Source organism: Mobula hypostoma, chromosome 11 (assembly GCF_963921235.1).
Source record: "Mobula hypostoma chromosome 11, sMobHyp1.1, whole genome shotgun sequence".
NCBI classification, from domain to species: domain Eukaryota; kingdom Metazoa; phylum Chordata; class Chondrichthyes; order Myliobatiformes; family Myliobatidae; genus Mobula; species Mobula hypostoma.
Window position 1 is genome coordinate 99,445,809 of NC_086107.1, and position 144,179 is coordinate 99,589,987.

At 43.7% G+C, this 144,179-nt stretch overlaps 3 protein-coding genes across 13 annotated transcripts in view; 2 read left to right on the forward strand and 1 right to left on the reverse strand.

The window, feature by feature from the left end:
- Positions 1 to 883: 883 nt before the first annotated feature.
- fam234b (family with sequence similarity 234 member B) lies at positions 884 to 51,010 on the reverse strand. Of its 2 annotated transcripts, XM_063062630.1 has the most exons (13): positions 50,802 to 51,010; positions 49,773 to 50,183; positions 43,232 to 43,348; positions 39,260 to 39,445; positions 38,783 to 38,913; positions 34,648 to 34,807; positions 26,832 to 26,973; positions 17,257 to 17,406; positions 16,329 to 16,410; positions 12,485 to 12,634; positions 11,247 to 11,364; positions 4,954 to 5,186; positions 884 to 1,715 (listed from the first exon to the last, which is right to left on the reverse strand). In XM_063062630.1, exons 1-13 carry the CDS (start codon positions 50,896 to 50,898, stop codon positions 1,686 to 1,688), a joined length of 2,007 nt encoding a protein of 668 aa, XP_062918700.1. In that variant the 5' UTR covers positions 50,899 to 51,010; the 3' UTR covers positions 884 to 1,685. The 2 variants fall into 2 exon arrangements, with proteins under 2 accessions (XP_062918700.1, XP_062918701.1); XM_063062631.1 differs by lacking the exon at positions 39,260 to 39,445.
- Positions 51,011 to 51,101: 91 nt separating this feature from the next.
- On the forward strand, positions 51,102 to 80,901 carry ddx59 (DEAD (Asp-Glu-Ala-Asp) box polypeptide 59). The gene is made up of 8 exons (XM_063062632.1): positions 51,102 to 51,246; positions 53,645 to 54,389; positions 57,650 to 57,829; positions 66,964 to 67,053; positions 69,828 to 70,079; positions 71,615 to 71,767; positions 74,970 to 75,098; positions 78,398 to 80,901. Exons 2-8 carry the CDS (start codon positions 53,694 to 53,696, stop codon positions 78,665 to 78,667), a joined length of 1,770 nt encoding a protein of 589 aa, XP_062918702.1. The 5' UTR covers positions 51,102 to 51,246; positions 53,645 to 53,693; the 3' UTR covers positions 78,668 to 80,901.
- A 17,452-nt stretch (positions 80,902 to 98,353) lies between these two features.
- The window catches only part of LOC134353999 (putative RNA-binding protein Luc7-like 2), a 61,938-nt gene continuing 16,112 nt past the window's right edge, over positions 98,354 to 144,179 (forward strand). Inside the window, exons 1-10 of one of the 10 annotated variants that reach the window (XM_063062636.1) lie at positions 98,354 to 98,599; positions 100,218 to 100,306; positions 110,774 to 110,844; positions 114,655 to 114,717; positions 117,083 to 117,177; positions 122,650 to 122,748; positions 129,512 to 129,622; positions 132,702 to 132,845; positions 136,438 to 136,476; positions 139,260 to 139,436. In XM_063062636.1, coding sequence (XP_062918706.1) covers positions 122,653 to 122,748; positions 129,512 to 129,622; positions 132,702 to 132,845; positions 136,438 to 136,476; positions 139,260 to 139,436 — 567 coding nt within the window. In that variant the 5' untranslated portion in view covers positions 98,354 to 98,599; positions 100,218 to 100,306; positions 110,774 to 110,844; ... (1 more) ...; positions 117,083 to 117,177; positions 122,650 to 122,652. The other 9 variants (XM_063062635.1, XM_063062637.1, XM_063062638.1 and 6 more) reach the window with 9 other exon arrangements.

Consider the following 144,179-nt stretch of genomic DNA (forward strand, 5'->3'; position numbering starts at 1 on the left):
CCTCCTAAGCCAACCCGTCACACCTCACACTCACACCTCCCTCTCCCCTTGTCCCCTACCTTGTACTTAGGTATGGAACGATCTGTCTGGATAGCACACAACATGGAGCTTTTCACTTTGTGACAATAATGAATCAAGTCCACCTCCCACACCTCGCCTCCCCAGCCCCACCACCTTCTGGCCCAGCAAACGACCCCCTCTCCCCCTCCCCCTGGCACCCATACCTCACCTCCCCAACACCCACTCTCCCCAGCACTCACACCCCAGTCCCCCTGGTACCCACGCCTCACTCCCCCAGCATCCACACCACTCCCCCGGCACCCTAACCCCCCAAGAACCCACCCCAACACCCCACTCCTCCAACACCCACTCTCCCTGGCACCCAACCCCCCCCCCAGCACTCACACCCCACTCTCCCAGCACCCACTCGCACCAGCACTCAAATACCCCTAAGCCCTCACACTCCCGACACCCACAACACTCCCCCAGCACCCAAACCCCCCTAGAACCCACCCCAGCACCCCTGGTACCCACACCCCCCTCTCCCCTACCCCAGCACTCACACTCCACTCTCCCAGCACCCAACCCCACTCCCCAGCACTCACACCACTCCCACTGGCACCCAAACCCCCCAGAACCCTCCCCAACACCCATATCCCCTCCCTCAGCACCACCCAACCACCCCGTACCCATACCCCCTTCCCCTGGCACCCACTCACCTCCAGCACTCAGACAACTCCCCCCCCCCCCGGCAGCCAAACCCCCAGCACCCAAACCCCAGTCCCCTCCTCTCCCACAGCACCCACACCACTCCCTCCCCCCCCCCAGCACCCATACCCCACAGGCACACAAACCCCACTGCCCCCTCCCACCCAGACCCAATCCCTCGTGCACCAGTAACTTCAGTTGAGGCCCATCCTGAATCCCATCCTCACATGCCACCCCCTCCCCCAGTCCAGTCCATTCATACCCGACCGATCCTGCTCCAGCAATTCAGTGAGAGCTCGAACGTTGGTGACGTTTGGAAGTGCTGAACTGAAGGCAGCGGTGTGGGGAAAGTGTTTGGACTGGGACTGGTTTGTTAAGGTAATGGTAGAAAGGGGAGTCATTCCAGAGGACAGGAAATCTTCAAGGTTACGAGTAATTACCCTGAGCCCAGCAGCTTCATTGGGACACTGATACACGAGTTCTGCTCATCACTGGGACCTGGCCATCTTGCTGTAACAGCAATAACAAACTCCCTCCTACATAGGAGCCCTAACAAGGCATTATGGATCACTGTAACAGTTATGTTGTTGTAAAGGCAGCTCTCTGCAGCAGTACTGGGTGAAAACTAGACTAACACATTCGTCCCAAGCTGGTCCTTTGCGGCAACGGTGCCCTCTTAGACAAAGCTGACGTGAAGCAGGCAAGGGGTGGTGTGGCAGTCAGTCAGATGAAGAGCGGAGGGTATGTATCCCCTTTCACACACCAGGCCACTGTCAGCAGAGAGACCTGGGGTCCCGGGTTCCCAGTGCGACCTCGCGCAGCAGCGGGAAGCTACCTTCAACTTGGATGAGATGCTCCTGTGAGGTTGGCAGACAGGTCGGGCGGGAATGGATGCTGCCCACAGGGACAACACGGGACAAACGGTGGTCGAGAGGGGACTTTCCGTACACAGCGATGGATTCAAGTGGTGGTTCTGTTCAGACTCGGTAAAAGGATGAGGTGAGAACCTGATAAAAGATCAGAGAAAATTGCAAAGTTAGCAGAGCTGAAACTGAACCTCCTGCTTAGAGCAGGGGTTCCCGACCTTTTTTATGCCCTGGACCCCTGCTGTCAACTGAGAGGTCCATAGACCCCAGATCAGGAACTCCCGGCTTAGAGTCACAGACAGAGGCCCATCTAGTCCATGCTGACCAAGAATGGCCCACCTGTACAAATCCTAATTTGAACCCTTTATTTTTAATTTTACTCATGTTCATATTAACTCCCTCCAATTCTACCCCTTACCTGCAGACTAGGGGCACTTCCGGTTTAAGACGGTGAAGCCCAGCAAATACTTATCAGCAGCAAACCAAACAGAAGAATATAAGTAAACACCTTATCACTAACACTTTTTCTGGTAAAACTTATGGTAAACGATCGCCGCAAACAACAGAGAGGCGAGCGGTGGGGATCCAGAGTCGGGGCGAGGTCCGTCCTTCAAAACTGAGAGCGAGGAAAGACCTGAGGTTTCATCGATCTTAACGGCGGGCCGATTTGGAAAGGTCAGGTCCAGGCCCGCAGCATACTGAAGTGACAGGGCCTGGGGCCTGGAGCTAGGAATGAGCCAGTGTTTGGACGATTTGAACACCAGGCCAGATTGTAAAGGCAGGGTGTCGGGACCAGAGGTGAGGGTGGGCCGGTTCTGCTCGCTGCCCTGCGACGTTTACTCGGCTCTGCACTGAACTGAGGCTGAGACCTGCTCCAGGCCTCAGGTCTGTAGACTCACTTCCATTCAGAACGCTGTTTGCTTACTCACATTGTCTGCACGATTTCTTTTTTTCCTCTCTGCACACTTGGTGTCTGAAAGTCATTTTTTACGGGTTCTTTTGGGATTCTTTGTGGCTGTCTGTAAGACGATGAACCTCAAGGCTGTATCGTGTATACATACTTTGAACTTTGAACAATTTTCAGTCGCCAATTAACGACAAGTATTTGGGACAAGAGAGGAAACTCATGTGCAAACTCCACATAGACAGCATCTGAGGTCAGGATTGAAGCCAGGTGTCTGGTGCTGTGAGGCAGCGACTCTGCTAGCTGTGAAAATGTGCTACCCCCTCATGGTGTCTAATCATCAGCCTTAACTCAAACCTCTGCTCTGTAGGAAGTCACTGCTCACTGCCCTCAGTTAGGGGAGGAGAAGTTCCTACTTTATGGCCCACCATGTCTTCTGCCCCCTCACTGACCATCCAACAGTACAGAGCCCACAGCTCCAAATGAAACTTCAGCTTCTCCATCTCAGCTTCTGTCTGGTGGGCTGCTGGGGGCTGGGGGGAGGTGAGAGTTTAAAGGGTGGCAATTGGAAGTGACCCAGGCTGGCATGTGTACTCCTGGAGTAAGAAGGAAGCGAAGAGGAACAAGTCCAAACCCCTGTCTGCAAGTGTTGGAAGACTGAGGCTGCCAAAGACTCCCCTCGGGGAAGTGGGCACAAGGTGGTGCTTTGCCAGTCCTGTGGGAAGGAGCCAAGGAGATCCCGGTGAAATGCTGATGTGAGATGAGGCCCGACAAAAAAAGACTGTCAGCACAGTCTGAGGCTGAGTGAAATCTCCAGCATAGCCCTTTCTGTTCAGCCAAGACCAGAAGCTGTACCACTGTGGAAAGCCCCCACAGTTGGCACTGGACACTGCATCCTGGCACAGCTCCACCTCACGCTCAGTAACAAGCAGTGCATACAGCCAAGAGACAGACCCCCCCCCCCACCCCACAGCCCCAGTAGACTTGTTTATTTATCACCCTGCTGGGACCCACTCGAGGCAATGGAACACGCCCCCCGATCAGGACATGGGACACTGGATCCCAAAGAGCAAGAAATTAAGTAAAATCACCCAACTTCAGTTGATAGAACCAAACCTGTGGCTGGGACCGGGGGTGAGGGGTCAAGATTGGGACGGGGGACAGTGTGATCGGATCTGGAAGTTAATCCCTGATAAGAAACTCGGGTCACACTTGCGAAGCCCTTGGAGAATTGGGGCTGGAGACCTGGCACTGGAGGGCAGGATTAACCGGGTGGTTCTCATTCAGCCAGCCAGCATATGAACAAACGAACGGTCTCCCTTTCTGACCTTAATTTCACAAAGCGCTGGAGTTGCTAGACTGGGAGGGAGCCACACACAGTCTGCGGTTCCATCGGTACTGTGAGTGTGGAAGGAGGTGGGACTGCCCTCCGTCAAACACTGGCCGGATTCACCCCCACCTTTCTCTGGCTAATACTTACCCAGTAACCCATCCAATTAAAAACAGATCAACTATCCACTGAACACAATGTTCCACACCCTCCTGTGTTTCTATGGGTTCAATCTCTTCCTTTTATAACCTTTTCTTTTCCATTCCTCCTGCCTCCCACTCCGTTCAATCTGTCCACCATTTACACACAGTACCTTTCCACCATCTTCCTATTCCCTGTCCCCCACCTGCCTTCATCTGCTTAATTGTATTATCCTTACCTGCCCATTATTGCCCTTCACCTGTCACCGACCAGCCCACCTGGCTTCTCCCTCTCCCTCCCTTATACCAGCTACAGTACTGTGCAAAAGTCTTCGACACATACACACTGTATAGCCAGGGAGCCCAAGACTTTTGCACAGTACTGTAGTAATTTTATGCACTGCACTGTACTGCTGCTGTAAAAAAAACCACACAATTTTGTGAGTGATGATAAACCTGATTCTGATATGGGTCTCTATTGTGGACTGAGAGTGGGAAGGGGGCAGGGAGAGGGGAATCATGGCTGGGAAAAGGAGAAGGGAGAGGGAAGTACCAGAGAGACATTCTGTAATGATCAATAAAGCAATCGTTTGGGATCAAATGATCCTGCCTGGTGTGTCAGGGCTGGCTGTGCCATCCCTCACCCGGGCAGCCTCTTTCGGCCACCTGTTCCACACCCCTCCTGCGGCGCTCCACCCTCGCCATTCCCAACCTCCTTTGCTCCCACCAGATTTACAAACTCACGTTCCACTCCACGTGGACAAATACAAAGGTCACGGCTACACTCTCAATCCTGATGCAGTGTTCCAGCTCTCCCTCTGACTTCACAGACGCTGCCTGACCCACTGAACTCCTCCGACAGTCTGTCTGTTGCTCCAGATCTCGGTCTCAGCTACTCATTCACTGCCCTGGCTGTTATCAGTTTACGCTCGGGCTGACTTCGATGATGTGAAGTATTGGGCGGTGAGGATGGGACACAACGGATGGAAGTTGCTGCTTTCTTACCGTACACCGCTGGACCTCAGTGCAGAACCGGAGCTCCGAGAAGAACTTCATGATGGACTCGGTGCTGACGGCCACCCCTTCCTCCAGCGTCCGAATCTTACTGTGCACAATCGCCTCCTTCAGGCCCACGTTGGTCACTAATAGGGGTCCCATCTGACTCTTGTGGGTCGCCTGGTTGGAATCAGTTGTCACAGCAACATGGAATGCATCCTTCCTCTCCTTCCATATTCCAGCTGTATGAAGATATCCCATTAAATTTCACAGTACAGTATCATGGATTAAGAAGGGCAAGAGTTGATCACCTTAAAATCAATTTAAAATAGGTTTGCATTGACATAACCCTGTTGATGTAAACAAACTTCTATAAAGAGCATCGTAAGTGGTTGCATTACAGCCTGGTATGGAAACACCGATACCCAGGCTCAGAAAAGACTCCTCTTAGGAAAGACAGGAGTTGCTCAGTATTCATTCACCCCATTTACAAGCAGTGGGCCTCTGTCGGTCGGAGTCTACTGTGGATTTTGCATCCTGGCTGTCTACGCGATACGCAAGCCAGGACAGTACGACACGGAGAGCAAGCTGTTTCCCATTCAGCAGGCTGCCCCTCTCCACGCAGCCGATGCATCCAAAGGAACAGCAGAGACCGATACAGTCTGGCACCAGCAGCCCGTCAGCATTCAGCCTCTCGCCTCTGGTCTGCTCTTCAGTGAAACGGGGACCTTGGTGCCCCCTTCCTGTACTGAATCCCTTGAAGCTCTGGTACTCAACGTAGAACTGCCTTAGGGATGCCAGTTCCGGATTTTCCCCCTCGGGGTTTACTCCTGAAGCCTTCCCCATGAGTGGATACAGCCGCAGGGCAGCGCAAATTTGAGCTAAGAGTTTTCCTTCTCCTAGATGAGCTGCCAACCATGGCTGATGAGTGCCATCTGCCCGAATTTACAACCAGAGCCTCAAGGGATTCGATGGATATAGAGACAGTGCGGGAAGCTGGCACCAAGGCAAAAGGTCAGTCACAATTTCACTGGAACAGATCAGAGCGGAGGGACTGAATGGCCTCGTCTCCTCCTCCCTCTTATGCAAGCTGCAGCTTCATAGAGAACGTTCAGCACAGTAAAATGTTCCAGGACACCTTACAGGATTGCTATCAAAGAACAAATTACCACCGTCTAAAAGCTCATCCCCTCCCACCCCCTCACCCTCTCCAGAAACCTGGGTTCAATCCTGATCAATCAAGCGGAGTTTCCATGTTCTCCCTGTCACTACTAGGCTTCCCCCCGGGTCTGTGACTCACCCTGAAGGTGTACAGACATTTCATTATCATTATGTGTCGTGTTGGATGACGTGGGCGATCATGCTCTTTCAATGACCATGATTGTTCTTGGCAAATTCTTCTACAGAAGTGTTTTGCCATTTGCCTTCTTCTGGACAGTGTCTTCACAAGACGGGTGACCCCAGCCATTATCAATACCCTCCAGAGATTGTCCGCCTGGCATCAACCAGGACTTGTGATGTGCAGCAGCTGCACACACGACCATCCACCACCTGCTCCCAGGGCTTCACGTGACCCCGATTGGGGTAGGGGGGGGCTAAGCGGGTGATACACCTTACCCAAGGCCAGTGGAGGGAAGCAGCACCTTACACCTCCTTGGGTAGAGACGTATCTCGACCCCGCCAGCCAAAGACAGTTCATTCAACACACACAAAATTCTGGAGGAACTCAGCAGGCCAGGCAGCATCTACAAAAAAGAAACAGTTGACATTTCGGGCCAAGACCCTTTGGCAGGACCTCCGAAGGGTTTCGGCCCGAAACGTCGACTGTTTATTCCTTTCCATTGATGCTGCCTGGCCTGCTGAGTTCCTCCAGCATTTTGCGTGTTTTGCTCAGACTTCCAGCATCTGCAGATCTTCTCGTTTGTGAAAGACGGTTCATTAACTGCTGTAAATTACCCCCTTTTGTGTATATAGTTATTGAGAAGAAGGATCAGAGGAGACCTGATGGACGTGTGTGAAAGAGAATATGTTACAGGGGTAAAAGGAATAAAGGGAAGAGGAACAGGGAATGTTGAATTGCTGCCCCAGGGAGCAGCATGGACTAGATGGGCTGAATAGACCCTCTGTGCAGGTCAGGTGGGTGGGTTTAACGACATAGAAGCAGAATTAGGGAATTTGGTACGAACATTTATTGAAGTAGATGGAAGGAGCAGCCACGTGAATGTGTGCCCATTGATAACAGGTGAGAGGGTAATACCAGGTACGTGAGAGACCGAGCCCACAGGAAGAGGGAGATTACGTGGGCACGGTGAGAAGCTGGATGAGGGGCAGGCAGAGATCAAGGGGGCGACGTGAAGAGAGAAATAAATGAGCAAGATTCCGGACTGGAGCCATTTGAGATCAGAAAATCCTGGAGAGGCTGCTACTGTGGGAATGGGGGTAGTGTCTGCAGGGCACAAGCAGTATTGGAGAGGACACTGATAATACCCAGATGCCTCGATGCCATTGAGAGACGGGCACAGCTCCATAAAGTGTGGGGTGGGGGCATTGAGAGACGGGTACAGCTCCATAAAGTGGGCGGTGGGGGCATTGAGAGACGGGCACAGGTCCATAAAGTGGGGGGGCATTGAGAGACGGGCACAGGTCCATAAAGTGGGGAGGCATTGAGAGACAGGCACAGGTCCATAAAGTGGGGGGGGCATTGAGAAATGGGCACAGGTCCATAAGGTGGGGGGGGGCATTGAGAGATGGGTACAGCTCCATAAAGTGGGCGGTGGGGGCATTGAGAGACGGGCACAGGTCCATAAGGTGGGGGGGCATTGAGAGATGGGCACAGCTCCATAAAGTGGGCGGTGGGGGCATTGAGAGACAGGCACAGGTCCATAAAGTGGGGGGGGGCATTGAGAGACGGGTACAGCTCCATAAAGTGGGCGGTGGGGGCATTGGGAGATGGGCACAGTTCCATAAAGTGGGGGGGGCATTGAGAGACAGGCACAGGTCCATAAAGTGGGGGGGCATTGAGAGATGGGCACAGGTCCATAAAATGGGGGGGCATTGAGAGACGGGCACAGGTCCATAAAGTGGGGGGGCATTGAGAGACGGGCACAGCTCCATAAAGTAGGGGGGCATTGAGAGACAGGCACAGGTCCATAATGTGGGGGGGCATTGAGAGATGGGCACAGGTCCATAAAGTGGGGGGGCATTGAGAGATGGGCATAGGTCCATAAGGTGGGGGGGGCATTGAGAGACGGGTACAGCTCCATAAAGTGGGCGGTGGGGGCATTGAGAGATGGGCACAGGTCCATAAAATGGGGGGGCATTGAGAGACGGGCACAGGTCCATAAAGTGGGGGGGCATTGAGAGACGGGCACAGCTCCATAAAGTAGGGGGGCATTGAGAGACAGGCACAGGTCCATAATGTGGGGGGGCATTGAGAGATGGGCACAGGTCCATAAAGTGGGGGGGCATTGAGAGATGGGCATAGGTCCATAAAGTGGGGGGGCATTGAGAGACAGGCACAGGTCCATAAAGTGGGGGGGCATTGAGAGACGGGCACAGGTCCATAAAGTGGGGGGGCATTGAGAGACGGGCACAGGTCCATAAAGTGGGGGGGCATTGAGAGACAGGCACAGGTCCATAAAGTGGGGGGGATTGAGAGACAGGCACAGGTCCATAAAGTGGGGGGGCATTGAGAGACGGGCACAGGTCCATAAAGTGGGGGGGGCATTGAGAGATGGGTACAGCTCCATAAAGTGGGCGGTGGGGGCATTGAGAAATGGGCACAGTTCCATAAAGTGGGGGGGGGCATTGAGAGACAGGCACAGGTCCATAAAGTGGGGGGGCATTGAGAGATGGGCACAGGTCCATAAAGTGGGGGGGCATTGAGAGACGGGCACAGCTCCATAAAGTGGGGGGGCATTGAGAGATGGGTACAGCTCCATAAAGTGGGCGGTGGGGGCATTGAGAGACAGGCACAGGTCCATAAAGTGGGGGGGCATTGAGAAATGGGCACAGTTCCATAAAGTGGGGGGGCATTGAGAGACAGGCACAGGTCCATAAAGTGGGGGGGCATTGAGAGACGGGCACAGCTCCATAAAGTGGGGGGGCATTGAGAGATGGGTACAGCTCCATAAAGTGGGCGGTGGGGGCATTGAGAAATGGGCACAGTTCCATAAAGTGGGGGGGCATTGAGAGACAGGCACAGGTCCATAATGTGGGGGGGGCATTGAGAGATGGGCACAGGTCCATAAAGTGGGGGGGCATTGAGAGACGGGCACAGCTCCATGAAATGGGGGGGGGTGTCAACGTACCTCAGGGATTCTTTAGAAGAATGAGGGGTGATTTTATTGAAAGATACGTGATCCTGAAGGGGCAGATGTTGACATGCTTCTACTCGTGGAGGAGGTTACAACAAGTCATCATTTAAACCTGAGGTTTATGGGACTTTCTCCTCAAACAGGCTGATGAATCTCTGTCCAGAAAGGTTGTGGAGGATAGATCATTGGGGGGTTTTGAAGCTCAGTGATGAGGAACTGGCACTGAAGAAGGTGGAGCGGCCTGGGACAGATCAGCCATGGTCATACTGAAGGGTGGGGGGGCAGGCTTGATGGCTGGTGTGGGCTGCAGCAGCTCCTCTTTTCCCATGTTGCTGTGAAGCACAGAGCCATTCCTGGCTGGCGGTATCTCTCGGGGAGGGGGAATTGACAACTATTTAGCTCTTTCACCATTAATATTTAGTAGTGCAACAATCTTACAACCTGGGCTTTATCCCCCGTGCCTGGACACAATGCGGAGCAGGTAGTTATCTGCTCTGTACCCAAATGCACAGGGATGGGATTAGGACCAGGATCAGGCCTTTAACACACGGCACAGTAATTATCCCGAGATTCCCAGATGGAGAAGACACAGATATCAACTTCCATTCCGACGAGGTCGGAAGCTTCTCAGCTACCGCCCGGCCAGGTAAAGACCATCCTTTTATCAGTGCCGGCTGCTCCCTACAGAATGAGAGATTAGCAGAACAAAAAGTGAGCCACTGACTGAAGTCCACACGAGACACAATGCCTGCTGTGTTGGGAGACCTCGCGGGAGTGATGGAAGAGTGTACTTGGCTCAGCTGAACCCCGAGAACAGTGACACTGATAACCTGAACCCCGAGAATGGCGACACTGATAACCTGAACCCCGAGAACGGCGACACTGATAACCTGAGTGCTTCGGCATTTATTCAGAGCCGTGTGGGATCGTGGATAAAATTCACAGACATCTTTATCTCCCCACTTGACTACCCCAATGGCTTCCTGGCTGGCCTCCCAGACTCCATGAATATGAGCTCATTGGAAACTCTGCTGCCTGTCTCCCTTACCCTTCTGTTCACCTCCCCCGCGGCCTCAACTCTCCCTGCCCCTGCATCATCCAGCGCCCGAGACTGGGGACGCGCTGCAGACTGGGCGCAGGGCACGGGGGACGCATTGCAGGCCGTGCGTAGGGAACGCACACCACTGCAGACTGCGGGCGGGGAACAGTAACGCACTGCAGACGGTGCGCAGGGAATGGCGACGCACCGCAGGCCGCGTACCGGGCATGGGGGCGCACCGCAGACTGAATACTGAGTATGGGGACGCACTGCAGACCAGGTACCAGGCATGGGCCCGCACTGCAGAGCGCGTACCGGGCATGGGCACGCACCGCAGACTGAACACTGAGTGTGGGGACGCACTGCAGAGCGCGTACTGGGCATGGGCGCGCACCGCAGACTGCGTACTGGGCACGGGGATGCGCTGCAGACCAGGTACCAAGCACGGGGGTGCACTGCAGACCAGGTACCAAGCACAGGGGCGCACTGCAGACTGAATACTGAGTATGGGGATGCACTGCAGACCGGGTACCGGGCATGGGCACGCACTGCAGAGTGGGTACCAGGCATGGGCCCGCACTGCAGACCGGGTACCGGGCACAGAGTCGCACCGCAGACCGTATATAGATTAATAGAGTTGACAGAAGAGTGTGCACAGTTATTAGATCATATACCACATGGTTAATCTGCTTGCTATTTTGAAATTCTGCACACTGCTTTACAGTGCCAGCCATCCAGGTTCAATTCCCGTCGCTGCCTGCCGGGGGTTTGTGTGTTCTCCCCGTGACCGCGTAGGTTTCCTCCCGCAGTCCAAAGACGTACCGGTTGGTAGGTTAATTGGTCATTGTCAATTGTCCCGTGATTGGGCTAGGATTAAATCGGGGGATTGCTGGGGGGCACGGCACACTGTATCTCATTACCCCTTGGAGTTCTGAGCCGGTACTCACTGGCTGATGCAGTTACTGGGCCCGAGCTGGTGGCCAGCTCCAAGAGCACGCCAGGGTACGACGGGTGCAGGAGGAAGAGGCGGTATCGGTTGCCGCGGTCGGGGTCGGTCCTCCAGATCTGCGAGTGGACAGAACAATGGCCAATCAGCAACACTGCCTTGAGCTCACTGTCACACAGAGAGTACGGACACAGGCTGGGTGGCTGGCCACACCTCACACAGAGGCTCAGGTCCCGACTGGTACCTCAGCCGCCTCTCGAGTCTGACTGAAGCGACACCACCTAGTCCTTACCCACCACACGGATGACAGACATACCCACACGAGGTAGCCTCATTCATAATGAATTCCTCCTCCTCCCCCTCCCATAACCTCCTCCAGGTCAAGTGCTCCCACCCCACTTCCCTCCCTTCTCACTACAGAGCTGCCGGCCACAGCAGAGTCACTCTCACTGCCTGTATTGGAGACACCGCATCTATGCTCCCCACCCCAGAGCCGTCCTCCACAGTGGAACCACTCTCCATGGGGGAGCCACTCTACACTCTCCAGCATGGAGCTACCTTGCCCACGGACCCCACCACGGAGTTGCCCTACTCTCCCGCAGTCCCCACTGCGGAGCTACTGGGCGCAGGGTTCCTACTGTGAAGCTGCCCTCCATGCTGGAGCCACTCCCAATCCCCACTGCGGAGCTACTTGGCACAAGATTCCTACTGTGAAGCTACTCTCCACGGCGGAGCCACTCCCAGTCCCCACTGCAGAGCCCCTCTCCTGCAGTCCCCACTGCGGAGCTACTGGGCGCAGGGTTCCTACTGTGAAGCTACTCTCCACGGCGGGGCCACTCCCAGTCCCTTCTCCACCCACTTTCCCTACTACGGAGGTCCAGCAGTTAAACTAGAGTTAGCCCGAGGCTTGAGCTAACAGCTTGCGACTTGAGTTCACCATGACAACTCTGGAATTTACTTTTAGTCAGTCATCTGGAATTAGTAACGATAATCACAAAACTACTAAGTTGTTGTAAATGTCCTTTTAGTTCACTAATGACCTTCAGGAGAAGAATACTGCCATCCTTCCCCAGTGTGGCCTACACCCACAGCTCCAGGCCCAACAATACGATCACTCTCAACTATCTTCTGAAAGAGTCCCCCAAGCCCAGAGGTAATTAGAGGTGGGCCAAGAACAGTGAGGAAGAACTCACCAACTGATGAGATCCCTCCACTTTCAGACAGTTTCTCTCCACTCACCGAACGCTCCGCTCCACATTCTCCGGCCCAGAACAGGAACGCTGACCGCCCATCGGACAGAGGGAGGGAGGCTGCCTCTGAGCCCTGGCTCCGGCACCCCAGCTCTGCCTGCCACAGCTCCTTGCCCGAGCTCCCATCGATAATTAAACTCTGTTGGACATAAACTTCGTGAGATTCGTTCACAGGCATTAAAATGGAGGCTACAGCAACACGACTACAGGGCAACTAGCAACCGAAGGACAAGTTTTTCTTACACAGGTAGTAACTGGAATGCACTTGCAGAGCAGGTGGTGGGATAGGATACACTGACTATGTTTAGGAGACAGGTTACAGGCACTTAGATACACAAGGCACAGAATGGTATGTCCCTAATGCCGCCAATTCGGATTAGCGTAGGTGGGCAAAAAGATCAGCATGAACACGGAGGGCTGAATGGCCTATTTCTGTGTTGTACCCACTCTGTGACAAGCCATCGCTGCAAGTTAGTGGGGTTTTCCCCACTAACGGAGGGCAACTTTAGATCAGCAAGTCCAAAGCAAGGAACTGCAGCGTTGAGGGAAGGTGTTTGAGATGATGAGGGGTCGAGGGGAGAAGGACTGTGAATCTGTACCAGAAGTGAAACGGTCCCTTTCTATGCAGCAAACACTGAAAGCTCCAGCAAACCCTGCAAACACAAGAGAGGTCGGAGAGTCACTTGGCCCACCAGAGACTGCAGATGTTGGAATGTGCAGCAACAGGCAATACTCTGGAGGAACGCAGCAGTCAAGCAATACCTGTGGGAGGAAAGGAATTGTTGCCATTCCGGATCATAACCCTTCTTCAGGATCCAAAACGTCAACAATTCCCTTCCTTCCAGACATGCTGACTGACCCCCAGGGTTCCTCCAGCAGATTGTTTGTAGTCCCTTACATCTGCTCTGCTATTTCATGAGATCATGACCGATCTTTTATCTTCCTTCACTCACCCAGTAGCCCTTAGGTTCCAAAAATCTACTGATCTCATCTGGGATACACTCAGCAACTGAGGCTCCCCTGCCTTCTTGAAAAGAGAATCCCAAAGGTTCGCCATCTCCCACCTTATCTCTTGCCTTAATGAGACTGTGTGCCCTGGATCTAGACCAGGGGCGCCCAACCTGGGGTTTCACGGACCCCTCGGTTAACAGGAGAAGTCCAAGGCATAAATAAGGTTGGGAACCCCTGATCTAGACCCTCCGGTCGGGGAAGCATCACCTTGCATCCACCCCGTTAAGTTCGGTAAGAATTCTGTGCAAGAAACTTGCCACGGGGAAAAACTTGAGTAGGAGAATGGGACATGTTCAGGGGAGGTAAAACCTTGTGCAATAGGCCTGTGTATAAGGGGACATGGCACGTGTGGTGTTTGCATGAAAAAGACAGATTACTTAAAGTATGACTGCTATGACAGCAATCATTGCCTGTAACCACTGTGTATTCTGTTTTCCATAAGAAATAAAGAACCGTGGAGAGCATTCTGACTGGCTGCATCACCGTCTAGTACGGGGGTGGGGGGTGTTATTGCACAGGATCGAAGTCAGGTGCAAAGAGTTGTAAACTTAGTTATCTCCATCATGGGCACTGGCCTCCATAGTATCCCAGACACCTTCAAGGAACTGTGCCTCAGAAAGGCAGCGTCCCTCATTAAGGATCCCCACTATCCAGGTCGCGCCTTGTTTTCATTACTACCATCAGGAAGGAGATACAGGAGCCTGAAGGCACACACTCAAATGATTCAGGAACAGCTTCTTCCCCTCTGCCATCAGATTTCTGAATGGACATTGAATCGATGAACACTACCTCACTACTTTTTTTAATTTCTATTTCTGCACTACTTAATTTAACTAATTCATTATTTTTCTTTTTATTCATTGTATTGCTGCCATAAAGACAATAAATTTCATGACATATGCCAGTGATATTAAACCTGATTCTGATTCAGATATAATCTTATTGTCAACACTTTGAATAAGGCTGTGGAATATTGAGAGCAGTTTAATTTTATTTACTTCCTTATTATTTAATTCAGTGATACCGCATGGAGTGGGCCTTTCTGGCCCTTCGAGCCAGAAAACCCCACTAAACCCAACTAATCCTGACCTAATCACAGGATAATTTACAATGAGCAACTAACCCACCCGGTACGTCCTTGGATTCTGGGAGGAAACTGGAGCCCCCAAGGAAAACCCAAGCATTCCACAGGGAGGACGTACAGCCTCCTTACAGAATGGTGCCAGAACTGATCTCCAAACTCTGGAACGCCCTGGCCGCTATGTTAACACAGAGTCCCTCAGTAAGAAAGGATGTGCTGGCTTTGGAACGTGTCCAGAGGACGCTTATGAGAATGATCCCGGGAAAGAAGAGGTTAACGTATGAAGAGCGTTGGAAGATCTTGGCCATGTACACCCTAGAGTTTAGAAGAATATAAGAGAGGATTTCATTGAAACCCATCAGATATGGTAAGGCCCAGATAGTGTAGACGTCAAGAGGGTGTCTCCTGTAGTGAGGGAGTCTCAGACCGAACGGCACACTCTAAGAATAGAAGACTTTACTTTAGAACAGAGATAAGGAGGAATTTCTTTAGCCAGAAGGTGGTGAATATGTAGAATTCATTGCCACCGGTGGTTGTGGAGGCCAAGTCACTGGGTATATTTAACGCTGAGCTTGGGAGGTTCTTGATTAGAATGGATGTCGTAGGCTATGGGGAGAAGGCTAGCAAGTAGGGTTGGGAGGGAAAGTAAAGCAGCAATGATCAAATGACGGAGAAGTCTTGATGGGCTGAATGACCTAATTCTGCTCCTATGTCTGATGGTCTTGGGTTTAGTTATTCCACAGAGCACGCCCTGCCTGGACCTGCTTCCTCTACTGTTAGGTCTCTGCCTTGTCTGTATCACAGTTCATCAGGTGGGACAGAAGCAGCACTGTACAGTGCTAAACAGTGCTGCGGAGAGCACTGGAGTGAGTGGTGTCTCAGACCCTCCACTGGACCCTTATGCACCTGATTTCCTGTTGTTCAGTCAGAATCACAACACCATAAGACACAGGAGCAGAGTTAGGCCATTCAGCCCATCCAGTCTCTCTGCCAGTCCATCATGGCTGATCCCAGATCCTACTCAACCCCACACACCCACCTCCGATCAGGAAACGATCAACTTCTGCCTTAGATATACCCACGAACTTGGCCTCCACCGCAGTCTGTGGCAGAGCATCCCACAGATTTACTACTCTCTGGCTAAATAAATTCTTCCTTACCTCTATTCTAAAGGGTCGCCCCCTCAGTTTTGAGGCTGTGCCCTCTAATCTGGATACCCCCTCCATGGGAAACATCCTCTCCACATCCACCCTATCCAGTCCTTTCAACATTCAGTAGGTTTCAATGAGATCCCCCCACATTCTTCTAAATTCCAGTGAGTACAGACCCAAAGCTGCCAAACGCTCCTCATATGTTAACCCCTTCAATCCCGGAATCATCCTCGTGAACCTCCTCTGGACTCTCTCCAATGACAACACATCCTTTCTGAGATACGGGGCCCAAAACTATTGACGATACTCCAAGTGTGGCCTGACTAGAGTCTTACAAAGGCTCAGCGTTATTAACATGAGTGGATGCAATGTAAAAAAAACCACAGGCAGGATGTTTCCAGCGGAATGGCAGATCTCAAAGCGGCCGAACCAGGGGGGCAGAGACTAGCTCGGTCCGTCCCAGGGCGCCTACTTGTGCTTGCACCATCCTGAAGGTGGGAGAGAGCCAAGAGGGCCTATTCACTCCCCGGGGAACGGTGTGGGGTGTCAGGACACAAACGCCAGAGCAACCCGAAAGGACAAAGTCATACCGTTTTCACATTGTTTCCATTGGTGACCTGGATCAGGAAATCGGGAACCCTGTCTTCATTGAAGAAGCCGGCCACAGGAGCACTGGAAGGAAAATGATTCCAAGTTACCCAATGGGAGTGAAGAGCACGACCCCAGGCTCTGTGTCACAGAAGCGGCAAGCAAACACCATTAGAAAGACTCTAATCAATGGTCATAGCCGTTCAATGGCATTACAATCGCAGTATGCCCCACCATTACAAATCTGCAGGTCACCACTGGCCACAAAGACAACTGGGCCAGTCAAATAAATACCGTGAGCTCAGGAACCTTTGGAGTCTGGTGCAGCACGAAGGGTGCTGGAAGCGAGGGACGCCAGAGGGTAGGTTGCTGGGTGTGACTGGTGGGACAGAGTGAAGGGGGAATGAGAGGGTAGACGGGGAAGGGGATAAGGGGGACCAAGGAAACGGGGGAAATAGGCAAGAGGGTGAAAGGGAGTGACTGGCATGATAGAGGAGTAAGGGGAAAAGACCAGGGGCTGGGAGAAACGAGCAGGGTGGCAGATGGGTAAGTGAGTGGAGAGGTGGGGACCAGAGAGCCGGGGAGGGAGGGGGAGAACGGGGAATGATTTTTGCAGTCAGGAGTGAGAGTGGTTTGTCTGTGGACGCACTGAGGAGAAGGGGGAGAGAACAGATGGCCGTGAGGGGTGGGTGGATGGAGTAAATGTGGAGTGGGGTGTGTGGGAAGGAGGGAATGGCGGGCATTGCCCAGAGGCAGAGAAGTAGGTGGTTGGAGGGAATGTCAGGGATAGAAGGGCAAAGTTTGAATGGGACTGTATTAGCTGAGAGGGGGGCAGGGAGGAAAAGGTTTGCCAACGCAAGGATAGGAGGTTGTGTGGCCGGCTGAGGGGCCAGTCTCCGCTCACCGACGGACTTCTGGCCAGTTACTCACTCCTTGATACTGCTGCTGACTGTCTGCCACAGGTGCTGAAGGTGCCTCCCCCTCAGGATTTGCAGCCTGTTCCTCGTGGTAATCAGCAAGGCACTGAAGTTCTTTTCCGGCCCGTCCAGCGTCTGCAGGTCTTGAACGGAGCTGTTGCCACTGAGAGGGGAAGCAACGTTATCATGTCACAAACAACTGGTTCTCTCTCTCTCTCTCTCTCTCACATACACACACAGAGTCACACACACACACACACAGTCACACAGGATAGAAACAGGATAATCCTTCAGTCTGCCATGTTCTTGCTGACCATTAAATACCTTTCTGTACTGACCCCATTTATCACCACTGGGTCTAAAGCCTGTAATGCCTTGACAATTCCATTGCACATCCTGCTGCTTCTTAAATTTGTGAGAGTCGCTGCCTCCACCATCCCACTCTATTTTTACAACACTACAAAAGCCTATTCACACAAAAATACAGAAAATACAATTAAGTATTTACAAGACAGTGAACAAATTCACATTAAAATATGATTATTACTGTCTACAAAACAGCCAATTCCCTGGGAGGCCCACCATTCCACGGTGACCGGACACTCCCTCTTCAAGGACACATGGGCACAAACATATCCCTGGAAGAGGGGCAGGCAGTCGGCACGGGCCGCGCCCTCGACTACCTGCCGCCTTGGCCCGTGAATGGCCACCGTGGCCTGGTCCAGGAGCAGGACCCACCAGCAGATTCCCCCAAGTGACCCTTCAGGCTGTGTGGTCCGGATCGCCACCATCCTCTGGGTGAAATAATTCTTCCTTTCATCTCTATGAAATCTCTTACTCCTTACTTGAAACCGATGTTCACAAATACTTCTGACACATGATGCAGCATCCTGCCATCTACCACGTCTACACTCCTCATAATTCAGTATAACTAGCAGGTCCACCCTCAGCCTCTCCTGCTCCAACCCATTCTCCTAAGAAATTAACCGTTCCATCCCTGAAACATTCTAGTGAACCTCCTTCGACCAACATATTCAATGGCCCGGCTAAACTCATCCTCTCATTGAATCCTCTTTCAATTCCACTCGTTTTCTTTGGATCAGAGACATGTCTACAGGAACTCACCGGGTCCACCCTAAGCCTGTCCCTTCATGGGATACATGGAATAACCATTGTTTCTCGCCGTCTCAGATCCCCACCCTCACCTTTCTTTCCCATACCTAAAGGGTGCTGTTTCCTGCATCCTTGCAGAATTTAAAAAGGTCACGACTTTTGCTGCCAACTTCTATCCTACTCTCACTTTCACGTGGTCCATATCGAACTCTTCCTTCTGTTATTTCAGGAGGCAGCCTGGTGTCCAATTTAATTACAAGCCTATAGACTCCCACTGCTAACTGGATTACGCCTCCTTCTACCCTGCAACAGAGCAGACTTCACTGTATTGGTTTTGGTCCTCCAGCCCCATCGCTTGTTACATTTTCTGTGCCGGTGGTCACAAAGTTACACAGAACAGAAACAGGCCCTTTGGCCCAGCTTGGCAGAGGCAGCATGCGGGAACCTCATGCCGAGAAGGCTGAGAGCTGATGTTCGACTCCATTTCACTGACTAAAGCAGCAAGGGAGATTGAAACACGGCTTCCTGCCTTTCTATTGCTGGGGGTTCACTCTGCTGCCAGAGAGGGGAGACTGCCTCTTTAAATTGCTGGTGAGATCGCTCTGCTACAGAGAGGGGAGACCGCCTTTTGTCGCTGGTGCAATCACTCTGCTACAAACAGGAAGAATGTTGCCCAGTTTTCCGCGTTTTGGATGTGGAGATTTTTAAAGTCATATGGTTTTATTTTGTATTCTGTGTTTTTCGCCATATCTTTCTTGGGTTTTTTTGTGTGCAGGGAAGAGGGATTTAGAGGTTAAATGCCTGTTCCATTTTTGTTCTTTTTTTTGTGCAGGGAGGAGATATTTAGGGGTTGTTCTTTTCTTTCTTGGTTTTGTGGCTATCTGGAGAAGAATTTCAGAGTTGCATACTTTGATAATAAATGAACCTTTTGTGCCTTTGAGTTCACCATGCTGATCAAGATGTCAACCTGAGTTATACTTCATTGTCGCCAAACAATTGATACTAGGACGTACAATCATCACAGTGATATCTGATTCTGCGCTTTCCTCTCCTTGATCACAAGAAATTTTTACAATCTCTCCTCTCAAGTTAGTCCCACTTGCCTGTGTTTGGTTTACATCCCTCCATCTGTACACTGTTAAAACTCCTTTTACGTGTCGACATGTCTTCCTTTTACCCAAACCGTGGCTTTCCCTCAGCCGCAGGTGCAGGGTTTTCAGCGACATCCATTCCATTTCTCACACCCACTTCTTCCCACTCAGAGCCATGATAAGTTTCCCCCTTGCCCTCACTCACTGTCAGTCTTCACAATGAACAGACAATTGGCATCGTTCACCACCCTCTCTCTGCCGATGCCTTCAACTGTGTCCAATTTCTCTCCGTCTCCGGTAATACCAACATTCCCTTCTCTGCAACTTAAAACATGTCCATTTTTGTTAAATTCTCTCAGTTCTGTTGAAAGATCATCAGATTTAAAAGTTCGCTCTGCCTTCACCAATGTTGCTTCATGTCCCGAACTTTTCCTTCATTTCAGACTTCCAGCTATCGCTTTACCAGACACTGCATCGCCTATAACCAGAGAGTGAGAGAATAAAACTCCCTCTGAATTGACTGTGGACTGAAGAGGAAAGCAGAACTGGCTGCTGAGGTACAAATTTGGCTGCAGGATCTGCAACACAGGTAGCGGGGGTAGGTGCGGAAGATCAGGCAAAGGGAACAAATTGTAATTTATTGCCACCGACAAACACACCCATGAAAATTAGCTTTTTCCAGCAGTACTATATATGTACTGTGGTTCAACCCAGTTACAACTGATGCGAAGGCAGAAGCATTTCCGGTCTTACTGATAAGTGTTTGGGCAATATATATTAATTAAACTTAATTTTTTTGTAGTAAATTATATTTGTAGCGGTTAGCGTAAAGCTATTGCAGCACCAGCTGTAAGGTTGGGGCTCACTTCCCACTGCAGTCCGTCAGGAGTTTGCACATTCTCCCCGGGTTCTCCGATTTCCTCCCACATTCCAAAAAGATGTCCGGGTTAGGGTTAGTGAGTTGTGGGCATGCTAAGTTGGCACCAGAAGCATGGCGACTCCTGCAGGCTGCTCAGCACAATCCTCGCTGATTTAATTTGATGCAAAACGATGCATTTCACTGTATGCTTCAATGCTCATGTGACAAATAAAGCTGATCTTTCTTTCCCTTTAATTCCTTTGTGGAGCTTTGAACTAGCTATCAGTGACCAGCAGGGGGCAGTGTTGTCCAGGGCTCCAGCTCACACCTGCCAAAATATATATGGGGCAGAACGCACGCTCAGAACATTTGGAGGGTTGTGACGGCCACAGGTTTAGCCAGGGGAATTGGTGAAATTACCCCAGGGTCCACTACTCAAGTGAGAATACAGGCTGGCGGACGGGCAGTAACAAATTCAGCAGCCAATTCCTGGATTACCTCAGGAATTAGTTAGGTTACTCCAGGGTTGAATTACACTTGAACGGAGATGAAGAGGAATTTCTTTAGCCAGAATGTGGTGAACCTGTGGAATTTGTGGCCACAGGCAGCTGTGGAGGCCAGAACATTAGGTCTATTTACGGTGAATGTCGACAGGTTCTTGATTAGTCAGGGCATGAAAGGATACGGGGAGAAGACAGAATGGAGTTGAGAGGATCACTCACGATGAAAGGGTAGAGCAGACTCGATGGGCTGAATGGCCCAATTCTCCTCCTGTATCTTATGGTACTTATTGCCTGTTATGCCACTGGCATTTAGGGCAACAATGAATGCCCTCCATCTCTCTCTGTTTGGAAGGATTCTTCAATGCTGTTTCTGTAACAAGTGTTTTTTAACCAGTTGTTGGCCCTGAGCTGAACCCCTGAACCTGGAGGTCCAGTAGACCACTCTTAATCTGGCCTCTACCCTTTCACCTGTTTGGCATGGGTGACTTGACCAAGAGCCAAAGCACAAGACCCTGACTCCAGCCAACATAGCTCTCCATGTCACTGAGGCACACAAGCCTCCAAACCCTACGACAAGCTTGTAGTCCTCTTGGAGGCTTCCTTATGGTTTTATGGTCTAATTCCTGGTGTAATCCGGTGATCAAATGGGATTAGTTGTGCTAACCCAGAGTCAAGTGAGATTAACCCTGGGTCTATGTTAGATTAATTGTTGACAGTTATGGTGTGGGGATTCACTGCTCTTCCGGCTTAGTGAGACAGTCTCTCAATGAAACCTTCTCCCTCCTGCCAGACTAAATGTACAGTACAAAACTACATAGTCTCCTGCATCAAAGGTGGGGGCGAGGTTGTGGAAAGCAGCAGAACCCCCTCTGTGCATTCAGTGTTTCACACGAAGCAACTAAACTGCCAAAGCTGATAAACTAACAGAAAAAGTAACCATTTTGCATGGAGGGCAGCATATGTGGCAAGAAAGAGCATTTCTGGTTATTGGCCTTTGACTACTTAACGAAGATGAGTGACCTGAAAAGGTCACGGTTAAACGATACTCTTCTCCTTTGCCCGACGAGGACTGTAGGTCCTTGTGACTGACAGGCAGGAAGTAGGAGAGAGACAGCGTGCTCCAAAGGTCCTGCTGTGAACCTGCAGGCAGGCACCATACCTGCCAGCTACCCTATCTCTACATTACATTGTTCGCTGGCAGGCAGGGTGATGGAAAATCACAGCTCCTTGTGTCCTTGGTTCTATTCTTATTGCCTGCTTTCCTTCTCTCTCACTGTGTCTATTGTTAGGATGAACAAACCAGGCCTCTTTCCCCTGAAGAGCTGGAGTTGGGAGAACAGTTTAAGTTAGAAGTTATTATTGACAGAGACATTGGGACAGCCCTGCAAAAACTGGAAGCCAGTGGCAGAAACCATAAACCTTGAAATTACGCAGAGTGTTTAGAAGAAAGTGCCTTTGCCCTGAGACTGATGTACAGGAACCCGGGTTCAATGCCTGCCGCTGTCTATAAGGAGCTTGCACGCTCTACCCGTGACCGCGTGGGTTTCCTCCGGATGCTCTGGTTTCCTCCCACAGTCCAAAGATGTACTGGTAGATAGGCTAATTGGTTAGTGTAAATTGCCCCACGAATGGGCTCAGATTAAATCGAGGGATTGCTGCGTGATTTGGCCCAAAGGGCCAGGATGGTCCATTCCACACTGTATCTCAATATGGTGCACCCGACTTCAGGGAGCAGTTACGTTAAAACACGGACATCAGGATGGTCCATTCCACACTGTATCTCAATATGGTGCACCCGACTTCAGGGAGCAGTTACGTTAAAACACGGACATCAGGATGGTCCATTCCACACCGTATCTCAATATGGTGCACCTGACTTCAGGCAGCAGTTACGTTAAAACACGGACATCAGGATGGTCCATTCCACACCGTATCTCAATATGGTGCACCCGACTTCAGGGAGCAGTTACGTTAAAACACGGAGAACGGGAGCAGGTGGAGGCTCCTTCCTTTGATTCGATCATTTATATTCAGTATCCTGTTTTACTTTACTCCCCAATCCTTTGAAGTCTTCAAGCATTGATATTATATTTAACTCCTGGAACATATTAAACAATGTGTCCTTGTTACATGTTTCAGGTTAAGATAGGGGGAGAGGGGATTACAATGTCAGGAACCAGACTGACTGTCATTGAGCATCTGTTGGGTGCAATGCGGGAAGGAAGATGGTACTGAAGAGAGGAGCTGCCTCTGTACTGACAGAGAACGGCTGGTCGATCGTGAACGCAGCCATGATTCAGCCTGGCCTACTGGCCTGAGTGTGCTGTATATTCCATGCCAGGTATACCTCGCCTCCCACAGGCCGGCCACACACACACACACACACACACACACACACACACACACACACACACACACACACACACACACACACACACACACACCCCTAGCCAGCTGAGGAAGACAGACAGGCACTACAGTGTACCGTCCCCTACCCTGGATTTCAATGCCAGGTTTTGGCGACGATGGTCCTGCTGCAGGGTCTCGGCCCGAAACGCCGACTGTTCACCATTGATGCTGCCTGGCCTGCCGAGCTCCCCCAGCGTTCTGTGCGTCTCGCCGACAGGGATGAGGCTCGTTGCAGTCCCGCCACGTTCCACGGCTCCTGGTTGTGCTGCAGTCTAGCGACCAGGGTGACGCTGAGAACCCTGGCCTGCCTACTTGACGCATTCCTGATTGACAGAGGGGGCGGCGCAGGACAGTAAGCTGCCTCCAGCGACAAGAGCTTTGATCCTGACCTCGGGCACCATCCGTGCGGAGCTTACACGTTCTCCCTGTGATTGTGTGGGGTTCCTCTGGGTGCTCTGATTTCCTCCCAAAACCCACAGCCTGATGAGTTAACTAGCCAGAGTGAATTGCCCCTGGTGTGTGGGTAACCGTATAAATATGGGGAGAATAACATGGGATGAGAGTAACCTTAATGCAAATTGGATTTGATGGTCAGAACAGAAGGACCTATTTCTCTGTGGTATGACCAGGGCCCTGTGACAACGGGAATCCAGGTTCGTACGGTACAGTGCTGGAAATGTTGCTTCAAACTGACAAAGAAGCACACCTGCCCACTACTCCTGGTGGGAAGCAGGCCGAGCCAGCCCCTGCTCCTGTGTAATCACTGTCACTGAGTTTCCCCGAGCACACCTCGTGGGTGTGCAGTGAGGGAAGGAGAGCGGAGTCGGTGGTCAGGAACGGTTCGTCTGCAGAGAGAGAAGGTCAAAGGCAGCCTGCCCCGACCGTGTGCACACGAGCTGATGCGTGGGTCCACAACCTGAACATGCAGTGAACCTAGAGCAGACAGCAGTACTCCAATATCGACAGGTAGGTATATTACGTCCTCACAGAGCGCAGGAAGGCTAGACCAGGGATTCCCACCCTGCGGTCCACGGACTGCTTGATTAATGGCATTGGTCTATGGCATATAACAAAAAAAACTGGGAACCCCTGGCCTTGACTATACAGGAGTAATCTAATATTGAAGGGGATGCACAGTATATCGCACCCTCACAGAGCCCTGCAGTCTGTACAGCTGAGACTACAGGATCCGTACACAGGCAACTCCCACGGTCTGTACACAGGAGAGCTGTTTGTGCCACTTACAGTCAGTACACGGGCTAGTCCTGCAGTTAAAACACCCAAAACCACAATACCTAATCCCTTCACCCAATAGTTAATAGAAAAAAAAGATTCAGAGGATATCACTCGGTCACGTATATACTGACCTGTACTCCCAGCTGCCAAAGTCATCTTTTAGGATGTTTTCCACTACTGATATTTCATTGCAATCTCTTGAAAGATAAGCCAAAATGGCTTTCTAAATACGTGACTGACTGCAGCCACAGGTCACATTACTGCTATTTTAAGCAGTAGGATAATGAACTTATTTTGGCATTATTCTCACTACGTGACTTACTGCAGTTGCCTAGAATAGGACAACATCACATGCAAACCCCTAGAGACAGCCACAAAGGCCCGTATTAACATGCCCTTCTTTAACCTACCAACAACATGAGTTACTCATTCAAGATTAGTTTGCACTGACTGATAGACTCTGAAACCTTTCCCTCTTTGGCAAGATGCCTTGACCTACCTGGCCTCTGCTCTCAGACGTACTTTAACACTTCTACTGTATCAGAGGGGTGGGAGGGGGGGGAGGACTCATTTCACTGTACAGGTCAATACTATATACACCCCAAGGTCGCTAGACCCCACATTAATGCCATTAATCACAAGATATCTGAATATCATCACATTGCTGTTTGATGGAACTAGCTGAGCAATAATACCTGCCCTTTCCTCTTGGGCACACCTACTGCTAATGAATGTTGCTTACAAAGCTATAAAGTCAGGTCACTGTGCTCAAATATGGCAAGGGCACAATCTGCTTGAACGCTATTTTCAAACTGCGGTCAAAGAAGTGAATAGCAGGTGCAAGGTATGTAGAACTGTGGCCACATTCGCTGAACAAAGACCATAGTGTCTGACCACGATTCCAAAATAAGAAGGATTGCACATGAAGTCCACTCACTTACAAGGAGTGATTGATTGAGTTCGTGACCTAAGGTAGAGGGAGTCAATTTTAGAAAACCTAGCACATTTATTTTTCAACATAGTCCCCTCCTACATGTACACACTTAGTCCAGCGGTCGTGGAGCATACGGATCCCTTCTTTGTAGAAGTGGTCCACAGCAGGCAACACACATCAAAGTTGCTGGTGAACACAGCAGGCCAGGCAGCATCTCCAGGAAGAGGTACAGTCGACGTTTTGGGCCGAGGCCCTTCGTCAGGACTAACTGAAAGGAGAGCCACAGCAGGGGTGATTAATAAGTTCGTGGCCTAAGATGAGTTACTAACTTCAAACTTTCCGCATTATCACTCAAAGAGTTGAGCTGCACGTGCATGTAACAAGAGCGTCTTGGACCTCCAGGTGGTCCACAGCAGGGGTGATTGATAAGTTCGTGGCCTAAGGTAGAAGGCGATGAGTTACACAGCTCTCGTTACATGCACGTGCAGTTCAACTCTTTGAGTGATAATGCAGAAAGTTTGAAGTTTCTCCTCATCTCCTTCAGGCTACTCACTTATCAATCACCCCCGCTGTGGACCACTTTCTGGAGGTCCAAGGCGCCGACTTCTACAAAGAAGGGATCTGTATGCTCCATGACTGCTAGACTAAGTGTGTAAATGTAGGAAAAATAAATGTGCTAGGTTTTCTAAAATTGACACCTGCTAACTTAGACCACGAACTTATCCCCAGTTCACCCCCTCCCCTCCTGGTACATCAAAGGGACATGGAACCTTCTCAACTACGTTGGCTAGGAGAGCTATTCTATTGTCCTGGAAGGATCCCAATCCACCTACTGTATTTTTTTGGCTCTCCTCCATTATGTCTTGTTTAAGTTCGGAGAAAATAAGGAGCCAGACGTTTGATACATCTTTTAAATTTGAGCAAACTTGGCGACCTTTTATTCAATATTTTTAGATGATCTAATTCTTTTTACTTTTCCAGTTAATTTTTTTTTTCTCTGCCAAGTTTTAGATTTGATCAGAAGGATTTTCCCTTTTTTTTAAAACACTGTCCTCAAAATGGACTGCCCAGTCCCCCCTTTTTTTTATTGTTTTAGGTTAGTTTAGTGGGTTTTTTCCCCTCAATAACAGGAAATCTCGAGTCTTCTTTTTCCCTATGAACTGAAAGAGAAGAAGTGGTTCTCTTGTCTCTTTATATTAGCTTAATACTATATATGATTTTGACACTGTATATTCCTTTCTTTGTTTGTACTATTATTGAAATATGTATTTGAGATAACCTGTCCTCTGGTTTGTATTTATCCTTATTCTTTTAAATCAATAAAAAAAAAGATTGAAAGGAAAGAGATGGAACCAAATTTCCCAGCACCAATGTCAGAACACAATGGCATCAGAAAGCCCCCAGCCCCTTTCTTTCATTCCACCTGCCACAAGTAATAGTCACCTGTACACCTGCAGGACTCCAGACAAGTTTCCCTCATGCTTCCATTCCACGGCGGAGTCCTCTTTCCACAGAGACGGGGGCAAGCTGCCCTTGCCATTCGCTTGTTTGTATATGTCCCTCACAGACACAGCTTGGATGCTCCCTTTCAAAGAAAGGACTGTTAGTGAGAGCGGAAGGATCTTTTCATTATTCTAACAGCAGGTGACCACCCCCTACCCCCTCCACTTGACTGACTAATAGTGGCTTTTGAGTCACCGAGCTTCCCTTTCTATCAGTTAAGGCACCGTTTATAAAATCATGAGAAGCAGAGACAGGATTGGGTGGTGGGGTGGAGATACGTCTCTACCAAAGGAGGTGTGAGGTGCTCCTTCCCTGTGTTTGCCTGCAGGTCACCCTTGGGCAAGGTGTAGCACCTGCTTAGCCCCCATTCAGGGTCACGTGAAGCCCTGGGAGCAGGTGGTGGATGGTCGTATGAGCAGCTGGTGCACATCACAAGTCCTGGTTATGCGACCACTGACGCCAGGCAGACAATCTCTGACGAGTATTGATAATGGCTGGGGTCACCAGTCTTGTAAAGACACAGCCCAGAAGAAGGCAGTGGCAAACCACTTCTGTGGAAAAATTTGCCGGGAATAATCACGGTCATGGGACCTGACCAGCTTTGTCACATAACACGGCTCGTGACGATGATGGCAATGATAGACAGGAGAGACAGCATCTTTTCTCCCCCCAGGGTAGGAATGACAAATGCTAGACAGCACAGCTTTAAGGTGAAATGGGGAAAGTTTAAAGATGATACGTGGGCCAAGTTATTTTTACATACGTGCCTCGAATGAGCGGCTGAAGTGGTGGTTGGAGCAGATATGATTCAGGGACTTTTAGACAGGCCCTGGGGTTTGCAGGGAATGGAGAGATATGGATCACGTGTGGGCAGAAGGAATTAGTTTAATGTGGCATTGTGGACTGAGGGTGCGGCTCCTTTCTGTGTTCTACGTTTGGTGACTACCTCGACAAGTCTAAGTCCATCTGGAAATTAAATGACCATCGAGCCCAGAGTTCTGGGAAAAATAAAACAGCTGACAAGCTAAGCAGGTACATTTGTCCTAGTCATAGTCATAGTCATACTTTATTGATCCCAGGGGGAAATTGGTTTTCGTTACAGTTGCACCATAAATAATAAATAGTAATAAAACCATAAATAGTTAAATAGTAATATGTAAATTATGCCAGTAAATTATGAAATAAGTCCAGGACCAGCCTATTGGCTCAGGGTGTCTGACCCTCCAAGGGAGGAGTTGTAAAGTTTGATGGCCACAGGCAGGAATGACTTCCTATGACGCTCTGTGTTGCATCTCAGAGGAATGAGTCTCTGGCTGAATGTACTCCTGTGCCCACCCAGTACATTATGTAGTGGATGGGAGACATTGTCCAAGATGGCATGCAACTTGGACAGCATCCTCTTTTCAGACACCACCGTCAGAGAGTCCAGTTCCATCCCCACAACATCACTGGCCCTATGAATGAGTTTGTTGATTCTATTGGTGTCTGCTACCCTCAGCCTGCTGCCCCAGCTGAGGAAAATGAGATCAGTTTCTGATAAATTCATTGCTAGATTGCCGGGATTCACATAGCGCACCGCTACATAACTGAGCAACTCCTCCCTTCGCTTCCATTGTCACCAACTCTCCCTCCCACCACCGCTTCTTTGATCATCTCCTCTACTTCCTGACTTTTTATTTTGGGAACGCTCCGTGCGGCCTTCACAGGGCAATATGTCATTCCGTACCCCATGGGAGCTTTATCAAAACAAACAGTACTATAGCAGCAAGGGGCACGTGACCAAAACAATTAGTCAGTGATATTGCCAGCCAGTCTTAAAGTAAGGGAATGTATAGGATGTGGAGAATTAGAGAGTGAATTCCAGAGTCTAGGATCAGGACAAGAGAGGGCACAATGGCATTAACGAAGCTACTAATTGACTTTGTGATAGCGCAGATATCAGACAGGAACTTCTGTATCCAGAGCTAAATAGGCGTGTAGATCCAAGATAAATGTCTTTCAAAAAGATTCAGTCAGTAGCTGGTGAAAATTTACCGAGGGAGTGTGTTTCAAAGAAACTTGACTCCTACCCTTCTTTGGCACCAGATGCCGGATGATCAGCCCTGTAATTAGTGGAGTCGGGGGAGAGTGCAGTCCAGATGAGGCTCATCACGGCACACAGATTAATCACAGCGTAGGAGGAGGCATTCAATCTAGTGACCTGAATCAGCCATCTTGTTCAGTCCTATTAACTGGCTTTCTCTTACTCTGGATTTTGCCTACATAGACTTTCGCAAAGGCCTTTGACAGGTTCCGCACAGAGGCTGGTCAAGAGGGTTCAGTCGCTCGGCATTCAAGACGAGGCATTAAATTTGATTCAACATTGGCTTTGCAGGAGAAGTCAGAGTGGTAGTGGCTGGTTGCCTCACCGACCGGAAGCTTGTGACGAGCGGTGTGTCGCAGGGATCGGTACTGAGTCTATTGTTTATCATACACATCAGTGATCTGGTGATATGGTAAACTGGATCAGCAAATTTGCAGATGACACCAAGATAGGGGGCATAAAGAACAGTGAAGACGACTAACAAGACTTGTAGCAGGATCTGGACCAGATGAGAAAAGGGGCTGAGAATTGGCAGATGAAATTTAATAGAGACAAGTGTGAAATGTTGCACTTTGGGAGGACCAACCAGGGTAGGACTTATGCAGTGAGCCTGTAGGGCGCTGAGGAGAGCGATAGAACAGAGGGATCTGGGAATACAGATCCATAATTCCTTGGAAGTGGTAGATAGAGTCACAAAGAGAGCTTTTGGGATATTGGCCTTCATAAATCAAAGTACTGAGAACTTTGTTATGTTGAAGTCGCATAAGATCTTGGTGAGGCCTAATTTGGGGTATTGCGTGCAATTCTGGTCATTAACACACAGGAAAGATATCAGTGAGATTGCAAAAGCACAGAGAAAATTTACAAGGATGTTGCTGGGTCTTGAGGGCCTGAGTTGTAGGGAAGGGTTGAATAGATTCGGACTTTATTCCCTGGAGCGTTGAAGATTGACAGAATTGTTAGAGGTATACAAAATTATGAGGGGTATAGATAGGGTAAATGCAAGCAGACTTTTCCACTGAGGTTGGGTGAAACTGGAACTGGAGACTATACATTAAGAGTGAAGGTGAAAAGTTTGAGGAACATGAGGGGGCACTTCTTCACTCAGAGGATGGTGAGAGTGTGGGACAAGCTGCCAGTGGAAGTAGGTTTGGTTTCAACATTTGAGAAAAAATTGGATAAGTACATGGATGGGACAGATATGGAGAGCTATGGTCTGAGGTCGTTGGGACTAGGCGGAACAACAGTTTGGCAGGAACTAGATGGGCTGATTGGCCTGTTTCTGTGCTATAGTCCTCTATGGCTCTATGATTGCAAGTACATCTCTGATTTCTTTCTGATAGCCAAATGAATCTGCTTGCGCCATTACACCTATCAATGCTGTGCAACAGCGTAAGCATGTGGTGCGAAGGAGGATCTCTCCATGTTTCCTTCACCCTAAACCTGTGGTCCTCAGTTTCTCAATCCCTTCTCCATTGGGGGAAGGGGGAAGGGGCAAGGGGCAGATACTGCGTCTGTACCCTTCATGTTTAGGAATGCCTCATTCACCTCTGTTTAGCTTCAAGGAGACCACAGCCAGCTTTCCTCACCTGTTACTGGAAATGAAGCTCCTTGTTCTTGGAACGGCATGAAAAGAATCGCTGGAAGTTTGGATAATGTTACCAATGGACAGGTGTGAGTCAGAGATCGTAAGTGTTCAAGGACAGGTCACCTGTTCTCAGAGCTATTCTGCATGAACACCTCTCACTGTTCAGCAATTTAAAACATATTCATTGTACTACCCCATGCTTTCCAGAAGGGGGGGCAATTGTCCGCATTTTACCCTGTGTGCTGTGAGCCCAAGTTACATTCAATTTTTAGTTCATGAACCTTTCCAATTTTGAATATTCACACTGTGTGAATGCAAATTTCAACTGTTTTTACTTAAAGGCGAAATAACATGAAAAGTTAAAGTAGATGAGAGTTACAAAACCTCCAAGCCTGCTCCAGCACTCATCGATGATCTATTGCCTCAATCACTAGGTCCCCCAATTTCCACAGTGAACAAAAATCTATCATTCGCAATCCTGATTATATTCAGCAATGACAGCCCTCGTGGATGGGAAATTACAAACATTCTTTAAGCTTTTTACCTCAAGGACTTTCTCCTTTTAGTCTCAGTTTTCCAAATCTTTATTCAAAGACGAGACCATCTACTAGATTCTGACCAGCTACTCAGCTTGCATCCTGTCAATCCCACTCAGAGGTCGATGATGCCATTTTTCTAAAGGGCAATCTTGCTCAATGACTTGCACAATCCTTACTGCAGAGACAGCAGAAAAAATTCCCCAGGGTGTTGTGTGGGATGGGATATTTCAGTTATGACCTCCACTACATAATGGACTGGGTGGGCACAGGAGTACATTCAGCCAGAGACTCATTCCACCGAGATGCAACACAGAGCGTCATAGGAAGTCATTCCTACCTGTGGCCATCAAACTTTACAACTCCTCCCTTGGAGGGTCAGACACCCTGAGCCAATAGGCTGGTCCTGGACTTATTTCCTGACATAATTTACATATTACTATTTAATTATTTATGGATTTATTACTATTTAATTATTTATGGTGCAACTGTAACAAAAACCAATTTCCCTCGGGATCAATAAAGTATGACTATGATTAGATCGTAGGTTATAGGAAGAATTAGGCTAGTTGGCCCACTGAGTCTGCTTCACCATTTCATCATGGCTGATCCATTTCCCTCTCAGCCTCAATTTCCTGCCTCCTCCCCATATCCCTTCATGACTAAACAAGAATCTATCACCCCGTGCCTTAAATATACCCAATGACTTGACCTCCATAACCGCCCGTGACAACGAATTCCCACATTCACCACCTTCTGGCTAAAGAAATTCCTCCTCATCTCTGTTCTAAAAGGAAGAACCTCTATTCTGAGGTTGTGCCCTCTAGCCTTAGACTCCCCCACCGTAGGAAACATCCTCTCCACATCCGCTCTATCAAGGCCTTTCAACATTCAACAGGTTTCAATGCGGTCACCCAATTCTTCTGAATTTCAGTGACTAGAGGCCCAGAGTCATCAAATGACAAGTCTTTCAATCCCAGAATCATTTTCGTGAACCACCTCTGAACCCTCTCCAATGACAGCACATCCTTTCTTAGATAAGGGGCCCAAAGCTGCTCACAATACTCCAAGTGAGGCCTCACCAGGTTACGAGGAGAACCTGGACTTGTTTCCCTTGCAACAGAAGAGATATGGAAAATTACAAGGGCATACAAAGGGCAGATTTAAAGGATGCTGCAGTAGCCTAGCAGTTGGCACGACACTATTACAGCTCAGGGAGTTTTGGAGTTCAATTCCAGTGGCTGTTCCGTAAGGAGTCTCTGTACGTCCTTCCCGTGGAATGCCAGGGTTTTCTCCTGGTTCTCTGATTCCCTCCCACAGTCCAAAGACATACTGGGTAGGTTAACTGGTCAGTGTAAATTGTCCTGTGATTAGGTTAGGGTTAATCGGGTTTGGCGGGGGATGCTTCATTTACCAGTTTAAGATGGCGTTGGTGGGGCACAGTGATATCTTACTGATAGCAAACAAATCTACTAACTACTGTATTAATCACTCTTTTTCTGGATAACGATCACTGCAATCAATAGCCTGCAGCTTCTCTTTCGGAGCTGAGCTTTGGAACTGCCTGTACAACTTGGCATTTTTGAGGTATGAACTGAAGTCTCGAAGGTGCAGGATGGCGGTGGTGTGGCGTGTACCCACCAAATTGAGGCAGTGGGGCCCAGGACGGAGAGCGCCAAATGAGCCAATGTCTGGCCACTGCCGGAGCGGGTGTGGTGAGCTGAGGCGGGGCAGTGTCCAGCCGGCAGGGCCTGAGTCCAAAAGCCGATATTTGGCCAACTTAAGCACCGGGCCAGATTGAAAAGGTCAGGGTGTCGGGCTGGAGGCAAGGGACAGGCTGGTGTTCAGCTCACTGCCCAGTGGACTCATCCTTGCGTTAAACTGAGGCTGTGGCCTGTGACTAATAGGTTCCTGCACCAGCTGCAAGTATGACTGGCTTCATGGCTGCAAACTCAATTCGTGAACTTCGGTTCCGAATATTATTTGCTTACTTTTTCCATGTTTGCACGATTTATTTTTTTGCATATTAGGTGTTTGACAGTCTTCTTTTTTCAAATGGGTTCTATTGGGTTTCTTTGTTTAGTGGCTGCCTGTTAAGAGATGAATCTCAAGTTTGTATATAATATACACACTTTGATAATAAATATTCTTTGGACTTTATCTGAGGAGTCACAAGTGGTGCTGAACATTGTGTAATCATCCGAATGATGAAGGGTCTCGGCCCAAAACTTCGACTGTACTCTTTTCCATCAATGCTGCGTGGCCTGCTGAGTTCCTCCAGCACTGTGTGTGTGTGTTGATCTGCTATGATCTTGTTGAATGCTGGGAGTTAGCTGGAGGGACTGATTGGCCATCTGCTCCTGCTTTTTTTTTTTAAAAAACACTCTTTCCTATGTTTTCAGGATCTGTAGTACAGTTGGTAGGCCCGCACATTGGTGTCATTAAACCAACAGAACCCACAGAACTGGACTGGCTACCTCAGACCCAAGACACCACCTGGGAGAAGACCGAGAGTAACCTGCACTGCATCCTCTTCAACGACATGATCCGGAGCCCAGACCCAAACACAGAGCGAAGGAAGGCCAAGAGTAAAATAAGAAGTGGAATGAAAGCAGTGGAAAGAAAACTCCCACTACCTACAAAATGCTTCCAATCGCGTGCGTCTCAAATGGCCTCTGTCAACCAAGTCCAGCTCCTGGCCTTCATGTGTGGCTTAGCTGCTAAGCCCAGCTGAACCGTTTCTACTGACAGAAGCGGGGGCAAAGGCGGGTTTACTGGCACCTTACAGTTGCTTCAGATGGATAGGATTCATCAACCGTGGCTGGAAGCTCATCCAGACCACTTGACTTCACTCTGGGCGAACACTTTGCCCTCTGTGCTGTAAAGAAATGAGTGGGGAGTGCTACCCATCTTGAGTGGGAAATGCTGCTGAGTCACCACAAATATACGTGCCTAAGACTTCTGTACAGTGCTGCAGCTTTGTTGGGAAGGCACTGCCAGGTATCTGGAGAACTGTGGCTAAGAGTGAACAGAAGGCAACAGGCACCTCCATCACTAACGCCCGGAGCTACATAGAGCGTTCAACACAGCAGTATGATAGTGCACAGCCACCTGTAAGGTGGTGTAGCAAGTACAAGTTGAAAATGCTGGGGCTGGGCCTGGCCAGGGCATCAGGGCAACCGAGAAGCCTCCTGCTGGGGCAAGGGAGGGATAGACTACCTGGAAGCCTACAACCACCTCCATACCCAAGCCAACCAGTCAAAGACTGAAAAGGCAAAGTGCTGTATTTCTACACGGTCTGAGCAACTGCAAAAACATGAACTTTGGTCTGCCCTGAACGGAGCAGGATTATACCAGGACCAGCTGACAAACACTGAAGCCTGCTTGTCACTGGACAAAGAAAATATGACTAATAAATGGCCACAACCCACCACCAATGTGAGCACTAAGGTGGCCATAGCCTAGGATGGGAAAGGGAGGAATCATGTGAGGAAGTGGCAACGAAACATTGAGAGCGATCAGGAAGACAAATGTGTGCCTTTTGCTTACCGTAACCGAAGAGAATGTAGAGCGCCCCTTCAGTAGACACACAGGCCTTTGGGCCAATCAACTTGCCCTCACCAGTGAGATTGTAAGTTACCGGCTGACCAATCAGGGCCCCAGTTGCTCCCGACACAAACACAAAGGACATATCATGAATCCGATTGGTCTGGAATAGAAAGAATTCATTAGAGTAGCATCCAGTTTTGGCTCTGCTTCCTCTATCTAACTTGGGTGAACTCATTGCCAGCACCTCCTGATCCTCCACACAAGGCCACACGGTTGCCCTCATTGGAGCGGCCTTGAGAAGCCGCCTGTTGGGGCCAAGGGGTTACTGATTGTTTATTTGGACTTGATTAATAAATGCAGATCCAAATGCCAAATAGAGGCATGAATTTTGTTTCCCTCTCTGTTCTAGCTCCAGTTTCCTTGGCCTCTCCACATAACAAAAGCAGTCTCAGCTCCCAGCTGTTCTGCTAAATCTCCTCTGCACCTTCTCTGGGGCATTGACATCATAGTGAATATGTAGTGCCTAAAATGGTCTTAACACTCCAGTAAGGGTCTCACCTGCGAGTTACAAAGGCTTGGCACAACATCTCTACTTTTGAAACCCACACTTTTATAGACTGTAGCTTCTCTTTCGGAGTTGAGCTTCTGAACTGCCTGTATAACTTGGCATTTTTGTCGAATGAACTGACGTCTCGAGGGTGCAGGGTGGCGGTGGTGTGGCGTGTACGGACCAAGTTGAGGCAATAGATGGGGAATGCTTAGGTTCCAGATGCTTTATAACTTATGTATCAACTTCTGTTAAACATTTTTCAATTTAAAAAAATACAATAACCAGTTAAAGTGATTGAAGACAGTGCTGGATTGTCATAAAAATCAAATGGGTTCATTAATACTCTCCAATGAAACCGTCGGACTAGTGACTCCTTCTCAACATAAACTGCTTTTTCGATATGGCGTTGTAAAAAAATGCCTACTCTACTCACAATGTTGAGTTTCTACACCAAGGACGATGATTTCCTGAAGCTCCAGCATTCCCTCTGGCATCTCTCTATTGGGGCAGCAAACACTGAATAACTACAGATCGAGATCCATAACGTTATCGATTTAGCAAAGCCGCAGTTCAGTCAGTGCCACAGAGCAATGTAGCTCTCAAAGTCCTACTGGTGAAGACGATTGACCCACTTTATAAAGGCACAAATCTTGCTCCTCTATGCCACACAGAGGAAATGGTACTCGTAGTGTTGTTGTACATTGTGCCAGCTTGTTACGATACTTATTTGATGAGTACAGCTGGCCACTACCAGCACCACCCACACGTCCACCCAATATCAAAAAGGATCTGATATGATAGTGTTTAAATCAGCAACAGGCAGGGGGTACTACATCTCCGAGACTGGCACAATACCCACAGTTGGAGCTTTGGACTGGCACAGTCAGCACTGAACTCAGACATAGCATATGGACTCTTTAGACTGGCATAGGGTGTAGGTGGCATCGTGTTTTTGCAGGACGCCCTGGCGCAGGGTTATGGATGGGGAGGGTACAGTGCATAGCAGTTAGCCTCATGCTGTTACATCTCGGCGTCAGAGATTGGAGTTCGATACTGTAAGAAGTTTGTACGTCCTGTCCGCGGAACACTTGTGTTTCCTCCGGGTGCTCCGATTTCCTCTCACAGTCCAAAGACGTGCCGGCTAGTAGGTTAACTGGTCATTGTAAATTGTCCCTTCATTGGGCTAGAGTTCAACAGGCGAGTTGCGGGGCAGTGCAGCTCGTTGGGCTGGAAGGGCCTGTTTCATGCTGGACAGATAGATGGATGATGGACGGACAGGTAGATAGACAAATAAAAACCCGTACCAGTTTAGTCCTATATGTCTAAATGCAGTGTGACTCCTTGGGGGCTGATGAAGCACATATGGCACTGGAGAGGTCCCGGTATCCGTCCCGGTTAGGACAGCAGAGTACATGCAGAGCCACTGAGCTGGTACGGTGTGAGGCGCCCTGTAGGTTAGTGCAATGGATAGAGTGAGAGAGTGAGAGGATGCAGAGTGCTCGAGAGAAACAGGTATGTCAGCCCCTCAGAGCAGTGCAATGAAAGCACTGGGTGGGAGCGTTAGGTCACACACTTGAGTTTAGAAAGATGCGGGGGGGTGGGGAGCTCATTGAAAGCTAACAAATATTGAAAGGCATAGACAGAGGGCCGGCTGGTGACGCAATGCCATCGGCGCCGGACCCGGGAGCGGAGGTTCCCGGGTTCGAAACCAGTCAGGTCCGTTCCCAGGTACGCCTTCCATCTGTGCCAGACTGAGTGTTGAGATCGCAACTCGACCTCGTAAAAATAAAGGGAAAAATACTGCGAAAAGTGAGGAGTTGCGCACCACACAGTCTCTCTCTCTCGCTCCGCACCTTGTAAAAAGCCATGAAAGAGACATCATCACAGACGGACGCACGTACGCACACGCATACGCACAGACTCGCACGCACGCAGGCACACGCAATGAAAGAACGAAAGGCATAGACAGAATGGACATGGAGAGGATGTTTCCTATGGTGGGGAAACCTAGGAGCAGAGGACACAGCCTCAGAATATAAGGATGTCCATTCAGAACAGAGATAAGGAGATATTTCTTTAGCCGGAGGGTGGTGAATTTGTGGAATTCACGGCTAAAGACGGCTGTGGAGGCCAAGTCATTGGGTATACTTAAAGCGGAGGTTGATAGGTTCCTGATTAGTAAGGGCATCAAAGTACACAACCCTGAGATTCGTTTTCTTGTGGGCATACCCAGTAAATCCAAGAACCATGATGGAAACCATGAAAGACCGCACCCAGGTTACAGGGAGAAGGCAGGAGAATGGCGTTGAGAGAGGATGATGAATATGACATGATGGAATAGTGGAGCAGACTCGATGGGCCAAATCGCCGAATTCTGCTCCTACGTCTAACAGTCTTATCACAGGGTAGCTCTTTAGTCTGGCAGTGTTAGTAGAGTGCTGATGGGTCGTGGCCCTCAGGCAACAGTTGCTGGCAAGATCTGTGCCCCTGGGGTAAAGAGCACTTATTCATACACATGTGAAATAGCTGGAGGGTACAGAGAGCCCCATTCTCACTGACCGTTAACAATATACTGAAAAGTGTTAACTGACCATGGATGAAGATGGACGTGGTGTAGGTAGTGACTGGGTGTTTCGGATTTGCTTTGTAGCTGGTTCAGTACAACACTGTGGGCCGAATGGCCTGTTCCTGCGCTGTACTGTTCTGTGTTCCGTGACCCGGCTGATCTCAGTTAGAGAATGACCTTTGTGTTACTGCAAAGGGCAGCTCTGAGAGCCAGGAGTCTATATTTACACTGTACCATCTCAGCCCTCAGAATGATCCTCCGCACTGAAGCTACGTCACTGTTAATGGGAATTGCAGTGTCAACATACCAAAAGTAGCTGACCGTGCAACTAATCTCTGTCCTTTCAACAACATTAAGGGTGGCTCAGTCAGCAGGACAATTCTCTGCTCTGTTATGCAGTTCAAATTCACTACAGCTTAATACAATCTCCCATTAAAAAGCCGTCAGCTGATAACCTAGTGCTCCCCATATCCCGAGGCCATGAAACCGAGAACAGTGCAGTGAATTTCCATGAAGAATCTTCTCCTAGTCAAATGCCTTACCCGAGTGAACAACAAATGGACATTCCCATGTAGACTTACTCTCTCAGCAAAACTGCAGCACAGATGGGAAAAGAATGTACCAGTTTAACAGCGGCTTATTTAAAGGGGAGTGTGGGCACGTGGCCAAGTGGTTAAGCTATTGGACTAGTGACCTGAAGGTCATGAGTTCGAGCCCCAGCCAAGGCAACATGTTGCATCCTTGAGCAAAGCACTTAATCACACATTGCTCTGCGACGACACCGGTGCCAAGCTGTATGGGTCCTAATGCCCTTCCCTTGGACAACATTGGTGTCGTGGAGAGGGGAGACTTGCAGCATGGGCAACTGTTGGTCTTCCATACAGCCTTGCCCGGGCCTGCACCCTGGAGAGTGAAGACTTTCCAGGCGCAGATCCATGGTCTCGCAAGACTAACGGATGCCTTTACTATTTAAAGCGGTTCTGTAGTTACTCTGGTTGAAGGTGAGAGTGGTCCCATACCAATGTAACCGGCTTGCTCCCAAGCAGTACGTCTCCAAAGCCATCACCATCAATGTCCGGGAGCTGCACAGGCGGGGCAGCTGGAGTCCGGTGGGAAGGGTACACGCTTTTCCTTTCCCAGAAGCTACTTCCTGTAATACAGTGAAAATTAGGTGATTGTTTACACAGAGACATTGCAACAGAGGTTTCACTATAACAGTGGGAACGTCCCGCGGCAATGGGGCATGGTTAACAGCCCAAGCATCCCAAGGCAACGTTCCTTAACAACGTGGCCAGTTACAGTAGGAATGTTCCGTAACGACTGGGCCTGGTGGGAACGTTCTGTAATGACTTGGCTTCATTACAGTGGCTGAGTTCTATAAGAAGAGTCCAATAGCAGAATGTTCTGGAGAAGACACCCAGATACCACAGTGTTTTGAGGACAGGTTTCCAGGCTATCTTGGGCGAGAGTGGGGCGGCGGGGGGAGGCCTGCACACCTGAGCTGCTGTTAACAGCCTTCAGCATATGATTGACTCCAACCAAGATGCAGATGGCGCCCTTTCCATCGGTGTAGCCAATGCCACAGTGGATGAACTTCAGCCGTTCGGAGGCCGGGGTCGTCCAGAGAACACTGCCGTCCACCCCCGACAACACCGCCACCGACACTTGGAGCTTCAAGCTGGCTGAGGAAACAAAAGAGAAGTCATGCTCCCACTTCCGGACAACTACTGGGTTATTCAGAGTTCACTGCCAAGAAGGCCCACCAGCATCTTTACTTCCTGAGAAAACTAAAGAAATTTGGCCTGTCCCCTAAAACCCTCACTAATTTTTATAGATGCACCGTAGAAAGCATTCTGCTAGGGTGCATCACAACCTGGTATAGAAGTTGTCCTGTCCAAGACCGAAAGAAGCTGCAGAAGATCGTGAACATGGCGCAGCACATCACACAAACCAATCTTCCATCCTTGGACTCACTTTACACCGCACGCTGTCGGAGCAGTGCTGCCAGGATAATCAAGGACATGACCCACCCAGCCAACACACTTTTCGTCCCTCTTCCTTCCGGTAGAAGGCTCAGGAGCTTGAAGACTTGTATGGTCAGATTTGGGAACAGCTTCTTTCCAACTGTGATAAGACTGCTGAACGGATCCTGACCCGGATCTGGGCCGTACCCTCCAACTATCCGGACCTGCCTCTCGGTTTTTTTGCACTACCTTACTTTCCATTTTTCTATTTTCTATTTATGATTTATAATTTAAAATTTTTAATGTTTACTATCGATTTGTAATCCAGGGAGCGGGAAGGGCAGAATCAAATATCGCTGTGATGATTGTACGTTCTAGTTATCAATTGTTTGGCGACAATAAAGTATAAGTATAAAGTATTCTCTTTGCTATTAATGCACACTGATGCATTTGGCACTGTCCAGGACCCCCTTGTTGGTGAACACAAGATGCCCAGGGTGCCGAGGTAACTTCTCCAGCCTTGCACGTGCTGTTCAAGGTCACAGGTGCGGTCAGCTCGCAGTTTGGTGTTCTCCATCAGGCTGCTGTTGTTCCACACCCTTCCTTGGGTGTGGACTCAACAATATCAAATGGCAGACTGCTAGTGACTGCGGAGGCTGGAAGTGGGAAACTTTCAATAGCCCGCAGGACAGTATCCTGGCCTGTGACATTTACAATACTGTGCAAACTTCTGAGGCACATACACATAGCTGGGCTGCCTAAGACTCCTGCACGGGACTGTATCTGTCAATGTGAAGTGCCATGGGAGGGGTGGTAGAGGAGTGCCAGTGGTGGGTGGGTGGGTGGTGCGGACACACCCAGCCCTGAGACACCAGGCAAGGCCATTTGATTCCAAACATTGGGTTTATTGGTCATTACAGGATGTCTCTCCAGTGCTTCCCGCTCCCTTCTCCTTTTCCCAACCCTGATTCCCCTCTCCCTGCCCCCTTCCCACTCTCAGTCCACAATAGAGACCCAAATCAAAATCAGGTTTATCATCGCTCACATATGTCATGAAATTTGCTTTTTTTTGCAGCACCAGTACAGTGCAATACATAAAATTACTACAATTCTGTGCAAAAGTCTTAGGCACCTTAGCTATATACATCTGCCTAAGACTGTTTCACAATACTGTACTTTCATCTTATTTCCTGTAATATGGGAGATCATTTGGCTCATTGTCTCTCAAGAGTTATTCAGTTAATCCCATTCCACTAATGAATTCCCTGTAACCTAACCCCTCACATATGCCCATTAACACTTCCATTAAATCTCCTACGAATAATACCCCTTCAGTCTCTCTCGCGCACGCACAATGAGGGTAATTCATAGTGCGCGAGTCTGTAGATTTTATCCTTACCTTCACAAGTTACTGTGTGTTACGTGTACCACTGTGCTTTACACCCTGGATCAGAGAAATGTTGTCTCATTTCTATATACATGTATATAGTTAAATGACAATAAACTTGAATTGACTTGGAACGTAGCATTTTGATGAAACCCATACAGTCACAGGGAGAATGTGCGAACCCCAGACAGATAGGATGGAGGTCAAGACAGAACCCCAAATGCTGGAACTGTGAGGAAGAAACTACTATCTATTCCGCTGTGCCACATCACCAACCTCAAGGCTGGTTTATAATTCTGCGTTAACTCAACGCCGTAACCTACGCAAGTGACTTACGCGCGTTGTGAACATTTATACTTCTGCGTTGGTGTGTCTGCGCCGCTCTGCAATTCGCGCACGTCACGCACGCGCACTCAGCTGCCCACACAAGGCTTCATGGTCATGGTAGTGTCTCTCAGGGTAAACAAGAAGCGAGCGTCTTTTTTCGTAAAAGCGAATTGTGTCCTCCATAATTTCGGAGGTCTGTAAAGTTTTATGGAAAGCATTGCAGCCAGAGTTCCTTCTCTGCCCTTCAGTCGCCCAATGGGAAGCTATTGCAGTGTAGGAGGAAATGCGATGCTACCAAGCAGACCAATCACAGTTGTTGCGGTCTGCGTTGCCGCAACGCATAGTTACATTTTGGGAGAGGTGCGCGTCGCAGCAACGCAAGCTCTCGCGTAGGGTTCCGCGTCAGCTTTGCACGGGGTTTGCAGCGACACAGACCTTACAGTGACGCATTGATGCAGAAGTATAAACCAGGCTTCACATTGGCGATGGGAGGTAGTCTACCTATTAGTCACTGCAACTATTAACAGATTATCCGCGCAGATTAACTCCCGGATGAGAAACAGACACTTTGCTTTCACAGTCGACAGGGTGTGTAAGGGGACCCTCTTAGGAGATGATCTGCAGGTTTGTACTAGACAAGTGAGGGGTGCCAAGAGACACTGGCAGCACATCACAATCCTACTTGACCCAACCTAGAAACGTTCCTGCATTGTCCCATCATAGATGACCTTGCCTAGCACTGTGGTGAGAGCAGGGATCTGTATGGGCAGCGTCCAGTTTTCCTCAGTAACTTGAATTACCCAGCCTTCACACAAACGGAGCAACACGCACAAAATGCTGGAGGAACTCAGCAGGCCAGGCAGCATCTAGGAAAAGAGTAAGCAGTCGACGTTTTGGGCCGAAACCCAAAGACCTGCCGAAGGGTTTTGGCCCAGAACGTCGATTATACTGCCTTCCTAAATGCTGCCTGGCCTGCTGAGTTCCTCCAGCATTTTGCGTGTGTTGCAACTGCAGATTTTCCCTTGTTTCTCAGCTTGAGGAACTGCCAGTTACTGAGGACTCCGGAATATAAACACGTACAACCTCCTCAAAGTCACACAGCACAGAAATGGGCCCTTCGAAGCCAACTTATCCACACAGACTCTTTTGCCCATCCACAGTAATTCCACTCACCCCATTAGGGCTGTGTCATTCTACACCTTCTCTACACCATTGGTAAAAACAGCCCTGCTGTTCTTCCTACTGGATTCCAGCTCAGTACATTTGGTTCCTAGCAAATGTGTCAGCAGGTTGTCAGCGCTGAGAAGAAGCATTCACCAAAGTTAGCTCTCTATTGCACGCCTGTGTTTAGTTACACACCTCGTCTGCGCACAAGAGTGGAAGAATCACGAGGGAAGGAGAGAATAGACAGGGTCACGGTCCAGTCTGGGGAGTGAGTGTGGGTGGGAGCACAGCCACAGTGTCTGAGAGATAGCTCAGAGAGGCAAAAATCACTGAGTGCAGGATACCCCAGAGAGTGATAATAATGAGTGTGAACGACTGACTGGATGATAACTCATGGGGGGGGGGGGAGGCGGGACTAAAAGGCAGGGAGCACCCCAAGGAATATCACCGTAGATTTCAAGAGTTTGAAACCAGGCCATTTATGGGCGTGATTCTACAGCAGTGGGTTTTAGAAAACTCTGGAACAGTAATCAGAAATGAGTTTTCTAGGTACCACTCTGAACTGGTTACAAAGTCCGTCAAAAATGGGACAGTGATGTTAATTGGAATAGCCCTAATTATATTACCTTGTGGCCTGAAGATGCCTCTTTGGTCTCGGACTTTCCCAGTGGAGCTGAACGAAATAATAACATCGGAAACTTGGTCATTGTTGACATCCCAAAGGGTGATCACTGGCGGAAAACCTGTGGAAGGAAAACAAAAGACTAAATTAACAGGAAGGATAGTAATCATGAGCTTCTGGGGAGACACAAGCAAGCGGGTAAGCTGAAATGACCAGGGCATGAGGACGGGTAGTTTGAGAAGGGAAGGCTTATTGGGCCTTTCTATCTATTCTTAAAAATTACTTGTTCTTACATAACAGCAACTTTCACTTCATCTCCCATTACTGTAACCATCTCCTCTTGAAATCCCTGAGGTGGGTTTATTCAATGGTTCAATTGTTTTATTCAATATCAGGGAATGTATACAGCATACAACCTGAAATTCTTACTCTTCACAGACATCCAGAAAACAAAAGAAAACCCCAAAGAATGAATGGTAGAAGAATGTTAGAATCCCAAAGCAATCCTCCTGCCCTCCCACGCAAAAGCAGCAGAAAAGCATCAACCCTCCCCCTCCCCTTACTTCCCTCCCCAACACCAAGCAAGCAATAGCAAAGCCCACAAAGAGACCGTGGCCTAGGTCCATCAGAAAATGCAGTCCATAACCTAGCACTTCAACGTGCTCCTTCCACAGTGAGAGGGAAGACCGAAAGCTCACCGTTTCAACATCACAATCTTACAGAGTTTTTTTTGGGGGGGGGGGAGATAACTAAAAAGGTTGAAGAAAGGAAGGTGGTGGACATTGTCTACATGGACTTTGACAAAGTCCCGGATGGGAGGTTGGTCCAGAAGGTTAAGCCAAGATGAAATAGTAAATTGGATTCAGCGTTGGTTTAGTGGGAGAAGACAGAGTGATAGTCGATGGTTGTCTCCCCGATTGGAGGCCTGTAACTAGTGGTGTGTTGTCTGTTGTAGCTCCGCATCTATATTAATGATTTAGATGACAATGTGGTGAACTGGAACAGCATTTTTGCAGATGACACCACAATTGGCGTTGTAGTGAACAGCAAGAATGGCTGTCGAAACTTGCAGCAGGATTTGGGCCAGCAGGAAAGAAAGGGCTGAAAAACAGGATATGGAATTTAATGCAGACAAATATGAGGTGTTGCACTTTGGCAGAGCAAACTAGGTGGAACTTAGAGTGATTTGTAGGGCACTGAGGTGTCCGTAGTACAAAGGGATCTGGAATACAGATCTATAATTCCTTGAAAGTGGCATCAGAGGGTTGTAAAGAGACCTTTTGGCATATTAGCCTTCATTAATCAAAGTAAAGAGTACAGGAGATGAAATGTTATGTTGAAGTTGTAGAAGATGTTGTTGAGACCAAATTCGGAGTACGTGTCTATACCTGGTTGTCCACCTACAAAAGATATCAATAAGCTTGAAAGAGTGCAGTGAAAATTCACAAGTACTTGAGGGCCTGAGTTACATGGAAAGGTTGAGTGGTTTAGAACGGGAGCACAGGAAAATGAGGAGAGATCTTACAGAGGTGTACAAAATTATGAGGGGCATAGAGAGGGTCAATATATGCAGGCTTTCCCCCCCTTCAGGTTGAAGCCTAGAACTAGACTCAGAGATTCAGGGTGAAAGGTGAAATATTTAAGGGGAAACCTGAGAGGGAACTTCTTCACTCAGAGGGTGATGTGTGTATAGTAACCAACTCATTTGAGGATGAGTATGGCAAGGCTGCAGCAGTCTGGTCCGATTTCAGAAATCTGCTGGGGAAAGGAAATGAATCAGTAGCTGAGAATCCTACCATTAAATACACCTTTTTCTCCCCCACTCCACTTTTCGTAGGGGTACTCTCTATGTGACTCCTTTGTCCACGTCCCTCCCCACTGATCTCCCTCCTGGGACTTAGCCCTGTAAATGGGGCAAATGCTACATGTGCCCCTACCCTTACCACCATTTCAGGGCCAGTCTATCCAGGTGAGGTGACACGTCACCTGAAAGTCATCTATTGTATCCTGCGCTCCACGTGCGGCCTCTTCCATATCAACGAGACCTGATGTACACTGGGGAACTGCTTTGTTGAGCACTTTCACTCCGTCTGCCACTAAAGGCGGGATTTCCCGGTGGCCACCCATTTTAACTCTACTTCCCATTCTGACATGTCGGTCCATGGCCTCCTCTACTACCACAATGAGGCCAATTTTAGGTCGGAGGAGTAACATCATGTTCCGTCTGCATAACTTCCAACCTAATGGCATGAACATCACTTTCACTAACTTCTGTTCTGTTCTCTCCCCTCTCCCTTCTCTCTTTTTCCATTCCCCATTCTGGTTCCCCTCTCACTCCTTCTCTTCTCCTCACCTGCCCTTTGGTGCCCCCCTCTCCTTCCCTTTCACTTACCACTTGCTCTCCTCTTCTGTCAGATTCCTTCCTCAGCCCTTCCACCCATCACCTCCCAGCTTCTCACAATATCTCCCCTCCCCGTCACTTGTTCCACCCGTTATGTGCCTCCTTCCCCTCTCTCCACTTCTTATTCTGGTCCCCCCCCCCCTTTCCTTTCCAGTCCTGATGAAGGGTTTTGGCCCGAGACATCGACTGTTTAATCATTTCCACAGATGCTGTCTGACCTGTTGAGCTCCTCGTTCCTTCAGCTGCCTTTACCAGGGACCATACAAAATGCAGTCAGAGACACAGCACAGAAACAGGCCCTTCACCCGCCACATCTGTGCCACCCGTCACCACATATTTACACTAATCGTACATTAATCCTATTTTACTCTCTCCACGTTCTCATCAAACCCCTCTCACCAGAACCAACCCGCCCCCAAATTCTGCCATTCACCTTCAATTTAGAGTGCCAAATTACCCCAGAAACCTCCCAACTTTGTGGAATGGGAGGAGCAGCCGGTGGAAACAGACAGGACTACAGGGAGAACATGCAAACTCCACATAGACAGCACCGGAGGTCAGGACTGAAACTGTGAGGCAGCAGCATATCCTGTCCATGATGGCCATTTTTTTGCCCATCTACACAGATCCACTGCCACATTCGGACCATGTTCTTCTATACTCTCGCTATTTCAGTGCCTGTCTAAACGTCTCTGAAACATTGTGATCGTATCTCATTCCACCACCTCTGCTGGCGGTAAGTTCCAGGTATCAACCATGCCCTTGTGCTTAAAAGAAAAAGTTTTCCCCTCAACTACTCTTTAGAACTTAAAGACACAAGGGACCACAGATGATGAAATCGGAAACCAAAGTGCGATTGGCTGGAGAATCTCAGTGGGTCAGTAGAAGGAAATGAACAGTCAACGTTGAAGGTCAGGACCCTTCATCTGGACTGGAAGGCAGAGGGGAGGACAGCCAGCACAACAAGCTGAGGGCAAAAGATGGCGCAAGAACTGACAAGCGATAGGTGAATCCAGTTGAGGAAGGGCAAAGTAGAAAATGTGATAAAGGCTGGGAGCCAACAAAGGACTACAGATGATGGAATCTGAGAGGAAAGGAAGGTCGAGCACGGAACCAAACACAGGAGGTGGGCTGGAGTAATGGGACAGAGGGGAGAAGAGAATTCAGTGGGTGCAGTGTGTCAGGTGACGGGCAGATGGGAGTGGAAAGAAACGGGCTGATTAGGGGTGTAGGAATAACCGGTAGATCAGAGAAAAAGGACAGAAGAGCAGCAGATTACCTGAAACCTTGTCAGGTGCTGCCTGACCCACTGAGTTTTCTCAGCTGTTTAATTTTTGCTTCAGATTCCAGCATATGGTGCTTTTTATTCACCCTGTCAAAGACATTCCCTTTGTTCCACCCTTCCTCATTCCCAACCTTCTCAAATCTTTAATGTTAGTATAGCAGTGTCAACAAGTAGTGTAGAGGTTCTAATTTTAGTTCAATGCACAATTGAAACCATCCTGACCATTCTGACCAACAGCACCACAGTGTGGTGTGCCAGCTACACAGCCGCTGAGCGACACAAGACCTGCGTCGCGTGGTGAAGGCGGCCCAGCGGACTGTCAGGATGGAGCTCCCAGGACTGGACACCATCTACTCCAGCAGATTCAGGAGGAAAGCAATCAGCATAACCAGAGACACCACACACCCCGGCCGCTCCTTGTTTGACCCACTGCCGTCCAGCAAAAGGTTCAGGACGCTAAAAGCCAGAACAAATAGACTGAGGAACAGCTTCTGTCCCAGAGCTGTGGCCTCCATCACACCACTCCCACAGAACGATGACTGAAACTGTGAGCACACACAAGGACTCAAATACTTGCACTAACGGCACTTTGTGCATTACTGTGATATTCTGGTGCTGCTGCAGCTTATTTTCTGCTACTTATCTATTTAATACTGTTTTTCTATTACTGTCTTGTTTTTATCTACCGCTCTATTTAATTGCTTGAGAGGAAGCCAAACAGAGTTTCATTCTACCTGTGTATAATGACAATAAAGATCATTCAATTCAATTCTAATTACATCCTGTAAAAGAAATACTTCCTTTGACTAGTCCTCTGCTTCATTGCTGGCCAGAAAATTGCCATGAACACACCTCCACTGACCAATTATATTTATCCATTATGATGTGCTGGTAACCAAGAAGGACATTAGTTGCCTCGTATCTTATGCATTTTCATGATTATCCGAGACATTGGTTAATGCAAAGGAGAACCATATGCATCCTCCTGGAGAAATTCAGGGTCTTTCACATTTAGTTAGAAGATAGATCACTGGCTATTCTCAAGCAATTTAATAACAGGTGGAAAAATATAGCGTGCAAAAGCAACAATTCAAGTTGTACAAATCATGGTTAGCCCACAAACTGTATTCAGTTCTGACCAACTAACTTTGAAAAAACATGAAGGTCCCAGAGAAAGTAATAGAACTGTTCTCGAGATGAGGATTTCAGCTCAAGGTTCAAAGTATCAAAGTACAAACATGTCACTGTGTACTATCAAGAGATTCATTTTCTTGCGGACATTACCTCCAGGGTTAGACTAATGAAGCTGAGGGGTTTCTCCTTGGAGTAAAAAAAGTTACAAGGAAACTAGACTTTAACCTCTGGAATCGAATTCACTCTCTAAATCTTTCACCATCTCCATTTTTCATCCTCCTTTGAGATATCCTCTGAAGCCTATGCCTACGTCTATAAGTGACTTTGGTCATTTTTTTTTAAAGTCTCCTGTGAATGTCAGAGGATATTTAACCATCTTAAAGTCACTATGTACATGCCAGACATTATAAACACGAGAAAGTCTGCAGATACTGGAAATCCAAAGCAATACACACAAAATGCAGGAGGAACTCAGCAGGTCAGGCAGCATCTCTGGAAATGAATAAACAGTCCACCTTTCAGGCCGAGACCCTTCCTCAGGACTGAGAGGGAAAGGGGTAGATGCCTGAATTGAAAGGTGGTGGGGAGGGGAAGGAGGCAGCTGGAAGGTAATAGATGGAGCCGGGGGTGTGGGAAAGGTTAAGGGCTGGAGAAGAATCTGATAGGAGAGGAGAAGAGGGGACCCGGGGGAAGTGATAGGCAGATGAGAAGAGGTCAAAGGTTGGAGTGGGGAATAGAGGAAGGGAGGGAATTTTTTTTACTGGAAAAAGAAATCTATATTTGTACCATCAGGTTGGAGGCTACCCAAACAGAATACAAGGTGCTGCTCCTCCATCCTGAGGGTGGCCTCATCTTGGCACAAGAGGAGCCCATGGACTGATGGAATATAAAGTGTTGCTTCTCCACCCAGAGAGTATACTGTTGCTGAAGTTGCACTAACAAAGTTGGTAATTATCGCAGCTATTGCCATGCAACTTGCAATGACACATTTCGTTCTGCAAAGTACAAATTAGGAAAAGAAGTAGGGCACTGAGCCCTTGAGCTCACTCCGTCATTCAACAAGATCAGATGCTGGCTGACACAATTGCAATGTTAACTCAGCATTCCTGTTTATTCCCAGCAATATTTCACCCCTTGCTCCTCAGGCTTCTGCCTACCGCAGCCTGCCTTATACAAGAGGGAAAGAGTTTTCTTTGCAGATGGTGTATGGTACTAAAAAGTACATGATGCAGAGCATTCCACTTGTAACAGACCCTTGCTGCTTTCTCATTGGAGATGCTGGACACCGAGCCACAGGCAGGGTCAATAAGCAGCAGGACATACTATCACTTGCTCCTTCTCTCTACCTTAACAGCTGGTTCATGAGCCGGGTGACAAAAAGAGGGCATGGGTTGCACTCTCATAACATCTCCACCAACGCATACGCTCACCCACTGGAAAGTGATCAGAGCGTGCAGAACTAATCATTAAAATGTTTGGTGCTTTTATTTGTCCTCCAATGGTGATTCCCTGCCCTTTGGAGCATGTGTGGTTTCTACCCAGCATCGGCACCCCCTCACCCTGGCACTTCAGAGGTCAGTCACTTGACCCTGGAGGGATTGCCAGCTCTTACACCCCCGTTCTGCAACACAACATGTGAAGATCATGAGGTGTGTCACTCCTTCTCCATCACACTAGTATGTAAACATGGCTACCACTACATTCCAACTTCTCAGTATTGCTTACCGGCTGCTTGTCCAAGGCTCTTGTTCCACGAAGTCTTCAAGGCGTGCCTCTTCGGACATGGGATAAAGAAAGCACAAACTAAGACTAGGACCATGGTCAAAATAAGAGTGAGGAGGAAGGCAGATGTCCGCAGGCAAGGAAGAAATGAAGTTCTGGTTTTTGTAGTAAACTCATCTGACACTTCAGTTGCATGTACCTCCACTGAGCTGGGCTGATCTGACCGGCATTGTTTTACCTTTAACGAGTGCATCTCAACCACTGTGTCTGCGTCTCTGTTGAGCACAGCCTCAATGGTCGCCTCAGTCTGCAGACTGCCATTTTTCTGATAGTTGACGTCACCTTCGTCCGCACTGTCATCACTGTCAGCCTGCCGCAGCGGGTCATACTCTCCTAGATCATGGGACTTTTTACCTGGAAAACATTAGATTGAAGAAAGTGACGTTTTAGTCTCAGGTACATAGTCATCACACATTAACATGATTTCCATTCTTTGCACGATCTCAGCCCAATCATTAGTCACAAAGAGACAGGGATGAGAAAGTAGGGGAATAAGGCAGGAGAGGTGTAGAGGGTAAGGGAGGTGGGAGAGGGAGGAGATTGAGGATGAGGACAGGAGGGATAAGAAAGAGAGGGAAAGGGCACAACAGAGAGAAGGAGATTGTGAAATGGGAAGAGGGAGGAGAAGAAGGGAGGTTGGGGGTAAGGAAGAAGGGCAATAGTGGGAGGGAGGGGTACGTGGTGGCAGATAATCTGGAGTGGGAACGAAGCAGCGGTGAGGGGAAGAAGAGATAGTAGAGATTGAGAGAGAGTCAGAGAAGGGTAGTTGGTAAGTGGGAGGGAGGGAGGGAGGGAGGGAGGAAAGGAGTGTGGTGTGGAAGACAGAGAAATCGTGGGGGATGAGGTTTGTGGATGTGAGGAGCAGGACATACAAGGATCGGAGGATGGGGCGGAGCCCATGAAGGACAATGGAGGGGCTAAATGGACGCGTCATTGGTGGAAGGCTCCATTCTCCGGACCCCAGCCACTTACCTGGGAGCTTCAACGCCCTGGACAGAGCAGCCGCCATCATCCGTTCACTCCTTGCGCAGGCGCCGGGGGCTGACGTCCCAGAAGCTCCTCTTTCCATCTTACTCTAAACTGTTTATTTTCAAGCATCCATTGAGAACACGTGAGCAGAGGAATTCCGTTTAAAATAATCAGATAAATCACATTTCAATCCGTTAACGAAAATTGTATTGTTTTTTGAATAACCAGCCCTGGAGTTCCATCCGGATTTTCTCTGGCGTTGCACAGTTTCCAGTGGAAGTGTGTGTGCTTGAAGCCGTTCCGGACTAACAGCAGGTCCGGAAATAGTTTCCTGCGCGGGCCGTTTTGATGCAGCGTCGGGGTAGATTGTGAGGTCTCGGTGGTTCACGCACGGCTCCCTCACCTGAAGAAAGTTGTGGAGAATAGCTGGATGGTTGGAGTCGATCCGGTTAGTGTTTGCGAAGTATCTGTGGGCAGGGTGCAGCGGGTGGGTGGTTATAGCTTGGTAACGAGGCGGAGCGGGCAGGATAATCATGGTAACATCAACGCCTCTCCCTCCTGTGTTTTCTCCCGCTGTCTCTAATCTGTGATTGAAGCTGTTTTAATGCTTCTTCTTCTGTGACCCATTACCCTGAAAATGACCGTGGACGCCTGCAGTGTCGCCTCTGCGTGTCTGTACTTTTGTTCGGGGGATGTACAAACGTTTCAAAATACGGAATTAAAACCAGGTTCATTATCCCTGGCGTATACGTAGGCCCTTCGGCCCACGATGTTATGCCGACTTTTAAACCTACTCCAAGTTCATCTAACCCTCCCCTCCCACCTAGCACTTCATTTTTCTTTCATCCATTTGCCTAGCTGAATCTAAATGTCGTTAATTTATCTGCTTCTACCACCTCCCCGGCAGTGCGTTTTATGCAATTACCGCTCACCGTGTATAAAAACACTTACCTCTGATATCCTCCCTATAACTTCCTCCAGTTTAAAAGTATGATCTCTCGTATTAACCATTGCGGCCTGGGGAAAAGGCACCGGCTGTGCACAGTATCTATGATACAGTACTTAATATCTCGTACACCTCTATCAAGTCGCCTCTCATCCTCCTTCGTTCCAAAGAGGAAAACCCTAGCTTGCTCAAGCTTTCTTCATAAGACATGCTCTGTAATCTAGTCAACACACTGGCAAATCTCCACTGCGCCCTCTCTTAGTCTTCTACGTGCTATCTCTGATGAGGTGACTAGACCTGAAAGAAATACTCCAATTCTGACTCTCCCTTTTAACCCTTCTCTTCTCCTTACCTGTCCATCACCTCCATATGGTGCCCTTCCTCCTTCCCATTCTCCCATGGTCCACTGGCTTATCATATCAGATTCCTTCTTCAGCCCTTTACCTCTTCCACCTATCACATCCCACCTTCTTACTTCATCCAATCTTGCCCCTCACCTGGTCTCATCTGTCAGATTGTATTCCTTCCCCTTCTCCCCCCCCCACTTTTTTTCTGGATTCTTCCCCCATTATCTTCCAGTTCTGATGAAGGTTCGACTGTTTGTAGGTGCTGCCTGATCAGCTGAGTTCCTCCAGCATTTTGTGTGTATTGCACAATACCCCAAGTGTCGCCTCGCCAGCGTTTTGTAGAGCTGCAGCATTATTTGTTGCTTTGCAGCAGCAGTACAGTGCAAGACATGAAAAGTTACTGTAACCTGCAAACTAAATAGTGCAAAAGACAGTTAACAAGGTCGTGTTCGTGAAGCGTTCAGAAGTCTGAGGGCAGAAGGGCTGTTTCTAATCATTGAGAGTGGGTCTTCAGGCTCCTCTACCAACTCCTCAATGGTAGTAATGAGAAAAGGGTATGTCCTGGGTGCTGAGGATCTTTAATGATGGATGCCGCCTTCCTGAGGCACTGCTTTTTCAAGATGTTCTCAATGATGGGGAGGCTAGTGCTAAAGATGGATATTGTCCACTGGAATCTCTGGTTAAGGTAAAATGGACTGTTGGGACTTGTACCTTCAGGTCCTTGGGACATATCAATTGCACTTTACTGGTCTTTATCCTATTGGTATAGATATCATCATCATCATTATCATGTGCCATGTTGTATGATGTAGGCATTCGGGGCTTTCCATAACCGCGATTGTCCTCGGTACAGTTTTCTACAGAAGTGGTTTGCCATTGCCGCCTTCTGGGCAGTGTCTTTACTAGACAGGTGACCCCAGCCATTATTGATATTCTTCACAGATTGTCTGCCTGGTGTCAGTGGTCACATAACCAGGACTTGTGATGTGCACCAGCTCCTTGTACGACCATCCACCACCTGCCCCTGGCTTCACGTGACCCTGATCGGGGGGCTAAGCAGGTGCCACACCTCACCCAAGGGTGACCTGCAGGCTAGCGGAGGGAAGGCACTCCTTGCGTCTCCTTTGGTAGAGACGTATCTCCACCCCACCACCCGAGGTGTAGCTATGTAGCAGCTAATGTAGCCACACTAACAGTGTTTGCAAATGCCACTAGCTGGAAAATGCAAACAAGTAGTATTGGACTTCCAATCAAATAGCAGAGCTTTGGTTTAACAGTGGTGCCCTGGATTGTCCATTCTGCTATGCTGAGGCTTCCTGAGTGGGACGAAGCCACATGCTCCTGAACCAGAGGAAGTATGTCCCCTTCAGTTGTCTGCCTGTGTTACTTTCACTGTTTTAGACGATGTGCAGATCTACTTCAATATCTTTCTCTCCTTGCAAGTTAACATCTTAGCTGGAATAATAACGTTTTAAAAATGACCACATGAGGATAGCAATAGGAACATGACAGACTTTGTTGTTGACTAGCAATTGATGCTTGTCTCTCCACAGGTGTCCCCTGCCCCGTTCCAGGAAGTGGAATGTACTGAGCAGTGACCGGATGATGTTTGTGCCCAGGTCTCTGAAGGTGAAGAGGGCTGAGGAAAGCAATGAGCAAGCAACCAAGAGGAGCAAGACCCTGGCTGGCGACTCCGAACCCGGCGATGGCCAGCTGGCCCAGAGCTGCGCGGCTGAAGGGGGAGGAGGGCAGCCAGGAGCCGGGGAAAGTGGCGACGAGGAGCCGGTGAAGGCCCTCAGCCAAAGCCAGCGCTGGCCGGAGCCTGGGGAGCCGGCTTGCTCCATGTGCGGCCGCTATGGGGAGTACATCTGCGATGAGACAGACACTGACGTGTGCAGCCTGGAGTGCAAGGCCAAGCACCTGCAGCAGATCACAGGTGCGGGACGCCCTCAAGACGCAGAGGAGTCCAGCCGGGAGGAAGTGATCCCGGACGGCCAGTACCGGGAGCACCCCTTTATCTCCAGCCTGTCAGATGAGCAGGTGGAAACCCTGCAGCAGCAGCTGGGGATCACTGTGCAGGGCCCCACCCTCAGGCCCATCGTGGAGTTCGAGCACTGTGGCTTCCCCGACACCCTGAGTGCCAACCTGCACAGGCTGGGCTACCACAGCCCCACCCCGGTGCAGATGCAGATGCTGCCACAGGGCCTGGCTGGGAAGGACGTGCTAGCGGCGGCTGACACCGGCTCAGGGAAGACTGCGGCCTTCCTACTCCCGGTGATCATGGCAGCACTGAGGGAGGTAGGCAGCAAGGCCAGAAGGTGGACAGGGCTATGGCCAATCAAATGAGGCTCAGAGAATGATGGGTAGAGCAGTGTGTCCAGTGGGGTATAAGCTGAATAATGAAGCTGGGGCCAGAAAGGGGTGTGGCAAAGCTGGTGGGTGGGGCTAGGTTGCATTGGGGCGGGGGCAGAAGGTGATGGGCAGGGCCAGATAATGGGTGGCCTATGGTCATTGATGTGAGGACACAACATGATAAAGCATGGCAGTGACCAGTGGGGTGGGCTGAAAGATGATGATTAGGCTGTGTGGGCAATGGCTGTGGTCATTAAGAAATGGGTAGGATTGTGTGGCATTCTGGTTGCAGTGGCAATTGGTTGGGGGATCAAGAACGAAAAGGATATAGATTTAATCTGAGAGGGGAGAGATTTAGTAGAAACCTGAAGGACAGGTTTTTCACCCAGAGGGCAGTTGGTTTGTGGAAGTAACTGACAGAGGGAATGATTAACTACTTTTAAAAGGTTCATAGATAGTAAAGGTTTAGAGGGAATTGGGCCAAACATGGGCGAATGGAGCCAGCTTACATGGGAATGTTAGTCAGTGTGGCTACGCTACCATGCACGGACCCCTCAGTTAATGGCATTAAAAAGGTTGGGAACCCCTGTTCTATGCTTTAATCTGTGAGACAGACATCACAATTTTCATATTCCCCCCAAATGCTTATGAAGAGAACTAGCAAGATCATCTGTGCTGTCATGACTGAAATCTGTGCCTAGATTGATGCCGAGTGATCTGTCTGTTTTCTTTTTTGAAGGTCTGAGTGTAGTACTAGGTTCAGAGGGTATTGTCTGTTTGATTTTTGGCCAAATATTCAGCAGATTTCTTGAAACTAGTGAATCACATTGGTTTTTGAATCAATCCAGTAGTTTTATTTCTGGTCATATTGTTTATGTAAAAACAAATTTTCTTAAATGAATTTGAATCCCAGAATTGTCTTGTAGGGTGGCAGAGTGGAGATACATCTCTACCAAAGAAGGTATAAGGCGATCCTTCCCTCTGCTAGCCTGCAGATCACCCTTGGGCTAGAGGTAGCACCTGCTTAGCCCCCGATCAGGATCACCTGAAACCATGGAAGCAGGTGGTGGATGGTCGTATGAGCAGCTGCTGCACATCACAAGTCCTGGTTATGTGACCACTGAAGCCAGGCAGACAATCTCTGAAGGGTATTGATAATGGCTGGGGTCACCCATCTTGAGTAGGTACTGCCCAGAAGAAGGCAAGGCCAAACCACTTCTGTAGAAAAACTTGCCAAGGGCAATCATGGCCACAGATGATCACCCACGTCATCGGACATGGCACTTAATGATGATTCCTTAATTCTAATGGATGCTGTCCTTGACCTCTCCAGCAATGCAGTGTTTTACCTTGAATCAATATTCCCTCTTCTAGCCTGAAAATCCAGGAGTATTTTGTACCTTACCCAAGTGTGATCTGCAGGCTTGCGGAGGGAAAGAGCACCATACACCTCCTTTGGTAGAGATGTATCTTCACCCCACAACCCACGGGAAAAAAACATAAGATGCAATTATATGAATAAAGGGCGAAGACTTGCAACAAAATTATAGAGATGTGCAAAAGCCATAGAAATGGAAAATTTCAGCTTGGCCAATAATTTTTTTGTATTTCAGAAATAAACTTTATCATAATAAAAATGTGTTAAAAAGAAGACACAATTAATAGTCATTATCTTCAGTAATGTTAACATAATTTTTAAAACTAAAGCATCATTACCATATGTGGCCCTCTGGGGTGATACACACTTGATATTTGATGTTGTGGTGCTCGCTGAGCTTGGCAATTAGCTTGTAGATGTTTCGTTACCAATGGAGGTGACATCCTCAGTGCACAGTTGGTGTTTCTCTCTGGGAGTGCTCACGTTTATATAGGCCCTTGTTCGCTTGCTTCAATCCTGATTGGCTACCCTTCAGTTGACCTTTGAATTCTATTTCATGTTTCCTTGACTTTTTGGGTTTCGTAAATGGCATCTATTTTGATATGTTTTATTACGGAGTTATCATAACAGAACTGCGCTTCTAAACATTCTTATGCCTGCGTCAGAACCTCCGCACACAAGAATATTTAAAAGTATGGTTCTCCTCTGATAACTAGGTAAACAAATATTTTGAAATAGACGTTATCTACGAACCCCAAAGAACTAAAGAAACGTGAGCCAATAGAATTCAAAGGTCAACTGAAGGGTAGTCAATCAGGACCAAGGCAAGCGAACGGGGGACTATATAAACGCGAACGCTCCCAGAGAGAAACAACAACTGCACACTGAGGACATCACCTCGACTGGTGATGAAACGTCTGCAAGCTAATTGCCAAGCTCGACAAACACCGCCACATCGAATGCCTCATCCTGAGCTACCAATATTTACCACCATCGGTGATACACACTTTTAGAGTTGAGGGGGTTCGCCACCAGACTCAACTCCTCTGTGTGCAGTAGCGTAAGGTGCCTGAACTGCGGAACTCCTTCACGGAGCCCTTGCATTGGTTGTAGCAAACTCAGTGTGTCCTTCAGCATGTACTCCTCCAGCCTGAAATGTGGCAGTCAGCAGCATTCCCTTATGTACACCTTGCTGTGCTGAACACTAAGTTTTGGGCAGACCAAAGAGTGGCTTTCATCAGGTCGATCTTCCAGCAGCACCTAATGGCTATCTCAGTATGTGTCCCTGGGAACAACCTGTAGATTGGAGGGTCAAGTCCCTACAACTGAGTGGAGAGTGGATATAGCCAGTACAAAGAGGAGGAGGGGGGTATGAGACAGGGGCTATAAGATTATTGGTTGACCATGGAGGGGTGAATGATGACAGACAGATGGAGCCTGGTTGAAGAGAGGGAGAAGTGGATTTGCAAGAGAGAGGCTGATGGGTGATAATGGAAGCAGATAAAGAAAGGAACTTCCAATGCAGTCAAGGGAATGTAGGGGGAACCATTAATGCAAGAAATTCTGCAGATGCTGAACGTCCAAAGCAATGTACACAAAATGCAGGTCAGGCAGCATCCGTGGAAATGAAAAAGCAGTGGGCATTTTGGGCCAAGACCCTGCTTCAGGACAGCTGCTGGAGGGTGATGCAAGGACACAAAGGCACTGGTGTTGGGATCTGATACGGGGGGGGGGGGCAGGCGGGGTGAAATAGCAGACCAGACTGGAGGACTGAGTAGTCTACTTCTGTTCCTTGTTTGTAAATGAGAATTATTTTCCTTCATTTCAGAAGAAAGATTCTCTGCAGCAGCCTGTGGGGTTGATATTGACTCCAACACGTGAGCTTGCCATTCAGATTGAGCGTCAGGCCAAGGAGCTGATGATGGGTCTCCCCAACATGAGGACAGCTCTGCTGGTTGGGGGGATGCCCCTCCCACCTCAGCTCCATCGGCTTCAACAAAACATTAAGGTAAGGTCTGCAGCAATGTGTGCTGTTCTGCACCTTGCCCTTTGATATTCACCTTCAGGGATTTCTTTTTAATCTTTATTGAATTCCTTTCAGTTTAAACCTTTGTTTTCTGTCACCTGATATTACGAAACACCATCACGCTCTCATGGCCAATCATCTTGGAAGAACATGAATAATGATTACGAGGTGTTATTTAACCACTTTAGGCCAATCCTCACGGATTTCACACACATACAGTTTCCAATTGTAGCTGTCAGATCAGGAATATAGGCTGATGTTATCTTCATCTTTTTCCGCTGTAAACTGCATCTTTTGCTGAGAACTGCCACTGCTCAGATTGGTTCTATCATCTGGGTGTAAGGGTCAGTTATACTCTGGCTTTTTCACCAGTGACATCCAAGCCATTTGACTGGAACTGAGCATCAGGCTTTGAGAAACATGCTTTAATGTCACTATTGATGGCCCAATGCAGGCTACACAACATTACACAGGGTTTCCATGGCTGAATCTATGCCTAAATTCAGACAATGATCCTCACTGAAGGGTTTCCCTTCTAAGCTGTACAAAAAATGAAGGGGTTATCTTTTGAGTTAAAGAGATTACTGAATGGTCCCAGAATTCCCAATGCCACTAACCGGTGATTCCACTGCCAGCATCTTCCACCACCAATCCATGCACCTATGTCACACCTTTGTTGCGGCAAAACCATCCCACGGTGCTTCTTTGGAGCATTACCTGGTACAATTCCAAGCAAAAAGCTGCAGATGTCTATAAATCTATAACGATGACAGGAAATGCTGAAAATATTTAGCAGGTCAGGCAGCATTATAGAGGGAGAGACAGGCAGCCTTAAAATGTTCTTTTGGAAAAAGGGTCAACACTGAAGTACTATATGGACAATTAATGGAAAGTTTTGTCCAGTTGGAAGGTTTTAAGTTGCTACCGTGAGGAGGAGAGGAAGGCAGAGAGGTCATGAGAGGGGATTCAGGTGTTCAGACAGCTGAAGGTGGAACCCAGTGGTGGAGTGATTAAAGTCAGGAATACAGTAAATCAGAAGAGCTGCCTGAGGGGATGGAAGGACTCGGCTCCGGTACTCTGCCAATCTTCGGTCACCCTGCACCACCTCTCCGATGCAGCCAGACCTCATCCAGAGAATTATCCCTGATCTTCAGCACTTCATCTGGGAGTACCAAGACTTGGGAGCCCTTTTCTGGATGCCCAGACATTGCCTCTGTGTCTGTGGAACCATTCATATTGAAAGCCACTTATTTTGGGGTTATGTTTGGAATGGTAGAGTGGAATGATGGAGGAAATGCCTTTGGAAATGCTTGGGACTGATAACCCTGTCTCTCCCACTGCTCACTACTTTAGCTGTTTACCACTCAGAGCCATGTTCCAGGAATTTTAACTAAGACTATTTGTCCCCAGCCAACCTGTACAACAGCCAGCCTTTTATTTTCACCACCACTTCACCTCTCCCTTCCACTGTCTTATTTCATAGACTACTTATTCAGCATCCCTTCGGCGGGAGATCCAGGTGAATAGTTTGGGGTGATCACTCCTAACAGTAGGGTGATAGTGTTGGAGTCAGTATAACATGTTGGGAGCTCCTAGGTTCTGAAAATGTGAGCTGGGATTTATTTTATGTAGAGCCGCAGTGAGGAATGGGCCTTTCCCACCCTTCTGGCTACATTGCCAGCAACCCACCAATATAACTTTAACCTAATCATGGGACAATTTATAATGACCAATCTGGTAAGTTTTTGGACTGTGGGAGGAAACCCACACATTCCACAGGGAGGATGTTCAAACTCCTTACAGAGGACGCTGGAATTGAACTCTGAACTCTGACACCCCAAGCTGTAATAGCATTGTGCTGAACTGCTACACCACCATGGCGTGCTAGTAGAGGTTCCAGAAGCAGCAAGAAGCAAGCTCTTGCAAGTACAATGGATTCTGGTTCAATGGGATATATTGGAACCGGTACAGTTTGGCCCAATTAACCACCTGCCGCCCCAATTAGCAAAAGTTTCATGGAAATAGTTTAAAAGGTGATTAAAAAGAAAGACAAACTATCATTTAACTGAGTAGCAATTTATATACTTAAATGAAATACAGAACAAATTAGAACACTACCTTTGCTACTACAGTACTATAGAACTGTGTATTAGTTCCTAATAGTTATTGACAGAGGAATTCATCCATTGTATCCTATCTTGTTCTTTCGATTGACTGCAAATGAACAGATGCCCAATGCAGATAATGGACTGCTTTCATAAAATGCTTCGATGATTGCATCCTCCAAATCTTTATTTTCATTGTAGCATTCAAGCTACCTTCAAATTCTTCATGGTTCATAACTGCTAAAGTAGTGAAATAGTTTCATTTTTACTCCCGGCTGTTTCTGGCTTCTCCAAACCTTAATGCTTGAAACCGCACTTTCAGATTGGCAAGTATGACGTTGTGGCCATCTCTGAAACTTGGCTAAAGGATAGTTGCCGTTGGGAGCTGAACGTCCAAGGATATTCGGCGTATCGGAAAGATAGGTTAGTAGTCAGAGGGGGTGGTGTGGCCCTGTGTATAAGAAATAATATTAGATCATTAGAAAGGGATGACATAGGATCGGAAGGTGTAAAGTCTGTATGGGTTGAATTAAGAAGTGGCAAGGGAAAAAGGACCCTAATGGCAGTTGTATACAGGCCTCCAAACAGCAGCCGGGATGTGGATTACAAATTACAGCAGGAGATAGAAAACATATGTCAGAAGGGCAATGTCATGATAATCGTTGGGGATTTTAACATGGAAGTGGATTGGGAAAACCAGGCTAGTACTGGACCTTGAGAGAGAATTTGTAGAATGTCTAAGGGATGGCTTTTTAGAACAGCTTGTTGTTAAGCCCACTAGGGGATCAGCTGTGCTGGATTGGATGTTGTGCAATGAACCGGAGGTGATAAGAGAGCTTAAGGTTAAGGAACCTTTGGGGAACAGTGATCACAATACGATCGAGTGCACTTTGAAATTTGAGAAGGAGAAACTAAATTCCAATGTGTCAGCATTTCAGTGGAATAAAGGAAATTACAATGGCATGAGAGGGGAACTGGCCAAGGTTGACAGGAAAGGGACACTAGCAGGAAGGACAGCAGAGCAACAATGGCCGGAGTTTCTGCGAAAAATGAGGGAAGTGCAAGACATATGTGTTCCAAATAGGAAGAAATGTTCGAATGGAAGAAGGACACTACCGTGGCAGACGAGTGAAATCAGAGCCAAAGTAAAAGCAAAAGAGAGGACATACAAGGAAGCCAAAACTAGTGGGAAGATAGAGGATTGGGAGTGCTAAAAAACTTTCAGAATGAAACTAAGAAGGTCATTAGGAAGGAAAAGATGAATTATGAAAGGAAGTTGGCGACTAATATCAAAGAAGAAAGAAGATACTAAAAACTTTTTAAAGGGTAAAAGAGAGTTGCGGGTAGATAGAAGACCAATAGAAAATGATGCTGGAGATATTGTAATGAGAGACGCAGAGGAACTAAATGCTAAACTAAATCAGTCTTCACAGTGGAAGACATCTGCAGCATACTGGACGTTCAAGAGTGTCAGGGAAGTGAAGTATGTGCAGTGAAAATTACAATTGAGAAGGTGCTCAGGAAGCTTAATGGTCTGAGGGTAGATAAATCTCCTGGACCTAATGGAATGCACCCTCGGGTTCTGAAAGAAGTAGCTGGAGAGATTGCGGAGGCATTAACAATGATCTTTCAAGAATCGATAGATTCTGGCATTGTACTGAATGACTGAAAAATTACAAATGTTACTCCGCTATTTAAGATGGATGGGAGGCAGCAGAAAGGAAATTATAGACCTGTTAGCCTGACGTCAGTGGTTGGGAAATTGTTGGAATCGATTGTTAGGGATGAAATTACAGAGTACCTGGAGGCACATGACAAGACAGGCCAAAGCCAGCATGGTTTCCTGAAAGGAAAATCCTGCCTGACTAACCTACTGCAATTTTTTTGAGGAAATTACAAACAGGGTAGACAAAGGAGATGCAGTAGATGTGGTGTACTTGGATTTCCAGAAGGCCTTTGACAAGGTGCCACACATGAGGCTGCTTAACAAGATAAGAGCCCTTGGAATTACAGGGGAGTTACAAGCATGGGTGGAGCATTGGCTGATCGGCAGAAAGTGCAGTTGGAATAAAGGGAATCTATTCTGGCTGGCTGCCGGTTACCAGTGGCGTTCCACAGGGGTCGGTGTTGGGACTGCTGCATTTTACAATGTATGTCAATGATTTGGACTGTGGGATTAATGGATTTGTGGCTAAATTTGCCGATGATACAAAGATAGGTGGAGGAGCGGTTAGTGTTGAGGAAACAGAGAGGCTTAGATAGTTTAGGGGAATGGGCAAAGAAATAGCAAATGAAATACAATGTATGGTCATGCACTTGGGTGGAAGAAATAAACAGGCAGACTATTGTTTAGACGGGGAGAGAATTCAAAATGCAGAGATGCAAAGGGACTTGGAAGTTCTTGTACAAGATACTCTAAAGGTTATCCTCCAGGTTGAGTCGGTGGTGAAGAAGGCGAATGCAATGTTGGCATTCATTTCTCGAGGTATGGATTATAAGAGCAGGGATGTGATGTTGAGGCTCTATAAGGCACTCGTGAGACCACACTTGGAGTATTGTGAGCAGTTTTGGGGTCCTTATTTTAGAAAGGATGTACTGACTTTGGAGAGGGTTCAGAGAAGATTCATGAGAATGATTCCAGGAATAAAAGGGTTCCCATGTGAGGAACGTCTGGCAACTCCTGGGGTGTGTTCCCTGAAGTTCAGGAGAATGAGGGGGGATCTCACAGAAACATTCCGAATGTTAATAGGCCTGAACAGATTAGATATGGCAAAGTTATTTCACATGGTAGGGGAGTCTAGGACAAGGGGGCATGACTTCAGGATTGAAGGACGTCCATTTAGAACAGAGATGTGGAGAAATTACTTTAGTCAGAGGGTAATAAATCTGTGGAATTTGTTGCCATGAGCATCGGTGGAGACCAAGTCATTGGGTGCATTTAAGACAGAGATAGATAGGTTCTTGATTAGCCCGGGCATCAAAAGGTATGGGAAGAAGGCAGGGGGAGTGGGGATGACTGGAAGAATTGGATCAGCCCATGATTGAATGGCAAAGCAGACTTGGTGGGCCGAATGGCCTATTTCTGCTCGTATATCTTATGGTCTTAATTCCGTTCTGAATTGTCTTTGTTTATTTCTCACCAACTATCTTTGACAAAAATCACTGCTTTTTGAACACAAACACATGCAACTGATGCTATTTAAAAACAGTGTGGTGTCTAATGGCCACACAGCTCTGCACTACTAACACTAGTTAGAAACTGTTTGGCAATAGTCTCCTATCCCAATTAAGTGACATGGTGCCCCAAATAAACATAGGGAGTCCTAGCTATTTTCTCAATTAGTTTTTGTTCTTTAGAAGTTGTACCAAATAAGCAGTTGCCCTGATTAACCGATGGCCCAGTTAACTGGAATCCACTGTATTTGCAAAGAAAAGTCACTCTATGTATATTAATATATTATTCTTGAAGCATTATCAGCTGAATGTAGTTGAGCCCCATAGCATTCCTATCAAAGATCAAGTGCCTAAGGAAGTGAGAGAATACGTCATCTCAGAAAGTATGGGGAAAGGTTGTAAAAGGTGGTGTCCTGTGATAGTGCCGAAAATGTTCCTTAACTCAGTCCTCAAAGGGAATTAATTTTTGGGGTGTGTTTTCACTAATAGGATTATTGCCCTTGGTCTCTTTGATATAGTGTTGCTGTGATTTCTTTCCAAATTGCTGATAGCAGAGTGGTATGCTTCAGTAAGTTTATGGCCCATCTAAAATGTAGTAGAGAACCACTACATTGCTGTGGGTTTGGAGCCAGATCCTACCTAACATGCAAAATACAGCAGGTTTCTGGAGGGAACCAGTTGAGATTTAATGCCGATCTGAGAGTTTCATGGATATCAATATCAGACGGCCTGTTTTTGTAATTTACTGACTATTTTTAAACTGGATCAGGTTAGAAGTTTGCAGAAGAAGCTTGGTGTTACAACCAGAGTAATTACATTAAAAGATAAGGATTAGCGTTATTTGTCATGTACATTGAGACACAGTGAAATGCATTGCTTGTGTGTTGGGGCAGCTTGCAAGTAGCTCCACGCTTCCAGCACCAACATAGCATGCCCGCAACTTACTAACCCTAACCTCTGTCTTTGGGATGTGGGAGAAACTGGAGCATCTGGAGGAAACCCAGGAGGTCATGGGGAGAATGTACAACTTCCTTACAGACAGTACAGTGGTGGAAATTGAACCCCAAGCTTACAATTGGTGTACTGTAAAATGTTGTACTAATCGCTACACTACCGTACTGCCCCGAAGGAAATTAAGCTAAACCTTTATAAGTTACTAATATGACCACGGGTGGAGTATTCTGCCACAGCACTTTCAGCGGGCTGGCAATCTAGAGGAGGGTGCAGAAGAAATTTTCTAGAATGATAATGGAATGAATGACGTTCTATGAAAGAATTGGTGAAGGTTGAAAGGCTTAATGTAGGTGACTAAACAGAAACAAAAATGGTAAATGGGAGGAAACTGTTTCTAGTGACAGAATGATCAGAATCGGGTTTAATATCACCAGCATATGTCATGAAATTTGTTGTTATGTGGCAGCAGTACATTGCAGTACATAAATAAAAACTGAATTATAGTGAATGAGTAAGGTAATGTTAATGGTTTGAATGTCCATTCAGAAATCTGATGGCAGATGGGAAGAAGCTATTCTTGAATCATTGAGTGTGTGTCTTCAGGCTTCTGTACCTCCTCCCTGATGGTAGCAATGAGAAGAGGGCATGTCCTGGGTGATGGGGGTCATCATAAATTCCAGATGAATTATGTTAATATTTTCTGCTTTGCAAGTTATTATATCCGGAGTGAACCATTCAAAAGGGGAGTGAAAGGGTACATAAAAGTAATTTCCAAAAGTAAATTGTAATAAGAAAGTGGGGCTAATCAGATTATTCTTTCAAAGATCCATCATCCTTCATTGGTACATTGGGCAGAATGACCTCCTATGCTCCGATAGTCTGTGATTCTATAAAGTATTCAAACACAGTAACATAACTTAGATGATTAGTCCAGGAAGTTTTCTGGTGGGCTGCCAGAGACTAGTAGTATACCACAGGGGTCGATGTTGGGTTCGCTACTTTTCATGTTGTATGCTAATTATATGAATGACAGAACTTATGACTTTGTGGCCAAGTTTGTAGACAATAGAAATATTGATGGAGGGCCAAGCAGTACAGAGGAAGCACTGAGTCTGCAGAAAGTCTTGGACAGATTAAGAGAATAAAACCAGAGAGCACAGCTTCATACTAGAAGGAAGTTCTTTTAGGGTGGTGAATCTGTGAAATTCATTGCCACAGACTGCTCTGGAGGCCATGTCAATGAGTATATATTTAAACCGGAGATTAATGGGTGATTGATTAATAAAGACATCAAAGGTTACAGGGAGAAGGGGTTTGAGAGGAAAATAAATCAGCCATGAGCAAATGGAGTAGCTTTGCTGGGCTGATGGCTGAATAGCCTAATTCTGCTCCAATGTGTTCTGCTTGAACGTAGCCACAACACTAATGTATTCCAGATTAGTTTCCCTAATCATGATACTAATATGAACTTGATTACCAGACTACCATACCATAATGGCATCCTAAATGCAGATACATTGTGTACACTTCAGCTGTCAGATGAAGATTTATGAATATAATGGTTTAAGGTGTCTGCCATGTGGTCAGACTTTCTGATCAAAACACTTCCATGTGGTAGATCCTGGGTATAACAAATGGCACCTTCACAATCTCAACACATTGCAAACCCTTTACAGCTAACAGCCTTCTGTACCTAATAAAGTGGCCACTCAGTAAATGTATGTAGTCTTCAGATGCTGTAGCCCATCCACTTCAAGGTTCAATGTGTTGTGCATTCAGAGATGTTCTTCTGGACACAACTGTTGTAACACATGGTTATCCACGGTCAAAATCACCGAAATCATTTGAGTCACATTTCTTCCCCATTCTTATGTTTGGCCTGAACAACAGCTGAACCTCTTGACCATGTTTTTGTGCAGTGAGTTGCAGCCACATGATCTGCTGATTAGATATGAGCAGATGTACACTCAGTGGCCACTTTATTAGGCACGTCAACGAAGGCAGTTGAGAGAAATTGGTCAGGGTTTTGTGCTCCAATTTTGGAGTAAGACTTTATCCTCCCATTACAAAGCTGAGTTAATGTTCACCCAACCACTCATGACTGGCACTTAGCTCTCCACTTTTTAGGTTGTGCAGCTCTGCCCATGACCTAGTCTTCCGGCTTTGTGTTGCTGCTACTCAGATGCTGTCTCCATTTTAGCAGCTGGGGAAGGTTTTCCTCAGTAACAGTCTGTTCTAATGCTGAGCTGGGCCTGCTGGCTATATGTGGGCTCTTGCAAGGGCATTTGGAAGTGGGACAAAGAAAGGCAGTAGCTAACACTAGATTGTTTAAAATAGGACATTTCCTTTGCTGTTTTCCAGTCTAAAACATAGTAAGCATCACATCACTGAATACTGTGTAATATTTTTCTCTGCTATTTCAAAATTATTGTGGAGAATCAGGGGAACACAGGACTTCCCTTCCAAACAGATATCTGTGGCTGATTTCCACCAGCCTCCTCTTTGTGTTCTCCATGGGCAGTTCGTCAATCTCTTCTCACCAGTGGAAGCTTCTCTGCCTGCCTTCTGCACCTTGACGTATCCTATCCCCTCCCTGAGGGACTATCAATCCTTCCCTTTCTGGCCATCTTGCTAACTTCAGTCTGAACCACCTCCCCTGCCTTTCATTCACCCTGACTTAATCCACACTGTGTACTTTGTCCAATGGTCTGATATCCATAATGGTTCCTTCCCTTCAAGCTCTGTTTACTCCTTTTCCATCTTCTCCCCTCCAGACTGCCCATTCGGTCCATCTCAATCCACTCCACCCATTCTAGGAGTGTCTCTCCTCTGACTGCCCTCTCTGCGGGATGTTAAATTTTAATTGGTAGGTCTGTTCTGCAGGTTATTATTGCCACCCCTGGCCGACTACTGGAAATACTGAAGCAGGAAGCCATCAGCCTGTGTGGACTGCAGATTGTGGTGGTTGATGAGGTAAGTCTTCTCAGGTCACCACTCTTCAGGGAAAAGTCCTAGCCTATCTAGTCTCGCCATATAAAAGTGTTCTCCTTTTAGAGATATTTTGGGATTCAGTACCCTTGAGGCTGGATCAAACCAGCTTAGCTGATTGCCTCTTACCCAACTCTTTCAAGCTGAAATGAGTTGGACTGCTCTCATTCCACGCTAAGCAGTATTGGCCACAAGGTGATAATCTTGAATTGCTACCTACTATTGTTCTGGGCTTGGGATAGTTTTCCTAAGAATTTATGCTGAGGGAAGTAATATAGCCCATCAAGTCTTCCTCTGCTGTTGGTTAAGATTTTACTGGACATCTGAATCACTTTCTTGCCCAGTACAAATCTTTGATTCCCCTCAGCACCACATGTCTTTCATAGTCATAGTCATACTTTATTGATCCCAGGGGAAATTGGTTTTCGTTGCAGTTGCACCATAAATAATAAATAGTAATAAAACCATAAATAGTTAAATAGCAATATGTAAATTATGCCAGGAAATAAGTCCAGGACCAGCGTATTGGCTCAGAGTGTCTGACCCTCCAAGGGAGGAGTTGTAAAGTTTGATGGCCACAGGCAGGAATGACTTCCTATGACATTCTGTGTTGCATCTCGGTGGAATGTGTCTCTGGCTGAATGTACTCCTGTGCCTACCCAGTACATTATGTAGTGGATGGGAGACATTGTCCAAGATGGCATGCAACTTGGACAGCATCTTCTCTTCAGACAACACCGTCAGAGAATCCAGTTCCATCTCCACAACATCACTGGCCTTACGAATGAGTTTGTTGATTCTGTTGGTGTCTGCTACCCTCAGCCTGCTGCCCCAGCACACAACAGCAAACATGATAACCCTGGCCACCACAGGCTCGTAGAACATCCTCAGCATCGTCCGGCAGATGTTAAAGGACCTGAGACCTTTCGATCTAAATATACTTGGTGAATGAGAATTCACTGCCCTCTGGAGCAAAAGGTCCTTAAACTGGAGTAAAGAGATTCACCTTGGTTTCAGGCCAAATTGGCAAGCCACTTATTCCGAGACATCCCCCTTCAGCTGTAGATACTCTAGCCAGACTAAACAGCTTCTTGGCACCTCTCATCATATTGTTTTACTGTGTTATTGGAATACTTTGACTCTGCTGGATATGTCCTGTAATTGTTTGATGAAATGGCGCTGAAGATGCTTTACTCCCTACCTCACCTGCCCAAGCAGCGATTAGGGAACAGCACAGAAAACAGGCTCTTCAGATTGTCCATAACCCTTATCTATACTAACCAACTTTTCTAACTGTGCTGGATCTATTTGACTGTGTTGGCCCATATCCCTGTCTTGCCTATCTATGTACCTGTCCAAAAGTCTTTTAAGTGTTGTAATTGTACCCACCTCTACCACTCCCATCTGGCAACTTGTTCCATATACCCATCAGCCTCTGTGTGAGGGGAAATCTTGCCCCTCAGATCCCCTTTAAATCTTTGCCCTCTCACTTTAAACCTATACCTAGTTTTGGACTCCCTTACCATGGGGAAAAGACCATTCATCTTATTAATACCCTCATGATTTTACAAACCTCTGCCACCTATGCTCAGGGAAAAATCTTAGCCTATCTAGTCTCTCTTTATTACTCAAACCATCCACTCCAGGTAACATTCTCATTTATTTTTTGTACCCTTTCCAATTTAATGGCATCCTTTCTGTAGCAGGGTGACCAGAACTGTACATAGTATTCTAATAGTCTCCTATCAGTCAATACCTACCCACTGATAGGCATTGATTTATAGGAGACCATTGTGGGAACAATGTGCGGGAGTAACAACATGAGAGCAGGTTTCTCAACACAACCAATGCACACCTGATTTATTTTCCATGCAAAGAGATAATACTAATCACACTTGCCTTCCTTTTTTCCTAACCTTTATCCACCCCTCCCCATACATGCAGTGTAGTCTCTAATTATAGCATTGTTCTAGTTAACTAATCCTGCCAGTGAAAGACCCCATAGCCCTTGTTAAAGATGCTCCTGCTCTGTGTTGGATTTCATGCATTTCTTCTTCTTGGGCTGTCCTTTGTGATCAAGGATGATTTGTTCTCACTTTGGTTTTATGGATTCTGAAGTGGCTTACCATCCAAGAGAACCACAACCTTGTTGTGGTTTGGAAGCTGACGTACCTCAAAGATTCAGAGAGCTGTTGGCTGGAGACGGGGCTTTATGCTTTGGCTCTTGGTAGAGTCACACATGCCAACAGGGCAAAGGGTAGAGCCAGACTAAGAGTGGTCCACTGGTCTCTAGGTTCAGGGATTCAGCTCAGGACTAACAACCTGATTGGTCAGAAAAAAGTTGTTATGGAAACAGCAATGAAGAATCTTTCTCTGTGATCAACGGTATGGACAGACAGAAATAGAGGACCTTCATTGCTGCCCTAAATGCCAACAGCATAATGGGCAGTAAGTAAGTTAGCCACTTAGATCCCCAACAGTGGTCACTGTAAGAGAGTATCACCTGTTCGTCACATGCACCCCAATTTGAAAATATATTGTCATTTTTCATCATCACTAGGTCTAAGTCTTGTAAACTTTCCCCTCTCCTGTAGTACTATGAGGATGGATCCACTGATGGATCGTAGTAGTTATAGAAAGCAACCCACTGTAACTTTTGGGAAACTGAAGACTGGTCTTGCCAGTCCTGAAAAGAACAATTAATGTGTATGCTGCACAGTTGCTGGAAATAAAACATAAGTGCATGATCTTTTGTTGAGGTGGATACGATGTTGAAGATGGGTTTCCAGCAACAGGTGTTGGATATCTTGGAGCAAACGCCCGAGGAGCATCAAACAATTCTTGTCTCTGCCACCATCCCAGCAGGCATCCAGCAGCTTGCCAGCCATTTCCTGCAGGATCCCATCAGGATTACAGTTGGAGAAATGAACCAGCCTTGTTCTAATGTCCGTCAGATCATCCTGTGGGTGGAGGAGCCTTCTAAGAAGAAAAAGCTATTTGAGATTCTGAATGTAAGTAGACTTGGAATTTTTTTGTGTGAATTAAAAATAGGAAGTCTCCATTCCAGCCCTACATGTGGGCAAGGAACTATTGGGGAAGTGCTGCGTTCCATTCACATATAAAGTTTGGTGAGAAATTTGGGGTGTGGAACTGAGCCAAGTTTGGTCTTCAATTTGTGAGGAATTAGCCAGTCTCAGCTAGCAGACACGAGGAATTCTGCAGATGCTGGAAGTTCAAGCAACACAAGGGTCTCGGCCCGAAACGTCAACTGTACCTCTTCCTAGAGATGCTACCTGGCCTGCTGCATTCACCAGCAACTTTGATGTGTCTCAGCTAGCAGAGGCAGTTTATAGTTATACTTTGTCATCAGCAGGATTCCCTATTTTGAAGAAAGGGGAGAGTGGGGATGAGTGCTTGTCCAGGCGCTATGTGGTATCCGGGGTGCAATGGCACAGCAGACAGCTGTAGCTCCTCAGCTCCAGCAAAGCCAGTTGTATTCTGCCCTCTGAAGCTGTGATGTGGAGTTCACATGTTCATCCTGTGACTATATAGGTTCTCCCTCCCCAACAGCCCAGCCCTGTGTCTAGTTTCCTACCACATGCCAAAGATTGGATTAGATTAGATTATGAGGACACTCAGTCCTTGTTTATTGTCATTTAGAAATGCATGCATTAAGAAATGATACAACGTTCCTCCAGTATCATATCACAGAAACACAAGACAGACCAAGATAAAACTGACAAAAGCCACATAATTATAACATATAGTTACAACAGTGCAAAGCAATACCGTAATTTGATAAAGAGCAGACCATGGGCACGGTAAAAAAAAAGTCTCAAAGTCCAGATAGCCCCCACATCTCACGCAGACAGTAGAAGGGAGAAACTCTCCCCGGCATGAGCCTCCAGCGCTGCAAACTTGCTGATGCAGCACCCTGGAAGCACCCGACCACAGCCGACTCTGAGTCCGTCCGAAAACTTAAAGCCTACGACCAGCCCTCCGACACTAAGCACCATCTCTGCCGAGCGCTTTCACCCCGCCCCGGCCGCCGCGCAACAAGCAAAGCCGAGGACTTGGGGCCTTCCCCTGCGAAGATTTTGGATCACACAGCGGCAGCGAAACAGGCATTTCAGAAGTTTCACCAGATGTTCCTCCGTGCTCTCACGTCTGCCTCCATCAAATCAGAATTGTGTACGGTACCCTACTTGACAGATTACAGATATTCATCACCGGAGTGGCCGCTGCGCACTGCGTCGCGTCGCCATCTTCTCCTCTCCTCGATGTAGTTGTTCTGTAGGTTAATTGACTACCATAAATTATCCTTGGTGTGGATGTGGGTTATGAGAGAATTGGGGGGGGGGTGGAATGATGATACCTGTGAGAGGGAAATAAATAAGGAAAGGGATTGGTGGGATTGCTGTGCAACCGTAGGGCCGATGAATCAAACAGCAACCTTCTATGTTGTAAGGAAATATGAATATCTGCCTATTGTCGTAACATTAACAGATAATTTTAACGAGTTTTTTTGTTTATTGCACTTGTACAGGATGGCAAACTGTTTCACCCACCTGTGCTGGTATTTGTGGACTGCAAATTGGGAGCTGATCTCCTGTCCAGTGCCGTGGAGACCATCACTGGCCTGAAGTCAGTAGCCATTCACTCTGACAAGGCCCAGTGTGATCGGAACCAGATCCTACAGGTAAATCGAGACTGACATCCGGTGCATGATTAGTGTAGTGTTTTACTGAATCTCAATGCCCAGCGTCCACCTTTGCTTGGAATCAGTTCAGCTGATCAGATAAGGGCAGAGTTTGTATTCTCCCCATGAGAATTTGTGCCCCTCTGAACTTTCGGAAAAGGGAAGTTTATCCTGAGTTCACTTTCCTGATCACTATTGACATACATTTCCTCTTGGAAACAATATCTGATCAGGTCTAAAAGACACCTAGGATTTGTTATTTAGGAAAATGTCTGAACAGCCTGCCTTACTTCCTTGCACAGAAGACTATTTCGCTCCTCAGATACATGTCAGCATCCAACAGAGCAATTCATCAGTGCTATTCCCTTTCCTTAATCTCATTCAAATAACCACTAGCTCTCCTTTGGGTTTTTATAATCACTTATACCAAAGGGTATCCATCAGACAGTTCATCTTTTAGCACATCAGTGAGATGTGGGATACCAGCAGAAACACGCACAGACTCGGCAAACGTACAACCTACATGCTGACTGCACCAGAGATCAAGATTGAACCCTGACCGTCAGAGCTACGTAACAGCAAAACTGCCCAATACAATTGAGATATTGGAAGAAAAGGAAAGAAAATTAAATCTACCTGTATGTTGTGACTTTACTGATAATCGCCAACAAAAATGTGAGCTAAAGGCCAGATGATCAGTGGAGTGACATGGGGAGATTCAGCAACTAACTGATGACCATCTAGGGAAATGATCCACTCCACTGAGAGTCAAGAATGGAGAAGAGATTGTCAGGAAGAATGGAGAAGAGTTTGTCAGGATAGACCCTGGATATGAAAAGGAGCACTTGAGGAGATTTCCAGATGTACAATTCTGTCTTTGAGACTACTAAAATTATTCAGTACGTCTGGTGCTGCCCCAGTTTAACAGACATCTAAAAAAGTTGGAACACCAACTGTGAACTATCAAGCCCGGTAAAGCAGATGAGATCCCAGCTGAAGTTCTAAAGCACAGCAGGGAAGTACTGGCAAAAATTCATGACTTGGTCAGGGAAGAGGGGGACCTGCCAGGGGTTCTCAAAGCCACTTCCATTGTGACTTTCAAGAAAAGAGATGCTTGATTGTTCTCCACTTGCATCTCCCTGCGGGAAAGACATCACAAGGCTCCCCCTCCCAGTGGCCAAACAATTCATCCCAGCGTCACAGCACAGACTCGGTCCATCAGTGACTGCAATGGATGTGGCCCTCACTGAGCAACAAACTGAAGAAAACAGCAGGGAACAGCACCAACTACTGTACCTGGCCTTTCTCAAGAGTTTAACAAGGAGAGATTGTGGAAAATTTTCTTAACATTTTGCTGTGCTCTAGCATAAAAAGTATAGACCTTAAACTGAGGCAAAGTTCTTACACCAAGCTGCTTCCAATGCATAATATTACCTTCCAGCCCTGCAAGATTCACATTGCAAAAATGGGGAGAAATTGATCTTTTCCCATAACTTGGGAACAACTTCTCAGTGAGGACAGGCATTGAAGACATAATTAACCATTACCTCTACTGCTTCAGCTCAGTGTTCAGCTGAAAAAAAAAGAAAAAGCATTTAAAGACAAAGACTGTATCCACTACTAATCTTGTGTTCTACCAGGCAACATTGATCCCTGCATGAGAAAATCTGCAATGCAGGAAATCCAAAGCAACACACGCAAAACGCTGGAGGAACTCAGCAGGCCAAGATGATCCCTGTTATCCTATACGATTTGGAAATCTGCATAACCTCTGGATGTCTCTCCTGAATTCTCTAAGTCCATGTTTGACTCCAGGCTCCAATCACACACAACCAACTCTGGTAGACAGCCATGTTGTCCTGTGCTGACACCTTATTCTGAAACAAGGGCACTATACAGAGTTCCTCATAATTAGAGATTTCCATAAGATATAAAATGGTTTGAGTGTTCTCAAAGACTCGCCGAGAAAATGTAGCTTCCTTATTGACCAGTGGAAATCCCTGGCCCTGTCTAGTCAAAGAACATCCAGGAAAGCATCAAGAATCTTGAGTCCCCATGATAGGAGCTCACAGATGTCTTCAGGAAGGAATGTTATAGAGGATATAGATTTGAAAGGAATGTATAATCTCTAATCATCAATCCAACTTCTCCAACAGGTTTCACCCACCCAACTAGTGGTTCCTTATTGACCCCATTATCCATCTCAGAATTGTACAATCTTTATAATGAAGCCAAGTCATCCTTAACCTCAAGATTAAGACATCCAAAAGCACAGTACAAATGAAGCTAGATACATGTAGATGCCCACACTGTTTCAATTATGTTGATTGGCCAAGAAGCTTGTTTTTTTCTCCTTCTCTCTTAAATAGTGGCATTGGATATTTTGTGTTCACCCATTTTATCTGAGGGCAAAAACAAAAAGTAAATTTATTTCTACGCCAGCTTCTCATCACTGCAGTAGTGCGGTTGTCCATATTTCTATATTCAATCTTCTGAAGGGAAATTTGAACCCCTCATTTGGAAAGGAAAGAATAATCCTCTGAGCCATAGCTGGAGAGCTGGCAATCTGAGCCTATACTGCAACTGGAAGATTATCCACTATGTATCATAAACTGAAACAGTAGAGCTTTAAAGGTATTAAGAATTAGTGGGATACATGTTTGCCATGGCAGAAGGCTTTCTATCAGATTCCACCTATTGTGGTTAAATATTAACACCTTATTCTTGTATTATAATGTTACATTTGATCCTGGAAAATCATTAATAAAACAGGTAGGTTTTCACTCTAGGCTAACAGTTTCCATCGGTGCTATTTCTAGGCTAGCTTGCTAATGCTTGCATTTATCATATTTAATTTTGGGATTTTAGTGCAACATAAACTCTGTCTCCAGCGGCATAAACTCCGACTGGGGATTGCACTAAAAACTTCAGGGGAAAAAATTTAAATTCATTAGACTTTCTCTTTGCTGCTCAGAAGCTGAGCTGCTACAGGTTTGCTGCTTCCTTCCTTTTCTGCTTTACTCTGGGCTTGTTTGTGCCTTTTGGCACTTCAGCAAATTTTACCATTCTCAGTGGCGGGTGAATATGGTGTCCTGCATGGGGAAAAAAATTTGGGGTAGAGAGGGTGCACTTAAATGATTACAAAGGTGAGTTACTGCTCAACAACATTTCTCCAGGACTTGCTGATGTATATCTTTTCCAGGGTCTGCTTCAAGGAGACTATGAAGTTGTAGTCAGCACAGGAGTTCTTGGCAGAGGGCTAGATCTTGTCAACGTCAGACTGGTTGTGAACTTCGACATGCCACGCACCATGGATGAATATGTACACCAGGTAATGCTGTTCCACTGTGTGAATTCCTCACTTCCTTTTACTGTGCTCTCTTGTTCCAAACTCTGAAATCTACAACAGTCACAAATTGGCAGGAGACCATTTAGCCTAACCACCTTGTATGCTGACCTGGATGGATTGATGGGTCTGATTTTCCCCTTTCATGGGTTCAATTAGCCAGCCAGTGGTGTAGTGGCATCCACACCAGACTTCGAGGCGAGTGGTTCCAGGTTTGAATCCGGCCAGCTGCTTATATGCTTTCCATCTGTGCTGGAATGAGTGTTCAGCTAGCAACTGGGCCTCGTAATAAACAGACAAAATGCTATAGAAATGGCAAGATTGCCACCCAATGCACCACAAGGTGTAGAAAGGAACAACAAACAAAACAATGGGTTCACCTGACACAATATTTTCAATGGGATCAATTTTTTTTTCCGATTTTGTTAGGTAAAAGAGTTAAGCACGTGCACAGAGGTCTAATTGATCTATAGTATTTCTGTGCTGTACTTTCTTCTTGATTTTTGTTGCCCGTTACATCAAAGTTCAATGACATGAAGACTTTTAATTATCTCTTCCACTTTCTTCTCTATCTCTGTACATAGCCTGTATATGTGCAGATCCTAACTACAAAGGAGAACTGTCACACTTTCTTCCATTCCCTCTAAGACCTACCTCTGGTATGATCTTCCACACCCTCTCCTTTGACATGCTATAGAATGGTGCTCAGAGCTGGATAGAATATTTCAGCTGAGTTCAGTCTAGTGATTGATTGAAGAATCAGTATTACTATGGATCTATTTATAAAAATCACAATCTCATAGAATATAAAACAGAATAGCACAAGAACAGTTTCTTCAGCCCACAATGTTGTGCAGAACCAATTATCAAATGGCCATCTAAACTCAAACAACAGGAATTCTGCAGATGCTGGAAATTCAAGCAACATACATTGGCGCTGCTTCCTGCACGCATGCAGAACTCGTTGACTTTATTAACTTTGCCTCCAACTTTCACCCTGCCCTCAAGTTTACCTGGTCCATTTCCGACACCTCCCTCCCCTTTCTAGATCTTTCTGTCTCTGTCTCTGGAGACAGCTTATCCACTGATGTCTACTATAAGCCTACTGACTCTCACAGCTATCTGGACTATTCCTCTTCTCACCCTGTCTCTTGCAAAAACGCCATCCCCTTCTCGCAATTCCTCCGTCTCCGCCGCATCTGCTCTCAGGATGAGGCTTTTCATTCTAGGACGAGGGAGATGTCTTCATTTTTTAAAGAAAGGGGCTTCCCTTCCTCCACTATCAACTCTGCTCTTAAACGCATCTCCCCCATTTCACGTACATCTGCTCTCACTCCATCCTCCCACCACCCCACTAGGAATAGGGTTCCCCTGGTCCTCACCTACCACCCCACCAGCCTCCGGGTCCAACATATTATTCTCCGTAACTTCCGCCACCTCCAACGGGATCCCACCACTAAGCACATCTTTCCCTCCCCCCACCTCTGCATTCCGCAGGGATCGCTCCCTACACAACTCCCTTGTCCATTCGTCCCCCCCATCCCTCCCCACTGATCTCCCTCCTGGCACTTATCCATGTAAGCGGAACAAGTGCTACACATGCCCTTGCACTTCCTCCCTTACCACCATTCAGGGCCCCAAACAGTCCTTCCAGGTGAGGCATCACTTCACCTGTGAGTCGACTGGGGTGATATACTGCGTCCGGTGCTCCCGATGTGGCCTTTTATATATTGGTGAGACCCGACGCAGACTGGGAGACCGCTTTGCTGAACATCTACGCTCTGTCCGCCAGAGAAAGCAGGATCTCCCAGTGGCCACACATTTTAATTCCACATCCCATTCCCATTCTGACATGTCTATCCACGGCCTCCTCTACTGTAAAGATGAAGCCACACTCAGGTTGGAGGAACAACACCTTATATTCCGTCTGGGTAGCCTCCAACCTGATGGCATGAACATCGACTTCTCTAACTTCCGCTAAGTCCCCACCTCCCCCTCGTACCCCATCTGTTACTCATTTTTATGCACACATTCTTTCTCTCACTCTCCTTTTTCTCCCTCTGTCCCTCTGAATATACCTCTTGCCCATCCTCTGGGTCACCCCCCCCCTTGTCTTTCTTCCCGGACCTCCTGTCCCATGATCCTCTCGTATCCCCTTTTGCCTATCACCTGTCCAGCTCTCGGCTCTATCGCTCCCCCTCCTGTCTTCTCCTATCATTTTGCATCTCCCCCTCCCCCTCCAGCTTTCAAATCCCTTACTCACTCTTCCTTCAGTTAGTCCTGACGAAGGGTCTCGGCCTGAAACGTCGACTGCGCCTCTTCCTATAGATGCTGCTTGGCCTGCTGCGTTCACCAGCAACTTTGATGTATGTGGCCATCTAAACTGTTCCTTTCTGCCTACACAATGTCCATAACCCTTCCATATCCCTCACATTCTTGTGCCTATCCAAATTAAGAGTTCCAAATGTATCTGCCTCTCCCACCACACCAGACAGCACATTCTAGCTAGAATAAGTCCCTTCAACCACTACCCTCAATAGGTAAGCTAGTTCTGAATCCAGACGGTCATCGTGCCCTGAATCCCAAGCATCTTAATCTTCTGGATGAGCTTCCCATGATCGACCTTGTCAAATGCCTTCCTTAAATGCATGTAGACAACATCTAGAGCTCTACCTTCATAAATCACCAGTGTCATGTTCTCAAAAAAACTCAATCAAGTTAGTAAGACACAACTCACCTTACACAAAGCTGTGATGGTTCTCCCTAATTAGGCCATGGTTTTCCAAATGCTCATAAATCCTATCCCTAAGAATTCTCTCCAATTACTTCCTTATCACTGACATTAGACTCACTGGTCTATAGCTACAGGATTATCCCTGGTTCCTTTCTTGAATAATGCAACATTAGCTACTTGCCAGTCATCTGGGACCTCGCCTGTGGCTAGAGAGGACATGAAGACATTGATCAAAACCCCAGTAATCTTATCTCTTGCCTCTCTCAATAACATGGGGTATATTCCATCAGCCACAGGGTACTTATCCACCTTAATTCTCTATAAGAGACCCAAAACTATCTCCTCCTTTACCCTAATCTCATGTATTTAAATAGCCTCATCAACTTGTCTTGCTGCCTTGAGAGTTCTGTATGTTAATTATTTCATGTTAGACTAAGAGGGGAAAGATATTTGAAGGACACAGCCACAGGGATATTGGAAGTGCTGCAACATAGTTTCGGTGTGTACTTACTAGAGCTCTAATACAAGTTGTACATACTTGTTATTGCAGGTGGGGAGAGCAGGTCGTTTGGGCCACAGAGGAACGGCCATCACCTTTGTGAATAACAACAGCAGCAGGCACTTCCTGGAGTTGGTGAAGAGGGTGAAGCCAACAGGTACGCTGCTGCCCCCACAGCTCCTCAACTCTCCGTACCTGATTGAGCAGCAGCGTAGAGAGCAGCAGAAGAACAAGCAACGAGCGCAGCAAGACTTGGTGACTGGGGACAGTTTGATTGACATCATAAGGAAGCACGACCGCAGTGTGCAACAGAAGCGATAGCCCAGGGATCTTGATGAGACTGCTGGCCCTGATTAACACCACCTATCCATGCTGGATGTTATTTGCACAGGACTCCTTCCTTGGCCTAGGTGTTAGAGTCAGGTTGTGTTCACACAGAGGATGGGGGTGAATGGGACGAGAAACTCATTATACAAGCTGGATAGAGATGGCTGAATGTAATTCAGTGCTGCTTTAAGAATGTGAACTTGTCTAATAGTGTTCTATCTGTTTAAATGGGCTAAAATCTGAAGGATTATGTAAGTTCTACCAGATGAGTCTGTGCATGTGCAGCATTTGAGCCTGTCTGACAGTTTAGGCTATAGTCCTCCTCCTCCTTGGATTCTTGGAGGTAAAAGGTTCAATACCTTCTATCACTGGTATATGTTGTAAAACTTGTCATTTTGCAGCAGCAGTACATTGCAATACATAATTAAAAACTATAAATTACAATAAGTATAAATTTTAAAAATTAAATTAATTAAGTAGACCAACTCAAAGCAGTCCTGTAAGCACTCCTCCACCTCCCTCAACCATACCTTCTTGGTCCTCACAACTGATACTGCACCTTTAGATTCTGCTTATACACTAAATGTGAAGTACAGCCAGATAAGAACATAAGAAATAGGAGCAGGAGTCGGCCATCTGGCCCATTGAGCCTTCTCTGCCATTCAATAAAATCATGGCTGATCTGACCATAGACTTATCTCCACCTACTTGCCTTTTCCCCATAACCCTTAATTCCCCTACTATGCAAAAGTCTATCCAACCTTGTCTTAAATATATTTACTGAGGCAGCCTCCACTGCTTCACTGGGCAGAGAATTCCACAGATTCACCACTCTCCGGGAAAAGCAGTTCCTCTTCATTTCCATTCTAAATTTACTCCCAGAGTCTTCAGGCTAAGTCCCCTAATTCTAGTCTCACCTACCAGTGGAAACAAATTTCCTGCCTCTATCTTCTCTATCCCTTTCATAATTTTATGTTTCTATAAGATCTCTCATTCTTCTGAATTCCAGCGAGTACAGTCCCAGGCGACTCAATCTCTCCTCATAGTCTAGCCCCGTCATCTCTGGAATCAGCCTGGTGAACCTCCTCTGCCAGTATATCCTTCCTCAAATAAGGAGACCAGACTGCATGCAGTACTCCAGATACAGCCTCACCAGTACCCTGTACAGTTGCAGCATAACCTCCCTGCTCTTAATTCAATCCCTCTAGCAATGAAGGCCAACATTCCATTTGGCTTCTTGATAGCCTGCTGCACCTGCAAACCAACCCTTTGTAATCCATGCACAAGCACTCGCAAGTCCTTCTGCACAGCAACATGATGCAATCTTACTATTTAAATAATAATCTGATCTTCCATTTTCCCTTCCAAAGTGAATGACCTTGCATTTACCAACATTGTTCTCCGTCTGCCAGACCCTTGCCCCTCACTTAACCTATCTATAATCTCTCTGCAGACTCTCTGTATCCTCTGCACTTTGTTTCCCCACTCAATTTAGTGTCATCAGCACTAAGTGATTGGACTTTTCAAAATATGGTCATGAAATGGCATAAGTGTTCTTGGTATGACAGTGGTCAAGTGTGTTAGCTCCTCTGGTTCCATAGGTGATACATTGGTGGTAGTTGTTCAGAGATTTCTTTAAGCTGGCCTGCTTGAAATCTCCCGCAATGATAGGGAAGGCATCAGGGTGTGCAGTTTCGTGCCTGCTGATTTCATTGCTCAATTCTTCCAGTACCTGCCTGACGTTGGCCTGAGGCGGAATATACACTGCTACCAGGACAATGGTGGATAAAATGGATGACATTTGACCATTAGATGTTCCAGGTTCAGTGAGCAGAACTGTCACATTTGTCTACCACAATGAATTAATCATAAAGCTTACTCTACCTACTTATTTAAAAGACTCGGCTGTCCTGTCATTGTGGAGAATCTTGAAGCCATCGAGCTGCAGTGCTGCATCCAAAATGGTGGGGGATAGTCATGTTTCTGTGAAGCAAAGTGCACAGCAGTTCCTGATATCCCTTGGTACAGCAATCTTGCTCTGAGGTCTTAAATTTTATTTTCCAGAGACCTTACATTCTCCAACAGAATAGTTGGCAGTGGGGTCTAAAGCCTCTGCGTTTAAATCATACTTGCAGATGAGTCTGGTGTTCAAAGTTTGTCAATTTTTTTTGAGTATCAATATATATTTTTTAAGCATCTTAAAACAATGCTAATTACTGAATCTCCGTGGCTGTGACTGTGGCTTTCAGATGTAGTTGTCCGAAATGGGAATACTTGATGATTCCCCTCAGCACTGCACACAAAAAGTCAACTCTGAAGTGCCTAATGATATATTAACATTCACGCCTTGCTGATATATAATGTGCAATGTGTCTCCTGTTGAACAGTGTGTCATAGCACTGGTTCTATTTCTCCAACTTTACATTTTGTGGATCTCTAGACATTGAAAATCATTTACTTAATTAGGAGGTTCTATGCTGAGGGTGAGATTGTATCCGTCAGCAACTGGTCAAAATACAGTAGCTCAGTAATTACACTGAGACATAGAGCCACATAGATTGTTGACAAATGACACCTGCATCATCATCCTCACTTCAAAGTTCAAATTTATTATCAAAGTAAGTATGCCATTTACAACCTTAAGATTCGTCTTCTTGCAGGCAGCCACAAAGAAACACGATAGAATCCATGGAAAAAAATCACACCACAACAAAAACAACCAATATGCAAAAGAGAAACTGTGTAAACAATAAAAAAGTAATCAAATACAGTAATACATAAACATGAGCTGCACAGTTCCTGAAAGCAAGCCACTGCTGTGGATTCAGTTCAGTGCTAAGGTGAGTGAAGTCGTCCCAGAAGCACGATGGCAACAACTGCTCCCAAATCGGGCGGCATGGGATCAAGACTCTACCTCCTGTCTGATGTTAGTAGCAAGAAGAGAGAGAGATGTGTCAAATGCAGACAGATGGCACTTAGATTTAGACGCTTTAATCTGGTTTGACGTCTAATCAGCATGGAGTAATGGAGCTGAACACCGGTTTGTTTTCTGCTCTTGAGCCTCAACACAGTGATTCCCCGCACCCCCACCCCAAGTGATGGCCGTACCTGCATTCTCGAGAGTAAAGTTCACCAAATCCTTCAGGAGATTGTAAAATAGCTAGTTTGTTGGTTCAAAAATACATTTCTTAAAGGGAAATTACAGGCTGTGGATTACAGTAATCATATTTCAGAAGATGTACATAAACAATAGGTGCAGGAGTAGGCCATTCACTGTGATCATGGCTGATCATCCACTATCAGTATCCAGTTCCTGCCTTATCCCCATAACCTTTGATTCCACTATCTTTAAGAGCTCTATCCATCTCTTTTTTGAAAGCATCCAGAGACTTGGCCTCCACAGTCTTCTGGGGCAGAGCATTCCATATATCCACCACTCTCTGGGTGAAAAAGTTGTTCCTCAACTCCATTCTAAATGGCCTACCCCTAATTCTTAAACTGTGGCCTCTGGTTCTTGACTCACCCATCAGTGGGAACTTGCTTCCTGCCTGCAGCGTGTCCAATCCCTTAATAATCTCATATGTTTCAATAAGATCCCCTCTCAGCCTTCTAAATTCAAGAGTATACAAGCCCAGTCACTCCAATCTTTCGACATATGACAGTCCCGCCATCCCGGGAATTAACCTTGTGAACCTACGCTGCACTCCCTCAATAGCAAGAATGTCCTTCCTCAAATTTGGAGACCAAAACTGCACACAGTACTCCAGGTGTGGTCTCACCAGGGCCTTGTACAGCTGCAGAAGGACCTCTTTGCTCTTATACTCAATTCCCCTTGTTATGAAGGCCAGCGTGCCATTAGCTTTTTTCACTGCCTGCTGTACTTGCATACTTGCTTTCAGTGACTGATGTACAAGAACACCTAGATCTCGTTGTGCTTCCCCTTTTCCTAACTTGACTCCGTTTAGATAATAATCTGCCTTCCCATTCTTACCACCAAAGTGGATAACCTCACATTTATCCACATTAAACCGCATCTGCCATGCATCTGCCCACTCACCCAGCCTGTCCAAGTCACCCTGCGTTCTCACAACATCCTTCTCACATTTCACACTGCCTCCCATCTAGTAGTTCTGGGAGCTGCCTACAAATCATCGTCGTCGTGACTATCCTTCGAGGTCGAGGATGATGGTCTTCGTTCTGTTGATCTACTTATGGGCTCTCAAGTGGTTTATGAGTCCAATCTTGGCTTTGAAAGTTCTTCCGCATTCAGGACAGGTCGTTCCAGATGGCAGATCGGGCTTTGGTTGTTGCTCCCTCTCTTTCCATTTTCTTCTAATTCTGCACATCTGTTGGCTTCGAAAGTTGCTGCAGCCTACAAAATGCTGCCGTATGTCATGAGCAGAATCTTGGAATTTCCTTTTTCCATCTGCCCATTCAGGCACTCTTTAAAGATTAACTTCATTTGTCACATGTACAGTGTATCAAAACATACAGTGAAATGCATCATTTTGCATCAGGTCAAATCAGCGAAGATTGTGCTGGCAGCCTGCAAGTGTCATCATGTTCTGCTGCCAACATGGCATGCCCACAACTCACTAACTCTAAATGTACGTCAGTGGAATGTGGGGAGGATACCCACGTGGTCATAGGGAGAACGGCAGGAATTGACCCAGATTTTGGAGCTGGCTGCAGTAAAGTGTTGCACTAATCGCTACACTACTGCGCCTCTTTGTCCAGCTACCAGTGTATTTAACTTTCTATTGTCCCCTCTGCCTCCATTTCTGTCCTTCTGGTAATATTATTGAAAAGATCTTTCTGGCTCTTACAAAAGGCAGCACAAGCAGTCCTGTGGAAGTGCTGCAGAATGGTGTAGCAAAACTGTTCAACATGATGCTTATGAAGCAAGGAACATAAAACTAGGGAACATCTATTTGTCTTTTCACAGATGATGCCTGACCTGAATGTTTCCAACACTTTCCACTTTTGTGACATTTGGTTTGCATCTTTTAATGTAATTATCATCTTAAGATGCTTCAGTATGTCATTTGCAGGCAAAATTTGGCACTAAGTTGGAAAAAAACACAATTGCTTTAAAAATGTTAGAAATGATCAGCAGGTCAGGCCATGTCTGTGAATAGAGACAAAAATACTTTGCAGTAAGTCATTTGGAGAGTTTAGGGCAAGTGATCAAACACTTGGTCATGAAGGTAGGTTTTAAAAATAGAAGAGTATCCAGGCAGTGAGATTCAGGGATGTCCTCTGCTCATTTCTACCATCAGGAAGAAGGTACAGGTGCCTGAATGCACACATTCAATGATTTAGGAACAGCTTCTTCCCCTCGGCCATCACATTTCTGAATGGACATTGAACCCATGAACACTACCTCACTACTTTTTTTGCACTACTTGTTTTAATTTAACTGTTTTATATAAATATTTTTTGCATGGTACTGCTGCCACAAAAACAACAGATTTCATGACATATGCGACATTTTCCGAGTTTGGGGCTAGGTGTTGAACATGCGGCTCCAGATAAGGCCTGACAAAGGCATCACACAGCTCTTAGCCCTTTGTAATTGAACTCCCTTGACTACTAGCCTTTAGTTACTCTGTACCAGTTCACCAGCTCTCTGCATACATGTAGACCCCTATAACTCTTTTCCTTCAGTTGCTAAAAAATATTTACAAAATATTCAGGATGAGATGAATGACCCTAAACACCTTCCCAAATTGAAATCCATCTACCATTCTGAATCAGGTTTAGTATCATGGATATACTGTATGCCGTGAAATTTGTTGTTCTCTGGAAACAGTACAGGGCAAGGCATAAAAAGTTGCTATATATTACAATAAAAATTAAATAGTGCATAAGAGTATAGTGAGAATGTGTTCACGAACTGTTCAGAAACCTGATGGCAGAAGGGAAGACGTTATTCCTAAGATAGTAAGTGTGTGTCTTGAAGCTCCTGTACCACCTCCCTAATGATAGTAATGAGAAGAGGGCATGTCTTGGATGGTGAGAGTGGTTGATGATGGATACCACCCTATGAAGAACATGGCCACTTACTAAAATCTATCAGTGACCTTAACCGGTTTCCTCTCCCATCTACACTCATGTGCTTCCTACCTTGATGCAAGTTTGGCTATCCAAATACCTCTTTATTCATCCAGGACAATGATAAATAGGAGACTAATGTCAACCATATTATCTCTGGATAATGTGCTACATCCTGTAAATCAAAGTTCAAACATAACTACCACCCAAAAGGGAGGGAGGAGAAGATGGCAGCGTAACGCAGCGCGCGCAGCCGTTCTGAAAAATATCGTATGTGTTAACTAGGGGGCCATGCACAATCTGGATTTGATGGAGACAGCCGTGAGAAGCACGGAGGAACACCTGGAGAAACTTCTGAAATGCCCGCTTCGCTGCCACTGCTATTGTGCAATCGAGAATCTCCGGAGGGGAAGGCCCCAAATCCTCCGCTTTGCCTATTGCCTGCTGCTGGGGCCGGGGTCGAAGCCATCGGCAGAGATGGTGCTTGGTGTCGGAGAGCTGATCGGAGGCTCAGAGTTTTCAGACGGACTCGGAGTCGGACTGTGGTCAAATGTTTCCAGGATGCTGCATCGGCAAGTTTGCGGCGCTGGAGGTTCACCGTCTGTGTGAGATGATGGAACTTTCGAGAGACTTTGAGACTTTTTACTGTGCCATGGTCTGTTCTTATCAAATTACGGAATTGCTTTGCACTGTTGTAACTATATGTTATAATTATGTGGTTTTTGTCAGTTTTTAAGTTGGTTTGTCATGTGTTTCTGTGATATCATTCTGGAAAAATATTATATCATTTCTTAATGCATGCATTACTAAATGACAATAAAAGAGGACTGCGTGTCCTCATAATCTAATATAATCTAAATGTAAAACGTCACAGGAAGTGTACTTTGCCAAATAGATTTTTGGAAATATGATTTTGATTTGATAACAAATATCTCACGAGTCACCTGCTGAGCTCTAGCCTATGAACATTCCTTGTATGCCTGAACAGCCCAGTGCCACCGTAGCTCTCACTCCTGATGAAAGAATGGACCACCTAGTTAAAATTAATCCCTGGAAGCAATTTGTTCTGCTGAACAATGTTAAGTGTTTTGGAAACTGTTTTTCTGCCCACATTACTCTACCTTTTTATGACATTTTGTTTAGTTCTTCTATGTTGTCATTTACCAAGGAAAAATTCTATAAAAACTTAATCATGTTTTGGCAAATCAGGGGCTAACTGGCCCATGGAGTCTGTGCCAGATAGGAGTAAAGCACCCCAATTTCCTATTAACACCCATCTTCTCCCATTCCACAACTAACCTGTTGATGGGAACAACTCTGTCTGTCCTTACTAAATCTGTCATGATTTTCCAAATCTATTCTTAATCTTTCCTCTAAAGAGCCCAACCCCAGCTCCTCTAATCTACCCTGTAGTTGAACTCTCCTGTCCCTCGAATCACTCTTATCAAAAACAACTAGTCCATTTGTCAGCTAGTCTGTAATGAACATCCTCCAACCAGTCTAATCCTCCTGTCTCACTGTCCTGTTTCTGTTGTGCCTGTGATCAGTGTTCTAATTGTTTTCTATGCACTACACAAGAGTGGGGGTTGGTGGTCTACAAGACCCTGGTTAGTATTCCCTCAAGCGTCTGATACTTATCCCACTATATTTTTTTGGTCTTTATCTCATCTCATTTCACCTTCCCAAGTCTGTTGAGGAGCTTTGGGAGTAGGCCTACAGCTTCTCTTATGATTTTAACTATATTCTGCCTCATTCCTCCACACTCTGCATTGCTCTTGCTTCTGAACTCTTATTTATTAGTCAATTCCCTCACAAGATGGATTTAAATATATTTTAGGTACCACAAGATATTTAATCCTTCAACCAACAGTACAAAAAATTTTGGAACTTCTCTGTGCAAATTGACTCATTGTTCCTATACACAAGAAATTCTGCAGATGCTGGAAATCCAAAGCAAAACACACAGAATGCTTAAGAAAATCAGCAGGTCTCGGCCCAAAATGTCAACTGTTTATTCATTTCTGTGGATGCTGCCTGACCTGCTAAGTTCCTCCAATATTTTGTGTGTGTCACTGTTCCTATATTTTGCTTTGAAATGTCCTATGAGCATAGAATATATACTTCTTTAAATCTTCCAAAGATGAGGGAATATTTACAAGAAAGTCCTTCTATCCCAGGCAAGATTTTAGAAGAACGTCTGCCATTGACTCCATCTGCAGAGTTGACAACCCAATTATTCAAACATTCTTGTCTTTACTTTAGTTGATCACATCTTACTCTAATTTAGTTAATTTGAAAAACAACAAAAGCAAAGGATTCCAATTGAACATGTTAAACCCAATTCAATGTGTTCTTCTATAACAGGGTTCAATGTTATTTTTTTTTTAAACACTCAAATTCATGGTTGCAAAATTTGTAATAGTAGCTTTCTATTACTTGTACAATTGCTGGACAAAGTGCCTCATTGCAAAGTATTTCTTTCCCTAAATTCAGAGCTGCAGCTGGATGGTTAAAGGTATGATGTTAGAATTCTGATCCAGGCATTGAGAGACAAAACTATTTAATGAGGCAACACTGAATTCCAGTACTGCAACATTTCCTTTAACAAATTAAAGCTGTTCCACTGTAGAGCCATTGATGGCATAAAGAGATCTGTAGATTAGTTTCATGTGACAGTGATGATATCGCTGCCATTTTATCAAAGAAGACTATTCACCTACAACTATTCATTGCTAATATCATCTATGCCCCAAACTCTGATGGCTTCTGTTTTCTTGTAACCAAATGACCAATGCAACTACGTTTGTAGATACCACAAAGTAAAGAGGAATGGCAACCTCAGAGCTACAAAACAAAATGCCCTCAGATAATTGAAGGATCGATGATCTGATTGTAACCTTGACTATATTCCCATCAACCTTCTTGTTTCCATCCCTCTGCAAGGAAGTGAGTTCTTAAACATCACAATCCCGAGTGAGAAAATGTTTTGCCTCAGTTCTGTCTTAAATGAGCATCTCCTGTTTTGTTGACCCTAGTTCCAGATTCATACACAAAAGGAAATGCCCTCTTTCTGTGTCCAACCTGTTGAGACTTGTCAAGAGCAAACATGTTTGAATTAAGTCATCAGCCTTTCTTCTAAACTCCAGCGAAATAAGCATCATCTATCTAGCCTTTCCTCATAAGACAATTGCTGATTCTAGTTTCAACACAAGGTGTTGGGGGAATTCAGTGGGTCAGGCAACAACTATGGAGGGAGATGGCAGTCTATGTCGTGAATTCCTTTAGCATCTTGTGTGATGCTCCAGGTTCCAGCATCTGCAATATTTTGTGTGCCTTTCCAGATGCTAGCCTTGTTAACTTTCTTTGATCTGCTTTTAACGTACTAATGTTTTTTTCCTTAAACAAGGTATGTTTTATTGCCGATGCCCCATATAACATAAGTACAACCCTTCCTACATCTGTATTATTTCCCTTTAAATAATAACATTTGATACCTTTCCTAATATTTGCTGTACCACATATGAGCATTTTACAAAACATGCTATAAACATTGCATAGAATGCCTGCATATCAGAACTTTTCTTTTTCCCCCACACATTCGTAGTCAAAATAGATACTTCACACTTTATCATTGCCAGCTACATTCTGCATTCCATTTTCTTTTTGCTAGCTCAATGTATTTATGTATGGCATGATCTGTCTGGATAGCACTCAAAGCTTTTCCATTATCCTGAACGCAAACAACAGGAATTCTGCAGATGCTGGAAATTCAAGCAACACACATCAAAGTTGCTGGTGAACGCAGCAGGCCAAGCGGCATCTATAGGAAGAGGTGCAGTCGACGTTTCAGGCCGAGACCCTTCGTCAGGACTAACTGAAGGAAGAGTGAGTAAGGGATTTGAAAGTTGGAGGCGGAGGGGGAGATGCAAAATGATAGGAGAAGACAGGAGGGGGAGGGATAGAGCCGAGAGCTGGACAGGTGATAGGCAAAAGGGGATACGAGAGGATCATGGGACAGGAGGTCCGGGAAGAAAGGCAAGGGGGGGGGTGTGACCCAGAGGATGGGCAAGAGGTATATTCAGAGGGACAGAGGGAGAAAAAGGAGAGTGAGAGAAAGAATGTGTGCATAAAAATGAGTAACAGATGGGGTACGAGGGGGAGGTGGGGCCTTAGCGGAAGTTAGGGAAGTCGATGTTCATGCCATCAGGTTGGAGGCTACCCAGATGGAATATAAGGTGTTGTTCCTCCAACCTGAGTGTGGCTTCATCTTTACAGTAGAGGAGGCCGTGGATAGACATGTCAGAATGGGAATGGGATGTGGAATTAAAATGTGTGGCCACTGGGAGATCCTGCTTTCTCTGGCGGACAGAGGGTAGATGTTCAGCAAAGCGGTCTCCCAGTCTGCGTCGGGTCTCACCAATATATAAAAGGCCACATCGGGAGCACCGGACGCAGTATATCACCCCAGTCGACTCACAGGTGAAGTGATGCCTCACCTGGAAGGACTGTTTGGGGCCCTGAATGGTGGTAAGGGAGGAAGTGTAAGGGCATGTGTAGCACTTGTTCCGCTTACATGGATAAGTGCCAGGAGGGAGATCAGTGGGGAGGGATGGGGGGGACGAATGGACAAGGGAGTTGTGTAGGGAGCGATCCCTGCGGAATGCAGAGGGGAGGGGAGGGAAAGATGCGCTTAGTGGTGGGATCCCGTTGAAAGTGGCGGAAGTTACGGAGAATAATATGTTGGACCCGGAGGCTGGTGGAGTGAGGGAGATGTCTTCGTTTTTTAAAGAAAGGGGCTTCCCTTCCTCCACTATCAACTCTGCTCTTAAACGCATCTTCCCCATTTCACGTACATCTGTTCTCACTCCATCCTCCCACCACCCCACTAGGAATAGGGTTCCCCTGGTCCTCACCTACCACCCCACCAGCCTCCGGGTCCAACATATTATTCTCCATAACTTCCGCCACCTCCAACGGGATCCCACCACTAAGCACATCTTTCCCTCCCCCTTCTCTCTGCATTCTGCAGGGATTGCTCCCTACACAACTCCCTTGTCCATTCGTCCCCCCCATCCCTCCCCACTGATCTCCCTCCTGGCACTTATCCCTGTAAGCGGAACAAGTGCTACACATGCCCTTACAGTTCCTCCCTTACCACCATTCAGGGCCCCAAACAGTCCTTCCAGGTGAGGCATCACTTCACCTGTGAGTTGACTGGGGTGATATACTGCGTCCGGTGCTCCCGATGTGGCCTTTTATATATTGGTGAGACCCGACGCAGACTGGGAGACCGCTTTGCTGAACATCTACGCTCTGTCCGCCAGGGAAAGCAGGATCTCCCAGTGGCCACACATTTTAATTCCACATCCCATTCCCATTCTGACATGTATATCCACGGCCTCCTCTACTGTAAAGATGAAGCCACACTCAGGTTGGAGGAACAACACTTTATATTCCGTCTGGGTAGCCTCCAACCTGATGGCATGAACATCGACTTCTCTAACTTCCGCTAAGGCCCCACCTCCCCCTCGTACCCCATCTGTTACTCATTTTTATGCACACATTCTTTCTCTCACTCTCCTTTTTCTCCCTCTGTCCCTCTGAATATATCTCTTGCCCATCCTCTGGGTCACACCCCCCCCTTGTCTTTCTTCCCGGACCTCCTGTCCCGTGATCCTCTCGTATCCCCTTTTGCCAATCACCTGTCCAGCTCTCGGCTCTATCCCTCCCCCTCCTGTCTTCTCCTATCATTTTGCATCTCCCCCTCCCCCTCCAACTTTCAAATCCCTTACTCACTCTTCCTTCAGTTAGTCCTGACGAAGGGTCTCGGCCTGAAACGTCGACTGCACCTCTTCCTGTAGATCCATTATCCTGATATAGGTAACAATAATAAATTAATCCAGTATAAAACATGTCCCTTTGATACCTTCTTGTGTTGTTGTAATTTACTTCCCTGCCCATCAGCAAATGTAACAATCATACTTTTCCTGTCTTCAACCAAGGCATTCATGTAAATTGTAAGAAGTCTGGCCTCAGCACTGATCTCAGTGGCACATCACTTATCACATCTTGTCAAAAAACATTTATGGTTGCTCTCTGTATTACATTAGTCAGTCAATTTTCCATCCATTCCAACACATTACTCGCTACACTATGAACTTCTATACTATTGTCTTTGATCAAATGATTTCTGAAACTCTGAGAAAATTTATCACAGCACGTTACTACATATACTCTTTGATTTTACTTTATCGCTGAACTCCATCTATATACATCTCTCAAAATCATTGCTCCCGAACACCTTTATAGCCAATGTACTTACGTAGTTATAGAGTGAATCAGGCTCTTTGATCAACTGGTCCATGCCAACCAAGCTAGTCCGAATTGCCCACATCCCTCTAAACCATTCCTGTCTATGTACCTGTCTAACTATCTTTTAAAAGTTGTTATTGTATTTGCCTCAAACATTTCTGGCATTTCATTCCACCCACGTACCGCCCTTTGTATGAAAAAAAAGCCCTTCAAGTTGCTATTAAATCTCTCCCCTCTTGGCTTAAACTTATGGCCTCTAGCTCTTGACTACCCAGCCTTTTGAAAAAGACTGAGTGCATTCATCCTATCTATGTCTCTATGTCACTCATGATTTTGTACTCCTCTATAATATTACCTTCTGTCTCTAGCACTCCAAAGCTAGCTTGTCCAACATCTCCCTGTAACTCAGTCTGTCAAATCCTGCCAATATTGTTGTTAATCTTTCTGCACTCTTTGCAATTTAATAATAATTTTCCTTTAGATGGGTGGCCAAAACTGAACACAATACTACAAGAGTGGCCTCACCAGCATCTTGCATAACCACCACTTTTATATGACACCCCACCCCCGCAACTTTTATATTCTCCAAATACTCAGTGCCATGGCTGATAAAAGTCAGGATGCCAACAGCCACCTTCACCACCCTGTCTAACTGACTCCAGTTGGTCTAGTTTACTCTTTATAAGCCACTACCTCCATCCCCATTCTTATCCCTAAACAGATAAAATTAATGGTGACATGGCCACTCAATTTTGAGGGAAAGGTTCTGGTTAGGCATGATTATTGCTTGGACTCGGGCAGCATGAATATTAATGAACAGCTCTTAATATAGCACCTTATTCTACCTTTGATGCCCAATGTTCCCTCTAATTTTTTTTAAACCTGTCCAAATCTGAGCGGGAAACTTTTACACAGCCTAAAAACTGCACAGTAGTTTATATGAACATTACATAACAAAAAATCCAGCTGTGCAAGCACAAAGGCTATGTGTGCAGAAGCATTTTAGTTACTGCACAGTCAGCAACTTAGAGGAAACAGTGTTTGGTACTACCATCTCTGTCTACGTGTTATCTGGGTTTCATTCTACAGTGTCACAATGCTATTGCCTCTAGCTCAAGGGATCTGGGTTCAATGTTGATCTCAGTTGATACCTGTAGAGTTTGCATGTTCTCCTAATGATCATGCGGATTTCTGCTGGGAGCTTTGCATTCCTCCCATGTTCCAGCAATGCTCTGTAAATTGCCCCTTAGTGCAGACTGGTGGTAGCAAATCAAAAGGCAAGTTGCTGGGTATATGAGTGAGAATAAGTTGCAGAACTGCAGGGAAATGAGGAATGGAAATGACAGGATGGTTCCCCTGGGAAACAGCACAGACCTGATGCACTGAATGGCCACTCATGCTGTACTACGTAGCATGCAGGCACAACATGAAATATTACAAATGGAACTGAATGGTGTGTAATTACACTGGACAACAAAGATTTTGCTTCCTAAATACTTTTGGGTGTATCTTATGAATTTTGGGCTGCTGATCATGAAAATCACCATGAAATTTCACTATCATGTACTATTGTTTTGAAATTGCCTATATTAGTTATTTCAATTCATAATTCAAGTCAATTAAAATGTTGTCCACAAGAAGAAAGCCCTTAACTCCGAGTGGAGTCATCGGGATGCCGTCTTTTTAGCAGGCTTTCTTATTTTTACTAGGCCAAGTTGCTAGCTTAACGCTCAACCCAGCACAAATGGAAAGCGTGCAAGGGAGCTGGCTGGATTCAAACTCGGGAGCCTTTGCTCCAAAGTCCGGCGCTGATGCCACTACGCCACCAGCCAGCTGTTGCCCTCAAAGTAAGCTGAAGAGTTTTCTATCTTGTCCAGGCATGCTTAGTCCGGATGAATGCTGCATGGCAGCACAGGTTTTAGAAAGGCTGCTATCAGGAAAGCAGCTTGGATACACCAAGCACTGTTGTTTCATTTATAAATGGGACAGCCATGCTAAAGAACCTCAGTACATTAAAAAGGATTGGCCACTCCATAAGCAAGTTGCTTTCAGGGTAGAAAAGTTTGGCACATACCCACTTGTAGACCCAACAAAGTTATTTTTGGCTCCTCTTCACATAAAACTGGGGCTTATGAAAAATTTTGTGAAAGTGATGAACAAGGAAGTTGAAGGATTTGGAGATGTCAGGGGTAAGTTTTTTACACAGAGAGTGGTGAGTGCATGGAATGGGCTGTCGGCGGCAGTGGTGGAGGTGGAAACGATAGGGTCTTTTAAGAGGCTCCAGGATGGATACATGGAGCTTAGAAAAATAGAGGGCTATGGGTAAGCCTAGGTTTTTCTAAGGTAAGGACATGTTTGGCACAGCTTTGTAGGCCAAAGGGCCTGTATTGTGCTGTAGGTTTCTATGATATTTGAAACAGATGTTTTCCAGAATAACTGATGGCAAGATTAAGGAAGCCATTTTTGTTGGTCCACAATTCAAACTGGTCATCAATGACAGGCATTTCAAAGAACTTCTCGTAGGACTGGAGAAAATCACGTGGAGGTCATTTAAGGATGTAGTTGAAAGTTTTCTTGGCAACTACAGAGCAACAAACTACGTGCAACTGATTGACAATGTGCTTCAAGCATACAAAACCATGAAGTGCAATATATCACTAAAGGTTCATTTTCTGCATTCCCATTTAATCTTCTTCCCTGCAAATCTTGGCGCCGTCAGTGACGAGCATAGTGACAGGTTTCATCAGGACATTGCTGTCATGGAGAAACAGTATCAGGGCAACTGGAGTCCATCAATGCTGGGTGATTATTGTTGGACACTAAGCGAGAAGCCTTAGACACTGAGTAAAATCAAAAATAATCAACAACACATTTTTAGCTTAGTTGAACTATTGCAAAGCATTAGCACTGTTATGCAATTAAACACATTATATTCAATAAAAGTTCATTTCTTTTTTCTCCGGATTCCTATGTGATACAAGTAGTCTGAAATTATATCTGTGTTCAGCTTCAAGCAGACTATCATAAACAATAAAAAAATTCTGAGGAATCAACACTTGTTGTTTCAGTGTTGTCCAGTGTTACATGATGATCTTATGCGTAATTAACTAGAGTTACGAGTAGTAGTAGATTACAATAAAAAGCAAGTTGGTAACAAAACTGTAAACTTGAGAATTGGGAAGATTATTTGAACTTGCTTGTGAGTTGTTAACTTGCGAATAAATAGTTATGTAAGTACACCAGCAAGAAAAATGTAAGATCTTCCACAAATATTAAAATGAATTTGACCAGGGGTTCCCAACCTGAAGACTACGAACCTCCCTAGTCCGTGGTATAAAAAAGTTGGGGAACCCATGAGTTGAGCCATTTCCAGGCAGAGATGGGAGTAATTACATTGGGGATGCAAAGATCTGCAGAGAGATGTAGACAGATTAAGTGAGTGGGCAAATTAGAATGTTAGAGAGAAATTCACTTGGAAGGAAAATTTAAAATGCTGTTGTAAGAGATCTGCATGTGCTAGGTAACTTTGAATGCACAGAATTACCTACAGATACATGCATTTTAAAAGGGAAATGGGACATTAGTCTTTAAGCAAGAAGGTAATGTTCCCTCTAAGGTGAGTGCGTGCACACATCGTGGAATGATGGGAGAGTGGAGAGGGGAGACTTGCAGCATGGGCAACTGCTGGTCTTCCATACAACCCTGCCAAGGCCTGTGCCCCGGCGAGTGAAGACTTTCCAGGGGCAGATCCATGGTCTCGCAAGACTAACCAATGCCTTTAAGTTATCCCGTGAAGGATTGAATAAAATGGGCCTTTACCCAAAGGAGTTCAGAATAATAGGTAATCCCAATAGAACACAAGATTCTGAGAGAGATAGACAAGGCTGTTTCGCATCATGTATTTTTTCTTTATAATTCTGGGGGCCTTTCTGCCCTTTGAGTCTCTGCCAGAAACAGAATGATCCAATTCCCTGTTATTTCTCAGTGACCTATTGTCTCTCAGGTGCCCATCAGCTCCCCTACCCCACCCCACCCCACCCCACCATGCTAGGACAATTTTCAGTCAATTAAGCTTGCAACCAGCATATTCTTGGGACGTGGGGGAAAACTGGAGCATTGAGGAAAACCCAGGCAAAGAGTGAATGTGCAAAGTCTATACAGGCACCAACTGAGATCAGAATGAATCCTGAGTTGGTGAAGCATCGAGGAAGCAGCACCATCTACTCCACTGCCATAAACAACAGGAATTCTGCAGATGCTGGAAATTCAAGCAACACACATCAAAGTTGCTGGTGAACGCAGCAGGCCAGGCAGCATCTGTAGGAAGAGGTGCAGTCGACGTTTCAGGCCGAGACCCTTCGTCAGGTCGTTAGTCCTGACAAAGGGTCTCGGCCTGAAACATCGACTGCACCTCTTCCTACAGATGCTGCCTGGCCTGCTGCGTTCACCAGCAACTTTGATGTGTGTTACTCCACTGCCATACTGGCTTTGCTATAGAGCTATTTAGGTTTGCTATGAGGTAATTTCTTCACAAGATTTGTATATTTTAGAATTTTGAATATCAGAGACGCTTGGATGTTCATGTAAAGAATATTTAAGGCTGTGATTTCTGGATACTCAGACTTGATAAAGTGAACTGCACTGCACAACATCCTGGTCTTTCCTGTTCTCATTGTTCTGTTGTTAATAATTTAATCCATTCATATGTTCACATTTACTTAAAATTGATTATTGACTTTTGTGCTAATTGTTGATTGTTCATGGCTGTTTGCACTATTATCTTGTAAATTGTGGTTGCTATTGTGATGTCTGTTACGGTATTGTCCTGTGTTTTATGCATGGCACAGAACAACAATTAATTCTGGTATGTTTCACATACTGGCAATAAAGTGCTTCTAATTTTGATCCAAATCAGGAGGAAACTGGGATCAGCTTTGAATTTTAAATAAATGATAGCAAACTCTAAAATCAAGTTAGCACTATAGCCAGAATATTGTCAAGGCTCTAGAATCTGAATTGTCACCTAAGCCTCAATTGTATTTTCATGTCATAAAACGTGAAGCATGAAGGTAGGCGCTAGTTGGAACTCAGAAGGAGGTCGTGATCGCGGATCACTGGGTAGTTTACGTTTTGCACATGGCTCTGCCATCTCGCTAGAAAACTCCCAGTTTCAATATTCCCATCGATGGTCATTCTTTGCTGGTTTCTAAACACCTTTCTCATCATTAGGATGGGGAGGATCAGAACTCATCTCCTTCAATTTATTTTGTTTGAAGATAGACTAATAGACTAAGATAACTGCACTGCTCCAAAGTGCACTATATGAGGTCATGCTTACTCTCAACCATTAGACTCTGGAATTCAGAAGAATGAGAGGGGATCTTATTGAAACATATAAGATTATTAAGGGATTGGACACGCTGGAGGCAGGAAGCATGTTCCCGCTGATGGGTGAGTCCAGAACCAGAGGCCACAGTTTAAGAATAAGGGGTAGGCCATTTAGAACAGAATTGAGGAAAAACTTTTTCACCCAGAGAGTGGTGGATGTATGGAATGCTCTGCCCCAGAAGGCTGTGGAGGCCAAGTCTCGGGATGCTTTCAACAAAGAGATGGATAGCGCTCTTAAAGCTAGAGGAATCAAAGGTTATGGGGATAAGGCAGGAACTGGATACTAATAGTGGATGATCAGCCATGATCACAGTGAATGGCGGTGCTGGCTCGAAGGGCTGAATGGCCTACTCCTGCACCTATTGTCTATTGACTCTATAATGAGACAACCTTTAGCTGGCAAAGTGATGCCCCCCTCCTGTTACACTGTTTGTGGTAACTTATTTTTTATTCTTTCTACTTCTATCTATGCACTTGTATTTATATCTGTGCATTTGCAATGCTACTATGACACTGTAATTTCCTTTGGGATCAATAAAGTATCTATATATAATATAAAACGACCAAGGATAACAATATTGATAAAGCATTAACTGAAAACTTCATTATAATTAGAGTCATACAAAAATATAGCATAAATACAGGCCCTTCAGCCCATCTAGTCTGTGCCAAACCATTAAACTGCCTAGTACCATTGACCTGCATGGGTGCATTTTTTTCCCCTAGATACTGTTCCTAAAAATCTTTGGAATAACACATACAAAATCCTGCAGGAATCCAACAGGTCAGCTAGCATCTACAGAAAGGAATAAACAGTCGCTATTGCAGGCTGAGACCCTTCACACCAAGACTGCAGAGCTCCTCCAGCATTTTGTATGTTACTCTGGATTTCCTGTATCTGCAGAATCTCTTGTACTGTATTTGTAAAACATCTTTGGAACCTTCTTGAAGGAACTTGTTATAGAATCAAAAAAGTTACAACGTGGAAGGAGGCCATTCATCCCATTGGTTTGTACTGGCTCTATATATTACCAGATGGTGTCCCTCCCCAAAACTCTGGCTCAGCAGGTCTGTGCAGAGTTTGCATGTTCTCCCTGTGCAACACACATAAAATGCATTAGGAACTCAGCAAGTCAGGCAGCATCTATGGTGGGAATACTAACCCAGCACCCTTTTGAAGGCTGTTGATGAAACTGCCTCCACTCTCACCCTGCACTCCAGATGACAGCCATTCACTAACGCCTTTCCTTTCTGTTCAGTCCACCGTTCCTCTCACGACCCTCATGCACTTTCAAAGCTGGACGAAATGCAGAAAGCTGAAACTGCTGGAAGTCTGGAAGATTGCTGGAATCAATGAGGCGGTATTCCTGAATTTGCTCTCCTCGGATCCAAACCATGATAATTATAATTTCTATCCTGTGTGTGGTCTGTACCTACGTGCCCGTAATGCTGCAGGCAAATTCTTCCATTGTACCTGCACCTCATATGACAGTAAACTCGACAGACTGATGCAAGGTCCCAAGCATCAGCTGGTTTCAGATTTCGAGCTGTGCATAATTTTGTCTTTCAGTAAATGCTAATAATATTCAGGAGGTCGGGAAATTGTGTGGAGAACGCGGGAACTTGGATCATGCAGGTCACTTAAGGACGTTTCTTGAGGAATTTCCTCTCTGCCGAGATTAATTTCCTCTTTAAATGTCGTTCCAGCCCCTACTCCCCCCCAAAAAAAGGAATATGCCACGTTCAGACGCAGGGTCGTTCTGGAAAAATATGCTTTGCTCGGTTCTTTGACGAAAGGGGTTCAAGCAACATCGCCAGTCTCGTAATTGCGAGCAATGCAGCCACAGTCTCTCCCTCTCCTCCCGCCTCTAGCAATTTTTGAACTTGGTCCGCGCTGCGTCACGAGCCGCCGCCGTTGGCTGTGACGTCAGTTCCGGCGAGAGGGCTCGCGACGAGGCAGCCTAGATCGAGCAAAACAAGGCGGTGGAAAATAACTCGATGCGAACCGGAGGCGTCTCTCGCGTTAACACCGAGCAGCTGTGCGCCCAACCGTGGAACCAAACAAGTGTCTCTGAGTTTGTCTGTGTCTCGGATCTTCTAAAAAAAGAAAGATGTCGGCACAGGCCCAAATGAGAGCCATGCTTGACCAGCTCATGGGCACATCTAGGGACGGTAAGCGCGTGAGTGGTGAGACCTGTCCTTATTTTGTTGAAATTTAATGTCGATGTTTCCGTATGAATAGGTATAACATGTCCGCTATGAGAACCCGGCCAATATGGTGGCAGAAGCTGAAATCCTGACTCTCGTTCTCTCCCCGCCTCACTTCAAATGATTGATGGGTACCATTAGCCAATGGGATTTGAGTTCTCATGGATCGATGGTGGCCTTGGCCAGTCAAGGGAGACCGTTTGCGGATTGACCACCAGATTATCCAATAAATGAAGAAACGTCGTTTGTCTTTTGCAGGATGGCGGGATTTGAGACGACTAGCTGTATTTCGATTGGCTTCTGTGGAGGTTGAAGCGAGCCAATTGGTTTTAAATGGGTGGGACTTTCTCCATTCTCAATTATTTTGGGGTTTGAGTCATTTAGCGTTTCAGAATTGTAGCATTGAAAAAGAGGAGGGATTTACATCGCAGTAATTCACCAATACTGTTCAGTTGAGCTGACTAATTCAAATTATTAACAGAAGGAAAAAAATCAGAACAGTGGAAATCTGCGACTGAGCATTTCTCAACTGAAATGTCAAAGTTTATTATCAAAGTACTTATGTGTAGTATATGTCACCATATGCTACCTTGAGATTCATTTTCTTACAGCCATTTACAGGCAAATAAAGACATACAACAGAATTTAAGAAAAGCATTAAGTAAAGACTGACAACCAATGTGCAAGACAAATTGTGCAAATAAATAGTACCGAGAACATGAGTTGTACAGTCTCTGAAAGTGAGTCTGTAAGGTTGTTGAATCAGTTCAGAGTCAAGGAGAGTGAAGTTATCCACAATGATGGTTGAAGGGTAATACCTTTCTGAATTTGGTGTGTGGGACCTTAGGCACCTGTACTTCCTGCCTGATGGTAGTAGCAAGAAGAGAACATGGCTTGGATTTTGGGAGTCTGTGATGGATGCTGCTTTCTCGTGGCAGTGCTCTTCGTTAGTGTACTCAATGGTGGGGAGGCCTTTGCCTGTCAGTAGTTCACTATGGATTTTATGATTCATTTGGTACCACCATATTTCCCAGTTATTCCAGTTTCTAACTAACCACTCCTATCAATCCTATCATTTTCATACAGACTTCATTCAGTATCTGTGATGTAGGGTGTGCTGTCTATTGATCAGTACTCATAGTTGCTTTTGGTGGTTATAGAGTTTATAGATGCACAAGTAGATACATTATTTGTTAAGCACATTGGGGGGGAAGGTTTAAGAACTTTTGGAACTATTTCATGGATGGAATTGACCTTGAAGGCTCACATAATGCTTAAGATTCATTTGTTTAGAAAGTATATTTCTCTCAATTGTATCTGTGTAATCATTCCTAGGTGATTTATTCTATCAAGTTCAATACTACAGTCTTATACCATACACATGGAGGCTGTCCTGTGTGATTCTATGCTTTCTGCAGCATTGTATGCCATACTTGTTGTTTGATCAAACATAAGTGTGTATCTCATCATCAGTACATTTTTTAATCAAATCATCCTGCTAGTAAGGATTAGGATCAACTTTGATATCCCTTTGATTTTTTTTCTGTATTTCTTTTGTCTTTTTAAATCTTTGTTTAAACAGTGAGTGCTGAAGACATCTGGGGGAAATGGCTTGGAGAAGCGTTACCAACGGTATGAGGGAACTAATTTAACACACACACAGCTGAAGTGGTGAGAGTCCCTCTTTTCAAGTCACCATAAATCCATCAGTTTGTCACTACTGAAGATTATGTTACATGGGAAATACTAGGTTAAAATGTATTCACCTAAGTATCAGTACACTACCAGAAAAGTTGGTTCTTTACTAGGCAAGTTTATGAGGGGACATGAAGATGCTCTGAAGGTGCATAGCATTGCATAAAAATAAAGTTTTTTTTTCAAAACTTCATCGATTGACTTAGATTACAAGAATCAAATCATAAAATGCTGGAAAAATATGCCAGATTGTTTTAGTGAACTGGGAAACAATCTTTTATGTGGGTGAGTTTTGGAGCTGGAAATGTTAGTAAATAATAGGAAGGGAATAGAGGAACAAGGTAGGCTGTGATGAGATGAGAGGCTGAAGAGATTTTGACAATAGGGAAAATGTATAAGATAAAGTTCGAACTAAAATTATTAAAATCAAAATAATGTATGTCACCATATACGACCCTGAGATTCATTTTCTTGCATTTACAGTAGAACAAAGTTTTTCAATGATTCTATTGTATTTCTAAGTGCAAAGTCTGACAACCAACTAATATGCGAAAGATACAAAACAAAAATAATAAGAAGAAGAAATTAATACTGAGAACATGAGCTGTAGAGTACTTGAAAGTGACTTCATAGTTTGTGAAATCAGTTCAGTGTTGAGTGAAATTATCCATTCTGGTTCAGGAGCCTGATGTTTGAAGGGTAATGGCTGTTCCTGAACCTGGTGGTGTGGGACCTAAGGCTCTTAAACCTCATTTCCAGTGGCAGCAGCCAGAAGAGAGCAAGGTCTTGATGGTTCTTGATGATGGATGAAGGAGTTCACAAAGAAACAAAAGATGGGTCTATATACAGTGCAAAGTGATTTGGTGGATTTTTAAACTAGCTGCGTTATATGTTGTGTTTTGTTGAAAGGTGTAATGCTGTTTCTTGAACCTGTATTGCATTTTATTAGAAAAGATAGATCGTCAAGGTTACAGTGGTAAGAATTAAGTTGCCACTGAACCAAAACTTGCAGAATGAACTGGTATGTTCAAATACAGCCATCCAATAATCAGTGCTTGGTTTTTCACCATTGTAGAGGAGACTGATTTGTAAGCAGCAGTTGTATAATATGAAATTGAATGATGCACAAGTTAATTATGGTTTTATCTGGGAAATGTATTTAGGGTGCTCAACTATTGGAAAATGAGGTATGAGACCAGGTATTCTATTTTTTTTGGAATTGTATAGGAAATGTTTGTGAGAGATGGTGGGAGGTATTTATGAAAATTGAGTATTTGTGTTGTAAATACCATGAATTGGGCAATGAGGTTAATTTGAGTATCAGGATATAGGCAGCAAGGTTGATTTGTCCTTTAAATAATAGGTGCTCCTATTTAAGTAACTTCATAATTGAAGGGGATTTCCATAATCAGCTAATAATGGATATAATCCAAAAAAATCATCCAAATCTTGTAATCCAAGTTCGTCTGAATGAAGTTATCAGTACTAATTTTTTTTAAAAGTATTTTTACTCTAAATCTTTTCAACCAGCAATGCTGAAAATTGATCGACAAAGCATGACCACGCAACTTTGTAGAGCTTGCCACTAGAATCCAAAGTCTTATTTTTTTTCTGTAATTTGAAACTTTAGGTTTATTTGATTAAAATGTTCAAGTTATCTTTAATGAATGAAAAACATTTCACAAAATACGTTTACTGACCAGCAGGATAACATTCAAGTCATTTAGGACAAAAGATTTAAAGTAACTTTGGCCTGGCCTTTCTTGGAGTTAAATCTAAATAATGGCACGTTAAATTGTTCTGAGTTAACAGGTAATTGCATGTGAGTGTCTTAATATTGGATTGACTCTTAGTATAAGATGATGCAGTATATTAGAGGGTCAGATCTGCAGTCTTTTATACAATATTGGTCATGTATTCACACGTGAAATTTCACTGGAGTATTTAGTTTGGTTGCTTCTCAACTTGAATTAAACTGTAGCAATCAAGAGGGAGATTAGGGTGCTGTTCCATTGCAAGTGCTGTATTTGTAAAGGCAGTTTTGTATCTGTTTTAATTTTTAATTTCCTCTACATTAGAACTTGATTCAAGTAGGAAGGTGCAGTTATATTTGTACGGCACAAAATTTTGCATTTTAACCCAAAGATATGTCAAATATATTTTAACAGTGAGAATTACAGAACCTTCACGATAATGAGGTTCTGCTCAGAGTGAACAAGTATACATATGAGCAAAATATTTTTCTTAATATTTAAGACCTAAGGCATGGGAGCAGAATTAGACCATTCAGCTCATCAAGTCTGCTACACTATTCCATCACGCCTGGTTTATTATCCGCTCAACCCCAATTTCTACCTTCTCCCTGTAACCTTTGAAGCCCTGGCAAATCACAAACCTATCAGCTTCTGCTTTGGATATACCCAATGACTTGCCTCCACACCTGATTGGGGCAGTGAATTCCACAGACTCACTACCCTTTGGCTAAAGAAATTCCTCCTCAATTTGTTCTAAATGGACATTACTCTATTCCAGGGGTTCCCAACCTTTTTTAGGCCATGGACCCTTGCCATTCACCAAGGAGTCCGTGGACTCACCCACCGCAAGAAACATCCTCTCTACAGCCACTTTCAGTATTCGATAGGTTTCAATAAGATGCCCTGTCATTCTTCCAAATTCCAGCTAGGACAGTCCAGAGCCATCAAACACTCCTCGTGTGTGAACCCTTTCATTCCTAGAATCATTCTCGTGAACGTCCTCTGGACCCTCTCCAATGCCAGCACATCTTTTAGGATTAGTTTACTTAATATTTATAGTTGCTTTAGGCAATTTATCAAGAAAATACAAGGAGTTATTGGAAGTCAGTTACTGTGCTTAAGGGACATTGAAAGGAGAAAGGAAAGATGTATGAATCAGCCAAAATGCTGCCTCTCTTCATTCTTGTGTTCACAGTAAAACACAAGAAAATATGAGCAGCAGCATACCATTTGGCTCTTTGAACCCATCCACAGTTTAATATGATCATGGCTGATGTGTGATGATCTCAAATTGTAATTCTTTTTCTCTGCATGGTTGCTGCCTGAGCTGTTTCTGTTTCAGGTTTCTAGCATCTTCTATATTTTTGATGAGTAAATGGTTAGATTTTTTTTCCCAAAGATCTTTTCCCAAAGTTAGTTTACTTGAAGTAAATAGGATAGAAAGGCTAAAGGTGATGCCAGTTGTATCATATTTTTACTAACCTCTAAGTATCTTCTTTGAGAACAATCATTCTGTGTAGGGGAGATAATATCTATGATCCCTGTGGTTGGTACAGAATTATAGAGATCCATTAACACAATAGGTCAAATAAAATTCAGATTAGCTTATCTTGTGCTTACTCCCTGCATTTGTTTCTCCAGCCATTTTTGGAGTGTAGTATTTAGGATGAGCATCACTTAACCTTCAGAGGACATATCTGGCCCCTGACTGTCCAGATGGTGCCTTTGGACAACCCAATGGTGTTAAAAACCTTTGTAGATTTTTAAAATATCTCCAGTTGGAGGCATTTTAAATTTATTTGAAAAGTTGAGGAGCCAAATGAAATGTAGGACATTTGTGTTCCAGCTTTAAGATTCTGTAATGAATCCAGCAAATGAGTGGAAGGTCAGATGCACATGATTTCTGTTATAATGCACAGGTGAGAAGTCAGCAATGCTTTGTATGTACTGCCTGCTGACCAGCTAAAAATTGATATACCTTGATTCAATTTGGACTATTTTGTTGGGGGTTGGGAGGATGAGCACTTCTGGCATCGGAAATAACTTGTGGATTCGAACTTGTCGTTGATAAACATGTTTGCATGAGACCTTGAGAAGGCAGACTGTACAGAGTTGCTCATCAGTTTGCTGGAATTTTTTTTACAATAGCTTGTTTTTCTAAGAAGATAATGTTATAGGGTAAGTATAAATTGTGGCATTGTCATCCTATTTGAATGGGCCCGACTTAATCCTAAATTAAATGCTTCTTCAAATATGTCCATAGATTTGTTGAATCGAGTAGATGCACTTCCATTTCCTCCCCTGACGCCCTATTCTTTGCCCTGCTTCAATTAAACCTTAGCCTCTCTTGGATCTCTGGCAATTGTTATTTTGCATTTGTAGAAGAGGAAACAATGTAGAAAATAAGAGCATCTAAAGCTGCCAATGTTCATGTGATATCTCAAACAAGAGAAAATCTGAAGATGCTGGAAAGCCAGGCAACACGCACAAATTGCTGGAGGAACTCCACAGGCCAGGAGGTATCTATGGAAAAGAGTACAGTCGACTCAGTCCTGATGAAGGGTCTCATCCCAAAACGTCAGCTGTACACTTTTCCATAGCTGCTGCCTAGACTGCTGAGTTCCTCCAACATTTTGTGTGTTTCATGTGATATCTAGCCAGTAATGCATTGATTTTTTAAAAAATTATTTGAATGGCATGTGCCAGTATTAACTGCAGAGAATTGAAGCCACAAGCTTAAAACCCGTTTAGCTTAAACACATGTTTTTAAACAAAATGTCTGCGTTGTCTAGTCTGTTCATCTTGTTAAAGTGACGATATTGTAACTGCTGAGAGTGCATGCTCCTCGTTTCTGAAATGTGTACAGGTTTATTATTCAGTAGGTTGCTCATTTAGAAACAATGAAGCTTTAAGCTTTGAAAGCCTAGAACTACAAACTAAAACCTATTTATATCTGGGTTTGTTATATTTACAATGATAAAATTGTTTTGGACATAATTTGAGAAGACATGATTCTGCTGTCTGGATTTACTAAATGTGTGGGGTCTCTTAACCATCAATGTATTCAAAGAATGTTTTAGCTTGATTGCATTTGTGTATACGTCTCTCATTTTCATACATATTCACTATACAGGTGGCCTTCACATCAGAGCTGTTTGGGTAATGGAATTTTTGCTTAAAAATAAGTTTTTCAAATTTAATTTTTTAATTGCATACACAAAGGATGTGGCTTTGCAGAATGGAAAATCACAATTGGACCATACTCTAGAAATGCAACATCCACCTCCCACTGTATTTTGGGGGTCACCTGTATTGAAATTTAGATCTTGATTCATTTTAGTTTCATTCTTTCTTGGGATGCCAAGACAGTTGAATGTTTTGTTTCTTGGTGTTGTCAGTTTTAAAAATTAAGGTTCACCTAATCTTTTACTGAATTTTGCAATGTGATCTTATTAACGCAAAAATCAGCAAGTTAATTTTGAAAATCGATAAGTAAACATGTCAGTCACTTAGAATTTTGTCAAATCTGCTTCACCAAGAGAACTTCTATCTTTGAATCCTGGGCCAATGCCATTTTTTTAAAATCTTGCTGAGTAATAGGAATAATGTACTTGTTCTTTATTGACCTTATTTTACCTTTATTTTCCTTACCACACACAGCAAGCCAATGCACTGCCTCTGTGATATATCCACTTTTTTCAATGTCCTTCTTCAACAAATTCAACTTAGTATATACAGTAGTGTTTTTTTTTCCTCTTTTATCTTTAAATCATCTTTTCCTGAACCTTTCATTCATGAAGTGTCTTACATTGGCTTCTCAGTCCACTCCAGTATTGTAACCTTGAAACGTAATAATCATAATGACATAAACTTGTCCCTGTACTGCAGCAAATTAAATCATTTTCTTGTATAAAAAGTCCACTGCATTTTATTTTGCTGTTGTTATGTAATAGCTTGCATCATCCACAAGTGTATTCCACTTTACACCAGTTTTTGGATTCTAGGAGTTCCTTTGACAAATTACAGTAGTCTTTGTGAGTAGTTATTTCTTTTCCATGGCAACTAGTTCTTAATTCTTTAGAGGTTAGAATTTTAGAGCTGTTTGTTTCTATGGAGTTCAGTAAGTTCTTGGGATGTAGTGTTTTAATTGTGTTATACTGCAAGTGAAATTATTTTTGGTGCAGGCTCAAAATGAATAGATTAAAGTAAAATCGGAAAATTCCAGTTTTGTGGTCTTTTCCTTCCGAGTAAAAGCACTCTAAACTTTCTTACTGGTTGAATGTTGTGGACTATTGCCCACAACATTAACTACACTTCTGAAATCAATGTAACACATTTTGGGATGTCTCAGTGGTGTTCTGTAAACTCACTTTGGCTCATGTTTATGTGGCTCAATTATTTTGAAAAGATTAAACCAAAAATTTCAATCCCCATTTCATTGACACTGGTGACATTAACACCTGAAGTGATTTTTTTGTTTTTAAATGCATTCAGTCATTTGACCACAGATGTAGATTAAGTGATTGACTTCAACATCCATATCAATTAAATTTGTATTACAATTTGAATCAAGTGTTTGTTGGCATTTGTTCTCTAAGTGGGAAGGTGCTTTTGAAATAAAGACAAATTACCTTTTTGCCCTATTTTATGCATTGCTGAGGCTAGACTTTTAAGAACAGAAGAATGTCTCAGGAATAGAACATCTGGCACTTCCACCCTGCTCTATAGTTCATCAAAAATCATGGCTGATCATCTCCCTCAACTCCATTTTCTTCCAGTATCCCATTATTCTTTATTCCCGTATTATCCAGAAATCTAGCCATCTGTTTGAATGAACTTAATGATTTAAGCCACCACAGACATGTAGGACAGTCAGCTCCATAGATTCACCTCACTCTGACTGAAGAAAAATTCTCCTCTTAGTCCTTAATAGGGTACTCCTTATTCTGTGACAGACCCTCGACCCTCGAGTTTTAACCAGGAAAAATATCTAGCCTATCAAGCACTGTAGAATATGTTGTAAGAGTGATTTAATAATCATGTAATCAAAAATATCTGTATAGCTTTTATGAAGTTGAAAATAGCATTTTGATTTGAAAATTTTTAAGGAAATAATCATGCAGTTGGGGGAGGGGTGGAAAATTTTGCACGATTGATCAAGGGCCACATTAATAAAGGACTGCAGTTTGTTGTGTAGAATTACTGCCCCAAGTTAAAAATAAATTAAGAGTTTAGTTACAACAAATTCTTTCGAAAGTACTTGAAAACCAGCTATGGCATGATGCTTTAAGGCATCACACATAAAAGTTGCTGGTGAACGCAGCAGGCCAGGCAGCATCTCTAGGAAGAGGTGCAATCGACGTTTCAGGCCGAGACGACGAAGGATCTCGGCCTGAAACGTCGACTGCACCTCTTCCTAGAGATGCTGCCTGGCCTGCTGCGTTCACCAGCAACTTTTATGTGTGTTGCTTGAATTTCCAGCATCTGCAGAATTCCTGTTGTATGCTTTAAGGCATGTTTAGCTGTAAATCTTATCTGGTCTGTGGTTAGCTGTTGATGCAAATGCTGGAAGAACTTGATTGAAGTATTTAGTTTACATCTTTTGTTGTTTACAAATTTCACAAAGACTTTTCAAAATAGGATGACCACTCAACTATGTTTTTTTTCAGTAACAAAGACTTAAATGTTTAAAAGCATTATTCCTGATAAACTGTTGTTCTTAAAATAAGTCTCTGTAATTATTGGAAATAAATCAGGTTGTATGCTTTGCTTTTATTTGAGAAGTGACAGTTTGTTTTCAGTCAAAAAAAACCTTGGTTTAGTGGTATTGTTTCAGTATTGACGTTTTCATGTAGTTGCTATTAATTTTTGTCTTACTGTAACTATACTCTTCTTAAGCCCATCACTCCTGCTGGGGCGTAGGCTGCTGACAGCAGCTCACCGGAGTTTTTGAGGTCTTTGGAGCTTTTGCTGGCATTTCTATAGTACTGGCTTTTTATGGGATGGGGCTCCTAGCCCCATGCCCAACCCTCTTCCTTTCGCAGCCAGGCCTGGGATTGTCCATGGAGGAATTAATTGTACTCTTGCCAGGGTGTTGTAGTAACGGGGCTATGAAATCATAGGTAAAATTTAATACTTAGGAGTAGTTATGAACACATGTGAGATACCTCATTACAGATTTAACATTATGGAATGTCCAGGTGACAGACCTTTATACCATTTATCCAAGCACAATTCTAGGAGGCTAAATGCTCATTAAATGAATGCTGCAGCCTTCTATCCTACAGAGGAGTGAAACATGCTTGTTGGATTGATTAGCGTAATTTAGTTACTGTTTCACTTGTGGTCAACGATGATAAATTTCCATGTACTCAGATCCATTTTACAACTAACCTTCAAACAGTTTTGCCCAGTTTGCAAGGAGGGGGAAAATTAAATTGTGTATTTTCTCGTGGCTGTCAAGCAGAGTTCAAGTTCAAGTTCTATTGCCATTTCAACAGTATGCATGTATACTGCCAAATGAAATAACATTCCTCTTGACCAAGGTGCACAGCACAGTATGTATAACTCTCACATAAAATAATGTTACCACAAATAATTTAACAATTAATAAAGTGCATTTGCATTGCAAGTTAAAAAGTAAACAGCATAATGCTGCTGACGCCGCATATGTGGTGAGAGCTGGGTGGTGGCATGCAGTTCAGTTGTTCCACAACCTGGGGAAAGAAGCTATTCTGCATCCTAACAGTTCTTGTCCTCATATTATGGTACCTCCTGCCTGATGGTGGGGGGTCAAAGGGATTGTTGGATGTATGGGAGGGATCACTGACAATGCTAAGGCCCCTGCATACACAGTGCTCTTGGTAAGTACTGTATCTCAGATGAATGAAATAGAGACCCCGATGATCTCTGCAGTTGTCACAATCCTTTGTAGAATCTTGTAGTCAGATGCCTTACAGAGGAATGTTAACAGGAGCAAAATAACCTGTTTTAAATCATTTGTAAAATTAGCACTTGTTTCTGTTTGTGTTTTGCTTGATTGCTAGGTAATTGTGCAACATTTTCTGTAGTTTTCCTAATCTGTGAGTCCACTTTGTTGGGTGGGGGCTGTTCTCATCTGGTGCCCTTGATTGTTAGTGGAGGAATTAGACTCTTGTGCTGTGGTGTGGTTATTTCATTGTGTTCTTTGTCATGATTTTTTTGGACATTCAAAATATACATGGTAGGATTTTATTCAGATTACAAACAAACAATTCTGAATCTTGTTAGACTAGAGGTTTTGGGTTTTGGTAAAATTTGTTTAATCTCATGATGCCCACAAAAATGTGTTTTAGCTTCCTAATTTTTGCTTAATTCCCAGTTGTTTAAAATTAACTCCTAAACAATGTTTTGTGATCACTATCACCTATTTGAACATTTTAATCTGGTTAATGGAACTTTTATGCATCTTATTGATCTAGTCTCCAGTCTGCATGCATATATTTCAATTTATCATTAAATTGGAGCCACTTTCTAGATAGGTTCAGTGCCCTGTTCCTGGGTTGTACTGTTCTAGGCTTTGTAGAATTCTATTAATCAATACTAACCAATAATGCAGCACTGATTCAGTTCTGCAGTGCATTGCTGGTGTTTCTCAACATTAGTACTGGTAAGTTTTTGGATTGTTGCATGAATGTAGAAGTACCAGATTTACTGGCTGAACTTGCTGTTGAATTCCCCACTGAACAGGAGCTTGATGAGGTTCTTCAGCATTGGAGAAGTTGCTCTTGGAACCCTGATCGGTATTTGTGAGCCAGTTCATTTGAATGGTGATTATAGGACTGCATTGAAGAAGGGAAAGACCCAAGGTGAATTACAGTTTTTAGATAAAACTTCGGCTTTGGCAGAATGGCAAAGCTGAGGTGGGGTTTGCAAGCTGACAGAAAAACTTCCAAAGGAATAGTGTGAGACTTTTCTGGCTTCCCATCATGCCATTGCAATGTTTGGCGGGGTCATCTTAATCAGCGAGATAGACTTTTCAGATCCAGCCATGGGAAAATGAGTTGAAGGAAGTCAATGAATGTGAGCAGAAGCCTTCACTCCAGAAAATCTGGGCCAAAGTGCTACACTATTGTAATTAGATATTTATGCAATGTGCATTTGGCTGAACTAGTAACTCACTTATTTGGCAGTCAGACAATAGTTAGTTTATTACAAAACTTATCAAATATGACCTACTTATTCAATAGTGCCCATTCTTTATAATTTGATCTAAAATATTGTAATAAAGCTGCTGGTCAATAATTCGTGTTTCTGATGGCTTTTAATGTATTTCAGTTAATTTTTTTTGAGATCCAGTGCATTCCCATTGGGCTTTTTTAGGTGAAGGTGGGGCAGTATTTGTTTAGAAATAATTAAATAGTTCAAATAACAGGGTTTGGGAGAGGCATGTGGGGGAATAGTTTAAGTTTGGGGAAATTCAATTGTTTTCATGAGACATTCTAAACTGGCATATGTCTGATTACTTGGATCAGAAGGAAAGGACTTTTATATTTAAAGCCTTTGGGTTGCATATAACTACAAAAGTTTTTTTTTCTCCCTTCCTTGGAATGTAATACTGCAGTTAGATACATTGTTGAATTTGCTGGGCGTTACTCTTTTTTTTACCTATACAAACTGAACAATTTGGCCCCTTGTTTTATTTATAAAGGTTCAGTGTATCTTTGCCTGCCTACTTCAGTCTGCAAGGGAGTTACAGAAACACCCCACGTTCATCGAGCCGTGAGTCATGACTAATTTTTCCAGCTGTGTTAATAAATGTGGACAAGGAAACGGTCAATTTTAATAGCTACAATATTCAAAGATACGGTGTACACAACAGTGAAAAATGAGTAGTCTGCAAAGCAGTAGCAACTGGCCAGACCAATTTGATATGTAGGTTTACCTTTTAGGGGAAAATTAGTAAAAGGAACACTATTACTAATTTACAAGCAGCAATTTGAGACCACTAGATTTAAACTGGGACCAGTAATTACTGGACACATGGTGTGATTTTAGTTTACTCATCACAATATGAGTATTCTGGAGCAGTTCAAGATTTGTCACATGTTTTATTGTTTTAACATAGATTTGCTATTTTAAAACCTCTAAGTTATGAGAATTGGTTTTACCTCTCATGATGTTTTTCACCTGGGTAGAGGAGGAGCCAAATTGACCTGGTACTGTGCATACAAACACACTGCAATAAACATTTGCATGTTAGCTTTTGAAAAAAAGTTATAATTTCTGCTCCGGGTCAAAGTCTGCAAATAACCAAATTGCACTTGATAGTTGATGTCTAAGGTGTCAGGTGGTTCTGGCAAAAGCCGGAATTTACAGGTTGAATCGCCACCTGTGTTCAGACTTCATTAATGAAAATGTACTCTTAAAACCTGATATTATCCATTTAAGTAATCTTACCAAATCATGTCCATTCTCCATCATATGTACAACAATGCAGTGTACTTATTTTAGCTCATGAGAACCCCAAGGCTCTTCTCCCTTAGTGCAGCTATTCAGGACAAAATGATCTGCAGACTTGTCATCACTGCTGATTTTGCTTGTCCTTTCTACTACTTTCTTATTTACAGAGGGAAGAGAAAATATTTCCTGCTTAATCCTATTTTCACTTTAAGCATCTAAATATCTTTTCCGTGAATATGTGAGGTACATATATACAACAGACCGTGTTCTAATTTACTCCTGGAATATTTTTAGAAATTGCAAGTGGACAAAGCCACCATCATTAATTAAAATGCAAGTAAAAGTTTGATTCCCATTATAGAATCAAAACTTGGAGTAGTCCTCCCATAAAATTTGGTATTCTTTCTCATTCCCCGAGTGTAGCAGGCATTTGCTCTTCAGTTCTGAGTTTTGTTTTTGTAGTAACTAATCAAATTGGATTTTCTATGGAATTGTTGTTCTGGTTCATTTTTTAAAATGTATATCGCGAATGTGTGTCATTTTAAAAAAGAGAACATTTTCACAATAATTGTTTAACCAGAATGTGTAATGAAAAAGTTTAAATATTCCATGGTTGTTCATCAAGGTTTAAGCTTCAAGCCAGTGCTTTCTACTGCAAACTTCTTAGTTACTTCTGTCAGGAGAAAGTAAATATTGGATGGTACAGCTAATAATAACTCTATCCCTTATCAATATTTTCATGCTCTGGAGTTGAAAGCATTTGTAGCTTTTGTGAGGCGGCTTTCTCTCCTGCTAATACCAGGAGGAGTTAACCCTTTTGCGGACTCCATGTGAGGAATGCGAGCTCAGCAATCTCTGGAACGTAAGTTTGGGAGAAGAGCAGTTCATCGCCTTTTTAAAGGCACACATCTTGAGTCTGGAAATATTTTGTCCATATTGAAAACAGTATTTTATCTAGGTTAGCACTAATAAGGATTAACCATTTCTCTAGAATATCACTTTGATTAGTTTGGGAGTTTTGTGGAAATGTTTTACTGTGGTGTCTTCGAGATTTTCCAGAATTATTTTTAATTTGCAACTGATCTGTTGTGTTTTCTTTAATCACAACTGAAAATACTGCTGCATTTTAATCATAAAAATGAATAAAATAGCTCCAGTTTTAAATCAAGTGGCCTTAATTGCTTCAATCTTGTAACTTAGCAATAGACTTTTCTGCAGTTAATAATCCTGATGTCGTAGGCTACAAGATCATTTATTGTACAACAAAACTGTTACCTAAGTAGCTAAGAGGATGTTATACACCCAAATTTCATTGAAGGAAGAGTACATAGAATTGTTACGTACAATAGTTTGTACATGACTATCAAACAAGGCTTGACATCGGGCAATTGGGTACATCTGTTGTATTGTAAGGTTATTGGGTATATTTGTTTGGTGGGATGACTAAAACCATATTTACCCCTGTGTTGTCCCTGGACTCTGCCATTTGCCCGTTGTGTAAAATATTCTACATACAAATCCTTGTTTATGGTTAATTCAATTGTGCATTTCTGGACTAAACAATGAAATGCGATCAAAACTGGAAATGTGATTTTTTTTTTGTTTGCTTATTGCCCATTACTTTGAAATGGCTTCTTAATTTGTCTTAAGTTGAATTTAGATTTGAGTTGGCTTATGTAGCATTGTGTAGCTATTTGATTTCACAGTTTAATTCAGTGTTTGAAAATGAAAATACTGTAAACATAGGAAAGACCAATTTTAATACAGTTCTGAGGTGTAGTAATTTTAAATTTTATGGGATAGTTAAGAGTCCAGTCAACAATATGATAATGGCCAAGCTATGGAAAAGATGACACTACATTTTGCTGTGCCTGTTTCGTACATATGCACAGCCATCCAACAGTATCAACTCACATTGTGTGTATGCTATTCCACCAAACCTGAATTGTCACCAAAAGACATTTAAAAGCACTTTCTTCTCATGGGCTTTTCTTGAGAAAAGTTAGTATTTTCATGAGCTATTGAATGATATTTTCAGATATTTAAATACTGTCAAAATCAGATGATTTGATCCTCTGGGTCTGTAATTCTTTCGCAAATAGCAAATATACCCAATAACTTTCTGTTCACTAAATAGAACGTTAAAATGCTCCTCAAACCCTGGTTTTAATTTAAATGAATCTAACTATATAATTGGAACTGAGCTTCACTGATGAAAATCTCTTCTGAAGAGAGACTTATTTAAAATATAGCCTGAGCTTAAGGGTTAATTTGTAACTGTATAAATTTCAAAGATGTAATTTAGAATTTAATACATCTTGAACCTGGGTTTCCAAATAATTGGTATAAAATACACTTTCTATTCTGCAAATAGATTATGGATGTGCTCAAAGTTTAAACCCGATTGTTGTACCAGTCATTATTGCTTAGTGTTTCCAAAAATTAGAATTGTCCATGCAAAATTGTAACAAATGACCTATTAATTAAGCTGTAAGATATTCATTATTGGGAATTCAAATTTTTACTTTTACCAATATTAATGTCAAGGCTTGTTTTGAAAACGTATCAAACTAATGCATATGGCATTCTATGTATGATCTTACAAGCAATAGGATTGAATGAAAGATTTAAGCTGAAGCCACCAGCAGTTGAGGCCCGTCCGGTTTGTTTCCAAACCCAAGACTTTACTGTATTCCTCCACCATTCTGTTTTTCCTATTCTAGTTTAAATCACTCCTTAGGGAAAGGATAATATCTACCTCTTCTTGCATTTTCTTTTGAACTTGTGTGATTTCAATTTTGAAAAGTTTAATAGCAACTGCTTTGATTAGAACGTATATCAGAAGTTTATTTTTATTAATGCCCATGAGTTGTCTCCAGCGTATGAGAAATGATCTTTCTCACAGTTGTGCAGTGCTAAAAAAAAACCTACATTTTAATTTGGAATGGCCTTCAGGGAAGTGAACTGTTAATCAACCAAGTATTTACAGGTGGTACTTTGCATACATTGTTTAAAACCAAAAAGCAGGTACTTTAGTTTCATTTTTACTTGATGTGTGATTAGTGCAAGTCCCTTCTTGCAGGTGTGTAATACTGAACGCTCTCCCCTTTTTAACTTCCCAACATCCAGGGTATAAAACACTGTGCAGCTGAGTCACTAATAATGGAAGAGATGGAGGCTGGTGTCCTCGCAGTGTGTATTCTCATTTTGCAAGCTTTTCAATTTACTTATTCTTAATCCCTTTTTTGTTCTAAAAGAAAAAAACAAGGATTGTCTGCAGTTGATTTCAAATGACTATTGTACTGGACTGAAAGAATTCCATAAGGTATCATGTCTTGGAAAATAACAATGTACAGAATATTGGGAAGTGGAATGGGGAGTTAATGAAGGCCATGTAGTTCAGACAAAATCAACTATGCAGTTTATGGTTTATTAATGTAAATTATGGAAAAGGTATTTTTAATGTTTTTTTGTACGCTGAGAAGTTTATATCCATTAAACAATGCTTTACTCTCACAGGAGTTCACCTGGCATGCGGTCTAAGTTTGGACCACTGCAACACAGGATCTGTAGGGTAGGGTGATGCAACTACCAAAATTATATTTGTGAAATTTGCATATTGTTTGGCGTGTGATCTTAATGGAGCTTATGTTATTTCCCATGTGCTTTTTTTTTCGTAACAGCATCCTAAATTTTGCCACTTGCACAAATGGGTTTAGAATTAACAAGTTAACTGCTTCGAGTAGTTTAGACAAGTGAACGCATTGCACTTCTGTGATATAACTGAGGTTATAAAGTACTGGGCGGTGATTTATAATGTATTTATAACTCGTCTTCTCAGTGGTGTTTTCATCTTTTTTTTAATTTTTTTTTTAGTTTTATGTGATTTCAATGTGTTTTTCTCCTGTCCGTTATCGCTCTCATATGTAATGGCTCCAGTGCAGCTAGATGAAAGAAGTGCGTGGGCAGGTGTATAAAGTGGGTTCGAATCAGGTCAGTATGGAGAATACTGTAAGTGACCTCCTCTGAATACCCTTACTTAAATTGGAATCCTAATTTTAATTTGGTTTTTTTGGCATGATCGCTGTCTAAAATGGAATTCAGTCAGTCATTTAAATTGCTTCAAGTGGTAGTGCATCTTCTTTGAATCTTTTAGGAGCCTCATTCGGATGAAACATTTCCCTTTGTTTCTCTTAAGGTAGGACAAGGAGTTCAGACTTCTTTTGAATGAATTTGTTGATATGGACCTCTTTGCCTGTTCTGGTAACTTTGAAATGAAAATGTAGTCCAATGTTATACACACTGCACTCTAAGCATGCACAGTCCAGATAGACTGGCAATTTTGTTGGTGGGCTTTGTTCCCTGAAATTTAGTTATCATAAAGTTAATTTTCCTTCAGGTTTTATTTCCAAGACATGGTACTTGCCTGGAACCTTCTTCACTAAAGACTGATAGATGACCTCTTAAAATGCAAGTTGCCCTAAACAAACATGAAATCATCTGTGTGATTTTTTTTTACCGACAGTAAAATGTACTTGTCTGTAAAAGTATGTTTCCAATGGCTGCCTTGTCCCGTAAGTCAGACTCTAAATGAATTGCCAGTAGAAGGCTACTGTATTTACCTTGTATCTTGTAAACCATTGAAATCCAAACCAGATGTTGCTCTTAGCCCATATGAAGAGGGAAAATTCTTCAGCTGATTTTTAATGAGTCCTCACTACTGCTAATTTTGATGGTGTACGCAGAGCAAAGTTCACTTTTTGGGATGGTAATATATTTGAGAATAATAGTCTCTGGAATATTGTGGGTTCTATAATCATAAATTTTCCTTGTATGCCATTGTACTGCCGATAACAGCAGCAATTTAAGTGTATATACATGAGCTGGTTATCGGAAGGTACTTGAGAAAACAGCGATTAACCCCTGAAGCTTATTGTTTCAAAAGTAATCCCAATCTGTAATATTTTCAAACATAGAATTTTATTTAAAACAATTCTAATACTTCATCAAATTTATTGCTCTTGTGTAACTCTATAAAAATTATCTTGCTTTCATTGAGTCCTGTAGTAATGAATAACTTAATATCAGGCAGCCAATAGATAGACAAAAAGAAACTATCTTGATTTCCATAATTATCTGACGTGCTATGTCAAATAAACAATTGAGTAGCAAGAGGTTGGATCTAAATTGGTAAAGGAGCTTGAACCCCATATTCAAAATATAATGTTTTAATTAATATTTCAAGCCTTTGGTTCTAAGAACCTGTTTGTTGTAAAAATAACTGGAATTTCAATAGTTATGGGCTTGTAGTTTTACTGTAAATTTTCAGACTCAACTATTATAATTTTCTTTTTGGTAAGACCTTCAAACCATCAATGAGTTCTGCCATGGGCTCATTGTATGTATCTATTTTAAATTGTTCATTTAATTTGGGAAAGGTGCAAGATATTGGAAACATACTTTGTCAGAGGCTTAGAGATTAAAAATAACTTGTTTTGTCTTGTGATTTCTAGTTTCCTGTCTAACCTTGTCTTGCACTATGACCCGTGTATTACAGGAGATGCCAGTCGGCAGAGAATCAGATTTACAGATGATCGGGTCTGCAAGAGCCATCTCCTGAGCTGCTGCCCACATGACATTCTTTCTGGAACGGTAAACTATTTTGTTAATTATATACACCTTTTTTTGGCGTTGAACATGATGAAATATTGGAAATAGTTTTGTGCCTTTTGTAATTTTAGATGTCTTTCATTCTTATTTTCATGACATTGGGATTGCTTTATAAAAAGACCACACTATAGTGAGATTAAGTTGGCTCAATAGAACCCTTCCATTTGATTCAATGTGAAATAAGCAAATTCATTCATTCTGCTTTTTCAATCTACTTTACCTGAATTCACATTTGCTGCTGTCTTATATAAAGTAGTGGTGCAATACGTAGTTTTGAAATCACACGATTATATTTTAGTTTATACAATACACTAATGCTGTGCTAGTTGATGTGTTAATTTTGCATTCTAAGGTTACTCAATTTGTTTTAGTTCTTTGGGTTTCAGCTCATTTTTGGAATATATTCATGAAGCCATCACTATTGCCATTTTTTGTGTAAAACAACGAGACACGTTGCAAAGTTCAGTTAATGCACTGTACATAATATGAGCAAAACAAAGCAAATTTACTATGTCACAGTTTTATACGGCATGAAAATTTATAATGGAAAAGGGATTGTTTGTGTCCACTTAGTGCCTTTCCTATCCCCAGGAAGTGAAAAAAGTGCTTCATGTCACAGTTGCAAAGGAAGAAGTATACATGCAGCAAGTTTCACACACTAGTTTTGTAGTGAAGAGTTAGATTGATAGTCAAGAGCACCTTTAGTCCACTAATCTGTAAAATGTGACATGGGATGATTTATGTTCTCTATAAAATTCAACGAGTGCTTCCTCAGTTCAGCTTTGGAGTGTCAGCCTAGAATTTTGTGCTCTCATTTCTGCAGTAGGATTAGAACCTTATTCAAAGCTAAGTATACTAGCCATTAAGCTATGGCTAAGCATGTTCAAATTCAGAATGTGTTATCCAAATGCTACTATGTCACTTTAATCAAAAACAAAAAGCCTGCAGATTGTAAAATTCTGGGAAAAAAATAGTAAATGCTTGGGCAGCATCAGAGGAGGCAAATAGAATTAATGTTTTTGATTGATGAACTTTAACCATAAAAAAAAGAATATTAGAAATCAAGTAACACACATCAAAGTTGCTGGTGAACGCAGCAGGCCAAGCAGCATCTGTAGGAAGAGGTGTAGTCGACGTTTCAGGCCGAGACCCTTCGTCAGGACTAACTGAAGGAAGAGTGAGTAAGGGATTTGAAAGTTGGAGGGGGAGGGGGAGATCCAAAATGATAGGAGAAGACAGGAGGGGGAGGGATAGAGCCAAGAGCTGGACAGGTGATAGGCAAAAGGGGATACGAGAGGATCATGGGACAGGAGGTCCGGGAAGAAAGACAAGGAGGGGGGGGTGGACCCAGAGGATGGGCAAGAGGTATATTCAGAGGGACAGAGGGAGAAAAAGGAGAGTGAGAGAAAGAATGTGTGCATAAAAATGAGTAACAGATGGGGTACGAGGGGGAGGTGGAGCCTTAGCGGAAGTTAGAGAAGTCGATGTTAATGCCATCAGGTTGGAGGCTACCCAGACGGAATATAAGGTGTTGTTCTTCCAACCTGAGTGTGGCTTCATCTTTACAGTAGAGGAGGCCGTGGATAGACATGTCAGAATGGGAATGGGATGTGGAATTAAAATGTGTGGCCACTGGGAGATCCTGCTTTCTCTGGCGGACAGAGCGTAGATGTTCAGCAAAGCGGTCTCCCAGTCTGCGTCGGGTCTCGCCAACATATAAAAGGCCACATCGGGAGCACCGGACGCAGTATATCACCCCAGTCGACTCACAGGTAAAGTGTTGCCTCACCTGGAAGGACTGTTTGGGGCCCTGAATGGTGGTAAGGGAGGAAGTGTAAGGGCATGTGTAGCACTTGTTCCGCTTACACGGATAAGTGCCAGGAGGGAGATCAGTGGGGAGGGATGGGGGGGACGAATGGACAAGGGAGTTGTGTAGGGAGCGATCCCTGCAGAATGCAGAGAGAAGGGGGGAGGGAAAGATGTGCTTAGTGGTGGGATCCCCTTGGAGGTGGCGGAAGTTACGGAGAATAATATGTTGGACCCGGAGGCTGGTGGGGTGGTAGGTGAGGACCAGGGAAACCCTATTCCTAGTGGGGTGGCGGGAGGATGGAGTGAGAGCAGATGTACGTGAAATGGGGGAGATGCGTTTAAGAGCAGAGTTGATAGTGGAGGAAGGGAAGCCCCTTTCTTTAAAAAAGGAAGACATCTCCCTCGTCCTAGAATGAAAAGCCTCATCCTGAGAGCAGATGCGGTGGAGACGGAGGAATTGCGAGAAGGGGATGGCGTTTTTGCAAGAGACAGGGTGAGAAGAGGAATAGTCCAGATAGCTGTGAGAGTCAGTAGGCTTATAGTAGACATCAGTGGATAAGCTGTCTCCAGAGACGGAGACAGAAAGATCTAGAAAGGGGAGAGAGGTGTCAGAAATGGACCAGGTAAACTTGAGGGCAGGGTGAAAGTTGGAGGCAAAGTTAATAAAGTCAACGAGTTCTGCATGCGTGCAGGAAGCAGCGCCAATGCAGTCGTCGATGTAGCGAAGGAAAAGTCGGGGACAGATACCAGAATAGGCACGGAACATAGATTGTTCCACAAACCCAACAAAAAGGCAGGCATAGCTAGGACCCATACGGGTGCCCATAGCTACACCTTTAGTTTGGAGGAAGTGGGAGGAGCCAAAGGAGAAATTATTAAGAGTAAGGATTAATTCCGCTAGATGGAGCAGAGTGGTGGTAGAGGGAAACTGATTAGGTCTGGAATCCAAAAAGAAGCGTAGAGCTTTGAGACCTTCCTGATGGGGGATGGAAGTATATAAGGACTGGACATCCATGGTGAAAATAAAGCGGTGGGAGCCAGGGAACTTAAAATCATCGAAAAGTATAAGAGCGTGAGAAGTGTCACGAACATTGGTCGGAAGGGATTGAACAAGGGGTGATAAAACAGTGTCAAGGTATGCAGAAGTGAGTTCGGTGGGGCAGGAGCAAGCTGAGACAATAGGTCGGCCAGGACAGGCAGGTTTGTGGATCTTGGGTAGGAGGTAGAAACGGGAAGTGCGGGGTGTGGGAACTATAAGGTTGGTAGCAGTGGATGGGAGATCCCCTGAGCGGATAAAGTCGGTGATGCTGTGGGAGACAATGGCCTGGTGCTCCTTAGTGGGGTCACGATCGAGGGGTAAATAAGAGGAGGTATCCGCGAGTTGTCGCTGTGCCTCGGCAAGGTAGAGGTCAGTACGCCAGACTACAACAGCACCCCCCTTATCGGCGGGTTTAATAATAAGGTTAGGATTAGTGCGGAGGGAGTGGAGAGCAGAGCGTTCCGAAGGAGTGAGGTTGGAATGGGAACAAGGTGCGGTGAAGTCGAGACGGTTGATGTCCCGTCGGCAGTTAGCAATAAAGAGATCCAGAGCAGGCAGAAGACCAGAGCGGGGTGTCCATGAAAAAGAGGAGGGTTGAAGACAGGAGAAGGGGTCATCGGTGGGGGTGGAAGAGTCCTTGCCGAAGAAGTAGGCTCGGAGACGGAAACGGCGGAAGAAGAGTTCCGCATCATGGCGAACACGGAACTCACTGAGGTGTGGGCGAAGGGGGACAAAGGTGAGACCGTTACTGAGAACAGAGCGTTCTGCCTCCGACAGTTGAAGGTCCGAAGGGATGGTAAAGACCCGGCACGGATGAGAGCTGGGATCAGAGGGGGGAGGGGGGAGGCTTTGCAAATTAGACTGCAAGAAATGCATGACATCTATAAGAAGTTAATATTTCAGTTTGGGTACCCCTGTTATTTGCAACTGATCTGTCTGAAGGACCTTTTAAGTAGGAGATGAATCAGGAAAAAAGATGTTGTTAAGGTGAAATAGAAAAAGCACTGCAGTTGCTAGAAATCTAATTAAAAGACCGTACTGGAATTGGTTGTCTCTGATGTAAAATGCATAAGCAATTTCTGAAATTGTTGAATTCATTTGAGGGCTATAACATGCCTGGTGAGGCGATGAGAGCTTACATTGGGTATTATTGGAACATTGTTTGAAGGAAGTCCAAATTGGTATGACTTTAAGAAATAAAGTAACAAGCAGCTGGAGGCTAAGAATCAGGAGATACAGTGCCTGTACTTTTGGCTCTACGAACCCAAGTACTCCTTTCAGGTGAAGCAACAGTTCATTGTGCTTCCAATGTACTGTACCACTCGTGAAATGATTTCTTCTGCATTGGAGAAACTAAATGCAGATATGGTGATTGCTTTGCAGAGCACCTCCAGTCAACATACAAGGGCAGCCATGAGCTTTCAGTTACTTGTTGATTTAATTCTTTATCACACTCCCATTTTGACTTCTGTCATTGGCCTCATATCATTCCAGGAAAGCCTAATGTGACTTTGAGAAACTGCACCTCATCTTCTGACTAGGCACGATACAACCTTCAGAACACTGAACATTGAATTCAGTCGTTTCTGATGACTGATTTTTCCAGTTTGTATCAAAACTTGCCAGTCTGATGAAATGTTAACTGTAATGCTGACTTTTTTCCCCCTACAGATGTTGTTCTTTCACAGATATATAGCAACTGAAGTTTTTTTTTAATTTCAGAATTCTAACAGTTTACTTTTTGTTCTTCCATCTCCCACGTTCAAGACCATTTCTTCCAGATTAGCTGTCATTGCCAAACTTTCAGCACCATCACCTGTTGTGTCATTCAGTTTTTTTGGTCTTCTTCCCATCCTCAATCTTTCACTTTCTCTGCAATTTAAAATATGTCCAAATTCCAGTTTTCCCTAGCTCCAATGAAGGGTTAGCGACTTGAAACATTTACACATTGTCTCTCTCCACAGATGCTACTTAATCTTCTGAATATTTACAGCATTTTCTGTGTCTCATGGTAGCCCCTGGTGCTTTTAATTGTGAAGAGATTCTGTGCATACCAATATCAATTTTTGATGACTAAATAAAGTAACTGTTTTAATTTAGTGCTTATATTAAGCTTGTTTCCAGTAGAATGAACACAGCCATATAGCTGATAATTAATTCAAAACTATGACAGAATAGTAAATGCAGTTCTGCTATTGGGTGAAAATTTTTCTTTTTCATTTAACAAAACTAAGATTCTGTTAACTAAACAGAGTGAGACTGTGTTTAATTCTATTCACTTGGCAGCAGCAATGCGACATCCTTCAGACGTTTCATAAAAACTCCCCTCCCCCTCCACTCCCTCCCCCCATTATTAATTTCTTACTACCTTGCTGTGCTTTGGAAGTTTCTCCATGTGAATCATTAAATCATTGGCTACCTTAAACATAGCTGTTAAGGATTCTTGTTGTTCAATGTATCCATCTGTCATTTTATAAACAGCATTTTCTTTGTCTCATGGTACTGTCTGGTGCTTTTCATTGTGAAGAATGGTTTGATATCTTGGTTTGCTTTTTCATACATTGCACTTAATATTATCCAATGTTTTTCTCCTCCATTTCCTACAGCGAATGGACCTCGGAGAGTGCACAAAGGTTCATGACCTTGCATTAAGAGCAGACTATGAAATTGCCTCCAAATTGAAGGACCACTTTTTTGAAATGGATGTAAGTCATCATGTGATTAACAATTACTAATTGGTGCAAACGTTAGGAACATTGTTTACTTCTATTTCGTAATGTGTTTCATTATTCCACGTGAAGATGAGAACTTTAAAGTGTTCTTAAAAATAGCTTAAACTTAAAAATAGCAGTTTTCACCTCCAATTGGGGTTTTAGTTGTGTGTACTTTGGTAGTTAGCTAAATGTTTTAAAAACAAAATTCGTTAAGTATTTGAAAATGATATATTGCATGTAGCTATTTGTTTGGAATAGTTAGTGAAATGCAATAAACTGCGAGAATAACTGGAGTTTCTCAGTAACTGAAATTGCACAATTGTTCTTGAATTCAACAGAAACTGGAATTGATTAACAGCCTTGTTGCAGGCATGCAGTACATTTAAACAGATAGTCCTTTCAAAATCCTAAATACAATGCCAATAAAAAATGTTCAACCTGGAAGTTTTCATGTTTTATTGTTTTACAGCATTGAATCACAGTGGATTTAATTTGGCTTTTTTGACACTGAACAACAGAAAAAAACTTTTGTGTCAAAGTGAAATCAGATCTCTACAAAATGATCTAAGTTAATTACAAATATAAAGCACAAAATAATTGCTTAAGTATTCACTATCTTTAAAATGACACATCAAATCAGTATTTAGTACATCTACTAAATACTGACTTGAAGTAGGTGAATACTTATGCAGTCAATTATTTTATGTTTTATATTTGTAATTAACTTAGATCACTTTGTAGAGATCTATTTTCACTTTGAAACGAAAGAGTTTTTTTCTATTGATTAAGTGTCAAAAATAGCCTTGTCTTTAACTTGTAATTTGCTATGAATAAGGGTTATGCACCTCAAACCCTTTTTCTTATGTATATGATACACTTTAAGTCAAAGCCTACAAAAAAATGAAATGTTCCTATATATTTCATCCCTTTTTAATAAAAGATACTTGGATATTTCTTTTATTTTGGTTGCAAATGAGTGTCTTATCAGTGTTGAAATCATCCTTTACTGTCTTGCTTACTAAATCTGTTAAGTTTGTTTGTAAATGTATGTTTCTATGCATATTACTTTGCCACCAATCTTCGTATTATCAGAAGATTTGGCCGTAAGTCTGAGGCAGTTAATGAATGAACCAGCAATGTGGAACAAACCTTGATTTCATTATCATGAAGTAATGGCTAAGGAAGCAGACAGCATCCATGCTGTAGTGTAGACAACTTCTAACTAAGATGGCAGCTACCTGAGATGGAAAATTGTAAATTGCCTTGGCATGTTCTTAGAAATTATGACAGTTCCATCAGGCCTAATTACTCCAATTTGTTTTCAAGCTTCAATAAGATGATGGAAGTGCTAATGGCATTGCAATCAAGTAGTATTTAATCTTCAGTGTGTGACACAGGATGGGCTTTGCCAGGTTATTTTAGCTCCAGATCTTATCACAGCTTTGACACAAATCTGGAGTAAAGGTCTAAAACCCAGAGATGAGGTGAAAGTGATGTGTGATTGAATATGACATCAGGATGTAGTTAATGGGCATTCAGGAAAATAGCTCATTGCTTAAAGTCCTGACTTTCACAAAGGAAAGTGACTGTGATTTTTATTCAACTCCCAGAATGTTGCCTAGAGGAACTCCTTCAGTAATGCCCAAGCCCAATTGTCTTTGGTCTCTTCATTTATTTCAAGATTAGAATATAGGATTTCTGCTGGAGATTGCTTAATACTCAGTTCTATCTATCAATTCTTGAGCTACAAAGCTGTCCATGCCTGTCTGCATTAAGACCTAGATAACAATCGGGTAGTGAGTCACAACTGATGAGTAACATTTGTGCCATGTGTCGTGCTATGACAATCTCCAGTTGGACTAACCACACAACTTTGGCCTTTAAGGATATTTCCATTGCAGAACCCCCACTACCAGCACTGTCAACAGTCTGTTGTGACCCCTGACTAGAAGTTCAATCAGACCAGCCACATAAATACTGTGACTAAGGTGGATGACCAGAGACTACGTATCCTTAGTTAGTGATATCACCAATGGCATCCCAAAGTCCTTTCACTGTTTAGAAAACACAAGTCAGAAGTGTGACCTGGTTGAGAGCAGCTACAAAATATTCATGTTTCTTGGATTTCCCGCATCTGCAGATCTTCTTTTGTTTGTGAAACATTCATCACTGCTGGATTTACCTATTGTGGGCATACTTTTACCAAAGGAATGGAATATTAAAGACAATGGCTCACTACCACCTTCTCAAGACTTGTAAGAGATGAACATTAAATGCTGGTCTTGGCAGCAATGTTCTCAGCCCAGAAAATGAATGAATGAAGATGAACCTGTTATTCCTACTCTCCGACTATCCATGGTCCTTACCAGGTTGATGGTTTGTCTTCAGTTCATTAAGCTTTGATTTTAACTTCTGAAAGTTTATGTAAACTGGGTTCATCAGTGTCCCCTAGCTATAGTTGCCTCCTTAACTTAAATTGTGTGTATTAAGGGTAATTTAACATTACAAATAATGTTGCATTTCTGAAAATAGCTCGCTTGGATTATCGTCTACTATTCTGGTTGCTGCATTACAGGAAGGATGTAGAGATTTGGAGAGGGTGCAAAAGAGATTTGCAGGGATGTTGCCTGGATTACAGAGTATATAGGGAGGTTGGACAAACTTGGGTTGCTTTCTCTGGAGCATTGGCAGCTGAGGGGCAACTGATGGAAGTTTTAGAATTCTGAAAGGCATGAATGGGGAGGATGATCAGGTTTTTTCCCCAGGGTGGAGGTAACAGATACTTCCAGATGTGTCTTTGTGGTGGGAGTGGGAGGGTTTGGAAGAGTTTTGCTGACCGGAAGTGGTAGGTGCCTGGGAATGCACTGCCAAGGGATATGTCAGAGGCAGATACAATGGCCTTTGGATTATTACATGAACAGATAGGGAATGGATGAATAGAGACCACGTGCAGGCAGATGGAAATGTGGGTAAATTCGTTAGTACCTAGCGCCTGTTCCTGTGTTGTATTGTTTCATGTTTGGAGATTCTTCAAATGTTGGTGTGTATTTTTCTCTTCTGACGATGATGTTCTTGCTTGTCTACAACTGAGAAATCTAGACAGTTCTGGAGTTCATATCAACTGTGATCTCTGGCCTTCAAAAGAATTAGTATGCATTCTTTGAAATGGGAAAAACATCCTTTTAGCCAACCTAATTAAAGTGAGTTACGGTTAATTGGACCATCAGTTAATCAGGGCAGCTACTTATTTGGAAAAATTCTTAAAGAACAAAAAAAATTGAGAAAATGGCCTAGAATGCTTTTATTTATTTGGGACAATATGCTGCTTAATTGGGACAGGAGACTGTTGTTAAACAGTTTCTAACTAGCATCAGTTGCGTGCAGTTGTGTGACCACTACGCTGTGCTTAGAGCAAACTGTTTTTAAATAGCATCAGCTGTGTGTGTTTGTATTCAAAAAGCAGCAATTTTTGGCATTGATAGTTGGCAAGTAATGAGCAATAAGACAATTCCGGACTGTTTTAGTCACCGCTGTTTCAAGCATTCAGGATTGGAGATGTTGGAAACGTCTGGGAGTGAGAATGAAACAATTTCACTACTTCAAGTTAGGAGTTACAAAGAATTTCAAGGTATCTTGAATGTTACAATGAAAATGAAGATTTGGAGGATGTAATCAATGAAAGCATTGTATGAAGGTAGTCCATTATCTGCACTAGGTGTCTGCGTTGATTTTGCCCATTTAGTCAATAAAAGAATATGGCTTTGAGCACTGGATGAATTACTGGAACAGTTCTATAGTACTGGTAGTGTTCTAATTTGTTTTTATTTCATTTAAATACATAATTTTTTAACTCAGTTAAACGGTAGTTTGTCTTTATTTTAATACCTTTTTAACTGTTTCCATTAAACATCAGCTAATTGGACAGACGCTAAAATGTACTGGTCTGGATCTGTCCCATTTAACTTGAATCCACTGTAATTACTGTACTCACATACAGACTCTTTAACTTTATGTACAAGAGGACCAGCATTCATTAATTTCATACTGTTTAAATATTCTGCATTTGTATTCCACCTATCAAAATGGATAATATTTTTCTACATTGTATTGCATTTCCAATCTTTTTCCCTCTCCTGCTTAATCTGCTTAAGTATCTTTTGCAGACATTTTGTGTCTATCTCACAACTTAATTTCTTATAACTCTTTGTTTTTCTATCACCAATTGATATTAAAAATGTTTCATGCAGTATTCCTGGAAGATACTAGGAATAAGGTCCTAGGCTGTCCAACCTCCTCTTACAACTCAGTCCCTTGAGTCCTCCTAACCTTCTTGTAAATAATACCTGTACTCTTTCCAGTTGAATAACAGATTTCCTACAGCAGTGTGACCACACTGTACACAATACTCCTAAGTAAAGTCTCGCCAGCGTTCTATACAGCCTCACAATAACCTCCCAACTTTTACATTCAGTGCCCTGGCTTATGAAGGCTTACATGCCAAAAGCAGCCTTCGTCTCCCTTTCTACCCATGACTCCACTTTCAGTAAACTAAGTACTTGTGCTGCAAGATCCCTCTGTTGTACAGCACTCCCGAGATCCCTGTTATTCACTGTGAAAATCCTACCAGGATTTGAGTTTCCAAAACACAGCTGTATTTTGCCATTTCTTACTCAGCCGACTTTTTGATCTTCTTCATTGTCATCTGCCAATTTATTAACTATGTCTCATCACAAACAAGAGGAAATCTGCAGATGCTGGAAATTCAAGCAACACACACAAAATGCTGGAGGAACTCAGCAGGCCAGGCAGCATCTATAGAAAAAAAGTACAGTCAACATTTTGGGCTGAAATCCTGTGTCTTGTACATTGTTACCCAACAATGGACCCAGTGCCAATCCCTGAGTTACACTACTAGTCATGGGCCTCCAGACTGAAAAACAATCTTCCACCATCACCTTCTGCTTCTACTATCAAGCCAGTTGTGTTTCCAGTTAAGCAGCTCTCCCTAGATTACATGTGATCTAACTTTCCTAGAGTAGTCTACCAGTGGAACCTTGTATAAGGCCTTACTGAAGTCTATATAAACATAAAATGTAGCACGGATAAGCCATCTGACCCGCTGAACCTGCTTAACATTCAGTAAGATCATGGCCGATCAGGCCTTGGATTTAGTTCCACCTGCCTGCCTTTTCCCCATAACCCTTAATTTCCCTACAATGTAATAATCTGTCAAATTGTGTCTTAAATATATTTAAGAAGGTAGCTTCTTCCTGCTTCCCTGGGCAGAGAATTTCACTGTTTCACATCTCTCTGAGGAAAGCATTTTTTCCTCATCTATGTCCTAAGAAACATGCATCTTACCTGTCTTTTTCATTATTTAGGGCATCCTCTCATTCATCTGAATTCTTAGGCGACTTAGTCTCTCCTCATATCTCAGTTTCCTCCTCATCTTCAGAATCAACCTAGTGAACATTCTCTGAATCCACCCTCCCCTCCCAAACCCCCACCAAACTAGTTTAGACCCTCAGTGGTAGCACTGAAAATAAAACATTGATTTCTTGTAAACTCAAGTAATAGTGCCACACCATAATGATGCATTCAGCTAATGGGGAAAAGACATGCTTGATCTGTATGCGGTTTGAAAGTACTAGATTTCATGAAGCAAGCCTGTGATCATCAAGAGGCTTGTTTCTGTTTTGCCCTACATTGGAGATTGCCATGTGAGCAGCAGAGTGGTGCAGCTGGTGGAGCCACTACCACCCACCCTGACTTTGTGCATGGAATTTGAATGTACTTCCTCTGACCACGTGAATTTCCCCCAAATTGTCCAGTTTCCTCCCACATTTTAAATTCATACTAGTAGACTAATTAGGCATTGTCTTAAAACAGGATTAATGTCAATAGGTGGTTGATGGTTCACGTGGACTTGGTAGGCTGAGGTGTCTTTTTCAGTGCTGTGTCAGCACTCTATTGGATTAGATTAGGTTAGATTAGATTCAAACTTTATTGTCATACAGATACAGATACAAAGACAATGAAATGCGTTTAGCATCTGACCAGAAATGCAAAGAATATTGTTATTTACAAAATAACTGCGAATTTTAAAAAAGTGCTACAGCACACAAATATAAAAGTACTGAGACAGAACAATACAGATGCAATACTGCTTAGCGCTGTGATGAGAGGTTCAGCAGTGTCACAGCCTCAGGGAAGAAGCTCTTCCTGTGCCTGCTGGTGCAGGAACGGAGGTTCCTGTAGCGCCTACCGGATGGGAGGAGAGTAAAAAGTCAATGGTTAGGGTGAGATGCATCCCTGATAATACTTTTCGCTCTGCCCAGGCAGCGTTTATGGTAGATGTTCTCAATGGTGGGCAATTGGGTGCCAATAATCCACTGCGCAGTTTTCACCACACGCTGGAGTGCATTGCGATCCGATACGGGACAATTGCCATACCACACTGAGATGCATTTGGTGAGTATGCTCTCAATGGTACGGTGGTAAAAGTCCGTCAGTATCCTGGGACAGAGGTGAGCTTTCTTCATGCTCTGCAGGAAATAAAGGCACTGTTGCGCCTTTTTGATCAGGATAGAGGAGTTCAGGGACCAGGTGAGATCCTCGGAAATATGGACACCAAGGAATTTGAAGTTTGATACATGCTCCACTACAGTGCTGTTAGACAGTGCTTGTATCCAAATTGGTCATTGACTTCAAATCTTCCAAGATCTAACTTAATTTATTATTGTTTCTTTTTAAGGCAATGGATCACTTGCAGTCATTTATCACAGACTGTGATAGAAGAACAGAAATTGCAAAGAAAAGGTTGGCAGAAACCCAAGAAGAGATCAGTGCAGAGGTGGCAGCAAAGGTATAATCCATCCTAGTCATTATTAAATTCAAGAATAACCTACAAAATAACATGATAATTTATAGAGTAGAATGGCAGTTGGAAAGCAAATCGCTAGTTTCAATTGAAAGTTGAAAAATTTATGTAAACGTATTCTTGTATTGATCAGTTTAACTCTGTTTCTCACATTTGTTTTAAATTAACTTCTGAAGTTCATAAGACTATAAATTTAGTGTGTGCTTAAAGATATAACAAATTGGGAATATTTTGATTTTATTGTTCTGTTATTATTTATATAACAACATTTGTTTATCTGCCACAATCCCCTCTTGGATTGTCAATTTGGCACACTTGAACTCTGAAATTTTTTTTGAACTAATCAAAAGCTTTTGTCAGTTTTACACTCCAGATGTTAAAAAGCTGATGATTTTTGAAACTTACAGCAATTTGTTCTTGGTCTTGTGATTTTTTTTTTGAAATGATAACTTTTTTATAATCTGCTAAAACATTGTTTCCTCTTAGATCTGGCCATCAATGTTATAAGATAATTCAAAGAAATAAGTACTTGAATCGTAGTCAGAACTAAGCAATTACAGTTACGTACGATATGATTATTGAATAGGATTGGTTTTATCCCAATACAGTACACCCCTGCGTTGCTGAGGAATTGCATTCCTGGAAAACCATCTGTATTGCTTTTTTTGTAAGGGAAATCTTTTTTTTAAGGCTAATGTTAATTAGTTTATTTTCCTGCATAAATTCCTAAGAGCAAAACTCTATTCCCTATCTCAAAACTTTTTGATGGTGATCTGTGAATTCTGAAAAGGCAAATTTTCATTATCTGAACTATTATGTTATTAAGGTAATTAAACTACCAAATGCATTTCCTTTGGCTATATTAATTGAAATGTATTTATTCTATTAGCTGCCACCTTAAAAATAATGTTAAATTGCCATTGCTCATGATTGTACTTGCATTACTTTGTCAATCTCTCTGTTCTGATTAGCAGGAAGTTAACTTTTGTGACAGTATGTAATATAGATCTCATTAATGGTGAGGGCTTGACACTATTAGATGTTAATGGAAAGGTTTTTTATATAAAGTAGTGCAATTTTTTTCAGTTCATTCTTCACCAAATATCTTTCAACCATAGCTTTGAAAATTACAGTTACAAAAGCCTATCCTTAGGCTTGCAGGTAAATTTGGAAAACTATTGTCAAGCAAGGACAGATAAATTTAAAAAAATGCATGTTCTGATCTTTCTTATTGAATGTATTTCATCTTCAACAGCACTGTGAATAATAGTTTGCTTTATCCTTCCCCAGTCAAAGCTTCATAATCCTGACTGTTGTTTACTGAGTCCTCTGCAGATGTGCTTCCACAAAAGCTGCTTAAAACTGGGATGTGGTTCTGGTCTTTTTGAGTTTTTGACCAATTAGTAGTTATATCACAAAAAGTTTATTGACTACTATAAGTGAAAAATGAGTAATTTGGTGGAAATGGCTTTTTAAATCCATTGCATCTTATTGTATTGTGTTCAAATATGTTCATTAATTTACAGAAAGTTGCAGTACAGAAGTGTTCAACCTTTTGGCTTAAACTTCTAAATTTCTGCATTTAATTTGTAACTCTTGTTCCTCAGGCCCCAGTGAACTCCTTTTTAAAAATAATATTCATGTTATCAGTTTCTATTTATTTTCTGATAGAGCACACTGATTCAATATTCTAGTGAAGGGAAATAAGTTAATTTCTTCAATCTAGATGATTTTTATCATTGATTATAAATTTGACTGGTCTACGTGGCACGAGGAAAATATATATCTAATGCTATGACTCCACCAAAGCCATGATATCTTGAAAGCCTGCATCTTCTGAGTTCCATGGAATGTGACCTTTACTTTTCAATTATTTTTCATTACTAGTCTTAACAACTGTGCTAGCACCCTGATAATCTTTACTGTACTCTTTTTAAGATCTTGCAATTTTCCTGAATTATGTTGCCCAGAATTTATTGACTGTATTCCAGCAGAGGCAACAGTAGTTTATAAAGTTATGGCATGATTTCTTTATATTTTTATTTAGTGACTCCAGTCACTGATCTAAATAACTCCAATGTTTTTTGTTGTCAACTTGCATGCTATCTTGAATTGTGTTTCTGGACAATAGTATCTTTTTTTTCCTGTACTATACTTTACAAAATAATGTATCAACTTTTCATGTTAGGCCTTCCCAAGGGTATCACTTTACATTTCTATGTGCAGAACTCCAATAGATGGTCTGCTTATTTCGCCATCTTTACCATCCTGAATCTTGTGTCTACTACTCTTAAGTTTCAAATCATCAGCAAATGTAATGCTGCTCCATATTGTCTAGTCTGCCATTTATTTTAAAAAATGCAGAAAAATGGCCTTTGTAGCTAACTTTTGGGAAGCACCTCTGTAAGCTACATCCTGGTCTACAGAATATTCATTGATTACAAATTACCTTCCACTTATTATTCTGCCCATTTTGTATCTATATTGTCACTCTCCTCTGGGAGAGTGCACACATCGTGTTAAATTGGATTGTTTTAGAAAATGAGGCAACAAAGCAGAATTTGAGAGGAATCTCAGAATTCTCCAAATCACCAACCTTTCGGAAACCACCAGGACATCCCATAGTTACTGTGTATTGCCCTTTTGTAGATGGATAACTGCAGAGTTGGGATGGTGGTGGAGGGCTGTTTTTAGTGGGTATGTATGAGAGAATAGTTAGTAAGAAAAAGGAGTAAGGGGATCAGATTGACAGGACTCTGTGAGACACACCAAAAACTCCATGGTCAACCAGGTAGAAAAACTTGGGAATAATTCTATTGATTTAATTTTAGTGCAGTATAGGAACCTTGCTGATACCTATTCCATTCCAAAGTCTGTATTCAGCTGCTATGCACCCCTGGTCAGCCTTCTACTTGTTAAAAATTTGTTCAGGTTAATGATACACTGGCTGCTAATCCAATTTGTACCCACTACTTTCCAACTGAAAGTTTTTGTTCTTGATTATAGTTTATTGCATCATCTGCTTTTGTGATGAAGATTACATGCCTTTTTATTTTTTACTTAGGCTGAGCGAGTTCATGAACTAAATGAGGAAATTGGAAAGCTACTAGCCAAGGCAGAGCAGTTGGGAGCTGAAGGAAATGTTGAAGAATCTCAGAAGGTCATGGAAGAAGTAGAGAAGGCAAGAGCAAAGAAGAGGGAAGCTGAGGTAAGAAAATAGCTTATGCTGTTGATTTGTTTTTAATCCTTCAAGTTCGTAAAGTTTTTCTGCATTGTGTGGAAGTGTGAAACTTACCCACTTTGAATTCTTTATTTTTTCCCATAAATAAGAGCTCAATTTGGTATTTAAGCAGTGAAATTTGAATGTTTATTTCAATTTGAAATGCCGATTGTACAAAAGTTTATTAAAATAGTGTCTTTTAGAATTCTCCAAAAATGTAAATTGCAAGCTGTGATTTACGTGGAAAAAAATGTGGCACCAAACGTGTTAAAAATTACGCTTTTTAATGCTAGTTTGCCAAGTTAGGTTGACATGGCAAATAAAATTGTAACTTTTTTTTGGAGACAATTGGCGGTGGTTAAAACAGTACTTGGCACTTTATTCAATAAAATTTATATGGTTACAGGCAGCACCTGTAGGTAATCTGAGCAATCCTGAGGAGAAATCTAATCTTGTTAGTATCAGGCAGTTTCTCCATGCAACCCCACCCCATCGTCATTTAGATTACAGATAGATACGTAATTTCAGGAATTGATTTCATAAAAAAATTGTCATCCCCAATAAATTATGCAAATACATTGATTATTGAACTTGCACCATTTTCTTGGTGTGTAGACTGGGCAGCAAACATTTGTTTTATTTATTTTACAGCTTAACTGTGTTCTGATTTCCAGTATTGTTATAATGACATGGCAGATTATGTCATCACTATCCATCTGTAGTTTCACTTGTATAATTCATCAGGTGCCCTGGAGGCTGAAGTTCCTAAAGGGATGTTAATACTGATAGCTAATAGAGAATGTGAAGAGAGAAGGGCCAGACATGTGATGTAAAATATCTGGGTTAGTTGTTCCAAGCTATCCAATTTATTATGTGTGTACTTGTATCGATATTTTAGAAATGGTAATTTTAGGTTTCAGTGTTGATGAAAGGTTGTCATTGAACAAGTTGGCTGAATCAGTTTTATATTCCTAGGTGTCAACCCTGTAAAGTACAATATATTTTATAAAATTCTTGGTTCTCACAGTAATTCCCAACTTATTGCAAAATATAAAGCTACAGCCAGCTTGTAATCAGTTGCAAAGGATTATTGATGATTCAGTGGAGAAGCAGAACAACTTTAATAAATTTATATTAGAGATTGTATTAGATCCTTTTTTGTGTAGTAATTAAAAACAATTGTTTTTTTAAATAATACTTTTGTTTAAATCACTGTCTAGAGCAGCTCACACCAGTAGTTATTAGTTCTAAGATTGAAAGTAACTTTCTGCCTCTCTAACCCAGATGAGAACTAAAATAATGAATCAGAATCAGGTTTAATATCACTGGGATATATTGAGAAATTTGTTGTTTTGCGGCAACAGTACACTGCAATACATAGTAATAGACACTATAAATTACAATAAGAAGTGTGTATGTGTGTGTGTATATATATATATATATATATATATATATATATATATATAAATAAGATAAGAGTAGTGCAAAAAGAGAGGGGGAGAGAAAAAGAAAAAAAACCACTGGGTTCATTGTCCATTCAGAAATCTGATGACAGATGAGTAAAAGCTGTTCCTGAAACGTTGGCTGTGTTTTCAGGTTCCCGTACCTTCTCCCTGATGGTAGCATTGAGAAGGGGGCAAGTCCTGGGTGGTAGGGTCCTCAATGATGGATGTCACCTTTTTGAGGCATCGACTTCTGAAGGTGTCCTGGATACTGGGGGAGGCTAGTGCCTATGATGGAGCTGGCTGACTTTACAACTTTCTGCAGCCTTTTCCAGTCCTGTGCAGTGGCCCCGCCATACCAGATGTAACCAGTTAGAATGCTTTCCAGGTTACATCTGTCAAAATTTGTGAGTATCTTTGGTGACGTACCAATTCTCCTCAAACTCCTAATTGAAATACAGCCACTGTCGTGCCTTCTTTGTAATTAGATCAAAAGGTAGGACCCAGGATAGAGCCTCGTTGACGTTGACCCCCCCAAGAAACTGCTCATCCTTACCACTTCTAATCCCTTGATGAGGATTGATGTGTGTTCCCTCAACTTGCCCTTCCTGAAGTCTACAATCCATTCCTTGGTCTTACTGACATTGAATGCAAGGTTGTTGCTGCAACCCCACTCAACCAGCTGATCTGTCTCACTCCTGAACACATCCTCATCACCGTCTGAACTTCTGCCAACAATATTTGTGTCACTGGCAATTTTATAGATGGCGTTTGAGTTGTGCCTAGTCACACAGTCATGAGTGCAGGGAGAGTAGAGCAAAGGGTTAAGCACACAACACATCCTTGAGGTGTGCTAGTGTTCATGTCAGCAAGGAGGAGGTTATTTCTGACCCACACAAACTGTAGTCTCCCGGTGAAGAAGTCAAGGATCCAGAAGGAGGTATAGGGGTAACACACACAAAATGCAGGAGGAACTCGGCATTTTGTGTGTGTTACTCGGATTTCCAGCATCTGCAGATTTTTTTTTTGTTTGGTTTCTAGTTTTGTTCCCATGCAGATCTAATTTCTTTCTCATTTCCCTCCTGGATATTCATGAGGGTAATGTTCCCAATAAAGGCTCTATTTTCTAGAGTGGCTTTATTTTTTTCCAGAATAAAAATGGTTATCTTTTTTCCAGAAACATTTGTTTTTAAAAGTAATTCCTTTGAGATTGACCACTTTTGTATAAAAATTGAACATTTTCCATTCTGGGTTATCATTGTGTTGCTTTTTTTATCTGGGTGTATATGGCTTGTGTGTGTGTGTGTGTGCACGCATGTGTGTGTTTGGGGTACTCTATACTAACTAATTTAACATAGGTCACCTTATTTCTTGGAAGCATGCTTTTGTCATTTGGAAATTAATGACTATTTCCTTTAGTGAGCAGCCTTTAAATATTAAAGGGAATCACTTAAAGGAATGCAAAGCCACCCTTGCCCCTCTGATGCATACTTAGCAAAGTAAAGTTTCTTGAGATGCTGCACAAATGACGCATACAAGTTTTTAAAAATTAAATTCATCATTCAAATCCATTGGGTCATTAAGAATCACAGAGAGCTTAGTTAGAAACAAAATGCACAATTTTATGTTTTCCGCTTCATAAGAAGGCACAACAGCAACAAAGCTAGGAATTTGCCAAATAACTGATCACTCAGCCAATAAGAAATCAGAGCAGGGTAAAATCACTTCTGTAGTTCAGTTATCTTTGAAAAGGGATTGCTCCCATCAGATTGAGGGTTCTCCCTGGAAATTGTTTTGCAAGTGGGTGCTGCCTGTACCCACCATCAGTTTTGAGAGGTTGGGCTCAAAAGAATTCAAAGTGAGTGAATAACCACTTTAGTTAAAATGGGGAGAACCCTGTTTGAATTATGTTCCAGAAAAATGCTATGTAATATATTTTAATGTCATTTACTCCCTGGCTTACCCAATGTTGCTAGTAAAATTGTAATTGAACTCTACCCTGTTGAATTTTTTAAAATTGATAAATCTTAATAGTTAAATCACAATCCTCTGTCAAGTATTCTCGGCAATATGTTTTGGAGAATAACAATGTATTATGGAGAAATCCAGCTTGTAACATTGCATTTTTTCACCACCAGGGGGACACCATTGCTTCTCCTTCCTCCAGTGCATTTTGGGTAGGATGACATCACTGTGGCTGACTTGTGCTCTGTGACTGTTGTGTATATTCCACAGAATGTTCACTCATTATATGAGAGCATTTCATTATGAAGTTACAAATAAAAATGCTTTATAAGTTATATCCAGCAATCTCAGAAAGGGTACAACTTCTATTTGGTAGAACTATTACCAGGTTTTAGTGAGCTGTTTTGCCACCTTATCAGATACGTGCATAAATAGATGTTATGTAACGAATATCATAGTCAAGGTGTTGTCTATGAAGTATGAATGTGTATGCGTGTCTGACTGCATGATCTGGGCAGGGAAAAAACTCAGTTCAGGCTGCTATTTGTAGCTAATTTTTTATCTTCAAATTGTGAACAAAGAAACATTCTAAACTTTTTTGTTGCATTTAATTCTTGTGATTTGTCAGGCTTTAGGTTAAGTGATAATATAGGAAGTAGGCTTCACAAAGGTGCCACCCCATACATGGGAGGTCCCTGGATACACAGAGTAAATATTTCCCCCAAGAATTGAATTGTGCTTAAAAATAAAATCAACATTTTGGGTTTGAGTTGCATTTTGGAGACCTGCATGTAATCTAGCAGGGCACTTGAGGGAGAAACTGTTGGAAAACTTTAAGGTGCTCCTCCAGATCAGCATTAAATATGTCTAAACACACATGAAATCTCTTTTAGTGTTCTGACGAGCACCATTTTACTTGGATGTAGTTTGACTTCTGTGATAGTGACCAATGATATTTCATCGGGTAAAAGTGAAGATCTGCTTGGGTATAAAATTAAAACCCAATCACACTACAGACAACCTCAACTTGGCTCTAGCCCATGCATTAAATGTATGGATGCCCAATCCTAACACAGTCAAGTCCCACCAGCCTTGGGTCAGGTTGTCAGCATTTTAAAAGATTGAATCTTGGCACATATATTTATCAATAGCTGATCTGACCAAGTTCAAGTTTATTTGGTTTTTTTTAGGGTTTTAGATAAGGGAAAATAAAAGAAAGGGAGACATTAAAATGAAAGTCAACAGTTACAAGTTTGAAGAGACTAAGCCCAAGTGAAAAAATTGAAATATGTGGAATTGCAAAAAGAATGAATCTTTTGAGGGAAGAGATTTTATTAAAATGTTTTCTGTGGCCATACTGTATTACATTATTTAACATTTCTGATGTTCGTATAACATGATTGACATACCAAACAAATGTTTGCGACCTGATGGTGCTAGAGATTTATTGCTGCTGCCTAATGGTGAGGTACTTATTTTTAAATAACAGGAAATTATTTTTTGATTATAGGTGTTTAGCATTTACTATAGTTTGTTTGTTCCCATGCTGTGTCTAATTTTATGATGATTGACAAAGTGCAAAGAAGTAATTGATCAGAATACAAGGTAAATGTTCAGAACATGTAAATAATGCAACATAAGGTTTAAGATGCTGATTGATAATAATCATAAGGCGAGCAGAGTTGGGCTAATTGGCCCGTCAGGTCTGCTCCACCAGTCCATCATGGCTGATTTATTATCCCTCTCAACTCCATTCTCCAGCCTTCTTCCGATCACCTTTGATACCCTTACTAATCTATAACCTATCAACCTTTTGTTTTAAATATACTCAGTTATTTGGCCTCTAAAACCATCCGTAGCAATGAATTTCACAGATTCACCATCCGCTGTTAAAGAAATTCCTCCAACTCTGTTCTAAAGGGACATCCTTGTTCCTTCTGGTCCTAGACTCCCCCACTGTAGGAACCATCCTCTCCATATCCTCCCTACCCAGGCCTTTCAACATTTGAAAGGTTTCAATGAGATCTCAGCATCATGTTTAAATTCCAGCAAATACAGGCCCAGAGGTATCAATTGCTTCTCATACAGTACATTCCTGGAATCATTCTCATGAACCTCCTCTGGAAGTTAATAATAACGAATTGATATATGATTGTTGAAGCCAATGTTTGAGTCATTCTAAATGGGAGATGTTTATAATGAAGCATGACAATAAATGCATTAATGCTTCAGAAGGTTTAATCTCACAGAGAAAAATACTAGTAAGCCCTTACAAATTTAGTCATGCGTTTATAATTAAGGAAGATAATTAGGAAAAGTGCCTTCTTTACTGATATAGACTTGTAATGATATATTCATTTTTTAAAAATTTAGACCATTTTTGAACAAATATAGATTGTGACACTGTCAGGGTTGCTATTTCATAAAATATTAGGTCACACTATATTTCTGAGATGTCTTGAGCTATTTTAATCAAAATTTATTGGAGAAAATGGGCACACAGTGAAATAAACTTCCAATATCTATTGCGTTGATCATAGTACTGCCTGAATACTAATTCTGTTTTCATAACGTTATTCTTGCTAACTACTTGAAAGCTCTCAGTCCATTGTCACTGCCATTTGTTTTCCCAGTACTCTGTTCTCTCTTAATCTCCATTAACTCCACCCTGAGCACATCAACCAGCATGCTTCAGAATATAGGAAGAAACCGGAGCATTTGGGGGAAAACTTGCATGGTTACAGAGAGAACGTGCAAACTATACAAAATACACCAGATAGATGAGAGAACTCCTGCATGGCTCGCTGATGTTCATTGTGTTTATTTTTAAGTGAGCAGTATTTCATGATTGAGATTTAAAATCAGCATAACAATGTTCTATTTTAAAATAGAACTTGCATCAGACTAATCAGTTTTATAAGGACAATCTCTCATGCTGACAATAAATACGCTGAGAAAGAGGATGTTACATGGTTGTTCTTGTTCCTTTTCGTAGGAGGTTTATCGGAATTCCATGCCGGCCTCCAGCTTTCAACAACAGAAATTACGAGTTTGTGAAGTGTGCTCAGCATACTTGGGTCTTCACGATAATGATCGGCGCCTTGCAGACCACTTTGGTGGGAAACTTCACCTTGGATTCATTGAAATTAGAGAGAAATTAGAAGAGTTACAGGTAAGAAATGTGGCCATTTGCTAAACTCTTGAAAATGGAAGCTAGTTACTAGGTTTTCAAATGTTTATTCTACCTAATAGCTAGCTTTTTCAGAGTTTTACTCTAATAATCCAGCATTCTCAGATTTTGGTGCCACAATAGCAGATTTTCTGGATCGTTGGATTTTACTCTTACTGAAAACACCAGAGCATTTTAAATTCATATTTTAAAATGTTACATAGTTATATAATAATTCTTTCAGTGATCCAGGGGCATCTAAAGGAGATGTAGGAATAGAGACCTTTAAAGAAAAACATGGGAACGGGACTCAGTGTAAAACAAAAAGCATGGGAACAAGGACTCAGTGAGTTCAAAGGGAACACAAGGACAAGGCTCTGTGGAAGTCACGGTAAAACAAGAGTATCCTGGGGCAGTTGTAGTCAAGCAAGGCCTTTGAAGTGAGACTGCCAAAGAGACCTCTGCTTAAAACAGATGAGATAGACTGGGGTGACTGGCAGTGTGTACTCAAACCAGACGAGTGAGTGAGGCCTCTGTAGTGAAACTTTTTTAGAAAGGTCTTCCTAAAACATAGCATCCCGTTATACAATAGGGGGTGCCAGAGACAGGAGAGATAATAGAAGAATGTGAAACATACCCAGCAACTAAGTCAATAGACCTTACTGACTTAAAAATATCATTGGCTGTCCACTTGAAGATTCGATTGACTTTAACACCACTATTGTGAATGATAATCTTGTGAGTAAGGAATTCAAACGTGTACAATTAATAATGATCAGTATCTGTAATTGATAAGCCAATTCTGTATAAAAATAGCAGTTTCCTGTTAGGACTTCAGAACAGTGTGGGTGACGGGTCCATGCTGTTCTTCATGTGCACAAGTAAAATTTTAAAATTGCTTCAGTCGTAAGACCATGTGTGTTCTGGGCCCATTTACTTTAGTTATTTTATTAATAGTGATGACAGTTACGTTGACAGCTTCAATAAAGTTAAAGGGGTGTGCATGCAGGGCCCCAGTTAGGGAGAGCTTGAGAATAAGGCTCCAAAGAAATTGATTCCCGAACAATAGGAGAGCAGATAGTTGTTTACTGTAGTTCAAATGAGGGCAGTTGGATCAGATTACAATGCAGTAGGGCTAAATTATTTTTGTAGCTATTATAACTTACAAAATATTTGAAAACTTTCCAACTAAAGGTATCAAATAATTTCCAGGAGAAGTTTTGTTCTACCAAAAAATTAATATTGAGATTTCAGAATTTATATCCAGTTCATGTTGTCCTGAGGCATAAACTTGGGTGCGCCTGAATTTTCGGTTACAAACCTATATTGCATTTTCAGTGTAGTTGTTGGCTTTCATATTACAGTGTGGAGCTGATTTTGAGTTGTTGAGACTGCTGCTCATATCTCTCTATTATGACATGGGAAAAGTATATTTGGCTCATCAAGCATTTCCATCATTCACATTCTCCATTCTACTTCTGCAATCTATTCTTTCTCACGTTTACATCAACTCCCCTCTAATTTTCCTGCCACCCACATGCACTAGGAGTAATTTACAGTGGCTATTTAACCCATCAGCACAACATTGGGACGAGAGAGATTAAACCCAGGTAGTCCATGTAGGACTTGAAGTCAGTATAGAACCTATCACTATGCCGCCTATTGAAGCTGTTGATCAATTGGGCATCAGTCGTTTTTGCGCCCGAGAACAACAGGGTGAGCTGCTCCAATGGCTATTGGCCAGTAGTACTCGCATCTACTGTGAAGAAGTGCTGGCTATTATTGACTGTTGCCTGAGCAAGTACCTGGACCTACTGCAACAGGTCTACCATGGACACAATCCCACTTGCTCTCTTTTCAGCCTTGGACCACCTGGACAACAGCATTATCTACAGCAGGCTGCTGTTTATTGATTATAGTTCGGCATTCACCACGACTATCCCCTCCTACTAATCAAAAAGCTTCAAAACTTGAGCCTCTGTATCTACTTTTGCAGTAGGATCCTTGACTTCCTGACTGGGAGATCACATTCAGTGCAGACCATTAATAACATCTTGCAGACAGTCAACACAGAAGCATGCTGAGCCCACTGTTCTTCTCTCTGTACTCATGACAGTGGAGCTGGGCACAGCTCAAATACTATACATGAATTTGTTGATGACACCACTATTATAGGCAGAGCCTCAGATGGCAAAGAGGTGTTCAGGAGTGAGGTAAATCAACTAGTTGAGTGGTATTGCAATAACAACCTTTTGTGCAATATCAGCAAGACCAAGGAATTGATTGTGAACTTCATGAAGGGCAAGTTGGGAGAACACACATCAGTCCTCACTAGGAGGTGAGCAGCTTCAAGTTTTTGGGTGTCAGCATCTTGGAGGATCTATCATGAGCCTAAAATATCAATGCATTTACATTGAATGCACGCCAACAGCTATACTTCATTAGGAGTTTGAAGAGTCACTAAAGACTCTTAACAGATTTCTACAGATACACAGTAGAGACGTTCGGTGGAGGGCATTCTGACTGGTTGCATCACCACCTGGTAATGAAGCTCCAATTCACAGGATCAAAGAAGGCTGCAAGGTTGTGGACTCAGCCAGTTCCATCACAGGCACGATCCTCTCCACCATCGAAGACATCTTCAGAATTAGGTTTACGGTGGATTCTGGTTAATTGGGCCATCAGTTAATCGGGGAGCTGGTTATTTGGGACAACTGTTAAAGATCAAAATCTAATGAAGAAAATTGCTGGGAATCCCTTTATTTACTTGGGACACTATGCAATTTAATTGGGACAGGCAACTGTTGCTGAACAGTTTCTAACTAGCATCAGTTGTGTGTGTGTGTGTGTTCACAAGCAGTGATTTTTGTCACTGATAGATGGTTAGAAATAAGCAGTAAGACAATTCAGAATTGTTTTGATCACTGAGGTTTCAAGCATTCATAGGCTTGGAGAGCCAAGCTTGGAGTGAAAATGAAACTATTTCACTACTTAAACAAGTTTGGAACCATGAAGAATTTGAAAGAATCAACAATCATCTTGAATGTTACAGTAGAAGTGAAGATTTGGAGGATGCAGTTGTCGATAGCAATGCATGAAGGCAATCCATTATTTGATTCAGTGTTTGCGCTGATTTTGTTCTTTGCATACATTAGATGAATTCCACTGCCAACAACTATTAGGGACTAATACACAGTTTTATAATACTGTAGTACTGTTGGTGGTGTTCTAATTCATTCTATTTCATTTAAATAGATAATAGTTAGATGTTAGTTTGTCTTTTTTATACCTTTTTAATTATTTACATGAAACTTCAATGAATTGGAGGAGCTGCTTAATTGAGCAAAAATGCAAAGATGTGTCCCAATTAACTGGAATCCACTGTATTATCATTTTCATGTCATGAAATCGGTTGTTTTGCAGCAGTAGTACAGTGCAATACTTTAAAAATTTAAGTTACAATAAATATTTTTTTTAAAATAGTGCAAAAAGGAGCAAATGATGAGATACTGTTCATGAATTCATGAACTGTTCAAAATCTGGTGACGGAGAGGAAGAAGCCTCTGCCACCTAAGATTCTGCGTGTTTGTCTTCAGGCTCCTGTTTTCCTTCTTTGATAGTAGTAATGAGAGGAGGGCATGTCCCAGATGGCATGGTTCATTAGTGATGGATACCAATCTTCTTGCGGCATTGTTTTTTGCATATGTCTTTGATAATGCTAGTGCTATTGATGGATCTGGCTGAGTTTACAACCCTCTGCAGATTTTCTGATCCATTAATGCATTAATACCTCCATACCAGACGGTGATGCAATCAGTTAGAATGCTCTTCATGGTACATCTGTAGACATTTGAATCTCCTCACACACCCAATGAATAAAAGTGCTAGCATACTTTCTTTGTAATTGCATCAACATGTTGGGCCCAGGATAGATCTTCAGAGATGTTGACAGCCAGGAATTTAAAGCTGTTCACTTTTTCCTCTGCTAACCCCTTGATAAGGACTGGCATATTTTCATGCACCTTTCCATTTACCTTAATTACTTCTTCTGAGGAGCCATCACACTCCCATCCCAGCAACACCTCACCCTAACAATTCTCCTGTCATCTGCCTACACTGGAGGATAACTTGCAGTAACAAGTTAACTTATCTGCATGTCTTTTTCGGATGAGGCAGGAAATTGAATGATTGGGATGACCACACTATCACAGGATGATCGTACAAAGTCCATGGAATAGATGCCCAAAGTAAAAATCAAAACTGTTCATGGTACTCTGCAGCAACAGTACTACTTGCTCCGTCTCCCTTGTATTAATAGAGATAAGCAATGTGTAATGTTGCATTAGGGTTTCTAATAACAAGCAACACACATCAAAGTTGCTGGTGAACGCAGCAGGCCAAGCAGCATCTATAGGAAGAGGCGCAGTCGACGTTTCAGGCCGAGACCCTTCGTCAGGACTAACTGAAGGAAGAGTGAGTAAGGGATTTGAAAGCTGGAGGGGGAGGGGGAGATGCAAAATGATAGGAGAAGACAGGAGGGGGAGGGATAGAGCCGAGAGCTGGACAGGTGATAGGCAAAAGGGGATACGAGAGGATCATGGGACAGGAGGTCCGGGAAGAAAGATGGGGGGGGGGGGTGACCCAGAGGATGGGCAAGAGGTATACAAGAGGTATATTCAGAGGGACAGAGGGAGAAAAAGGAGATTGAGAGAAAGAATGTGTGCATAAAAATGAGTGACAGATGGG

Excerpts from the sequence above, each read along its gene's own strand:
- ddx59 (XM_063062632.1), top strand. The coding sequence starts at position 53,694 with ATGATGTTTGTGCCCAGGTCTCTGAAGGTGAAGAGGGCTGAGGAAAGC. Across the intron at positions 71,768-74,969 it reads ATCGGAACCAGATCCTACAG|GGTCTGCTTCAAGGAGACTA; the intron begins GTAAATCGAGAC and ends TATCTTTTCCAG. Across the intron at positions 75,099-78,397 it reads TGGATGAATATGTACACCAG|GTGGGGAGAGCAGGTCGTTT; the intron begins GTAATGCTGTTC and ends TTGTTATTGCAG.
- fam234b (XM_063062630.1), bottom strand. The coding sequence starts at position 50,898 with ATGGAAAGAGGAGCTTCTGGGACGTCAGCCCCCGGCGCCTGCGCAAGG. Across the intron at positions 38,914-39,259 it reads GGCTGTTAACAGCAGCTCAG|GAAGTAGCTTCTGGGAAAGG; the intron begins GTGTGCAGGCCT and ends ACTGTATTACAG. Across the intron at positions 16,411-17,256 it reads GTCAGCAGCAGTATCAAGGA|TGCTCCTGTGGCCGGCTTCT; the intron begins GTGAGTAACTGG and ends TTTTCCTTCCAG.